Source organism: Protomyctophum parallelum (assembly GCF_964188405.1).
Source record: "Protomyctophum parallelum genome assembly, chromosome: 3".
In the NCBI taxonomy this organism is placed as follows: Eukaryota; Metazoa; Chordata; class Actinopteri; order Myctophiformes; family Myctophidae; genus Protomyctophum; species Protomyctophum parallelum.
Window position 1 is genome coordinate 35,167,664 of NC_139698.1, and position 144,179 is coordinate 35,311,842.

Sequence of the window (144,179 nt, forward strand, 5' to 3'; positions counted from 1 at the left end):
TGCGCGTGTGTGCGCGTGCATGCATGCGTGCGCATGCGTGCGCATGCGAGCGTGTACACCTTGACCACACACCACACTCAGACCCATGGTCAATCAGACTTAATTTAGCAATATTTAAGGGACACAAACATGATTTACCGAATATACATTTTGATCTCAGATTCACTCTCATCTCTACAAAATAATTCTGCACCAAATGACGACCACATCGGACCAAAACAAGAAAAAAGAAAAGTCACAGAGACACAGAAATTCTCATGAAATGGGGGTCTGGTCTGTGGCCTAATGCACGTCAAATTTGTCCTTGAAATGACTGCTATACACTTCAGTGACATTTTTATTTGACCTAAGCCTAATGGATTTCCCTTTTTCTCAATCCATCCTCTCTCTCTCTCTCTCTCTCTCTCTCTCTCTCTCTCCCCTCTATCCATCTATCTGTCTATCTGCAGAGTGGTATGGCATTGACGTACGATCCCACTGCGATGCAGAACGGGTAAGGGAAAATTTCTACCTTCTTCTCTTAGCTCTTGTTTATCTCAACTTGTCTCTAACTTTATTGTATAACTTTATTTCTTGCTGGTGTTCAGCACACCTCATTAAATCCAGATCAGGTCTGAGTTTATTTATTTGTGTTGTCTTTTGGTTTTTTAACTCGCACACATAATATGCACCCACACACACTAGTGCATAGTATAGACACACAAAAGGTAAACATGAGCACGCGATGGCATGACATCGTCCCAGGGAAGAATCCCAGTACTTACTGACACACGTCTTTTCAAAACTTCATAGACTGTACTGTACAGTGTACACTCTCTCTCTCTCTCTCTCTCTCTCTCTGTCTCTCTCTCCCTCTCTCTGTCTCTCACATATGACAGTGCTGCAGCTGCATTTATTTATTCACCTTCGCAGGCAGTGCTGTCAGGGACGTTAGGTTGTGATTTCACACCGAGCAGCAGGCTGGTGTTGCAGCGGTGCTGTAAGACTTTCGTCAGCCGAGGCGATCTGTTCCCTGTAGCCCGATGCAGAGTGCCGCTGAGTGTCGGTGCGGTTCAGGGGGAAATTGGAGCTGTTATCCCTGACGCCTCGCTCGGCCCTGTCTGCCAGGAACACGGCCGCTTGATGGACTCCCAGGGGGGCTGTGCGTCGTCCCTCCCTCCCTCTCGTTGACTGATATCTCAGTCCCTCCTGTGTTCCTCCTTGTAGCTCCTCCTCCTTATCTTGCGCTATGCGCTCCTAATTCCCCCATTCCTGATATGTCTGCTCCTCCTATACCCACCCACACCCTCTTTATACCTGATCCGGTTCTTCACCAATGTGGACCCTCTTTTCTGTCCCCACCCTCACCCCCTCCTCTTTTCCACCGCAATCCTCCACTCCGCCATCTCTTCATCGTCTTTCTGATTCTCTCTCTCTCTCTCTCTCTCTCTCTCTCTCTCTCTCTCTCTCTCTCTCTCTCTCTTTCCCTATCTCTTCACTAAATCCCTATCTCCATATTAATGCTGTCTGCTTTACATATTTCCATATTGGATGTTTTAGTGCATGCGTGCGTGCGTGCATGCGTGTGTGCATGTGCGTGTGCCCACGGCCCCCCTCAGTCCTCTGTCTCAGAGGTCATGGACTCTCCTTCCAGCAAGGCATTAAATGACCATAAAATGGTAATGTGGCTAATTAGGGAACAGAAAATAGGAGAGCAGAGGCCGTTGAGAGTGGAGGGGAGGGCGGGGTGAGGTGAAGAGCAGGGCAAGAGGAAGAATATAAAGTATAGTGAAATACAGGGGAAAGGTTGCCATCGATTGCAGTTTTGCTGTTTGTTCTGAGCTCATGGAAGGCTGGTTTTTAGGGTCTGATGCGGAACTGATGTTATTAGAAACATGTGTCCCTACTCGCCAGACCACTCTGGCTCATGGCCTGTCCTCTCATTCATCAGGGTGACAGGGCTCTCTCTCTCTCTCTCTCTCTCTCTGTCTCTGTCTCTCTCTCTCTGTCTCTTTCTCTCGCTCTCTTTCTTGTTCTCTTCTCCTTGTTCCTCTGTGTCTGTATATTTCTCTGTCTCTGTTCTTATCTGTCACACTGCATCTATTGGCTGATTTATACTTTGTTGTGTCACTGCATCACTCGTTCAAAATAACCAATTTTCCACTGAAGATTTAATTCTGTTGAAAATCATACATGATGCGTCATGATTTTCAGCAGAAAATTGGTTATTTAGGAGCGAGCAACGCGGTCATATTTCTCTCTTTTTCCTCTCTTCTCTCTCAGTCTCTCTTTCGCCCACACACACACACCACTTAAAAGTCACTGAGGTCAGCAATAAATCATGGTCTAATTTTCTAGGGTGAACTCTTTTTGACAGCACAGGTAGGTCACACCGGAGGTCTTCGGGCAAGTGTTTTAATTCAATCCCCTTGTAATATTCTGGTTCCAATTTCATGTTTAGTGTATCGTTTAAATGGCTGTGCTACAGTCCTTATTGACAGCAGCACTGCTCTGGGCTAATAGCCTCCATCAATAACCTTGTATCTGTCCTCTATCCACTCTCTCTCTCTCAATACACATCACTCTAATGAAAAATACAATAAACACAATCAGAGAGCTGCATTGAATAACCACGCTGCATTAATTATTATTAGTCAGTGACAGTAATACAGTTTATCTAGTACAAGTCATACGTTCATTGTGCGTTTGTGAAAAGGATGGATGCAGCAAGGCATTCCAGCATTGGTTAAGGAGGCTTTGTAATAATGACTGGTCGTATTGGAAAGTTTCAAACAATGCCAGAGTGTTGAAGTGCTTTGGCTCATTTTAGATATATTTTTTTGTGCATGCTAATGTTTAAATAATGTTGTGTTTCTCACATCCGTCACTTACTGTATATAAAAAAAGATACTGCTGCCGTGTGAAAGAAATATATTCAAATATATTCCTCAATCTAGACACACAAGAAAAGAAGAAAAAGAAAATGCATGCATGAAGTTCTGTGTCTCTGGATCTTCTAAATAGCCATTAAAGCATAAATTAAGACAGATAAAAGATACAAAGAGAAACATCAGGGGAAGATAGTTCAGAACAAAGTACAAAGTTAATATGGGGCAATTTGAGGAGAAGCTAGTTCAGCCAGAGTTGACACAGTTAAAGTGAACCTAAGGAAGACTGAATAAAAAGTGGTAATAATTCATTAACTTTCTCAGAGAAGTCTTTGTGTTTTTCGGAAGTGTTGTCGGGTGCAACCACTGGACCATGTTTTTTTTTTTGCATAATTAAGTCTTATCATGTCAAGCGGAGCATATAGGCATTCAACACCGTGCGGTCCCTGTTGCCAGTGTGAAGCATCATGCACAATAGAGCGGCCGGATGGGAACCGCAAGGTTGCCAGTTCAAACCCGGGCTTCCCCAGAGTTAGTGTACACTGAACCCCTAATTGCTCCTGATGTGCAGGTTGGTGCCTTGCATTGTTTCCACTGTCATCGGTGTATGAGTGTGTGTTAATGGGTGAATGTAATGCACAATCTATGTAAAGCGCCTTGGATAAAGGCGCTATATAAATGCACCATTTACCATTTAATCATAATACAAGGTTCAAGTGAGACCGTTTGAAAGCGGTTTCCTCAGAATCAGACCGCAGCAGCGCTTAAGTATCTGCAGATGTGTTCGCCATGGTCCCATGCTGTTTGTTTGTACAATCAATGAGTAAACCAAAGCAAGGTATAAAAAGAGTCATCTGTAGTGTGTGTACACAGTAAAATCCTTTATCAATCTGTTAACACTGAGTTGTGCGTGGGTATGTCTACTATGTCCCACTGGAGTTGTAGAACACAGACTGATGGATAATTTTTAATTATTAAGACTTTGTTGTTTGCGCATGTCGTTCCCGTGCGCCCTTTGACTTACTTTTCATGTCACATTGATCCCACTGACTTTCATATCTCCCGTATTTTTATTTAGCTACATTCAGTGGCGCCCGTTTATCTGCCCCTTTTGTGAGAACTGTTATTTGACCTTTTGCCCATTTACGCACCAGACATTCTGTCTCTTTCTCACTGACTTGAGTTGTGAACTACATTGGCTTAAAAGACTGCATTTCCCATCATTCAGACTTCCTGGATATTACCGGAAGAGTAATATGCCACGTCTCCCATAGTAAACCTCCCAGCGTTAGGGTTCGCCATTATTCACTTTTTGTTAACCTCTGAACTCAAATGTAATACGTCCCATGTGTCAAAGGTTGTTGGATTACATACAGTATATATATATATATTATGTTCACGGACATTTTTCCGTGGGAGATCTTTGAACGCTGTGATGGATGTACCATGATTTCTCTCCCCATATAATTGGAATATATCATCTGAAAAACCATAAGCTTTGGGCTCGTCGACTTCTTCTTTGTGTCTTGTGTCAATACTTCTCAGGTACTCTGGTATACTCTGAAATACTTTTACTCTCCCTATTATCTCATTTTTAGTATTGTAGTTTTCCTCTAAAGTATTTATCCTTAAAAAGGCTTATTAATATAGTATTACATTCTTCTATAAGATTAACATTATACCATTAAAGTAATTGTCTCCACCAGGCCGAAGGCATGGGGGGAGAGTATGTTTTGCACTCCGTCCGTCCGTCCGTCCGTCCGTCCGTGTGTGTGTGTGTGTGTGTGTCTGTGAGCAGCTAATCTCCGGAGTGCTCAGTTTCAAACAAAATGCTGCAAATCATGAACACATCGCGTGATTTCCGTGAAATTGTGCACGCACATTCCCACTAGGCCGAGGAAGAAATGCCACATGAACAATTTCAACTCAGCCTCAAGGTGGCGCTATAACTGGCCGAAAAGTGTTTTTGCCTCAAATTTTCATTGTTTTGTTCCACTTTTGCTGTGGCAATGTAAACGTCACACACACACACACCCAAACAAACATGTTTAAATTACTCCTAAATATTTTGCCAAACATCACACACTCTCCTATCCTCCTGGTGGAGACCTGTGCCCAGAAGGGCACTTTTTCTAGTTGATGGGTATTTTTCCACCATATAGGCTACTGGATAAGACTAAGGACTGTATAAATTAATAACTATATAATAGGATCGATAGCTTGAGAGCTAGAGCTAGAGAGAGCTCCGGAACACCGGAACTGAATAAATACTTTAGAAAGTAATCTAAGTACCATAAATACTCTTTACCAGAATAGAAGCAGAGGGCTTGTAACTTTACAGAAATGGATGTAAAAACCTTTTAGGCTATAATGAGTAAAAGTCAGAGTATAACAGAGTTAACCAAAATACCTTAGAATGAATTGACGGACACAAGAAGAGAACTCAGACAAGCAGAACTTAGAGGGAGGTTCAATCAGATATATTCACCATTGTTTCGGGAAAGAAGAAGACATGCCATCCGGACAGCGTTTCACAACGATCTCTCACCATGTTCAATTGAACATGGTTGATATAGCATACCGTAATCAATACACCGGAAAATGTGTCGAACAACAAGGTCAAAAAATGGACAGATAATGCAAGACGTCACTGAATATTGCATACAGAAAATATCTCACGGGGCAGAGATAGTCCTGATATGAATATCAGTTAGTGTAACCGGGTGACAGGGCATAACGTCATTGAGTGCAGTTTACCAGACTGTTAGAGCGAATCCTAACTTCAAGGACAAAAACACAGAGGCTGAGTGTTATGGCCAACGGAAACAAAACAATTCTTATCTAACAACGCTGGCTAGGGGAGAAGTTTTACTATCTAAACTCAGAACCATACTATTTTAAAGTCAGTGGGACAGCCTGACATCAAATGTCAGTCACAGGGCAATTCATAATCCATGATTCTGCAAGACCATAGGGGACACTGAGTCATAGATCACATGAAAACCGTCATCCACCAAAATAACAGATCTACAAAAGAAAAATACCTATCAGTAATGTAGGTAAATTACATGTTAGATGCTCCTTGCCTGGGTTTTATGATTGAGCACCAATTGCAATCTGATTATTTTCAGAAGTATTTCTACATCTATCGAAGTAAAATATACAGTCCTTTCTTATTAGCATTATTAATTAGGTTAATTATATATTCATCCATTTTGTTCTCTGCTGGCTACTGAGACTCAGTCTGGTCTCAGTGACTGTCAGCTGCTTACCCCATGACTATGAGATGAGAAAGACAGAGAAAGAGACATGGATGGACATAATCGACTCTCTATCACGCACGCACGCACGCACGCACGCACGCACGCACACACACACACACACAGACACACACACACACACACACACACACACACACACACACACACACACACACACACACACACACACACACGTATATAGGGGAAGACATTGAAAGAGTCACCCATCCTCATCTGTCCTGCATTAGTGCTGTAGCAAACACTGCAGGGAATTTGTTTTAATAAGACAACACAGCGCTAGTTGTACATTATTAAATGCAAAGCTTGTGCCTATGATATTTGTTTGAGGGACAAATTATTGTCTGCATCAAAACGTTTAATTTCCCCCACAGGATCAATAAACATCTGTCTGTCTGTCTGTCTGTCTGTCTGTCTGTCTGTCTGTCTGTCTGTCTGTCTGTCTGTCTGTCTGTCTGTCTGTCTGTCTGTCTGTCTTGCGTGGGAAAATACTATAGAAAGTGAGATTTGCATGTACTGTATGCACCATTTGGGGCTAACCCTGGTTTAGGACATTGTGATTCAATAGTCTACATTTGCTGCTCTGGTGCTCAGTGTTGTTTCACAGGAATTTGCCTTTGCTGTTAGAAGTAATATGAGCCTTCTAGCAGGGAGGGCCTCTCTCCCTCTCTCTCTCTCTCTCTCTCTCTCTCTCTCTTTCTCCATTATTCAGTCAGCAGACACTTTGGGATCGATCAGGCTTGCGGCCTGGCGGATGAAACATGTCCTCTCTGGATACACAATGATAAATAAAACGCTGCGAGCTGCAGCGCTCCGCTGCCGCGGGGATGAGAGGGCTAGATGAATAAATAAAGATAAATAGAGAGAGAGAGGGGGGGGGGGGGGGTACTAGAGAAAGGTCAGGGGTTATGCGGTACATACGCCAAAGTAAAGTGACATCCGGAGCCAGATATGGTTTGTACAGAACTCCTACGCAGTTGGAAGGAGTGTAAGATGATGATGAGTGTAGATGGGAATGCAATGGGCATACAAGACCACCCACACACATACAGTACACCATTAAGGTGATGTCATCATTATTATGTCTTAATTCTTTTTAAAGGGGTTCCATTCAACAGCGACCACACAGTCAAATCGTCAGTGAGCACTGTAATTCTAATTCAGTTCCATTTGTATACTCTCAGAGTTAATTGAAGTTACTCCATCAACAGTGTGCGGTCCATATAGCGTACTTTGGAGTGTAACATTGTTGAGGGTGTGACGCACTTCTGCAACCTTGATGATGATGACACAGGTTTTCGTCCAGTTGCGTTAACTCCAACTCAACTCGGCTTTATTGTCACATCGCAGGTTTATACAGGTGCAATGAAGTGGTTGAAATTCTTTGTCGTACACAAGCTCCGTCACTGCAGTTTCAAGAAGGGTGGAACTATTATAGAGAAAGAAATAAACAGTTACTGTACTTATCAATACGAGCTGTGTGAAATGCACATAAAGAACATGAAAAACACAATATATACATAATACAGTATGGAGAATAAAGGAGATCAATCATGCAGTTTCACCATGGTACTGTTTATTTAAGTAAAGATTTTTTTTTTAATTGTGTAACCCTATAGGTTCTACTCGTCACCATATAACATCACCAATCGGATGATTGCACAGACGTCCATCACGCCCTTCATTGCTGCCTCCCCTGTCTCCACGTATCAGGTGGGTAGAGCCTCTCTGATCCTGTGTGTGTGTGTGTGTGGGGGGGGGGGGATGTGGTGACTTATCCTATTGTTTTGACGATAATACATTGTGTGCCAAAAATATCTTCTGTGCTTATTGGTTGGCTCTGCAAAAACCACCTAACTCCATTTTTATTTATTTATTATATAAATCAATGCTATTGAACACCCTTTACGTGTGTTGGTTAAAAAAGATTCAACCAATGACAGTATTACGTCATGACCATCCATGCTGTGTGTGTAGAGAGGCTAACTGGTAATCAGTAGTTGACCAGTGTGCGTCACACCCTGCCCATGTCTACGTGTGGAAGTGTCCCTGAGCAAGCCCCTAACAGCTCATCAGGACCATCTGAGCAGACATCAGCTGGGTGAAACTGTAACTGAATCGCCCCCAGATATGCAAGTTCTCCCCTCCTCTCCCTCCGGCACTGCTCCCAGAACAGTCGATGAAGCTCCTCTTCGCTGTGCGAGAAACTTGTTTCATCGTTGTTGTCTTGACCTTATTAAGCGCAGAGACATGGTGGGCGTATCGGTCAAGAGGTCTGCGATCTTGAGTTATGTGGTCATGGTTCAATAACTCTCTTGTCTCTTTTCATTCAAAACATCTTCTTATTGCTGTGACGACAGCATGAAAGAAGGTCCGCACAGCCACAGCGTAGCTCCCTCAAGTCATGCACTTAAGGGAGCTTCAGTGTGCAGAGCTTTCTTTCATGTTGTCATTGCTGTCTTCTACTGGGCCAGCACAGGCAGTACTTAAAATCATTGGTCACGAGTAAATATCCCCTTTTTTCATTTCCTACATTTAAAAATGTATTATTTCAAAAGTTTAAACTAAATAAATCACAACCTTTCATCAATTAAAAACAATTCCAACATGTTTCTATAGTATTTAGAGGTTTGGCAACCACTCCCCTCCAGGCTCTTTGTTTGTGACATACAGTATTCTCTTCTTTCTCTGTATGAGAGGCATACAGGTGACACACACACACACACTCATGCACATGCGCATGCACACACTCATGCGCATGCACACATACACAGAGTTACATATATAATACATGTGACAAAAGGATCTTTGCTCTCATGTTAGGGGTGTGAGTAGGTGATAAAAGTGCTGATTTGTGGTAAAGACAGGCTTTGATGATGAAATCTCAGCTGTGAAGCTGTAATTATTAGACTGTATTGCTGTCTGCACTCTTCATACCCTCCTGTAATTACAACATAACATACACTGGACGCTCTCAGTGTCTGGTGTAATATTATGTTAGATGTTCCACCACAGGGAGCTTCAAATGCGCTTGTGAATAGTCGTGCTAATGATTTGTTTCATGTCCTCTACACTTTCTTCCTTCCTTCCAATTCTACCGTGCCAATGGCCTTCCTTACATTCTCCTTTCCTCCCTTCCACTCTTTCCATTCTTGCTTGCCTACTTTCTTCCTTTGTTCGTTTGTTCGTTTGTTCGTTCCTTCCTTCCTTCCTTCCTTCCTTCCTTCCTTCCTTCCTTCCTTCCTTCCTTCCTTCCTTCCTTCCTTCCTTCCTCCTTTTCATTTATTCTGCTCATGCTACTGTGTCTCACCATCCACAGGTCCAGAGTACATCTTGGATGCCTCACCATCAACAGTATGTTATGCAACCTACAGTAAGTTAAAAAACAGCTTTACTATACACTTTGTTGTGTTGTGTGTTAACTCAATACTCTCCCCCCATTTCCTTACCTTCCCTCCCTTCCAACACTATTGTCAGGCAGTTTTTGTGGTAATGCAATTAACAATTAAGGGGGAAGTATGCCCCTGGCCTGAAGGGACACAGGGCTGGACTGGGACAAAAATTTGGCCCGGTCATTTTCGCGCAAATTTGGCCCAGACCAGCCCACCACAACCAGCGCGCAGATAGCAGAAACTATACCGCCCGCTCCTTTGAGGCACACACAAACAAGTGCTAATACCACCACTTTTACAGAACAACATAAATGATACAAACCAACAGACAACTACACAACCCTTTGTTGCTCTCACAAGAATGATGCTGACAAAAGGATTCAAGATAAAAGAGGGTTTATTACTCACTGATACAGGTACAGTGAAATTATCATGATGGCACTGGCAGAATGGCAGCACGCCCGGATCTTTCCTGGTGGCCTGCCGCCTATTGGCCTGCCTGCCTGTCAAAAAAATAGATTTTTATTTATTTTTTGTATCATGGCGGCCCCCTACGGTCTACGGTCTACTGGGAATATGCCTGGTACGTCCTATGGCCAGGCCAGTCCTATGGCCAGGCCAGCCCTGATTTATAATGCATTATAATGCACATTATAAATGCTTAAAATTATGCAGAACAACGTACGGTATAGCGTATTATGATGGTCATGGTCATGATGCATTATTATTATGCTGCAGTATTAAAGTTATAATACTCATAAACCTTGTTATAAATTGTTATGCATAATTATAAACATGTATAACAAGTCTTACAATGCCTTAAACGTGCATTATAAATGAGGTTATATATGCATTATAAACCCAATTGTGTGTCATGCATTGCTTTTTCTTAGTTTCCCAGGCTAATTACCGAAAAGCGGCCCAAATTAGCTGACATCACCCTTTAAGTATAGTGTTATCGACTTTTGTTTAAAATATAACACAATATAACATGTATGTTTATTACTAACACATAAAATGTAAGTTTATTACTCACAGGGCTTGTGGGTTCAAAACTATCCACCAGAGAGAAAATTATAGTCATTGCTAGCATTTGATTGACAACTATAATGACCACTGTTCAATATCTTTACATTTACATTCATTGCTGCATTTCTATTAGTTGTTGAAAAATATGAACAAGAAGCATTTTATTGACGTATGTGGTACATTTGCCCAGTTCATTTAAAGGTAATGTAAGAGATCATTCTTTTTTTTTTTTTTTTATAACTTTATTTATAAGATTTTCAATTTTTTGTAGACAAACAACCCCACATATACCCCACCCTCCCCGGTTCCATCACAAAACAAGACAACAACAACAACAACAAAACAACAAAGAAATAAAAAATAAAGTAAGAGATCATTCTTGGTTAAAACAAAAAGTCTATTCTTAAAATCTTAAAGGTTAAGAAACCCGCAATGATAATTTATCAGCTTGTGTCCCAGTAGCAATTTAAAACGTATTTTAACAAACAAATAACAATCTCACCCCCTTTAACACATTTTACAGTTACAAATGGCTAAATTAACTCACAGCTTAGCGACTACCTGATTGCCAATGATACATTGTATTGGCTTACAACAACTGTGGGTGGACTGGAACACACGTACATTGGCTTACATTGTTATCCACGGTAATTCAATACAAACAAAAAGGGACCTCAAATCACCATAATTGCAAGTTGCCTAAAGAACTGCTTCATGCTCATTGTTTCCAGACGTGTCTCAGGGTATTTGGTAATGTTGAAACATGGGAGACAAAGCCACGTCCCAGCCAGCAAAATGCAAAACGGCAGCTGGATGCTAGGCTTATCTGTCTGTGGATGGATGGAGGCTGTGGATGTTGAGTCCATCTTACTGGAGTCTGACATCAGTTATGGAAGCCCGCCCTCTGCTGGTGCAAATAGCAACTACTGTATAACTCTAGTTTTGTCCAGGCAGGGAACAGTGAATGCCGAAGTGGCCATAGTAGCAGTTCTCCCCACCCTGAAGCTATGCTTATTTAATAAAGAGTGACTTTCCATTCCTTTTGAAGAAAGCACAGGAAATGGTTTTTTTCTTCTCCCCCTGTAGTGCTGTACTGGGCACTGAGTTGCACGCATGAACACATGTGCACACGCATACACACACCCCCACGCATGCATGCACGCACGCACGCACGCAAGCACGCACACACGCACACACACACACACACACACACACACACACACACACACACACACACACACACACACACACACACACACACACACACACACTCATGATCATGATCATGTCTGAATAAACTCACTCAAACTGGTAGTGTAGGCTGGAAGCCAATGATCATTTGAACAATAGATGTGGATTTAGACCGACTTACACTTCCTGAACTCTGCTCTCCCACCGCCCCATCTAGCCTGGTTAATAAACCAGACTAATATCGCACAACATCATAATCCGCCGGCAGGCAATTATTTTTTGCCAACGGCTGATTCGGTCTGGTTTATTAACCAGGCTACCGCCCCACCATAGACATAGACACAGACGCACGCACGCACACACGCATGGGTCGCACGCACATACGCACCAGAGTTGTAGTATGTACGTCCAAACCCACAACGACATTGGATAATAACTCTCTGTCTGTGTATCTGTCTGTCTGTCTGTCTATCTCGCTCATAATGTACACCTGAAGGAATAAAACAAACAATCCCAACAATATGCTGTGACACCCATGAATTTTACACAGCTACCGTACAGGACCAGTTAGTTGCCCACTCTTCCAACGGACCTCCCAGCCCAATTCATAGGCACGGCTGCCATTCTACCTGTCGTGTCCGTTAGAACTTGAAATGAAACATCACCTCAGGCAGGCTGTTGCAGATTCCTTTCTTTAATTGGCCTATGGTGGAAGGATGTAGGACAGGGGTGGAGGAAGAGGGGTGTTTGTTCCTTTTACATTGTATTATGTTGTCTTAGTAAAGGAAATGTGTGAAATGTAGTTGATTGTATATTCCTCTAAAAGATAGTACTGTGAAAGATTACTAGTAGGCTTTAGTTAGCCGTGTGGTGAGTTAATTATCACTTACTGATTCGAGGATGGTTTTCCCCACCTGTTTAAGAGCAGGATTGCTGCAGGTGGAGGCAGTTCAGTCTCACTTGAGGCTAGTCATGAAAGAGCAACAGGTTAGAACTGTGAGCCAGGGCCTCATCGCAGGAGGCATTTAAGCCTGTAACAGTTACTGTTTGTTGTTTCCTGTTTGTGTAATGTTATTTTGGCCAGTAGTTATTATTTATTTTTGTATTTGCACTGTCTAAAGACACTTTTGGAGGTCAATAAAATGCCTGAAACGTTTTTGTGGACCTGTCTACTCCTTGGAGCCTCCGACCATCGGCTGGCATTATCACTATATATAGTTACTATTATCGCTATAGTTTCCTGCACTTTAAAGGGATTTTGCTTTTCTGTGACTGGTTTGAAAGTAGAGAGATTTTATGGCAGTGATTTTCAGCAAACTGAGTGGGCTGATTTCCTGCCAACAGCTCCAAACTATTTCATAGGCTACCTGCAAAATTCAGTTATGCTCTGTTTGCTGAAATTGTCATCTCTAGAGGGACAGAAGATAGAGACAGCATTGTTATGACATATCAGCCAAGCACTGAGGCTTTCCAACAAAAACTGGCTTGCACAATAGTTTAACTTGTCCAGACTCTCTCTCTCTCTCTCTCTCTCTCTCTCTCTCTCTCTCTCTCTCTCTCTCACACACACACACACACTCTCTCTCTCTTCTGTTCCTTTTCTTTCCTCTCCTTATCCTCCCCTTTATCTTCCCTTTTCTTATTTGTCTTCTCCGTTTCCCACACTCTTGCTCTCTCTCTGTCTCTGCCTGCCAACTCCTGATGCTATTTTGCAGTCATGTCTGATTAAAACCTTGTCTGTGACAGCGGATGTGTTCTGTAAATGTGTTTTCAAACAAATCTGCTGTCTAATTATCTGGCACGCCGCTTGATATGGGTTCCTGCGTCTTGGGAGACTGGAGAGCGCGAGAGAGAGAGTGATAAAAACAACATTCAGAGATTACAAGAGGAAAGAGAGAAAGAAGTGCGGCAAGAGATGGAGATGGAGAGAGAAGTAGGTAGACAGAGAAAGGGACTTAAAAAGAATATCTTGGCCCAGGCCGTAGCGTAACGGTCTGGGCACCGGACTGGTGATCCAGTCGCGGTGTGCGCGGGTTCGACTCCCGGACCCGACACGGCCTTTACCGCATGTCATCCCCCCATCTCTCTCCCGTTTCCTGTCAGCCTACTTTCTATCCCTTAAAAAAATCAATAAAGGCGTAAGCCGCAAAAAAAAAAAAAAAAAAAAAAAAAAAAAAAAAAAAAAAAAAAATATCTTGTGATAGAACTAAGAACAGAAAACAAGTATAAAAGAATAGCTGGACTGTGCATGCCATTTCCCCATCCTCATCTTCGCTTAGTCAAAATGCCAGTGTGGTAACAAAGGCAGAGGTATAGTCATTGTATTTCTTGGATACTGAAAAGTTGGGCAATTAAAATGGATTTGGGCAAAAGAGAGAGACAGAGACAGAGAGGTGCTTAGACAAATGTAGATTGTGTCACATAGCGGTATCGCTCACTGAAAATAATAGATCTCTGTTATTTTGTTGATATGGTTGAAAGCTATTTAAGTGTGATTTTTCCTTAGTCTATTCCTGTGGTAGCAACCAATTCATTGTCTCATACTCATATAGTTGCAAGCAGCAAAAACAGTGCTAAACACTATACATAAACAATATAACAGGATGATAATAATAATAATAATCAAAGCTGCAAGCAGCGATGACCGGCCCTTGCACGTATGTGCATGTTACGGGCAAATATTGACCAATCAGAACAGGGAGCATGCATTCACTCTACTGAAGGATTTTCAACTGAGTCCAGTAAGGTGACTCATGACTAAGTTTATGGCAAATGATAGAAACTATAACATATTGACCAATCAGAAGAGTGGGAGGGGCTAAGTTTCACCAATGAAAGACAAGGACACCACCCACGAGTCTGTATGACAAACCGTTGAAAAGTTATAGCAAAAATAAGAACTATCAAATATCAACCAATCAGAAGAGGGGGCAGACTGCCAAGTCTGTACGAGTGTACGTCAATCAGTTCAATAATTCAAATTCAATTCAAATAAAAAAATTTTTTTGATCTGCTATTTTCACTTCCTGTTTGGCTTTGAAGTTTGACGCTTCACCATGGTCACGCCGTACGAAAACTCATGATTTTGATAACCTTTCGTCATTATTCGTCATCTTTTGTGTACGCTAAGCAAGTTTTATTTGGAATGGACCATCATGCTAGGAGGAGTTCATTAAAGTGCGACCCGTGGAAATGGCATAAACTGATTTCCTGTTAGGTTTAGGTCATGGCGCCAAGATACTTTTTGTAAGTCGTGACATGATACAAGTGTGTACCAATTTGCATACATGTAGGTGAAACCGTATTGTGGACTTCAAGCAGAAACCTTTGTAGAAGTAGGTCGGTATCGGCCAGTAAGTCTGTCCCCGTTACAATGCGCTAGACCCCTGGGAGATGGATTGCTGAGGTGGAGCGCCACACCTAGAGTACCATCAGCTCCCAGTGCACAAATTGCCGCACGCAAGCCATGCTACTCATACGTTGAGTTGGTGGTACCCAGGATCGAACCCATGAACTTGTGGTCCAAAGGCTCTACCGACTGAGCTACCCAGACACATTTTTTGAGATGATTAAAATACGTAAGGGTTTGATGAGGTTTGATGAGGTCAGATCAACATATGGAATATCAGAACAGGAAGGACGGGTGGGGAGGATCAACATATGGAATGTCAGAACAGGTCAGCTGGTTTGAGGTTTGAGGTCAGATGTAGAGTTGCTGGCCGGCTCCATATATGCAGATCTAGGTGATGATCGAACCAACAGAAAATTATATGGCCATATATTGGCATTCCCATATATGGGGAAGGGCCCCTGGCGATGTCGTCTACGTCGCGACTACATATATGCCCATATATGGAGATCCCTGGTGATGTCACGTGATGCCACATGATGTCACGATGCATGACCATGAATCGGTTTGAAGGAAAAGGAAGTTCCGGAAGATTTCTGACTACAAAACAATACTACAACATACGTAGCGATATCAACCGCTCCCGACCGGTTCATGAACCCGAAATGGAATGGTGCCCAGGCTAGCGCCTTGCACACAAGTAGGCCATGTATGACCTACTTGTGCGCAAGCAGAGCACGCCATGAGGTGCTCTCACAACTCCTAGAGTCCTACAGCTATACTAACTAATGTCTCATACAGCTGCTGTTCTAAATCCTTTAGGCCTGTTATTGACCTTATACCAACCTTGAAACGTACAGTACCTTAGTTACGTCACCAAGAATGGTGGTCCCTTACTGGCTGTTGATGGTGTACTTGCTTTTATTATTACTGCTTGCGCAAGTAATAATACAAATACTTTGTATTACTATTATAGAATTATTATAATGAAATACTGGATGTAATAAAAATATTGAAATAAAAACAGCTAGAAAAAAAAGAAGAAAGTAATAGAACAGGTAAAAAATGCACAGGGAAATGTGTAGGATATATGGAAGAGTGGGATTTTTTTTTTTTTTTTTTCATAAAATATTTTTTTCTTTTGTTTTTTTTAACTCTCCAGTGCCTATATTCATGTGAATATCCCCATGTGTATAGTTAGTCACTGTTTTGTCCATGCACATGCTGTCTCCTCCCAATCAAATGATGTTGCCAGCCACCTGCCACTCTTCTCACCTGACAGTGAGGACTTTTTAACGGGATGGCGTAATGTGCAGAGGAATGGGGAAAAAAACACCATCCCACGATTCCCACCCATAAACACGACCAATTGTTTTGGTTGGAATGCCCGGGCCAAGCCAAATAAGGCACCACTTCCCTTCAGTCCATCCATGGCTGATGGGCAGGAACTTTACCCCTGTGCCACCCAGATGCACTGCTGATTTAATCTGACCAGAATATGTGAAAATCCTTCTGAATGTAATTTGTAATAACACAGAAACAGCATGTTTCTGTGTGTGCCTCCCCTCTCTCCCTCTCTCTGTCTCCCCCTCTCTCTCTCTCTCTCTCTCTCTCTCCCTCTCCTGTTCTCCCTTTGAGCTTCTTCGGTGGTTAGTGGGTACTGTGTTTACTGTATGAGCGTTGCATGTTTGGCCTGTTATTGTCTTGTATTTATTGTTACTGGCCGAGCTGTGTTACTTATTTGCCTCTTCTCGTGGCCAGTTCACACTTGTAAAAGAGACTTCAGTCTCAATGTGGTTTTTACTGGTTAAATAAAGGTTAAAAAATAATGAAAAATAAATAGAAGTAGAATGTGGGGAAATCCTCAAGGCTTAAACAATTAGGAAAAAATGGAGCCTGGGGTTAGAATTATGCCTGATTTGGAGAGGTGGTCTGGCTCCCAGAATGCGTTTTGTCTGTCCGATGGGTTTTTCTTTCTCTAATAGTGTAGTAAGCAGCTACCTGATACATGGGTATCAGTCGGTATGGCCTGCCGTCATGTTCCATTATTTTATTAGCTCCAGTTGAAGTCTATTGAAAGGGAGGGAGAGGGAGGTTCAACATTAACACACACACACACACACACACACACACACACACACACACACGTCCGTGTGCATGGCATCGCACACCCTTGCAGACTGCACACACACACACACGCGTGCACGCACGCACACAGACACACACAACTCTTTGATACAGTCAGAAATTAGAGCAGATAATTAGTCAATGTGGATTGTGGGTTTATCTGTTCCTTTATTGGACTTATCCCAGCATGAAAGCTTGATGGAAAATTACATGAGGGGAGTTGAGGGAGGGGGAAGCATGAGAACGATGAGAGGACATGCATAAATAGACTGGGTCTATCTTGTGTGTAGACTGGGTCTATCTTGTGTAGACTGGGTCTATCTTGTGTGTAGACTGGGTCTATCTTGTGTGTAGACTGGGTCTATCTTGTGTTTAGACTGGGTCTATCTTATCTTGTGTGTAGACTGGGTCTATCTTATCTTGTGTGTAGACTGGGTCTATCTTGTGTATAGACTGGGTCTATAGCTTGTGTGTAGACTGGGTCTATCTTGTGTGTAGACTGGGTCTAACTTTTTTTTATGGTAAATTAATGCCCTATTGTAGGCCTACTTTTTCGTACCACAGTGTCATGCAAAAGTAGCAAAAATCTACTGTTGTAGCTAGTTTGTGACTAAATAATAACTACATTGGCATTTGTTTTTCCATTTCCTGAATAGTAACAGTTTTGGCATAGTAAAGTTTCTGCCTAACAGTGATGTGTCTGTGCATGTGTGTTGCCTTATTTTTGCATCAATGTATTTCGTGTGCATAAAGCCATCCATATACTGTATATTACCTGGGTCTTTCTCATTGACCCTAGTTATCCAACCATGGACACAGCATCTGCCATTTATATATTCAGGCATTTCGCAGATGTTCTTAACCAGGCTTACAAAGTGCAAGCTTGCAAGCTAAGTGGCATGACAGGGTCATGTAAAGTCAATGCAAAGGATATCAGATAAACATCATAGACACTGTGACAGAAGTGATAGAAGGAATGAGAGATTCCAGGGGGTTAGCTAGATAAAACTTTTAGAGGAAAAAAATTGAGGTTGTGGGAAGACAAACACTGTTCGATGTCAGGCAGGCATGCAGCGATGCTTTCTTCAACATGTGTGGCAGAGGGAGGGAAGGAGAAAAGCAGTTGGCCAGTAGGAACATTGGACAGCCAGGTACTGTAGCAGCTCCAACTCAAAGACCAGTGCCATTTGGTTTGACCGTAAGCAGCAGCATGTGCCGAACATGCATGTCTATATACTATTCAGTTTGTGTCTTATTCAGTTTTGTGAATTCGTATGAGAGAGAGAGAGAGAGAGAGAGTGTGTGCGTGCGTGCGTGTGTGCGTGTGCGTGCGTGCGTATAATACAAAAAAGGCATGGTGGCACCGATTTATTAAAAAGAATGCTAAAAGGATAACCAAAATAAGCCCTCAGGGCACATTCTGGTGGCATAGTAGTCACCCGTAACGAATTTGACTCCATGTTTGTGCCAAAACTAGGTTCAGTGAGATCAGTCAGGTTGTGACATGGTGTGCCTGTGTGTCTTTTGCGCTATTGAAGTAGTCTGACAGGGTATCTCTGTTTTCTCACATACAGTACAGTATGTAAGACCAGGCCCATTGCCAGTTGTTGCCAGTTGTCATCTGCCTTGAGCCATCCCACCCTATACTATAGCATAATGAATGAGCAGGGTTTAGGTGAGTTTGTTTGTTTTATTTTGTTTTAAAAGGTCTGCAGTTTAGTTTTTAATGCCTTTGAGGTGCTAATGTACTTGGATGAGCTCCTGCTAGTGTTCCTACTGACCATGAGGAGATCCAGAATAGAAAACTTGTTCTTTGGTTGACTTTTCTGAGACAATGCCTTCTAGGATACAACCCAGGTAATTTCATCCTTCATTGTGATGACATTGACCCACTTTGACCATGAAGTCTTTGGCCTTGCAGAGGTTTATTCTGGACACAAAAATAATGTATTCCGTTTTGCCTATAGGTGTAGTACTGATTTGTTATCAGTGAGCCAGGTGCATATTCTACAGAGTTCAGAGCCTCAACCTGCAATTTATCCTTGCCCGAGACCAAGAGTGCCGAGTCGTCCGTGAACAAGAACAGATTGGAATACATGCTGATGGCAATGAAGAGTTAGAAAGAAAGAAAATAATAGAGCGGAAAACAACAACTAAAGAAGTTAAACTCAAATATTCAATGTCCAATATACATAGTTAAAAGATAGCCATGATAAATATCATAGCTATACAAAAGGCAGAAATGCATTGTCCAATGCACCATGTCTCTGCAGAGCCATATAGTAAGACAGAGTTACGACAACTCCATTCACTTCATAGGGCCAGTCCAATGGCGGCTCTTCTACATGCATAGACTTCTATTGGCGAATAGTGACAAAGGCCTGAACCGGAAGTTGACGGAATGCATTGGAGTCTATTCAGTATTTTAGTGTGACATAAGCACCCCCTCCAGAGATACTTCTGGGTCCTACTTTTGTGTAGCTTTTGTGTTCCCATAGAGTTATAGGCCCTCATTTATCAACCGTGCGTACGCCAAAATATGGGTGCACGCCGACATTTTCGACATTTACCATTTCCGCCAAAGCTTGAAATTTAACTTGAGTAGGACAAAAAGTCACGTCTGGTCGGGAGCTGTCGTAGCCTACGCTTTGTCCTTGGCTGTTTTTCTGTCGTACACATGCGGAGCAGCATTGTCTGAACTGCTGACACGCTGTCACAGGCATCTAAACATATGTTTTCACTCCTAAAATGTTAATATAAAACTGTATGTGTATGTAAAAAACTTTACAAGTAATTAAAATCGCACAATTAAAAACAATATAACATGTTTACAATGTATTAGTTTGTGCTTAATCAAACAGTGCTTTACTGGCCTTGTTATGCGAGCGCACTTGTGAGATGATTTTGGAGCGCATGCGGTGATGCGGCATATGTGATTATGATATCATAAAAAAAGGCATAAATGGACTGCACGCCTTTATTTCCAAGTGACAATGACAAGCATACAGCTTGCCTATTTGCAAGTAGCAGGCTATATGTGTAAGGGGGCTTAATCATTCACCATTTAAATAAGTGCTTTGACAGTTCAGATAAAAGGGAGATCATTTTCGGGGGTCGGGAGGACGGGACCGTGGCATGCGTCGCCAACACATACCAGCACACATGCAAGCGGCAAGCCTTCATCCATATGTTTATGATTCGTTCATCAATGATCAAATCACTACATTGATTATGACTGCCTTGATGAGTCGACATGATAGCCTATCTCTCATGCAGGCATCACTGAGTGACCCACAGGACTTTAATATCACAGCAGTGCGCAGTCTGGTAACAAGCAGTCTCACGTCTTCGCCGTGCACTGCGCACGAATGGGTAAAATTAATATAGGCCAGCCTACAAACTAATTTCATTCATGGCGATGCGATGTCGATGTGTCATGTAGGTGCGTGCGTACGTGGACATGGCAGCAAGGCAAGCGAGGTGAGAGGGAAACAGACAGGGTAGGCCTACAACTTTATTTAATTCATGCAGGTGTTCGTTCTTTATTTATTTAACAAGACACCAGTTAGTTGGGCTTGCAAGTTGCGTCTGTGTGTGTGTGTGTGTGTGTGTGTGTGTGTGTGTGTGTGTGTGTGTGTGTGTGTGTGTGTATGAGAGAGGGGGGTGAGGCGGGCAGCAAGGCACGGGAGAAACCTTTTTCCCTGTAACCATGGTTTCCACAGGTCGTATTGCATGTGTTCATGTCGCAAAAACGAGGGCGAGGCTTGATTTCATAGGGCGTGCCAGATAGATTTCAGCCGTCACATTTATTAACGTCAGAACGAAATTAAGGAAGGATCAGCTGTTAGCGATCACTTTATAAATGCTGTGGCGACGTGGGTGTACTACGAAACCTGCACTCGAATCTGTGGCAGATTTTACACTAGATTTTACATACTGTGTCCCTCCGTCGGACTAAATCTGAGACTAAAACAACCATGAAAGTCTAATTTTACCGCTTTCCTTGCAACAACAAAGCTACTGGTCTCCCAAATCTGTCTGCAACAGCATGATCTTGTAGACCAAGTGTTTGCCACTGCTGGAACTAGTGCCCCATCAGGACAAACATCAAGCATAAACATGACAGAGGCGTGAAATAGACCCATGATGAAAACAAAGGCATGCAACCCTCACTATGCCACAGTTGCCACTACATACTGTAAGTGTTTTATAAAATATAAAGATCGGATCTGGAAAAATCGGTATCAGCATGTCTCAAAATCAAATGATCGGAATCGGATCGCGATCACGTTAATACAGCTCATATATATATATATATATATGAGCTGAATTCTAATCTAATTCTCAAATCTACATTTGACGTAAATTTTCCTTTCATTTTCAATGGCATTTAATGTTTGTGTTTCCACAAAAAGACGATTTGTTCAGACTCATATGACGTTAATTCTCCTTTCATTGTCAATGGCAAATGTGACAAGAGTTCAGCTGTATATAGGAGGCCCTCAAAAGGACTTTTGTCCATAATAGTCTCTTGTGCATATACGTCGTTTAGCAGCAGATATCAAACATTATGACATTGTAACTGTATCTTATATACTCAAAGAAATAACACGGTGGGGTGGCCTGTGTCATCAAGACAGCCTAGCACTGGCTGGGGCTCAGCACTTGTTGAACAACCTGATGGTTGTCATGTGGAAACTGTTCAGAAGTCTGGTGGTATCGTTTGCCTGGCCGTGGCCGCAACACTGGTGTGAACAGATTGTGTTTGGAGTCATAAGTGTCCTTCGTGATCCGCTCAGCTATGGCTACATACCGCTTCTTGGATATTCCCTGGAGCGACGGACGCTCATGTCTGATGATGTGCTGGGCCATCTTTAATGCTTTCCGTTTGAAGGCGGATGATGTGCTGGGCCATCTGTACCAGCCTCTTTAATGCTTTCCGTTTGAAGGCGCTGCTATACTCAATGGTGCTATTGTACAATAGCCTGAGGATGTGGGGGCTCACACTGACTGTCTTCATGCGGTGGAGGCAGTGGAGGCATTGCTGAGGCACGCATGTGTAAGCTAAACAGATACAGTATAAGAAACTCGGAGGGGAAGTGACGTATAAGCGCAAAATGGCCCCCTTGTGAATATGGAAAAGGTTTGCCAAGGTTTTAGGCTGAGAATGATACACATAACTGCAGGGCACATGGGGCATTTGCATATTAACACCGTTCCCACAAGCAGTTTTGCTGTCCTAGTTAAAAGAAGAGTGTAGGACTTTGACAAGGACTTTGGCTCAATACAAAGTTTGGAAGTCAACACCAAAATGCAAAGAAACTTTCACTGCAGTTCGTTCTGCTGCTACTGCAGAGTCACTCCTGCCACACCTACGATACCCAGTAGTTTTCTGTGCATTTTGCTTGTACCTTCATTTAACTAATAGCCTGTTCCATCTTGTTCAGCAGAGGGCTGCTGTAATCAACCCCACTGACATAGTCTGCCAGTTCATCCATCCCTCCATCTCTGTCTCCTCATCTCAGACTCTCTATGCAACTCTTATTTTATTTTTATTTTTTTTATTATTTTCATTCCTTTCCTATGTTTTGATGTTTAATTTCAGTTTAGTTTGTGACTTCCTTCCATTCACAGGGTGCTGTGACAGCAGCCATGGAGCCCAGTCTGTCTCTCCAGCCCTCCAGTATAATGGCTCCTCTCGCCCAGCAGATGAATCACATGTCTCTTGGCACCACAGGCACTGTGAGTCTCCCCATTTAAACCTTTTTTGAATAACATTCATATGAAATTGCGTAAAGTGTGTATACCATTGCTAGGGATGAGGAATGAATTGTGTGTCATATTGTGCCCATAGACCAAACCAAATTTCAGAAAAAAGACCAATGTGCCAATGAAAAAATCAGCCAATTAATCTCCACTACTCAAAGTTTGTATCTACTGTCTATATGATTTTCTCTCTCTCTCTCTCTCTCTCTCTCTCTCTCTCTCTCTCTCTCCCCCCCCCCCCTGCAGTACATGACTGCTGCAGCAGCTGCACCTATGCAAGGAACCTACATTCCCCAGTACACTGCAGTGCCTGCCTCTGCCATCACAGTGGAAGTAAGGACAAAACTATGTTGCCATGTTTGCTGAGCATGCCTTGATGGCATCCATCGTGGTAAAAGTATACTACAAAACAGTTTTACTTTACTCTCATACAGTACCATCGCCTCAACTGTCAAATCATGTATGATCAAACACATATTGATTGATTGATTGATTGAGTGATTGAGTGATTGATTGATTGATTGATTGATTGATTGATTGATTGATTGATTGATTGATTGAATGATTGATTGATCCATTCATTCATTCATTCATATATACATACATTCATGCATACATTCATTCATACATTTATTCATTAATTTATTTATTTTTATGTGTCACTGATGTAAAGTGAAAGGGCTTGTTTTAAACAGCCAACTATTGTATCTATCTGATTCGTCTTAACCAGTTAAATCCTATATTTGCTTTGTTGGCTGGGATCACCTCCTATCCTCGGAAATGCATAGCCAAGCTACATATTTTCACAAATGTTCATCAATTATGCAATGTCCAAATTTGGGATGCTAGGGTTAATAAATTGCTCTTTCTGTGTCAGGGTGGTTTGACAGAAGCTTCTCCACAGCCAGCCCTTCCATCCTCACAGGACCCCAGTGGACAGCAGCCGTTACCAGTGGACAACACAGGGGACCATGCTACAGCCTACACCTACCAACAAACTAAGTATGTTTCGGATACTGGCTCCCAACCAAGCTCTGGAACAAGTACAGAGCAGCATAGACTATATTCGCACAGTGGACATAACTCTCATGTCATATGTGTGGGTTGGGAAGAAATGCCACCCCAATGTGTTGGCATTTCATTAACTTAATAGCAAAATGGCCACTGTGTGAATATGGTGAATAGAACTTAATAGACATCTAATAGATAATACTTAAATTAAATTGCCACAGTCTGCAAAGCACGTTTTCTTGCTGGTAAACATGGGATGTTTTGTCTGCCTTTTGGAAGAGTAACATTTTGTTATCGATTTCCCAGTGGGCCTTTTCTGAATTTGTCTTCCTCTTGTGTCTCGTTCAGATAAGCAGACGATGGGAGGGTTACTGCTGCACTGCCTTGAGAGAGAGGGACTGCACTGAGGCACCATGGGCACACAGAGAGAGTCAAAAAAGAAGGTGAGCTAGATGGACGACAGTGAGAAGAGAATGCTTCCACTTTGCACAGGCACCAACAAAAAAAGAGGAAAGAAAGAAAAACGAAGGAAAAAAAATATTACAGTTGTATTTTCTACTCGGTCTCTTTGAGAAACAAAAACAGGACAAAGTAAAGACGGCAGGCTAAGCTCAAGTGGACTTGAACTGCAACTTTATTATCTGTCACCATAAGATTGGAGCGTGACAATAGACTGAAGCAAAAGTCAAACAATAAACTATATGGGAATAAAAGAACATTTGAATGTGCCGATAGATTTTCAAACTTTTTTATTAGAAAAGGAAGGAAGTTTAAAAACTTCAAATAAAAATAAAATAAAACAGGTTGTCTTCCTTTGGTATTAAGCTACTTTATTTTCCTTGTTTTATGAGTTTAGTAGTTTTCTAGAATATAAATGTTTTCTTAAATCTTTATTGCCTTAAGTTTCTCAGACTTTGGGGGGGAGGGGATTTTTCCATTGTCTTGAATCGTTAAAAAAAAGAAAAGAAAAAAAATGATTTGAGAGGTCTTTGGACATTTTAGATCATCAGAGATGAAATCTTCAAATATCACTGTACAGGTTAAAGATGCGGCTGTATTTGTATGAAGATTTTAAATTATGTGGTAGGTTGCAACTTGTGTGGGTAAAATAAATCTCCTTTAAGGAAACAGGTGGGAATAATGAAGCCACTGCTTCATGGTAAATGCAGTTATAATTTGTTTATGAAGAAAACATGTTTCTCCATGGCATTTTTTTTAAAGAAACTTGCAATTGCTTCATGAGCTTCAAAAGAAAATAGTTGTTTTGCCTGCTTTGCTTGTATCATTACAAAAAACAAAACGGAAAAACCCAAAACAGATCTGATAAGGAAAAAGTATAGACTTTTTAGAAGAACTAATGTGTGCTAAAGCAATAGTTTTAGGGAAATTGTCACAATTTTTTTGTCTTTGTTAGTTGTTGTTAAATACACGCAGCCTACAGGTGGCACATTTTATACCAAAGATGGATAAAGACTGGGAATAAATAGAATATTATTTCCTTATTATTCTTAAATTCAATGCTGACATTTTTCATGCTTGTCATGTTGTCAGTGTGTGTTGGAAAAATTCAGAAGTGACAGACAATATATGTCACAAATGCACACACCTGCCTTGACTGCCGGAAATTGGAGCTTGCATGTGTTTTCTTTTCCATATAATTATGATTCACACTTGGTGACGTTCCACAACAATGAATAGAATAGAAATGTTTGGCAATGGTCTAATGCTCATAGAGCAGTGTTACTGTTACTGTTCACAGGATCTGTGAATACAACCCACTATTCTATTTTAAATATAAACAGATGGAAAGGAAGGGATACACATACACTACACCTTTTTGGGGTTTTAGCTACTTTGACTGTCATGATCTATCTCTCATCGAAAATGCAATGTAAGGCAATGCAATGTAACTAACTTTCTTAAAGCCTCATTGTGCGATATGCAGCTTCAACAATCAGAATAATACGTTCTGTAACAAAATAAATCAGCTCTCCCTCTCCTCTTCATATACACCAACTACTTGGGCTGGATAATCTCGCATAGGGGGAAGCGCAGCAATGGGATGGGGTGAGTGATAATGGGGTGCGCAGCAATGGGGTGGACATGTCATGGTCATGTCATGTCATTCTGGGAATCATTTGATTGGCTATTTTCAGCAAACAGATTTGTGGTCAAGGGAAAAAAGTAGAGGACCAAGTTTAGACCACTGGGGGACCCCGATCACTGTTTAAGAGGTGTCATTAACAATAACAAATCTGGGAGGCTCTCAGGGAGAGGAGCCTCAGTTTTTATGTTGAGCTTAGAGTCATTAACTTAGAGACATTGACAAAACGATTTTGAAAGGAGGTGGGAGAGAAAACAACTAGCACATATATTTATTGATGGTGTTGTGTCTCAATTAAACCATAGTATTTCTATGAAAATATCGCACAATGATGTAATGATGGTTGGACAACAGTTGGGAACATTGATATGTCCATGCATTGTATTATTTCAACCTCAGCCAAGCAACATTATTGTTATGCCATTGTCTTGCCAAACTCAAGCCATTTAAAATGTGAGCAGGGTAATGATCTGTGTTACAGTCTGTGGGCTATAAGTAAAGGGCATTTCTTTTGAACTGAAGGTCTACTCAGAATGCATTTCAGCTTATTGTATGACATCATCTTCTATGAGGAAAAAGACAAGAAACAACAACATATATTTTAGTTTCTGTGTTGCCTTTTTTGAGGACTGACTTTGTGAGAGCTGCTATAATCTGGTCAGTATTGAGGAGCCAGGTTTTCTTGCCTCATCTGTGTGGGAACAAGTTGCCCAGCAGGGGGCAGCAACAACACATTCAAAACCAGTTTGGAAAATTTTAGATTAGATTATGGAAATTATTGTAAAGTTCCTATAGAACACCAACCTGTCAGCTGGGGCCCACTAGTGGACCACAATGGTATTGCAAATGGGCCCTCAAATAATTGGCAAACACCTATATATATATATATATATATATATATATAAAATTGACATGATATTTTTTGTTTAAAACCTTGAAAAATGTGTTTTCATCGTGATACTGATAAATATGAACTTAAAGTATAGCCTACTACATTAGGTCCAAGCCAGAACACAATCGATTGAGCCATATCCAGAAAGGCTTGGGAATCACTGCTGTAGAATGCACTTGGCAGTGCAACTAGCATAACGTTTTTATGCTTACAGCATGTTTCCTCTTGACATTGAAACGGAGGACATGCCAAATGCCAATATGGGCAATCACAATGTAATTCAACATGTACTGAAATGTGTACTGAAAGGCTCCTTTAATTCTGAAGTATTGTTTAGTAGCCTACTAAACAATACATGGCCCATCATACTGCATGTCTACACCGAAAAAGAGAGTTAGTTTAACTGTGAGAGTTGCACTTGGAGTAAAATGTAAGTATTTTGCTGTGTACATATTCTGTCAGTCAGAGTATGGTTATAATTACAGCAACAACTGCTCTGAGGGCACACATTCAGAGGTTTGCCCATCTGGCCCTGGCAGGAAGGTATTGGAGAGACAATAATAAAGAAGCATGCTAAAGTTATGGTTCAACCAAAATCATGTAGAAACAGTGAAACCTCTATTGGAAAATAAATTATTGCGCGTGCACGAATGAGAGAGAGAGAGAGAGAGAGAGAGAGAGAGAGAGAGAGAGAGAGAGAGAGAGAGAGAGAGAGAGAGAGAGAGAGAGAGAAAACTGATACAGAGAGAACAAAAGTAATATTTATGAGATCTTTTTGTACAGGTGTTTAAAAGAAGATGCAACAGAAATACTTTGATGATGCTATTTTTTTATTTGTTGCAGTCATATGCCTCCCATGTCTTTGAAATTGTGATTCTGAGAGTGTCTGTAGAACAAGTGGATGTTATTGTAGTTTGAAATGTCTTTTTCTTTGTGTTTTCTTTTTAAACAAATCTTTCAATAAAAAAGGTTTTAAAGAATGTGTGTACCAATTACTTTGTGCTAATTGAGTTTGTGCGAGCCACACTAGTGAAAAATATTTATGAAAAAGAAAATTCCATAGTAAAAAAAATCCATTTTTCTGACTAGTGTTAAATAAATTATATAAGTTTGGTCTATGAATTACATAGTATAGTCTAATGGCCACTGGAAAAATATAATGTTAAATCACCCCTTCATCAAGTTTTAATAATTTTGCATTAAAGGTATATTCAGTGATTTCACTCAAAAAATCTTAGGTTTCGTTTTTGGCTGGGACCTAAGCCTTTCATCCAATCAGGATAGAGAGCCAAAAACTAAACCTAAGGTTTTTTGACCCCCAGGGGTTAACTGGGGACAGGGAGGAACTCCTTATATGGTCAGCACACTCTATAGTAGAGCGGATTATCACAACAAAACAAAAAAATAAGTGATATTTGAATTAAGTGAAATCACTGAATATTCCTTTAAAGATGCACATTTTCAAATCTGCAAGGTGTTCAGATCTAAAACTCACTGTTTTAGACTGAGTAATAAATGAAGAATGAATGGATCTAATTTTATTTAATTCATGATCTTTATAATTTCACAGACAAATTACACTAAAGACAACGGACAATAATCATAATATGAATACTACTGTACAGTAATGTAGCCTGGGCTGGCGTACCAGATTAAACACATACATCACCCCAGGCCCCACCACACCACTGCAAGAACTAGAACATACTGTACAGAATAATGCATACTTCCTACTTAAAACATCTGGTGTTTTGTTTTATCATGCAACATTCTGTGAGAAATGTGCAGGATATGCATTTTTTTGCCCTCTTTTGTTGATAACACACAATACATGTTAAACACAGAAAGTTCTTTAGATACTTGCCCAATTTTCTTTTAAGAATGAGACATGCATTCCAAATGGGGTTTTTTGTGCTAAATATATTTCACATACATTTGTGGGGGCATATCAAAGAAGGATATCCTTTCAAATTAGCTATTGAGTATGTAGCGCCCTAATATATTACCTCAGTCCTTCCAAAAATAATTGGAAGGACTAAGGTAAAAAAACAACTGGGAAAAAACATTGTGCATATATAGTTTACTTCATTAGAATTGTCATTCCACCTGGCAGCTGTGAATGTTATTTTTTATTTTATTTTAATATAATTATACTGTTTTATCAACACTGTTTGCTGTAGTATTCCAGAGTTGATCAGTCTGTGTGATTGTGTGACAACATTTTCATTTATTTGCAGCATTTTCAAAGGCTATTTGGAATGGGATCAAGCTCACAATGCATTGCACAATGAGCACTTTTACTATTTGTAAGTAAAGTACAGTAAGTAAGTATATTTTGATGCAGATATTTTTAAAACCTTTACTACAAGTACATTTTGAATAACAGACTTTCACTTACTTAAGTACTTGTAACACAGTATTTTTTACAATGTTGTATATTCATTTTCCTTTACTTAAGTAAAACATTACAACAAACAAGTACTTTTTCCACCATTACATTTTTGGCATGTGACACCATTGTACAATGAAGTATAAATCTTTAGTCTACAGAAAATAAGGGACACACTTTGCATGGCTGTAATCCTCTGTACATAATTGTCCATCAATGCCACCACACACACAATGCTAAAGGTATTGGGTGAGGCGAATGTTGAATTTGGAATTGTCAAGGTCCTGGAATGTTACATCATAAACAGTGCTGCATATGACTTTGACGTCTAGTCCTTCATATTATATTGTAGCTTTTTACAAAGAGGTACAATTTGGTGCATATATATGAAAAGCGTGTGTGTGTGTGTGTGTGTGGGATATGTAAACCAATCACTGTAACAGTCTGACTTTAAAAGAAGAATATATCCCCCTCTAGTGGAAGACAGTAACATATACAGATAAGGAGAAAGCGGAATCTGACTTCGCATTAAACCATGACAGAATCTCAGATCCAAAGCCAAATTGTGAAATAATTATTTGCTCTCTATATTCTAACATTTTATAACTGCTGCAGGTGAAAAAAGGCACAGGACAGGTGCCTAGGCTACAAAACCATATAGGCTGCCACTTGCAGTGCACGTTCAAGAGAAGTTTAATTAAAGCAACAATGTTTCGGTCGTGTAGACCGAAACATTGTTGCATGGCAGTGGCTTAAATAGCTTAGCTTCATTCACATCATCCCTAAAGCCTATACTGCTTGTGCAAGGAGGCACTGTGATTAGCCAGTGCTCTTGTTCAAGGACACGCTGTGACTGCAGGCCACAGTGGCCAGTAGCCACTTTGACCCCAAAACATGTGGCCAGTAGCCACTTTGACCCCAAAACATGATTCATGATTCTGTGCTTATCGGGACGTAACTCGAACAGTGAGTCGGCTCAATTGAACTTTGCAACGTTCGGCACGACTCGCTTGGCGGTGCTTCTCGTGGCTCAAGTTTCCTTGAGACTCTCGCGAGTCTCTGTCGTGGTCAAAAACTGCTGTAAAGACGATTTATTTCACAAATCCGAGTGCCTGGCAAGTTCCAGCTTCTAATTCCAGTTCCATCCAGTTGCTTCTGCGCGGCTGCCTCTTAAGAGCTGTGTACGAAAAGACCCGCCCCCACCTTCCTCCGATTGGCCTACTCCGCTCTGTGACGCATACGGAAGCTTCTGTGACGCACGTGGAAGCTTGGCATTCCGTGTGCGTCACAAAAGCTTGCCTCCTCTCGAGATACCCACGCCCCGTCTACCTTTCTATGTCTATGGTTATAAGCACAAGCGGTTTAGGCTTTGGTAGATGGAGAATGGCTGATTTAAGTAGTCACACCTGGTCTGAGTCAAACTGGACTGTGGGGGTGTGGCTGCGCAGTTGTGCGACAAGAAAATCGAGGTAAAACAGGATAAATCAGTCATCTCCACAAACATTCAGGGAGAGTCATTTCCAAGGCAACATTACACAAACGCGATTGCCCCAAGCTGTGACTGTTTTCCGCATCTGAATTTTTAAGTCACTTTATATCTAGGATCCAGTGGTGATCCTAGTCAGCGTTTACTTTCAAATGTAAAGGACTATATGTGCTTTCAAAGTACGTAGATTATAACCGATTCCCACACATCAGCATGCAACTCAGACGACACTGAGATGGGGCTTAAAGTGATGTAAATAGTCCTGCCTTTGTTGTAAAACCATGTTTATACAGCAACAACTTTGAGATGGCAGGATCTGAAGTTGCCATGGTTGCTTGACCAGGACAGGATGGACAATGTAAAACGATCAAGGCATGGTTTGTGTACAAAATGGAACAAACCATCTGTACACTCTCAGAGTTACATAAACACTTAAGATTTTACAGCATACATTGGGGTCCCAGAGACAAACATCAAATGGGGGTCTGTGGCCTGATGCATATCAAACTGGAAGTGCTTGAAATGAAATGAGGTGAAAAAAGGTTGAGAATCCCTGTGGGACAGTACATAATGGGACAGTACATAATACACAGTACATAATGGGACAGTACATAATACACAGTACATAATGGGACAGTACATAATCCCTGTGGGACAGTACATAATGGCTGTGGTTTAGTTATCCTGCCTCATCGTGTGGACAATCTGTTGTGCTTTAGATTTGGGCGAAAGAGTGACCGTTGATGGACTTCTAGCGGACATTCACTACCACGTTTTGAGAAAGCAGCATAGGTTCAATGCATTGTCTATGGAAAGGAGTGTGTGTGTGTGTGTGTGTGTGTGTGTGTGTGTGTGTTTGTGTGTGTGTGTGTGAACCCTAACCCTAGACCCAACCCTAAGGACAGTGGGGAACATAGGGATTGTCTCTCAGTCAAAGTAATCAATTAGTAGGCCTAATTGTCCCCAATGTGGTCAGTAGCAGTAGCGGACAATGCTGATGAAGAGTAAAACGACAGAAATGATGGTTAGCGCTGAAAAAAGGAAGATGAGTCCAGCATAGAGCGGGTTGGACATGGGGAACAACTCCTTGGCCTCTGATGGGAGCATATTGGAGGCACTCAGCATATAACCCAGACTCCACCCTACACTGGTATTCCTCACCTGCACAGAAGAGAACATCATGGTTAGTTTATATGTCATGTTGAGTGACATATAAACTAATGACTGTTAAGATTTGTTAATAAAAAGAGAAAAGAAAATCATGGTTAGTTTAAATTAGTTTGTCATTTATTTTTTGTTCCCTGCAATAGCAGATCTACAGGCTCTTAAACGGGTCACAATGTGACACATTGTGAGCTGGTAAATCTGCTATTTCGAAGGTTGTCATTTTTCGTCTTATGACATCCCAAGCCAAAATAGATTAGGGACAGCAGTTTTCAAACAGACAGGAGCCTCCATAGATTTGATGTGGTGCACAAAATTGTAATGAAAGCAACGCCTTTCTCAGTTGCGTGTATACTGTAGTAGTGACATATTGAACGTCTTCTACACAGCTTTCTGCTTTTAAGAGAACTGTCAAGTACTAGGCCTTTCATGTTGAAGTTACTAACCGAAGCCCTGAGGCCAAATATGAACCAGAAAAGCCATCTAGCATCCCTGTAAAGTCTCAATGTTGGCCTCTTTCACAGTACAGTGGCTACCAATTGTGTCATTAACAGACACCCCACAGCCATGACACGAGTGCACAGTAACTCACTTGTTGATGGAGTTCGGAAATCAGGGGTTGCTGCCAGCTATCAAGGGAAACCCTTTTGTTTTGAATGATTGAGTCTCAAAGGTTAACCCGTCTCTGGAAACAGTGGCAGTGGTGAGTCACAGTTTAAAAGAGCTACTATATGATGGTGTGAATCTCACCAAGCAGGAATCTCCTTCTGTTGAGGAGTTCCCTTGTGAAGGAAGTTCCATCTCTCCGGGGCATAACCGAAGCTTTTCATTCTCCCTTTGACATTTTTATATACCATAGATGGATGATGGAATATGTCAGTCAGCCTCTGGGGCTATACCACCAATGGATGATCTAGGGCTGACTCATGCACATACAGTTAGAGCACTGTTTCCCAAACAAACTTTAGTAAACATATTTGTGAGGTACTGTAGTATTCACTTATAATGACCAATTTTACACCACTTTAATGATATTACATTATGAAGATGTTAATAGGTGGTGTGCCATACTAACATAGTATATGTACACAATAGGCTATATGTGTCAAACATCTTCATAATATGTACTGTAATATTCACTCAATGGTATATTTGGAACTTTCTTACCTCACAAATACTCTTTACAAATGTTACCAATGTAAACTAATCCATTACTCTCTCTGAAACACAGAGAACCTTTTGTCTGAGATATTTGGCAATGTCTGTTTGGGACAAATTTGACCTATCAGGCACTAGGACTACTGTCTGTTTGGGACAAATTTGACCCATCAGGGACTAGGACATGGCATCACAATAATAGAGATAGTAGTAACTGTGTCTGTAATAGTGAAATAGTGAAATAGTGTACAAGTGCAATAGTGCAATACATGTAATAGTATAATGGTGTAATAAGTGTAATAGTGTAATAAGTGTAATAAGTATAATAAGTGTAATAGTGAATAGTGTAATTAGTATAACAGTGTAATAACCCCAATAGCCTACTGTGCCAAAGTTGGCACCTACATTTATATCTATTGTTTGTGCTAAATTCAAATTGAGTATCTCAACTTAATATAGCATCTGATTGATGGCAGAAACACAAATGATTTTTTTTTATCATTAGAATTTATTCAGTCCATAAGGGGATAAACATGTCTCCATTGCTATTTGTGTATTTCTGGTGGTGGGGATATACAATACATGCATAACTGACCCAGGCCTATAAGCTTTATGTACCTTGAATGTATTAATTAGTCCTATTATTCATCAAGAATGCATAATTGAGGTAGAGTTACCAAAATAACAATATTTAGAAAATTACAGCTTTTTTGTGTTTGCAAGAAAGGGAAGCAATTAGGAAAGCATGGTGTTCTTCCCAGTGGTCCTTCACCTACCTCTTTTTCGAAGTCAATGTTTTTCCAGGTCTCTTCATTAAACTTGTAACCATCTTTTAGTATGGTCAAAATATAGTGAGATGAGAAACAATATGTCTGGAGATGTTTTGGAGACACCCAATTCTTTTGTTCCTGCAGCTGAAAGACAGAATAACAAACGTCATATGTACACAATATTGATCATTTTATGAATTCTTACTACTGTATGTCCATGTACTGTAAAATGTCTGAACTAACTGAACTAACTGAGCAAATATTCATTCATAACCATGACTAGTTCTACCTACACTACAGTATCAGTGAGGTTTTGTGGTGTCAATATGGAAGTATGTGTAATAGTACAACACACAATGCTCTCCTCTATTTAACTATAAAGTTGTGAAATCTCTCATAGATTAATTCATCCTTCCACACTTTGTTTTGTAATTTTGCAAATTATTCAATGCATGTAGAAAAATAAACATTAGACAGTAAAGGTTTTCTTCAATTGTTGTCTAGTGAACCAGCGTGAACTGAACTAAAAGTAGTTACTCGGGTCTTTCTTCAAGTTCTGGCAGGCCTGGAATTTCGTCATTTTAGGGGCAAGGTCGTTTGGCCTTTGGCGTTCAAATTTGTGCCGCGATAGTTTTCCCCCCGGCCTAAAATATGATCATCACGTATTCTGATTATATAGGGGGAAGATCTTTTTTTTTTTAAGTGTACAGATTAAGTATAAAAATTATGTTTTTATGTGGCCAAACCCACCAGTTCATTAAGTATACCTGGTTTTCACCTTAGCACCACCCACCTGAACTTAAGCCTCGCCCACAGCTATTGTTGTATGATAAAGGTGGGGGTTAAGAGAGGGGATGATTCGATAAGAATTCAGAATCTCAACAAGTCTGGTGTTTAAAAACTGTATGGACAGGAGAAAACAATGAAATTAACTGGGCCAGTGTGTACCATTTTCAGTGAAAGCCTTCCCCACAAATCAACACGGATGCAGGGGTTTAAGTGGTTAAGTGCCATTTTGGCGTCAGGGCAGATCATGTTTTGGGGGACAGAAGGCCAAACTGAGAGGCCACGATGAGAAATCATAATCAAACTTACCACTGTCCAGTGTGTGTGGCAGAGTTTCTTTGTGCTTGCAATGAAGTGGTCAAGTTCTGAGGTACCAGGTATGCTGCTGAGCAGAGCCCTAGCAACGTAAAAGTATCCAGCGTATGCCTGTAGGGAGAACATTTTTAAATTCTTAATTATTATGGCCAATAATAATCATTTAAAACATACTGCACAATGCCCAATGTATTCTATAGCCATTTAACGAAGATGCTTTATTTTCTGTCTTTAAAGAAAATATCTCCAGTTTAAGTTGCATTTTTGTTTTGTTGTTCCTCATAATATTTGTATGTACACGTGTGGACGTGTATTGTCCATGTCCCTCCCACTCATATTCAAATCTCTCTCACTGGCCTAATAGGTTACGTGCAGTCTGCCTTCTCTGTCTGGAGTGTAAATAATGAAAAGGGTTTTGAAAGACAAGAAGAGGTCCTGCACACTGTCAGACACTTGCCAAAAACAATGTTGCTCTTAATTAGGTCGACGTTTCAGTCGCTTGCCTTAGACCTTCATCAGGACAGACATTGGATATTGTCCTGTCCATATGCTCTATTGCCCTACACACCTGTCACCAGCCTTTTGAGGTGTGCATCGGCCTTTTGCTATAATAGAGTGTAAATAAGCCACATAATGCATTGGTGCTGTCCAGGGTCCTGATGTGCCTGTGTGTGGCTGTGCATGTGTACACTGTGAGCAAGTGCAGAGTGTGTTTTCACAGAGACAATGAGAGTACAATATTTTAACCATGCGCTGACATTGTTTTTTTTGGGCATGCCATTATCGCACTACAACGTTGTGAGCTTGTAGATTGGCTATTTTTGCTATGTTGAGTGTGCGTGTGTGCGCGAGCGAGTGTGTGTGTCGATGCCAGTGATATCTGGCAGTCTGTCCATAAACTTGCTATTAGTGGCTTGAGAATCGCTGGCGTTTCAAAGAAGAAGGCCAGTCAGCTAACAAGATAGTGCTCCATCATTGCACTAATAACAGGTACCCCGATTGAATATGCTTCTTGTATCCTTAGGTGTCCTTTAGATTGAGCTTCTTTTATTTGGCTTATTGTGCTGACGTTAAGGTTTCTGTACCAGGATGTTATTGCCTGGGTGAAATAGGCTCCCTTTCCCCTCTCTCTACTTATCTCCCTCTCGTTTGCTCTCTCTCCCGCTCTCTCCCCCTCACTCTAAATTAATGACAGCAACTATTGATTATTTTCTTAGCGATTATTCTGTCATTGACTTTTTCAATTAATCAAATAACAATTTATATTAAAGAAAACCTATATATCGATCAACCTTATGTTGCACAATGGTGTCATGCAAAAAATAGTGAAAATATAAGCTCACATGTGAGCACATTGGCTTGTAGATCAGCCATTTTATTTTCACTCATATTATTTGATAATTATAGATTTAGAAATTATATGTAATCAATTAAATCGATTAGTTCAATGAAAGATTTTTACAGACTGCTGCATTTTCTGACCCGAATATCAGATAGAATTTCGGGTGCGCCATTTTTTCTAGTTTTTCCTAAAAACGCACAATGCAGTCTGCAAGGACCTAAATCCGAAAAACGCAGCAGTGTGCTCTGTGCTGCACCTCTACTCTAAATTAGGCCTTACCATAAAGCCCCCAGTGACCGGTGGTTGCTGAACTCCATTGAAGGAACAGTTGGCTCCAGAGCAGGCAGTGAAGTCAAATATGGACTGGACTATCTTCCTGCACTTGTCTGAGTCTGGGATTCCAACCATGAAAATGTCCTGGTCCGGGTTGAAGTCCTTTGGTTTGGTTGTGCATTCTGAGTCGTAGATAGATGAGGCCTTGACCGTTATGTTGAATCCTTCGGCGTAACAGGGGTTTTCAACGTAGGAAGGGTCAGAGGAGAGCTGGAGGTGTGAAGACAGGAGAGAAACAGGTTTATTATGGATAACTAAAACTAACAACATTACGAAAACTAGAATTGAGCAAAAGTTTTAACGTTAGTGGGTCGCACACACCAAGACTGCAGTTCGGCTATCCAGCCTTCATCAGTGTGGAGAGTGTTATGAATGTTATTTCCTTTTATGTGCAGTTGCACATAATCACCGCTAATCACCTCACATCCGGTGGGTGATCACAGATTGGAACTGTAATAAAGTCTGTTATCAATCAACCATGTGAGTATAGCAATTACATCTCAAAATATACATAAGCAAAAACAATTTCAGGATTGTTTAAACAAAGCTACAGTCCTCAGCAGGTCGCTGAGGACATCAGGCTTTTTTGCCATTCATAATTCAGTTACATACATTAGAATATAATAATTCTACCGTCAATAGCAACCACCCAATACATCATGTGCGTGGCACCAGGGAGACTATGCCCAGACATCCCCATTGCGGGATTAAATTAATTTAATTTGTTTTAAGTATTTAGAATGAATAATCCAATTAGTCAAAATGTAAAATGGTTAAAAAAAGAGGTAAATTGTGCATTTATATAACGCCTTTATCCAAGGCGCTTTACATAGATTGTGCATCCGTGCATCAATTCACCCATTCACACACACATTCATACATGGCGGCGGAAACCATGCATCCACCAAGCAATCAGGAGCAATTAGGGGTTCAGTGTCTTGCTCAAGGACACTTCGACACTAACTCTGAGGGAGCCCGGGTTCGAACTAGCAACCTTACGGTTACCATCCAGCCACTCTACCCCTGAGCCACCGCCACAATGTAAGGAAGAGACCAGGCATAGTACCTTTAAGTTAAGCATACGTTTTTATTAGGAGCAGACGGCACACTGGATTGTACAATAGATGTGCTTTCATCTTTATTGTAAATCAGATGTCATCATGTCGTTGCAATTAAAACAGCATAATGGACATAAAACGTACTGATTTTAGCTTTAAGAGCCATGAAGAAATAATGCATTTTCCCTCAGGCGTCACTGACAGACTAATCAATACTGTTAATGCCATAATGCATCCTAGAATGGTCTCACTTTGCCTGTTAGCAGTTCAGGGACAGCGATGTTCACAAATTGGCGTTAATGGAGTTTAGTGCGCTCATACACACGCATGCGCGCGCATGCACGCACAAACCAAGATGAGGAAAACATCTCCAGCACTAGCCTGGCTAATAAGCCAGACCGAATAAGCCGTTGGCAAAAAGCCAGGCTACTCCAGCACTGCTTCCCAACCTGGGGTCCGGTATGTGTTTGAAAAGCACAAGAGAGGCAAGTTGAGTGTGTGTGTGTGTGTGTGTGTTGTGTCGGATGTAAGAAGGGCATCATCAGAACACACTTGCTCCATACTGTACCTTCACTACTTTATCCATAACCTTCTTCTCAGCCTCGTTCTTGCCGTAACAGAGGAAGCTGTGTGTGTAGACGTTGTAGGGGTAGCCATACAAATGAACCAGAAGATAGTCCTCTCCTTGTGCGTCGTCTTGCACGGCAAAGGCTATCTGAGTGGACGCTCCACCTAGGTCCATGGAGCCTACTGTCTTTGCTCCGCTAGGATGGATATAGGCATTCCACGTATGCTTCTGCAAATGTTAGGCAAGAAAATCTGTTCATGGTGCCTGGTAGTGGTGAAATCAGTTACTGGGAAAGTGCTTCTTAAATAAAAACATAGTACTATTATTACGGTTACAAATACTACACATTGGTACATAAGGCTGAAGACCTTTTTTGATATACTGTGTATGGTCTGAAAGAACACTGCACTGAGGTAGACTAGGGGGCCCTATTGAGTAACGGTGTATTGTATTGATGTCATGATGAAGAAGAAAGAAAGAGGAAGTAAAGTTGTGAACACAAGGTATGAAGCTGCCTTGTCTGCATTTACTTTATTGTCTATGAAAATCCAACTCATCTCTTTCTTACCTCCAAGAAGTTTCCCATGAGGTAGTTGACAGTGATCCACCCGTACAGCCCTTCCTCCTGTCCAGTGATGATTTGGGCACCCATGAAGTTGAAGGGAAGAGATGTGAGGTATGTTCCAAGGCTCGCGATGATCTCATCCGACCTATTCCTATTTTCTTCTCTGGGGCAGACAGAAAAGGTCAGGGTGGACAGCAAAAAAATGAAAAGACAAATAAATAATAGTAATAATAATAAGAAGACAAAAACATTTCCCCTCAGTAATCAATACAGTATTGTGAAAAAACAGGCAGTCAGATTCGTTCCTACTCTAGCAGTCTCATGCCGGCAGTAGCCCCGAGGAATAGGGATGTATTTTGGTGTTTCTCGGCAGGGATAGCTTTGGTGACTTCATCCATGCACTTCTGGAAGGCTATCCATGATTTGGCGTCTTTTTCTGGGTCAACTTTCATCTCCGAGATGCCTTCACCTGCAGAAAGAATGCCAACCTGAAATCCAATTATAATAATATATATATATATATATATATAAATTATTTTGTCAACTCTTTGTTTTGAAAGGAATACTTTAAACATTACCTATAGTAATGACTTCAGCTGAGCTCAGCATACTTACTCCGGCAACAATGTATGCTCTCTTCCCCTTTTATAATAACTCACCCTCAACTCTACAATTCAACTTTTCCTCCACCACTCCTGTGTCATTCTGCTTGTTTCCAGGCCAGTGGTACAGGTAGACGCTGGAACGGGACGACCCGGAGTCAATCACAATGCCATACTGGAGAGATCAAACAGAGTAACAGACAAAGGAAAGGTGAAGTTGGCAGAGACATGATGAACACACACAGCACTGTCCACCTTGTGCCAATGGAAGATGTGGCCTGTCTCGCCTTAAGGTAGTGGTTTTTTTATGCATGCATGCAATGATGGGAACTTGAAACAGGCCGGATGTTGTGGCTTTAAAATGGGCTCAAGTCAAGCATGAGATCCTCAATAGTGGAGTTTTTGCTGTGTGGCAAAATGGAAGGGAAGTGCACTTCAAGTGAGTATTTTTTCTTTGTTTTTCCTTGGGTTTGTCGAAGAACACATTTGAAAATGAGTTGTTTTTGTCAATACTGTGAACAGAGTACATATAAAAGAGCCTTAAAGCCCAAATTCTCAAGTTCATTTTAAACTGTACATTACTGTATATACATTGCGGGTTTTCAGCGAGCCAACGCAGTTTCTGCAGGAACTGCTTTTCTAGTATTGATATTTAAGATTTCTGTAAAATTTCAATACTGCACCGCATCGATACGAAAAAGAATATATACTACTGAGATTTGTACTTTTGAATACGTATTTTTACAAGCATAAAGTACTCAAGTTCAAATTTGACAGAGCAACTTTCACTTGTAGTGGAGTTATATATTTGACGGAGTCTGAGTATCTATACTTTGAAGTACTGAGGTTGAGTACTTTGTCCACCACTGCCCCTTACTGTGATTAGTAAGAACCATCAAAGATCTGTCAGGATCTTGTAATTGCTCCTATGTAGAGCTGCCAAGAAGGTAAGATGAAACATGCAGGGTGGGCTGCTGCAAGGTCGCAGTTCAACCACGCAGGGTACATCAGTGCAAGGCAAGTTGATTGCTCTTCGCAGCAAGGCCTTGACCCCTGTCATGGACAATGGACATCTGGTTAATGCATGGCTTCATATTACCAGACAGGAAGTGTGTGTGTGTGTGTGTGTGTGTGTAGGAACACACACATGTATGTATGAACGCATGTGCATGCATTTGTTTAATTGAATCAGCGGAGGCACACTGTTGCGCGTGGTCGCGCACGTTTTCAGCTGCGCACAGTTTTTAGACAGCTGGTGGATGGAAAAGAAGCTCCACCTCCGTGCCCGACTGATGCGACGGACAGCTTCCCGGACGCGCTCTCCTCCGCGTCAGTCGGGCGGAGGTGGAGCTTCAGGTGGAGTCAAGTGGAGCTTCTTTTCCATCCACCAGCTGTCTAAACACTGTGCGCAGCCGAAAACGTGCGCGACAGTCTGCCTGCAGGGACTGCATGTGTTTTATGCGTATTAAGCAACATGCGTTGTCTTGTTTCGTGGTGCAGTTTAATAGTTATTATAAACAAATAGCTCATGAAATTATTACAATGACAAATCATCATGCCATCATTTACATGTAATGAAAGGTATAAAGGGCTCAAGGCCTGTGTGCGTGCGTGCGTGCGTGCGTGTGTGTGTGCATCGCCGCATCGGTGTCAGTGTGAATTTTGTCTGTGCACATGTTCAAACCTGTTTAGAGTTATAGCAAGAAGGATTTGTCGGTTGCCCATAGATCCAAAGTCCCGTTAGTCCGAACATGCACTGCTCCCGTGCTTGCGGTTAGGTTTAGGTTTGCTCCCGTGCTTGCGGTTAGGTTTAGGTTAGGGTTAGAGATAGGGATAGTAATTTCGGAACAATGAACCTTCTGACTAATGACACGTTACCAGATAGAACGAGGGCGCCAGACTTCATGAACTGCCACTCAGTGATTTTGTATTGCTGAGAGGGAGAGCATTTTGGACGCCCAGAGATCTCTGTAACTCATTCTATTATTCAATCTGTAATATTTTATCTTTATGCAATTTGATTAAATACACGTTCAACCTTAATACTTTTGTCCGTTCTTAAACTCCATGAGGGTTTTCTAAATTGTCTCACTGCACTATTTGTTTGTTGTCATCAAGAGGCTATCTCCAACAATAGTAGCCTAAGACCTTTACCCTTTGTTATACAAACAGCGAAAATGCTAATGTTTAACATTTTGCTTATAATGACATGCCAAAAATAGACATGCCAAGTGAAATGTGGTTATAGGAACAAATACGGAACAAAAATGTGTGCATGTGCATGCCTGTAGAATGTGTAGATGAGATTGTGAGTGCATGATGTGTGTGTGTTCACCTCATACTCGTATGTTTTCCATTTGTCCTGTATGACAGCAATAGTAATGATGGCAGCAATACTGGCCAGAAGCAGAAGTACAACCACTGTTGTTCGACACGTGGACGCCATTTCCTTTTCTTTTGAAAATTACCCGCTGCAGAGACGAGAAAATGGACAAACATCTTAGAAAAATGTATTCAATTACTATGTATCAAATGTATCATGGAAATTCACCACTGCACACATACTGATTTCTGTCTGTACCCATTGTGATGATCCTCTCCTACCCTGCCTAACATGGCTGCTGCTAGGGCTGATTGGCAGGGTGGAGTTGGACTTGGATCGTCAGTGAGATTGGACCACACCTGTGTCTGGTGTGTCCCATGCTGGTGTGCCTGTGTCAATCTGCCTTAATTAATTCCTCAGTTGTTCTCCTCTCTACTGGTTTGTTTGTTACTCTGCCTTGGTTTACAGTTTACAACATTCGTACTTCGCACATGCTTATACACACTGATGGTCATTCATATTTACTGACATGTTATATTTATGGTTGATTTAGTTAACCTTTAAATAAATATATTTGTATACACTTAACTGTGCCTGTGTCTCCCTTTTGTTGCAATCCTGTAGTGTATTGCTTCTCCAGTGACTACTTTATGTAGCAGACCACTCTGCCTTGTGCTAGGTTCATATAATGGCCTGTTGTGGCGCTGTCGGGGCCCAAAAAACCCCCATATCTCCATAGAGGTCCATGTATTTGGGGCCAACTTCACCTAGACTGTATTACCTTAATAAACATGGTCATTGGTCATGGGTGGGGAATCCCGATCATATATAGTCATAGACTGTAACGGTAGTCACGCCCCTCAGAACATACGCGAAATGTCGATAGTGGCTTCACAAAATATGTCTGACTGCCCCCCTGGTCCTGCGCAGCTGCATTGTATACCCTTGATTGATGTGTGTCAGTTCTGACTTTGACCAGTAAAGTACTATAAAAACCTGAGCTCCCTTCTCCAGTGTTTTATTTCTTTATTAATTGTGTTCATAGGCCACATACACAACAAATTGGCGACGAGAATTAAGAACCTGCAGTGTGTTAATTGTTGATGAACGTTTGCAATGCCAGCTTTGGAATTTGGAGGAAGGAAAACGAGTGACTATATGAGTGAAGATTAAAGTGGACACAGAGAAAAGGGTGTGTGTGCAGATTGCACAGCCTGCTTGGACATAAACAAAACAAACCGAGGACACGTGAGTGATTTACAAAAAAGATGGCGATGATTGGAACTATATATAATATGACAGAATTTGACAGTGGTGCTGAAGACTGGGCAACTTATATTGAAAGAGTGGAGTTATATTGTACTGCTAACGACATTGCTGCTGCCAAGACAGCAAGTGTGTTACTCAGTGTAATGGGAGCCAAGACATATGGCTGCTACGGAGCTTGTTAACCCCTGAAAAGCCAGCTGACAAAACCTTTGCGGAAATTGTATTGACTTTGAAACAGCATTTGAAGATTTTGAACCCCAAACCACTGGTCATAGCTGAAATATTTAAATTTATCAAACTAAATCAGAGCAAAGGTGAAAGCATTTCTGAATGTTGTGTTGAATTACGCAAATTATCAGAACATTGCCAATTTGGAAATGGGACAGGCTGGTGTGTGGCATGCACAATCAGATTGTAACACCATGTGTAAGATTAATTAATCAGTATTGTATACACAACAACTTCTTGTCTGTACTACTGGCAGCCAAATCTAGCCTGAATCAGATTAGTGTCACATTAGACTGAAATCAGATTTGTTTAAGTCTAAATGCATGTCACATACAAGTCATAGAATGATATTTCTTCAGCAGTTTCTGTAAATTCTACAGTTAAGTTGTTTCATTTACTTTAACCACTTGAACCCTATTTTCAGCATATCATAAAAGGAAAACATCTCAAAACGGACAGGTTGTAAGTTTGTAGATATTTTCATCAAAGAGATTCTGTGCATACTGCATAGAAGGCAAAAGGTTAAGCTCAAGGTCAAGTTTATTAGTATGTCCCAAACTGGATACTTAATTTTACAGCAGATAATTAAAAAAAAAACTATAAAAACACCACAATATACAGACATGTACTGTAAAAGTGCAACAACAACCATCCTCACCACCCACCCCTGAAACTAAACAGCAGCTACCTCCTCCTGCTCCCCTTGTTGAAGGCATGAATGGAAGTAGGAATGAATGAGAACTTGTACCTATTGTTTTTAGGGGTCTTTAACTATTGGCCATAAGGCAATAATTGATATTTCCGGTTCTCAAAAAGAACCAAGCATAAACCTCTGGGGATCATTGTCAACGGAGTATATATGGTTTAAGTGGTATCTAAATTGAAAGTGCATTCCACTACTGTATCTGGATAGATACTAAACTATGTTTAATACACATTATGTACAGTATCCTATTCCCAACATAACTCAATCACAACATAACTTTCTTTAGGGAAAGATAGCTGGTGGGCTTTTTGTCTCCCTGGATGCCAGAGCAGAACCTCTGCCCCACATCTTTCACATGGGCGCCACCCATATATAGCCATATAGCGCCACCAGGAGGCAGATCTTTGCAAAACACATCTTTTGATATTACTTACTCCTATAGATTTTGTCCAAACAATGGCAAATCGATACACATCTCTATAGCCATTACACCAAACGGGTTTGTCGGATTTTTCATAGTCCATCCTGATTGGCTAAGATTTGCTTCCAAAGTATGTAGCCAGGAGTGATAAATGTTTCTACATTTATTTTAGCTATACCACATAAAACATGTGACGTGATCAACATCTGGTTTCAATTGCTAACATGACCTAAATGTTGATCTTCAGTTACCTCACTTCCTGCTCAAATCTTTCTGTTTTGAAAGCCCTTAGATCCTAGGTTAGATGCTAGAAGCATGGCGGTGGCTACGTTATTATGCTAAACGTCCCCATCATCTTCAGATCTCAAATGGTGCCTTCAGAAGGTCTTTATAGTCCAATCTTGTCCCACAAATTGCTTAATTTGTCCTTGTACTTACTGATATAACTAGAAGACAAGGGTTGCTTTCTATAAAATGTGTCTCTGGCAATAGCCTAGGGCAAAAATGCAATAATGTACTGTCATATACAGTCAATGGTGCAAGAGCACAATTCCTTACACAGTTACATACGGTAATACAGCTGGCAACCTTCACTGACACTCAGTCAGCTCCGTTTTTAACAAGTCATGCCTTTATTGATGTTTTTGTGTGAAGGGGGCCAACCATCTGTGAGACATCATGCTAAAAGCTTTGGTTGCAGGTGATGATGAACATTTGAGGAAAACTGTCTCATAAAGTTTCTCATTAAAATAAAACAAAACAAAAGAGACAATTAAGGGCATGTGAACCCTGCGTTACAATGATTATGTATTTGTAACTGAAAAAGCTTAAAAAGCAAGCAAGGGGTTTTATACTGGGAACCCTCATTTTTCCCCTCCTTGCTACAAACCCGTAACGCATTGTATGCTATAGACCGATTCCGTAGCGGTTTCATGGTCGCAGCCTACGTATTTCCTGTAGGCGGACTCGACGTAGCTGTGGGGGTAAAACCCTCACCAGGCGCATCTCTTCCACTACAGTGAACGGCAGAGTGACTGATGTTAGTTTGCCTCAAACTTTACTCTCTTACCTGCTTTTTACTAACACTAACATTACAAAGATGCCCAGAACATCGAGATGAACCTGTGTAGTTTATGGCTGCTCCAACAGTAGTGGCAACATAAAAAATAAATAAATACGGAATGTCAAAATATCCACCGTGGTGGCTGAGACCAGAGCCATTGAGTAATGGTTGAGACAAAGCAGTGAAAGGTCCTGAAAGATACATAATTTCAGTCTTACCCAATACCCAATCTTTCTGTTTTATGAACACAAGGCTGCTGTATTTTATACCTCATACTAAGCATTTAAAGTATGAGGTATAAAGTACAGCAGCCTTGTGTTAATAAAACAGAAATATTTGGTATTGGGTAAGACTGGCGTTATGTATCTTTCACTGCTTCGTCTCAACCATTACTCAATGGCTCTGGTCTCCGCCACCGCGGTGGATATTAGACATTCCGTTTTATTTTATTTTATATGTTGCCACTACTGTTGGAGCAGCCATAAACTACACAGGTTCATCTCGATGTTCTGGGCATCTTTGTAATGTTAGTGTTAGTAAAAAAGCAGGTAAAGGAGTAAAGTTTGAGGCAAACTCAAACAGTCAATCAGTCAATCAGTCACTCTGCCGTTCACTGTAGTGGAAGAGGTGCGCCTGGTGAGGGTTTTACCCCCGCAGCTATGTCGAGCCAGTTCACACGGGTGTGATTTTTTATCAGATGTTTACCTATTATGACCTGCCCAGAATAGGGAGGCTTAGGTTCATGTGGTTAATTCCCTAATTGTAGAAAAACAATGTTGTACACCCTCCCAACCTGTTATTTCCAGGTGTATCAATCTGCACATGACATAGTTTATCACATGGTGGCGTTTCCTTTAAACTACTGCTGTTCCAGGAGGCACCCCAGCATGATTGCAAGTTTAGTCATGTCATATTATGTAATAGTTTTGTAATTTCTATCTGTGTCTGTACAAATTGTCTGCAGCGTTTGCTTAACATCATATGATAGATACATCACTAGAAAATACAGTTTTTTTGACAATGACGACATAAATGGTTGCAACAGAGTATGATTACAACCTTGCACCAGTGTAGAGCAGGTAAATATAGCAATTACATCACTGTTTTTGGTCTCTGCCAAGTCAAAAGTGTTATTATGAGATTCCTAACCAGTTGCTATTCATGCGCAAGAGGCTGATTCAGCTTATAGAATATGTTGTGTGTGATTTAGTTCTGTAAATTGGTGTGGTAACAAGGACCTTTCTGTCTTGCTCGGTCATTCTTCAAATAAGCGCAAGAAAAGTAAACAGCTTCCAAATATTGATCTAGCCATTGTATATGACACTACGTATGTCACCTCACCTGAACTCACTTAAGAGCAATATACAATACACAATATAAATAAGGCTTTGCTGTTTTTGTAATGACAGATTGTTGCTGTCAAAGCAATGCCAGTGGTAACTTTATTGATGCTAAAGGGTCAAGAGCTATTAGACAGGGATCAATGAGGCGTGTGAATTCTCTGTCTGATGTCTTTCACAGATGCAGGCTTGGTCAACTGAACCCGCCACTTATAACAAGGTTATGATGTAGTTTGTAAACATTTCAAAACGCCTCTATATTGTTGGTATAAGATATTGTTCAAAAATCATGTTTAGGTTTGTTTGCCCATTGCTGTTATTATAATTATAATGTATGTATTATTTTACTATCCAGGACAATTATTTATTATTATGAAGTTTTCAGGTGGACGGTTCAAGTGGGCGGATACTAGACAAACAACACTAGTTTCCAGTCTTGGCCCTTCAGCCATCTGGCCTGGTGGAGACAATAATTATAGGGATGCAATAGCTTAATTAGTGAAAACCAATTAGCCATACAAATAGCTAAATCATGTACAGTATAATATACAGTACAGAGAATATATGGGCAATGCTAATGGTAAGTTATGGTGCATATCTGAATCAGTCTTAAAATTCTGATTATGAACAGAGCAAAACATAGAAGAAATGTATTTTACCACAAAATTATACTTAATTGTGTTTGCAATTAGCACTGCGATTACAATTATGCTAATCATTTGCTGAGAATGGACAGTGCATCTCTTGATCCGTCCAAACAGATCAATATAGGGTTCAGAGCAAATACCCAAGAAACATGAGTCCTCTAAAAGCATGCAATTAAGCTATTACATCTTGAGTTTAACTGGTCCTTTAACTTGCCAGCCAGGAGGTACGTAGCTTAATGCTTAACATTAATGCATATAGAATGCATGTTTCTTGCTAGCTCTGGGTTGCTTAAGATGGTAAGGGCGCTTGTGTAGTGTGTCAAGTGCTGTGCATCATTATTTCTGGCACAACACTGGCTTTAAAATAAAATGTTATAAGGAGCTACGTATGCAGTGAACTAATCTGACTAATAATGGCTACGCTGTCTAAATAGGCCAGTCAATCTAAGATTTGACCAAAAAGAAATTGCAATAGTAATTGTTCAAGGTTTTATTATCCTTAGGGTCATCCAAATATATTAAAAATAGAGTATTATATAAAATTTGGATCATGGTAAATTCAGGGGTTGAATTTTGAGTTGAGTTTTGCACGGAAATAAAAAACACTCCTTGGGCTAAATTCGGCCATAGCCACTTGCCCAAATGTGATGTCCTCATCACATGTTGTGATATGAACAGACGGCACTCAAGTACTCAACCAGAAATGCTCTCTGAAGTTACACTGCTTCTGGACCATAAAGTAAAAGACATGATGCATAATATCTATTGCCATGACACAAGCACATTATATGCACAAAGCTACAATTGAAAATTACTTATTTTGTTTAATTTGTTAATACATTTAGGAGCAGCCAACTGAGATGGACAAATACAGGTGAAGGTTGCTCAGTTGTTCCAAACTAAACTGACCAAACTGGTATTAACTCATTCATAACCTTAGTATATTTTCCTTTGTAAGAAAGAATGAAAGACACACACTGAGAAAGAGAGGTAATTCCTCTTACCGTAAATAGTTTGGGGGGTAGGTCAGCTGCTAGGTAAGGGTCTATAGGAGGAGGAAGAAGAAGAAGAAGAAGAAGGGAGAGTACTCAATGAAGGGAAGGAGTGAGAGAGTGTGAAGGGGCTGAAGGCTGTATGCTCCTCATTGATCGGCCTGCTAGGCCAAGAGTGGTGTGTTGTACCCTGGCAGAGAGAGAGAGAGAGAGAGAGACGGAGAGAGAGAGGGGAAGGGAGAGAGGAAGGGAGAGTATGAAGGAGGGGCTTCACATACACACCCCATATTTCACCACTCCCTCTACACTTGTTATGTTATCCCTGTAGAGTCTACAGGGAAAGCATAACAAGGCAAAAGTCACTACTGTATTCACAGGCACGGGATAAGGTCAATGAACAAAGCTGGACTGTTTTGGAAGGAAACGTTTTCTGCATGAACGAACAAGATGAAGAGAGGTCTTCTGCCATCTACAAGATACCAAACAAAGTTTTTTTTCCTTGTTTGCTGTAAATATTTTCTTCCTCAACACTTACGTGGCTTATAGGCATATAGGCTTTATAGGCACATAGGGCTCCATTTTCGTCACCTCTAAACCACTTGTCCCTAAACTTCTTTGCCTCTTTTTACTATTTTGAAAAACATTTTTGAATAGTTCAACTAGCCAATCTACATTGACACGTTGTGAGCTTGTAGACTAGCCATTTTAACAATTCAAAAATGTTTAGCAAAATAGTAAAAAAAGGTAAAGAAGTTTAGGGATAAGGGGTTTAGCGGGGACGAAAATGGAGTCCATCGTGTGTGTACCTATGGCGTGAACGTGCGTGTGCTACACACACACTGTGTGTGTGTGTGTGTGTGTGTGTGTGTGTGTGCATGCATGCATGCATTCCCTGTTTAAGCTAGAGATCACACAGCTGTTGCTCTTGTTTAGGCCCTGGGTATTCTCCTGTGAATGAAAGAATGAGAGTGAGAGAGAGAGAAGAAAAGGGGATTGGCCGAGGTGCTGTCAACAGTAAGTAAGAAAGAAAGTCTCCGACAGATGTATGGATCCCTTGATACTGTTTTATCTTGGTTAGCGGGATGAAGGCAGTATGTTATATTTAATCTGTACTGAAAGGGCCTCACAAGCAACTAACATTTATTCATGTAGCTCTTATCACAGTTACAAAGGGCTTTACAGGCCAGCATTTAGTAAAGGAATGTACCCTCAATCAGGCAAAGAAACTCAAGAACAAGAACAAACACATAGAGGGAGGGGGGGGGGGGGGTGGGGGGGCCTTAGGAAGGATCACAATAGTGCACCCCTTTCCAAAGTGGACATACATGCAAGAGTTGCCAAGTGGACAAGTTCCAAATGCAAAACAAACACACAAAACTGTTAAATATCCATGCTGCTTACATGCTTGCTGTGACAGAAATAGTAAAAAAAAAAATCACATTAGTAGTACAGTATTGTATATGGGTAATAAATAAAAAGCATGCAGCCAACCAAACCTTCTTGAAGTTTGAAGTTGAAGTTGACTTTAGGACTTCTTGATTCATGTATTGACTTTTGACCCCACTTCCTAAGCCATGGATGAGGTAGGCCTACATTAGGATGAAGTGACTGATCAAAGCACGAAGGTCAGGCTTCCAGAATACTGCAACACAACAAACACATGGACGGTGTTTATGTTTTATATACATATTTATGCCCTTCTTTAACTTCTATAGTGTTTCTAATTATTTGTTGCCTTTTACTAAAGTGAATGAACATGTCAAATCCTTTGAATATGCAAATATGCCAGAGCCTACTTGGCAAAAGGATTTCTGACTGCTTATATTCATAAATGTTGTATCCACTATCCACATAGCCAGTGCTGCAATTGCCTGCAGTGTGAATGATTGATGACTTTTATTAATGTCAAGGTAGCTACTATACACAGTGACTTCTTTATCATTTTAATTACTGGGGGGAGAACGTAACTTTGGGAAAGAGTCATAGTAGCTGGTTTACAACTGAAACAGACTTCCTGTGCACTAACTTCCTCTTCAAAATAAGAGCCACATGTAATGATTAGTCAACACTAGTTTTATTTCTAAGTCTACTTACAGGACATTAACACATTTGAGTTCCTTTTGAATGCCTGTCCGATTTCTCTACATAACTGTCTCAGCAAAATGCGCCTTGCATGCCTTTGATCTACGCACAGAAAAACATTTTGACGACGTATGCGCAATGGTGCATTGGTTGTGTGCCCCCCTGATTATTAATAACATGTAAACACAACATGAACATAGTACTCTTATTATGCATATCGCATTCTCGCCGAGAAATATTTTCGAGTTAAAAATAAATAAAAAATAAATGGTTCAAGCCCATTAACCCTAACCCTAACGAGCGAAGGTTCGAACACTGAATGTTCGGGTACAGAATTAGTGTGTGTGTGTGTGTGTGTGTGTGTGTGTGTGTGTGTGTGTGTACAGTGTATATATATATATATATATATATATATATATGACACAACAGCAGAGAGGAAGCACTCTACAGTGCTACAGTGGCAATCTCAGTGGGTTGGTCAATCAATCTCAAGTTGCACATTTGACCATTGCTTATAAGCTGATTTGAAGTTAAGCTATTTATTAGTATTTTTGCCACGTGTTATGAGATCTGTGGTCATGGTTGCAATCCCAAGTCTGCACGTAGTTTGGATGCAGGCATCTTATAGACTAGTATAGTACACTGTATATCATAGATGTCACTTTAGGAAACACTCCACTCAACTGTAGTAGATGTTTTTTGATTGATTTATTAACAGTTTGCAGAATTACAGTACATTTCAAGTACAACTCGATACAACAACTGTTAACTGTGAGTGGACAACACCATAAAGCATTACACTTGTTTACAATAGGGCCCACCATTTTCAATTCAACAAAACAATTAGAGACGTACGAATATACACAACTATATAGTAAAAACAGGAAATCATCATAGAGGATTTTACGGGGGCCAGTTGGTAGGGCGTTCCACATTTTGGTGGCATAGGAGCAAAATTAATTTAGTCCCATGTTTGTGCCGAATCTGGGTTGCACATGGTTTGTTGAACTCCCTCTGGTGTTGTGGGTGTGGACTTCATTGACATTAAGGAAGTATTGGTAAAATGAGATTAAACAAGACAGGGTCTAATAACAGTGTGGCTTCTGTTCTGTGCAATTTGTACTGTAGCTAATAGCTATAGATGACAAGTTAATACGGTAGGGTGTTTGTGAATGAAGCAGCAATGATGTGCTAACGTGAGCTTAACCGTGTGTTCGCCTGTGTGATCCGGTCTGAATTATTCCGGTAAGGTAGTTCAATTCTTTCCGGCATCGCTTTGTTTTGGTCCCCCCTGTTTGCTTTTATTCTTGCCAGTCGCTAGGAGTTGGAATAACAAAAAACTATTTCAAGAAAACTATTCCAAGAACTATCCCTATAACTATGAGTATGTCCCCACCCCCCTCCTCATGAAACTGAGGGTGTCCCCCCCCATCCCACCCCTACTGCTCCCATGTCACAGACAGGGTGCAAAACGTACAGTCGTCATGCCTAGTCTGGGTCATGACAACCAGACTTCGGTATGGTGGACATCCAGCTATGGCAGCTCCCAGGGCACCCCTCCGTGGATTCGTCTATAGTGAGGCTTGTTGTAGGGGGATGGGGGGGGGGGGGGGGGGTGGTGGTAATTATTCAGTGCACCGGGGTGCTCTTGTGAGTCTCAATTAGTTCACTAAAGTTCACAAGACAGGTTCAGACTGTGCCAAATTGCTAATGAAAAATGTTTACATTGAGTAGTCCCTCCAGAACATAACCTTTGACCTTCTAATGTACGCTTGAACTAATGGAAATTATTTCTCTTGTCCTTAAACCCAATCCACAACAATGACTTGTAACAATACAACAATACATCAAGTTGCAACTGCTTCCACTTGCAACCACTTGCTGGCCTGGCTCCAGGACGCTTCAGTCAGACAATCAGGCTAACCATGTACCCATGATGTAACCATGTACCTGTCTAAATACTTCCTTAATGTCAACGAAGTCCAGTAGTCCACACCCACAACACCAGAGGGAGTTCAACAAACCATGTGCAACCCAGATTCGGCACAAACAAGGGACTAAATTAATTTCGCTCCTATACCACCAAAATGTGGAACGCCCTACCAACAGTCATTAAGACATGTGAATCCCTTGACTCCTTCAAAACCACTCTCAAAGGGCACCTACGGACGGCTGCAATTCAAAACTGCCCCCTGTAAAAGTCTGAGTCCCCCCAACACCCCCTTTTCCCTTTTTTCCCTTTTTACCTCCTTATATGATCCTATTTTTTTAATATAGAAGTGTATATTTCATATTTGTACGTCTCTAAATGTTCTGATGAATTGAAAATGGTGAACCCTATTGTAAACAAGTGTAATGCTTTATGGTGTCGTCCACAGTAACAGTTTTTGTATTGAGTTGTGCTTTCGTTTGAAATATACCCATTCTGCTGCTCTGGTTCATAGCCTTACTGCTTTGATTCTGCCCTGAATCAAAGCCGTAATAAGGCTATGGATCAGAGCTACCATTCTGCATACTGTAAATCAATCAATCAATCAATCAATCAATCACCACTTGCAACAGAATCCCATAAACTGCATCAACCACAACGGGTCAATTCAGACTGCCAATTTGTTGCGTTGCGCATCATTGGTATGGACTGAGCTTAACCTCTTGTTGAGAATTATTAAATAATTAGTTAAAAACAGTTAAGTATAGTTTTTACTATCAATCAGTTTTTATTTTTATTTTTCATTTTATAACAAAGCTGAGGTCAGATAATCAGAGCAACAAGAACAAATATACAAAAATAACAAAAATAACAAATAATAACAAAACAAAAATTCCTAGATTTGCTTTGCACCTCTGACCAAAATCAAGCTTTACTTATCTCTGTTCACAACATGCTTTACGTGACAGGATACTTACATTATGTTATGTGTCACACCTACGTGCCTAATCTCCTTGGCTGTTAAAGCCCAAAGTGGGTTGAGACCCTAAGTCGGGCCGAGACCCCTCCGTCTATGCAACCTGGCATCGGAACTAGTCCGGTACCTCACGCCCCCCGTAATCCCATGTGATACTCGCTCATAAGCTGCTACTATACCTTACTTTATGTCCTATCGAGGATTCAAACTTAGTAGTAGAGGCCAAATTCCTATCTGCTCATTAGGAGGCAATATAAATATACAGTATGAGCTTCACTACTTGTCAACCTACAGGTGTCCTATCTGACCGAGTAGGGAGACCACCTCCAACCAGATGTGCTAGTTAGATTTAATTTATATACACTATACAGACAATTGGCCACCCCACTTATCTACTTCTGCTGCTTTTGTTGATAATCAAGACATGGTTATTAAATTGCAGTTGGTTGCACAATGTTGTGTTCTGGAAACAGCCATGGATGGATGAACTGTTAAATTTAGCCAACATGTTCACACCTGGAATGATGATCAGTTAGGTTGTTGGACACTAAAGAAACAACCTACTCTTGTGGGAGGGAATGCCATAACAACGCAACAACAGACGTCTAACACTGAAATGAGTCTGGGCATGTTGCCACTTACTTAAAAAAAGTTTTAGAATTATGTAGACTAGAGCCGTGCCCGTGTTGTGATGTCAGAACAGGCCAGATCCATATGGAGATATAGAGGGTATGCGTGTGACATCATCATCATACCCGGAAGTTATGCAGGAACGCCTACTGAGTGTCAAAAAACTACTTTCTGGCCTTTGACAGCCCATACATCCAAACAGAAAAGTCCTATCTGATTGTATAAAACAACGTTAAACATTGTTGAACTCACTTTGCCACTCGATTCGTCACTCGATTTGCCAATCACTTTATGCATGCGCATATAGGGGTGATTATCAGGTCCAGATCCCGGGCAGAGGCTTTTGTGCTGGTTCTGGACAACGGGAAATGCATGCCCCAGTTATTATGTATGTGTCCCTTTATGTCCATATATGGAGTTCTTTGTCAAGCATGCCAAATGAGGCTTTTGTGCTGGTTCTGGACAACCGGAAATGCAGAGTACCTGTTCCACCCACCTGTCTGTGTCCCTTTTATGCTCATGAGATTTCTGTATGTGTCTCTGTGTCCCTTTATTCTATATTGAGTGTCAGGTAAGCCCAAAATATGGAGTGTTGTGATGTCAGAACAGGCCAGTTTATGGAGTTCTGTGTCAGGCATGCCCAAATATGGAGTGTTGTGAAGTCAGAACAGGCCAGCTCCATATATGGACCCTGGGCAGGGGCCCTGTCCAGATACCGGGCAGAGGTTCTGGACAACCGTGGGTCTGACCGACTCGACACTGGGCACTGCACTCCCTGTGGTGGTGTGGAATGCGTGTGTCGAATTTGAAGTCGGAGGGGCGAACGGTTCTCGAGTTACGTTGATTACAACAGTACATGCAGCACACACACACACACACACACACAGACAGAGATATGGTGCATTTATAAATTGATAGCACAATTATTGACACAGGCACAATGATCTGTGTTGTTTTCCCCCTTTCCATAGCCAAAATCAAACATTATCATTAATGCCTGTGTGAGTACCAGGCAGGGTTTAATTAATTAAGACTTAAACAAATCCCACAGTCCTGTTTAGAAACATCTCAAAACACACCCGGCTGTAATTGTTTTCTTTTGTAACATTATGGAAAGAGAACTTGTAAGCGAGGCCCTAAGTCAAGGGGGCTTGATCTGGTCTGAGATTTACTGCCGAGAGATCCCACCTTAGCTCAGTAGTAAGGGATAGAAATGGGATATCTTGCGGCGGGCTATAAGTCAATAGTCGAAGTCACAACTGTTTCCTAGTGCTTAATACTAACTAGTAAACCCGCTAGGCGTATATTTATAGTGTCGAGATGTCAGAGGTGACATCCCCTCTGACACCACAGTTAGATGTCGGAGAGGCACTTGGTTCCTTGGTAACAGAACTGGTTATGTGTTGAGGAGAAAGCGGGTATCAAAGTGATGGCTCTATTTTCTTGGAAAAGGGGGTAAACCACATTAGATGTGTGAGTCATTAGCAAGCATGAGCAACCCATCTCCAGACCAAACAGCACTTGGGCAGCATATTACTGTACATTCACACCAATGTTGTCAGCTTTTCCAGGATTCAATTATTATTATTTCTTTCCCCAGAGTGCAATTTCATAAATTTTCTTAAAGCCATATACTTTGTCCTGGCTGTGCATTCAAACCGCAGTGCGACGAGTTGTGAATATGTTATTTTTGTTTTGATTTTAAGAACTGGGGAGAGAGATGCAGGGGGTGACATGGAGTAAAGGCCGTCAGGATCGGGAGTCGAACCTACGGCACAATGCCAGACTGGAATACCAGCCATGGTGCCTGGACCGCTGAGCCACGGCCCAAAATACGGATGAAAGCGTAATATTAATTCCCACGGTATGACCAGTGACTGATAAAAAGAAGCCCAGTTTTAACAGCAACCACCACGCAAGTTGCAACGAACGTAAATTATGACTACTCTGTGACCATTTAGCATTCATATAAAATAGCCTTAATGTACCAGCATGTCCGTACTTATCTAATCATGTAACTGCCTTTGCAGTTGAACAAACATCATCGGACTGATGGTTTTGAGTGACCTCCTACTAATATTAGCTAATGATAATTTCACTGTGCTCTTTCTGCTGCCACACACCAAATTAAAGAGACCTCATGGTCCTCAAGTAGCATGAGTGAGAAACATAAATCATTCTCTCTTCTTAATGGAGCAACAGTGACCCTAGAACAACTACATCTACTGTAGTATATCCGTAGACATTTTATCGCACAAAGGCAGCTTAGTGTTACAGCAGATGTGCATTTACTATAAATGTGGAAATCGACTCGACTCCATCACATGTGTGGGTGGTCCTTATGGACCATAAATACATTGACAGAGACAGTAAAAGTGAATTAGGGGTCTGATTCACTGATGGGTGAACACCGATTAAGGATTTTTTTAGCTGCCTAGTGTGAGATCTGACACCCGTTAGTCTGAATGAACCGGAAAGACAGTGCCATGTCAATTAGATTTGTTCGTGAGGAGGAGGAGGGGAATGAGACTTTAGAGCTCCTGTTTTAGCTTGTGTGTTTCAAGTTTCTCGGATAGACAGGTTCTGTAATGTCTCCCCTCAGTCAGATACAAGTACACTGCGAACAGTACCGTAGATCTACTGTAAAGTTGTTTCCAAAACCACATAACGTACTATACTACACAGTATGCTATGCTATTTTCAATTGCCTGAATTCAGTATGCCTATCACATACTAATGTCACTGTGTATAGTAACTAGTAAGCCATCGGACATACTAAAAGGTAATTTGGCATACTACTGTATATGTTAGTATGTGATTTCCTAATCATGTGTATTATCTCCCCCTAAACTACAAGATGTCCAAGTCGCGTCTGTCTCATTCCTGCACTACCTCATTGTGGCTCAATAACAATGATAATAATCAAAAATAAATTAAAAGGCAGTGAGTGTATGTTTGCTAATACAGACCAGACCTTTGTATGGTATACAGTAGGTATATGATTAACACATTTTAAAACCGTCTTACTGCCAGGGAAGTTTTCAGAATAGAGTAGATAGGCAGATTTGACTGTTTTTACTTTTAAGCCCCTGCCTTCCAAAACTAGGAGGTGAATTATTCTATTACTACTTTGCGCTACCTCGTCTAATGTCTCTTTAGAAACGTTAATATTCCAAAACGAGATGCTTGATTATGTTAGAAATGAGGACAGAACATTACCGTTATGATCAGAACCATGGAAAGCGACGTAGATTTAGAGAGAAGAGACAGTTTAGTTGGGCCGCAAACAAGGAAGTGAACAGCAGTGTGCATGCACGAAACATGTCTAGGATTGCTGAAGAAGGCATGGCCAAGCAAAAAAAAAGAGAGAAAAAAAAGGATTCTCGTGATCCCGCTTTATATCATTCAAAAAGCTTTAATAACGGAGAATATCGTCAGAAGCAGCTCACGTTGGATTTTATACGACGGAATAAGCAATTAATACGACGCCATAAGCAATTAATGTGTTAAATCACTAGCATTCTCCAATGGGCTGCGTGGTATGGTAGTGTACAGAGCGAGAGCAGGCTATACACTGTTGAAATATTGCCATCAAAACATTAAGGCATTTCCTTTGAGAATTCCATATAAACAATATTGCAGAAAAGTAATTGCTATTATATGACTAGCCCAAAGCTTTCAGAATGCACTGAAGAACTACCCACAGTACGCATCTCTGCCACAGACCCAAGAGGAAATGTTGTGGCCAGGTTGTGGCAAGATCAATTAGGACAGAGGACAGAAGCACTCTGAGCCCACAGAAATGTAGTATTTTGCCATAATAATATTCTGCAAAGGTGTCTGTTTTCTGCACTGGTGTTTGTATAGCGCCAGAGAGCAAGCATTCAAGTTGATCAAATAATTTCATAATTTTGTTTTTGTTGAATCATAATTTGGTTGGGTTGGATTTATGATTATTATCATTATAATTAATATATAATTATACTTAATTAGTATTATTGTCTAAAGCTGTCTGTTGAGCATCAGGACTGTTGACTGGAGGACTCTGTTCTACGTACGTTGACACACACACACACACACACACACACACACACACACACACACACACACACACACACACACACACTCAAACTGCCTGCTAAAGCAACTAACTCCACCACCTCTCTCCCTCTCATGGAAGTAATTGACAATATATAAACGATAAACATCCAGGCACATTCTGTCTCCACCAGGCCAAAGGCATGGCAGAGACGTTTTGCACCCTGTCCTTGCGCGCGTGCGTGTGTATCCGTCTGTCTGTGAGCAGCTAATCTCCAGCACAGATCGGCCTGTTATAGTGCAATTTTAGCAAAATGTATATATATATATATATATATATATTACTCCAAAGTCCAAACAGTTTACAGTCTTTCATTTTGAACAAAATATGTGCGATTTCTGTGATATTTTGCACAGTCCCACTAGGCCTAGGCCGAGAAATAAATGCCACTTGAAATGTCATGGTGGCGCTATAACAGACCGATTTGTGTTTTTCACATCATGATTGGCTACAATTGACTTGATCTAAATTTTTACATCACAAAAGCCCAGTCAACAGTTAGTACAGATACAACTTACATATGGGACATATTTTTTTTTTAATATTGCACACACAACTACAGCAAAGAAAGGCCAGAAATCGTATTAGCCTACTGTAGACTACTCACCAGTAAGCTCAGCAGAAGAGGTGCAGTACACCAGCAGCCACGTGTACTGTTAGGAAGCTACAGCAGTCTACACTGCACTGTAGTTCAATGTAGCCCTAGCCTTCAAACTGTTTTTGATTTACATTTGTTTAGTTTAGCCCTCAATAATAGAACAAACATTTTAGAACTAAAACAGTGATCAAGTTGAGTGTTAGCTGATATTTTCCAACAGATGCACTACACAGCTCATGCAACTCTAGCTGCGTTCAAACTCTCTGCTACCATTTCTAGAATGTGTCCGTTCGCTGGCATAGACATGGAGACTAGCACATAGTTCAGGATATCATATGTTACAGTATAGCCTACAGTGAACAGGCTATATCTACTTTAGCCTGCAGAAACACTGGGTTGTGCAAGGAAAGGGCAGGTTAGGTTACTGTGGTTAAGTATGCCAATGTATGTGTGTAGCTTCAGAGGCTGTGGGTACTGCACACATTTTCAATTCATTTGTTTATTGTACAGCAGGTAAAAAGACCGCTTCTGTTCTGTAACAACTAGTATACTGCACCAATGGATTCGATCCTCTTGTGGTCAATTCCATGCTGCTGCAACTCACAAAAAACAGTTCATGGGCACTGTTGCTGCCACCTAGTAGCCTAGTGATAGCTTGCGGGTTATCAGGCAATATGATGTAGCCAATTATTGTCCCTGTACGTCTGTCTGTCTGTGTGTAATCCACGTAACTCGAGAACCGTTCGCCCCAACGTCTTCAAATTCGACACACGTGGTCCACACCACCACAGGGGGTGCAGTGGCGGGTGTCGAGTCGGTCGGACCAACGGTTGTCCAGAACCACCCCAAAAAGGCCTGGGCTCTGGACAGGGCCCCTGCCCAGGTCCATAAATGGAGCTGGCCTGTTCTGACATCAACACTTCATATTTGGGCATGCCTGACACAGGACTCCATAAACTGGCCTATTCTGACATCATAACACTCCATATTTGGGCATGCCTGACACAGAACTCCATAAATAGGAATAAAGGGACTCAAGAGAGAAACAAATCTCCTTACATGGGCATAAAAGGGACACGGACAGATGAGTGTAACGGGTACTCTGCATGAATACAAAACAACTCGCCCCGGGCGTACAGCCGGCACAACAGCGCTGCCTGGTATAATCTACTGTAATCTACTGTAAGTAAATTATGCTTAAACGGTTAAACCTAACCCTATTCCTAAACTTAATCCCAGTAAAACTATGCCTAATCCTAAACTTATTTCTAACATTATTCTCAGTAAAACAAAATAAAGAATACAAGAACCGCCACACTGAGCTGTTGGCGGAAAAAAGCTGGGGCGAGATGGAATTGGGGGTACCTGTTACCCTCTGCATTTCCCAGTTCCCAACGGGCACCGCTGTAGAGGCCCCACGGGCACCACTTTTTAACCTACTTCACTGTACCTCTAAATCCCACATAAATTAAATACATATTTACAGGTTGCATTGCATCATTTATTTATGTAAGTAACTTCAGTTCAAGTGCCCCCGTCATACATGATCTATATACACATAATGTAACTTTTTTTTCTTGCCTTTTTCCCCCAAAAACCAGTGTCATGCTGTTTGCTGAGTGCATCCCCAGAGAGACAAGTCGTGAAGTTTATTTGGCTACAACTATTCTGTCATTAATGATTTATGACCCATTTCATTCTGTGACCAGTTCAACAATTATGTGACTTGAGATACATTTGGTGACCCATATAACTTTGTGACCAGTAGACAATGGCATTGGAGAGCAAGTACACAAAACAAAGTTAGTATATTATTATGTATATATACTTTTTTGTATGCTTGATTAGTATTACTTTATTTCCGTGTCCTCCACACAATGTGCCCAACCCTCATGGGTTTATAAGACACCATTTTACAATCACAGCATTTTTTTAATAAAATGAAAAATACCAAAAATGTATTTTCAAATCCTCCACAAATCTTTCTTTGTATACCCAAACCAGATATTATTTATAATCTCTCCCAAACATTCAGTTCTAAATTCATAATCCCTCACTCAGACACATGGTAGCTAATAGCTATAAAGATATATTTAGTAATCCTGATGGAAATGAATAAATAAAAGTTTAGATTTACTCATACATACACAATGCAATACAATCAGTGAAGTCTCACAGATTAACTCACAGATACCTGTAGAAATCGCCACATCCGGCCTTTCTTCCATAACTTCAATCATGTATGAAAGCCTCCACCAGCATCCTAGACCCAATCCCATCCACAAGTCATAGCCTGCCTCCCATCACTCAGTCCCTCCTGCCCTCAAGGTGACTGCCCGGTCTCGACCCCAACAAGTACCATAGACGAATAACAGTTTAAGTCCACACTAATTATCCATAATGTATGAATGATGGATAAGGGGTCAGGAGTCAGGACAACTATAGGCCTTTTTGTGGAGGGGTCAGAATAAAATTTGGACTTAAACTGTTATTTGTCTATAGTACTCTGGCCCATCTCCAACCTTCCCTTCCTCACTAAAATACTCAAAAGAGCAGTTGCCAACCAAATCAAAATCCACGTAAACCACAATAACTTGTATAAAACATACAATCCGGCTTCCATTCACTCCACAGTACCGAATCTGCTCTCCTCAAGGTCACCCAACGACATCCTCCGCCGACTCTGGTTCCCTCTCCATCCTCATCTTCCTCGACCTCAGTGCTGCCTTCCACACAATCAATCACTCCATCCTCATATCACGCCTCCATTCCTCCCTTGGTCTATCGGGCAGTGACCGTCACTGCCCTCTCCTGGATGAAATCACACCTGTCCGAATGTCAGCAATTCATTTCAACTAAAGGGTTCATTTCACCGCTAGAAGAAACTCTAGTCACTCAAAGTTAATAGTATTTGTGGTGGCACAGTTGGTAGTGCTGTCGCCTCACAGCTAGAAGGTCCTGGGTTCGATTCCCGCTCGGGGTGCTGTGGGTGCTGGCGGCGTGTTTCCTCCTCCGCATCATCAGTGCCCATACCCGAAGGCGGGGTTGGCGAAAGGGCCTTTCTGTGTGGCGTTTGCATGTTCTCCCCGTGTCCCCTAGGGTAGGTTACCCTCACAAAAACATGCAGTAATCCTGGTCTCTAAACTGCCTCCCCCTGGCCAGCCGGGGCGCCTGATGGAGGGGAAAGGAACTGGTTGGAATAACGTGTTCCTTCCACACGCTACGTCCAACCAGGGAAACTCCCCCCTGTCAGGTGTAAAGGAGCAACTTGGACACTCAAGCATGAAGGAAGCATGAGTTAAGTCCGTTGCTCTCCCCAGGTTGGCAGAGGGTGTGTAGAGCCCAGGATCACATTAGATGATTGACACAGGGGTGAAAATGGGTTACAAAATCATGGGGTAAAAAAAAAAAAAAAAAAAGTTAATGTAGTCTGTGTGTTTGACTAGGGTTTGACTGGATTGCCGGATTACTACAATGACCATAATGCTTTGCTGCACTCTTACTGAGACAACATGTAGTCCAGGACTGTGAGACATCAGACACTTTGAAATACAAAACAAATTATCTAAAAACACATTTTACACACATAACCCCAGGAAAGTGTTTCTTGTCTCCCAAAAATAATTAAAATAAGACCGGGTTGCAAAAGGGGTGAAGTGGTCCTTTAACAACGGCACCTCCTCCACTGCCCCAGTCACTCATGGCGTCCCCCAAGGTTCCGTACTTGGTCCCCTGCTTTTCACCATTACACCCGTCCCCTCGGACAGATCCTCCACCACCACAGTCTTCAATTTCATTGTTATGCAGATGACACACAATTATCTATTCACCACTACCATCCCCGCAGCCACCCACGAAGGCCTACTCCACCCTCACCACCTGCCTTATAAACATAAAACAGAACATTCTAAACTGAACTGCAATAAATCCGAAATAATCATCATCGGCCCGACTCCCTCACCTGCTCCACCAGGCTCCCTTATCATAACCTCCACACCACACACATCCGCAACCTAGGTGTTATTTTCGACCCTACTCTTTCATTCCTCCCTCACGTAAACCACATCACAAAAACATTCTTTCACCTCAGAAACACCTCTTGGCCTGCCATTTGAACCTTCAAAACTACCCTGAAAACCCACCTGTTTAGACTAGGCTTTCCAATACTGTTTCAGGTCAGAGGTCAGCTTTGTAATGTGCTGCCATGCCTCTTGGATATGGTGTGACTCTGTGGTGCGGGCACAGATGGCGAAGCGTAAGACAAAGCGGCTGGATAGCTGGCATGGTACCAGGTGGATCCGCTTTGCATGATTGATCTTCTTCAACAAAGCCTCCGTCAGCTCATTGGAGCCCTTAGAGGAGTGATGGCAGGATGAGACAGGAGGTAATAAGATAAAAGGATGTTGAAAGAAAATTGCCTACACATACTGAACTGTAGTATTCACACTCATTTAGAAACATCAGCAAGGGTTGGCAGTATCTGTAATACTTTATGCAAACAAGGCCATGGCAAGGTTGGAATAAAATATACTTATTTGTAGAAGTGAAAACGCCTCTAAAAGTTATGAAAATGTATTACGTGGTCTTACCTTCAGCCTGAAACAGACAAGTCCCATGACGACCTCTGCACAAATCTCAAACCTCTTGTCTGATCTCACTAAGCTCTCAAACTCTTTGGCCAGGCCCACATGCTGTAAACAGAACAAAACATGCTAAGCCTCAAGCCTGATTTATACTTTGTTGCATGATATAGACCATAAATTAGGCATGATTTATACTTGTCAAATACAATACAGTAGTTACACACAATGCAAACAATAAAATAGAGTGTGATGCTTAAACGATAGAATGGTATGCTATACAAATAATGTTATCATACTGTAACTTATTGTACAGGTATGCTACAAGTTACATAACAACCTACTGCCTTAAGAAACCAGTACCATATTATTATGCAGAATAATCATGATAGTATACTGTAGTTTGTTAAATAGAAGTAAGAACGTCTTTTGTATCATGGCATTTGAGTGAGAATTGATCTGATATTCAATGTAAACAATATCACTATTAACAGATTTGAAGGTTGTATGTTCCTTTTATATTCACTAGATGGCAACATTGTGCTCTGATATGGTGTGACTTGTTCTACAAATTAGACAGGACTTCTGAAAAGTTTAAAGCATATAATGTGTCTAATAACCATTAAATGATAATGGTCAAAAAAAGAACAGTTCAGAAAATGTATTTGTGGTCCAATGTATATTATTTAAATTACATCATGTGATCAAAGCTCCCTATGGTAGAATTAATCAATTATCCCAGATCACAGTGACTGGATGCACGCTGAGTTTCTAACTATACACATCACTAGCAAGGTTTGTTTATGAAATAAACATGCTGAAAATGCACATGGCCCACCCATGAAGTGTTCACTTGACACGGCAGCTATTAAGTGGTCAGATGGGTGGGCCGCAAATTATTTTCTAAGAGGGCCTGAAACTGAACTGTAACATCAAATAGATATATAATAACATTGTCATTCCTCATTTAGAAAATGGAAAGAGTTCTCAAATAAATAATAGTGTTTTCTTAAGCATACAGAATGCAAGAGATGGCAAATCATGTTAGCAATCACCAGCAGCATAGTATATAAACATCCAAACAAGCATGTGTACTTTTTTATTTTTTTGTGATCTTTCAATCTATTTTGATAGATGGATGTAGACACGGGGTATGGCTGGAGGGCACTGTATGTTGCTACGAACTGATTCTTAATTAAGGGAACAAGTGGTAAGGGGACCTATCCTATGACCTCTGACCTTTAGATCTTTAGAAAAATGGGATTTTTGATAAAATGCACAAAACCTTCTACATGTGAACTTTCGACCAATATCTAATGAAATGTTGTTTTTAAGTTTATAAAAATGAAGCTTTTATGAGCCAATAAAAAAAAAGAAAAAGAAAATACATCAATGGAACTACAGATATATACATTGGAAAAACATATGGCATTATATATTAGAGGAGAGAAAGTAAAGAGCTGAATTGGTATCCCACCTTTCGGATGTAATCCTGCAAGCCTGTGAGTCCATACATGCGGAAGACAAACCACATCTTTAATGAACGAAATCTTCTACCCAATGGAATCTGCCAATGCTGTGTGAGAGGAGAGGAAAGGAGACGTGAAATTAGTCCCAACTTATTTTAATGTTGGAGAAAACTAAATAAACTATCTTTCCTCTTACCCTATAATCTGTGACCACACCTGTGAAGAGAGAGATAAGGATTTAGTCACACATGCAAAGCTTAAATAAATATTCATATGCATCATAGATCAGTCAACAATAAATCTGTCCATTTGACTGGTGATGTCAAGTAGGCCGGTGGCCGACTGGCACAGGTCTAGTTAGCTAAATACAGTATAGCTTTCATTAACCATATAAGCTTGTATGTAGTTGTAGTTGGTTGGACGCACGGTTGTCCGGAACCGCCCCAAAAAGGCCTGTGCCCGGGCTCTGGACAGGGCCCCTGCCCAGGGTCCATATATGGAGCTGGCCTGTTCTGACATCATTCTGACGTCTGCATATGACTTCATATTTGGGCAATGGGCATGCCTGACAAAGAACTTCATATATGGGCATAAAAGGGACACAGACATCATATTGTTAGGTATGCCCTGATGACTCTAAAAGTGTGAAAAACGTATTTTTCATTTATCTACGTTTCTAAACGCTAGTCTATTATATTGCTTCCACTGTATGCATTCCTGAGGCTCACCCGTATAATTGTTCCCACCACTTAGAAATCACTGTCATGCTTCAGTAGATCTCTGTGGTTATAGCCTGTTTCTTTATTTTTGAGCCCCATGCTATTAGTTGCTAACCTCTAATTAGCCTGGACTGCTCAGATTGTATAACGAGGGCCACTGTGACATGCAGAGTGCTTTTGTCTGTTTGTCAGGCTAATTATGGTGTGACTCTGCGATCTTAAGTGAACACATGATGCAATAAAAGAAACATACTGTACATACAGTACAAACAGAAAAAACAATACTTGATATCAGTACGAGATGATTTATTGCTGTCACAATATAAGATCCACCACAATCTTTACTGTAGTTCAGACATCGTTGCAATACCTCTCTATTGGGAGAGGGAGACCAACAGACATAAAACCTACGGATTGTAGCTTTAAAACTAATTCAGCTCAGAATCTGGCTTGTCAGTGGGCTTAACTTGAAGTGGCAAGATTGTAAGGTTGACTAAGCTGATGTGATGTGCAAATCCACTGATTAATTATCTGTCTCGACTCTATCTCCCCCCTGCACACACACACACACACACACACACACACACACACACACACACACACCGCCTCTCTCTTTTTCTCTCTCCCCGGATCCCTACACTTAACTTCATGTGTGTAGTTTAGATTAGGCTATATACTGAATATAATGCTCACAAGTACAGTACAGTACACACATGCATTTCCTCAGGTGCTAATTGCTAAATTAAAGTAGTTATTTAATATTTGAATGTTATTGCTCTGCAAACCAATGAGCAACACCAAATTATAAGGGACCCCTCATTTAGACCCATTTCATCTATTGTTCACAACTAGTGATGGGATGACATCTTATCTTAAATGGCAATGTTTAAAATAATAACACTACCTGACTCTTGGTTTTCATGTCTGAGGTAGAGGGGGTCCATCTTGAAGGCCCCAATGATGTCAGATCTCCTCTTCACCCTGTAGACAAGAAAACAATGTCTCACTCACAGAATAAGAGAGGCCGTTTTGCTGCTTACAGCTTGCAGCTTACTTCTCTTCTCTGGTTTTGCACAATTTTAATTGCTATTGTGGAAGTGTATGTGCTGCCTATGTTCAGCAATTGATATATCTGTCTGCTTAAATTGAGAACCAGCTAGTTCCCGTAACTTTGATCAACTACAGTACGGGAACTAATTGAGAACCAGCCAGCCTGTTGGTCAACTAAGTACGGGAACTATAAGAGCACTGTGCACCTTCACAATCACACTAGCTGATATGCCTATCATATACAGTATACATATAGATATGTTGTATACTGTATACTATAGGTCGGTATTCAACAATATAGTCAAGTATTTAAATCCCACTGAGCATTTTTCAGGCTATTAGACGTCTAAAATACATCTAAATCTAAAAATGGGTTATAAATTGTCTAAAATGAAAGTTGTTTTAGCGGTCTAGGCTTTGATTAGATGTTGAAACAACATAATTTCAACATATACCGTCTTTATATAGACCGTCTATATATAATTAGTATTTAAAAAACTGCTAATCAACGTGTAAGCTAAGATTAGACAGTTAAAAAAACATAGATTTTTAGATCAGCTATAACCCATTTTTAGACGGACATCTAATAGCCAACTATTGCTCAGTGGGATGCCTGGGGAAGACAACATTGATCCAAATGTAAAGAAGGGAGCTTAAATTCCAGTTTGCAGGTATATTATGTCTTTGCATGAAACTGAGGGCCCTATCTTGTGAAGTTGCGCCAACCCTTACCCCTTATAAATAAACCTATTTGCAATTTTTTACTATTTTGAAAAACCTTTCAAAATGCCTCATCTAGCCGATCTACATCAACACATTGTGAGCTATTTGAACAATTTTAAAAGGTTTTTCAAAATAGTAAAAACTAGATAAAGTGCCCCTCGGGGCACAGGTCTCCACCAGGGCAGGTCAGGTTGTGGCCTCCTGGCAGTTACCGCTCATGTGAACATCATATTATAAGCAGCTAGGGGGCGCCCTAGTGTCACAGTTAGGGTGGCCTAACCCCAAATCGGGGCAACCTTCCCTAATGCCAATTCAAATGGGTTCAGATGTGAGTCAAGTCTCCTGCAGGAGGCATGTCTAAAGCCTGTACTGGACAGGAGTCTCCAGCTGTAAAAACAGATGAGATTTATTTTGGAGGAGTTCTAGGAACCCTGTAGCATAGATTATCACAACAACGTACATCACATGTGATCATTATGAGAGGGTCAAGAGGGGTCATGACTAAGGTTCACTATCCTGTACTGTACTGTATTGTACCATTAGAATGAGAAATAACACTCATGCCACAACAAAATGACTATCGAATTTGCCACTACAGTATTAGTAATTTCCAGTGTGTCAAGTGTCCTGATACTGTCTTAGCAATTTATCTGGGATACGAAGTTATATGTTATATATGCAGATGGGAGGCATAGTTCTATTTGTACTGTATGACTCAGGTGTAGATGGAAGTCAGTTTGTAATGACTCATGACTACAGTGCAGTGTTACCGTAGGTCCTGGACTCCTGGTTTAAAATTTCAGCTTTCTATCTGAAAGAAACAACTGAACTCTGACTGACTACATTACTTTCATGAAAACATGTCAAATCTGTGGTTTGTTTATCAATAGTGTATTTTCAGTATACAAACATATACCATAATATGAACACAACGTGTTATTTTGAATGGCGGGCGAGTCAGGTTGGGCATAAGGTGTCAGTGGGGTGAGTGGCCTTTTATTTCTTGAGCACCTGACCCTTAGAATGTCTGGGCACGTCTATGGGTCAACCAACCTATTATGGGTCAACCTATAGAGGGTATGCGCGTGACATCATCATCAAACCAGGAAGTTATGCAGGAACGCCTACTGAGTGTCAAAAAACTACTTTCTGGCCTTGACAGCCCATACATCCACACAGAAAAGTCATATCTGATTGCATTAAACAACGTTAAACAATGTTAAACTCACTTTGCATGTTGCTTTGCCACTCAATGTGCCATTCACTTTAAGCATGCGCATACCCTCTATTGATGCCAATATTATTTTGTATTTGTAAAAAAGAAAAAAGTGCACCTGTAAAATAATGTTTACACTTGTATTTCATAGTTTGTATTCGTAAAAACAATTTGTGCACTCGTAATTCATATTTTATATTCTTGAAAATGTATTGTATTACATTCGCCATATTGGCATCAATTTGAGCCCATACACGTGTCTGGAGACACAGCATAGCAACCATGTACATACAGTAATAAGACCTCCATGAGGTAAACTGTATGGTCCTACAAGAGTTAATTTCGAAAGAGAACCGGACATTTTCAAGCTTACTGTGTGATAGGTAGTCAACTTACCACATAGCTGAGCAGTCAAAGTTGACTAAAAGCCATTTATGGGGGTTGAGGTTGAAAGAGTCTGCAAACTTCAAAAACAAAACAAAGCAACCAATCATTTTTAAAACTCTTTTGTTCCATTACATTTTATGACTAGTACAGTAGTGACTCTACAGTATGCCTATTCTTCTCTCCTTTACACGCTACCTTCTTCAAACGTGGTTTGAACGTATCTGTGTGTCTAATAAACAGTGATATTTCTTTCTAGAAGAAAAGCAGCACGGTTTCTGATGCTGCCTCAGGAAATGACTGCTCTGCACAGCGTTCAGCTACAGTATGAGGAGACTAAACCACCAAAGCAACAGCAAAAGGGCAGTATTATTAAGGTCATTTAGCACCAGTATTTTTGGAAACACTCACTAACAAATGTTGACCAATACCAAAGAGAAATTCTAAGAAGTCCATATACTAACTAATATTATATCACTATTATTATGTACTATTACTGTATGTAGCCTACTTTCTCCAGAATGATTTTTGCATTTTCTCACCTCAACACCGTTCAGTAAATGTCTGAATTCAGGACAGATGAATGCACTCCCAGCGTATGCTGCATCAATATGCATCCAGATTGTCTCTGAATTACCTGGAATAGATAAAGGACAACCCAGTTAAGGAACAATAGTAAAATGTTGCTAAGGACCTAATAACCTTTTCCTGGATCACAAAAGCAGACATTACGGTATTTAATATTAGTATTGTTACAATATTTTTCACATTCACATTCACAATAGGTAGCTTTCTGTAAATTCTACTCACATATGGGCCCAAGTTCAGTGATGTGATCAAAAGCACATGAATTAGTTGTGCCGAGACATGCACAGTACTGAAAGATAAAAACATCTTAATCAGGAAATCCATTGCCACCCATGTAAAATAAATACAAATATGCCGAACAAATTATTTTTACTTTTTCTTTCAAATATGTTATCTTTTCTAGTCTACAGCATGTTATCTAGTCTAGATAGCAAATAAAACTAATGCAATCTATTTACAAAATCACAATAACATCAGATAATTACATTGAATTTTGCTCATTGGCCTGCATGTGAAAATGAAGTCTATCTATAATGTTATAATTTCCCCCCAATTATGTAAATGAGATGAGATGAGATGTACTTTATTAATCCCAGAGGGGAAATTGAAGTGTTACAACAGCATAATGTGGCACATAAAAAGCTAAAACTACTGGACAAACAGAACAACACAACAGACACAAGTGGACATAACCACACAAGACCAGGACCACCAAGGACCATATGCCATTTGGGGGAGGCAGTTCTTATGCCAGTCTGTATCGCTCCGTATGCATTCTCGGGGTGAGCCTACGGCTGAAGGTGCTCAATTCAATTCAAAGGGCTTTATTGGCATGAGAAAACATACGTTTACATTGCCAAAGCAGAAAGAACAATACAACAATACAGCAATACAATCAAAACAAAAATTATGTACTTTGTCAGATTCTTCAATAGATCAACTTCTATGTACCAAGATCACTCGATGCAGGTATAGTGCAGGAATATACAAAATGATTAGTCTTTACGGTGGTTGTGTTCCATTTGATATCCTTCTCCTATGATATGATATAATGATATAATACTTTATTGTCAGTTCACACTGAAATTTGTCTTGCGACACAGCAGCCATGTATGCAGAACACATATACAAACACAAAGAACAAGACAATTTACATACATAAAGACATGAGCAATATCCACCGCTTAGATTATCCTGTGGCTACTACATCTCCTGATTAAGCCTCAAGGTCGACTGGTGGACAAAGGACCTCTTTAGTCTGACCTTATTGTATGCTGGTACACCATATCTCCTTCCTGAAGGTAGCAACCTATATTCTCCATACATCATTGGTCATGTTTTCAAAGTCTCCGTGTGTGGTTGTAATCTGTGGGAAGTATGTGTCTCTGATGTCTTGGTACAATGGACAGATGGTTAGGAAGTGTAGCTCGGTTTCCACTTCATTTAGTGTGCAGTGGGTGCATAGTCTGTCTTCTCTCGGGATACAGGTCTGCCTATGACGGCCTTTCTCGATCGCGAGACTGTGCTCACTGAGTCTGTACCTAGTTAAGATTTTTCTTTGTTTTGGGTCGGTCACGGTGCTCAGGTATTCTGCCACTGTGTATTCTCTGTTTAGGGCCAGATAGCATTCTAGTTTACTCTGCTTTTGTGTTGCTTCTTTCCAATGTGTTAGATAGTTTTCCTTTTGCTGTTTTATAATTTGGTTTAGTCCAATGGGTTTTCTATCTCGTGGCTCTGTTTGTGTTTGTGCCCGGAGTTCCAGGGCCAGCTGGCTGAGGGGGCATCTCTCTAGAGTTTCACTGTGTGTGAGTGCCTTGTTATGGAGTGCATCTAGGTCACTTTCTTTTAGGTGGTTGTAGAACTTAAGTGCTCTCTTTTTTATTTTGTTTATGAGTGGGTATCGTCCTAATTCTGCCCTGCATGCATTATTTGGTGTTTTTCGGAGAATGGATGTGCAGAATTCTGTGTGTAGGGTCTCGGTTTGGTGTTTATCCCATTTTTCAAGGTCATGGTTTGCTAATGGTCCCCAGATCTCACAACCATAGAGGGAAATTGGTTCTATCACAGAGTCCTTTTTTGAAATATCATGATTTTAGTCTTAGTTAGGTTCACTGTCAGGGCCCATGTCTGGGAGAATTTGTGTAGGAGATCGAGTTGCTGCTGTAGTCCTTCCTTGGATGGGGACAGCAGCAGCAGGTAATCTGCGTAAAGTAAGCATTTGATTTCTGTGTTTGCCAAGAGGATGCCTGGAGCTGTAGACTGTTCTAGCGTTTTTGCTAATTCGTTGATATATATGTTGAAGAGTGTTGGACTCAAGCTGCATCCCTGTCTAACTCCACGGCTTTGGGTGCTCACTCTATCCTGCAGCACACCATAAAAAAGGTGGGAGGGATTTGCCAGCATGGAGTTCAGTTTGTCCCCGATCCTCCTCTCTGCGACTGACTGCAGGCTCTCCATTCGGAGGCCAACAACAGAGCTTGTTGAGTTCACCAGCCTTGATATTTTTCAGATTCTATCCTGCTGTTAATTTTATCACATTAACTTCGCAAATCATTTTAGTATGCGCGTGTTGGGGAGAAGTCTTCCCTGTGTGTCCCTGTGGGTGTATTTAGCACGAGGAAACCCTATTGCCAACCAATATTTGGTTGGAAAATGCGGAAGTAGAGCGTTCTCCCGGGAGCTTCAAAATGCCACTGAGTAACTTCCATTGAAATGAATAGCAGGGGGCGGGGCAGTCGCTCTCCGTCTGCACTCGATCCTTTATAACTCTATGGTGTGCTCTGCTGATTGCTGCTGCCTCACTGAGTCAGGCAGGCTGCCTGCCTGCCAGGGAACAGCGATGATGTAATTCGATTACTTCTAAAAGTATTTCTAGAGTTCCGGTGTTCCAGGAGCTCTCTCAGCACTCTAGTATCATAGCTCGGCTGTCAAAGCTATTTATAGTAACTATTTTTAATACAGTCCTTAGTCCTTTTTTATAGTCTTTAAAGCATATGGTGGAAAAATACCCATCAAGCGAGTCACACAAAAATCTAAATTTTGCTGATATACAGAAAGAATACAGAAGGCATATATTCCTTAATCAAATATTTTACCATTGGAGATACAGGACTAGGCAATGGCCTTATTAGCACAGTGCAAGACTGCTGCTCGCTTAGTGGTCCATCTCAAAACGCTACGGCGCACGGCAAGCCTCCACGCACCTCGCACAATGCCACCCTGTGCTCTCGCCTCAATGTGCGCTGCTTACAACTTACAAGCACTAAACATTTGCTTGCATCTTAATTTACTTCATTTCGCCAAAATCAACTCCTAGCATTGCCATCGCCCCACAGATCACGTGTCACACTTGGGAGGGACACAGATTAATGTATGTGCCACTGTTTTCGGTGCAACATTGCCCTTGCCTACGACCGCACCGTACCTACCCTTTTGCAATGGGTGCGTTCGGAAATGCGCACCGGGAATGTGGTCAGTTTGTTGAGTGTGGTGGGCGGTGACGTCACAGAGTGCGTTCAGTGTGCCTTATTTACGAACGACCACAGCTGTGACGCAATCATCACACCGATTCACACTGGACAACCCCAGCTTCAGGGTAGGGTCGCTCAGTGCGGGCACTCGGCACACCCGTTCAGGGCGCATTTCCGAACGCACCCTTGACATTGGGGGAAATTCATATTCTCAGAATTGAAAAAGTGCCACTTATCAACTAACCCTGTTAATCGATCGATAAGGTTATCAATAAAAACCTTTCAAAATCAGTCAAGCTCAGGCTGGGGGAGGTGATAGATGTTCTACACTACAGCCACACCTGGTCACACCTGAAGGCTAGAGCCCATCCACTAATCAACCAGCTGAACACTATATATAACCAGCTCCAAACATTCTTGATGACTATTGTCTATTTCTATGTATTTGATGTATTACCATGTGTTGTTCTTTCACTCTGGATTAAGAGCTTCTGCTAAATTTAAACACCCTTCTGTCAGTTGATGTCAGACTCTCTCACTTCCAGAAAGAGGCTTGTAAGAAGGACCTTACAACCCTGTCAACTTTACTCCAACTCTGCTAGGGAAACATAGATTTCCCCACCAAACTTAGGCTAATGGGCTCACTGCTCTCTTTCTCCTCTGAAGAGAACCAAAGGACAAAGACCCCAGCCGGGAAGAACATAAGTTACAGTTTTGATCCACCATCCCTTTCCCTCACCATTATTGAATAAATATTTTTTTCTGTTTTGCAAACAGAGCCTCCTGTTTTAAATAACTTTAAATAACCAAGGTTATTTGTGCTTTTATGGTTATGATTATGGTGAATAAGACTGTGTGGACATATACTGTAGTAGACCGGTCCGGAAATGCCAAAAGCCTGAAGCCTGTAGGCATTTTTGAGGAAAAGTACTTAATGTGTTGTTTCTATATGATTTTGATGTGCTGAATCCATTTCTGCCGTATGTCGAGTGATACGGGTCACCGTGTGGTCAGAAATTGAGTCATTAGCATAATTAATCACAAAAAACTGTTTATGGGCTATAATTCTGATAAGTAATTGTGCTTAATGGGTTGTTTCTATATGATTTTGATGTGCTGAATCAATTTCTGCCATATGCCGAGTGATATGTGTCACCGTGTGGTCAGAATTTGAGTAATTAGCATAATGAATCCCCAAAAAACTGGATATGGGCTATCATTCTGATAAATAATTGTGCTTAATGGTTGTTTCCATATGATTTTGACGTGCTGAATCCATTTCTGCCATATGCCGAGTGATATGGGTCACCGTGTGGTCAGAAATTGAGTAATTAGCATAGTAACAAAACTGGAAATGGCTATAATTTTCATAATTTCACAACTTTGTAATAACTGGGCCAAAACTAAGAAATAACAATAACAATAATTGACAAATCTCGATCAAATGCGATACTTTGTAGTACTTTATTTGATGTTTCTGTATGATATAGGTGATGAATGATTTTCTGTGTTGAAGATGTAGAAGTTTAGTAATTAAGGAAGCAGGAAGCAGCTTGAGGACCTGTTCTTCCATCTGCGGCTTTTCGATTATTGCATGAACCGGGTTCCGGGATGTACTTTCTTGCCTTTGCTGTACCTGCTTTCATCCAGACTTGTTGGCATGGCATCATGTGGAAGAAGGTGATCAGCAGTAGCAAGACATCAGTGTCTCTTGCAGAGACAACAATGGTCGCTGCACTGCTTTTAATGCAGTGAAGAACAATTCTTGTGTCTGCTTCTTCATGCTTACCTTCCAAGCTGTCTGTGTCAATGGTTGCATTAGATGCTTCAACTCTCTCTTCATCACTGAAGCCACCTGCAGCAACTACAGTCTTGTTGACTGGTGCTTTCAGAAGGAGATAGGAAGTGAGGAAGGTCTGCCTTGTTCTCTTCATGGGCAATGAAGTTCACCCACTTTTCAGGAAGTGGCAAATCCCTGCTTGTAACTGGTCTCCTGATTGCCTCTTCCACGCCGTTTCCGTGTTCCACTTTTGATAGAGTGCTTGTGGTAGCGATTAAACAAGACATTGATTCGCTGGAACTGTGCTCCACTTTGGAGAACAGATCCAACAAAGACATCTGCAAAGTTTCCAACGGTCTTAGCTCCTTGTGGCTTTCCTGTGGCAATGACCAGAGCTTGACCATCAATGATAAGTGTTGATTCACCCTGCAAGTATTGCCTTTGAGCAATACAGCCAAAGACAGTGGAACAACAAACAGTTCATGTCTCATGATGTTCTTCAGGTCAACTGGCCGTCCTGCTTCATATGCAGCGATGAGGCACTGCAAGATGTTTGTCTGCCTTGACAGCTTTTGCTTTCCCAGTTTTGCCTCAATTTATCAGAATTATAGCCCATTTCCAGTTTTTTGTGATTAATTATGCTAATTACTCAATTTCTGACCACAGTGACCCGTACCACTCGGCATACGGCAGAAATGGATTTAGCACATCAAAATCATATAGAAACAACACATTAAGCACAATTATTTATCAGAATTATAGCCCATTTCCAGTATTTAGTGATTCATTATGCTAATTACTCAATTTCTTACCACACAGTGACCCGTATCACTCGGCATACGGCAGAAATGGATTCAGCACATCAAAATCGTATAGAAACAACTCATTAAAGGGTTAGTTCAGATTTTTTCAACTTAAGTTGTATGAAATACTTGCCATTAATATAGTGGTTGCAACTGTATTAATTGATTGCCCGAGTCCCGTGGTGGGAGTTCTGCTCTGGTTTTGGTGAAATATCAAGTAGTTCCGGTCATTTTGTGGGGGGTGCTGGGGGCCACGCAGTAAAAATAAATGAATCGACAAAACTAACGTCATTTGTATTGTTGACCTATTTCTAAAATATTAGTGCAACTTTCGTTCTTTTTTTACCACTCTATCACACAGAACTATGTTTTTTGTGTCCATATCACTACGCCCAAAAAATAGTTCCATGTGATAGAGGGGTCAAAGTTCAACGAAAGTCATGCTAATATTTTTTTTAAAGGTCACCAATACAAATTACGTTCGTTTTGTGGATAAATTTACTTTTACTGTGTGGCCCCAGTGCCCCCCACAAAATGACCGGAACTACTTAATATTCACTAAAACCAGAGCAGAACTCCCACCACAGGACTCTGGCAATCAATTAATACAGTTGCAACCACTATATTAATGGCAAGTATTTCATACAACTTAAGTTCAAAAAATCTGAACTATCCCTTTTAAGTACTTTTCCTCAAGAATGCTTACAGGGTTTTTTCCATTTCAGGACTGGTCTATAGTGGAAAAACGTGATACTGTGTGCACGGGCACACACGTGTTCACATGTACCTGTTTGCTAACATGCTGTATGTGTGCCTTGGCCATTTACATAATACTTTATGTGTGCTTGCATATATTTCTGTAGGCTAAGTGTAATGTGTATTTTACTGTTTTCCTACATAAAACGGGATGAGTCCTTCTGCCTTGTCTTCCTCCACCATCTTTTTTAACGCCTCTCCTTTGACAGTGTAGGTGTCATCTGTTGGGATTTTCTTCATGAGAACACCACCTATCAGACCAGCACGCTCCACTGATGAATGTGACTGGAGAGTTATAACAGATAAAGAAGTTGCAGCTGTATTGCATGTTTTCATAAACATTATACTTTAGAGTTATATATATAGAGAGTTTTGGACATAAACTACAGCCAGAGTAACAACTATGGGACAATTCATCCATTAAACCAAACAGGAAATAGTATGCTTTATATAGATTTGTTCAAAATATGTAGAGATAAACTGTAAAAGCACAACCAAGCTGATGCAATTCAAAAGCATACTGTATCTTTGTCAAATAGGAAAATGGAAGAAAAGTGCATTATTCTTCAACTGGGAGGAGATAAACAACGGACTGCTGTCCAGTCGTGTAATGGTGATTTTTTTTTTTGTTACAGAACCCATGTGCTCATGCGCACACTATATATACATGTGTGCTATACATGTGTACTATACATGTGTGCATGCGCACAGAACAGCTGATAGCCAAAGCCTATATTGTTTATAGTGTATGAGAGTTTTAGACACAAACACAAAAGTAGACAACTGCATGTTGTTCCACCATTCAACAGTGAATGCTTGTGTTTCCTAATCTAGATTGAAGTCACGTGAATGACAATTTGCATTAACGTAAAGGTGTTTCTCTATGATGTGCTTTTGCTCTTACTTGGTCAGAGGTATAGGCAACCAATTTGGAGATGATGTCACCTTCAGTGCGTTGTGGTTCAGAGGCCTGGATCCGTCGGACTGCTTTACAGCGAGCAGCTAGCAGGGCCACAAGGGTTGCTTCACTGGCCGTGCCCTGTGGAGAAGATGAGTTTGATTATGATTCAAAATGAAGTCTTGGGGCTCCATTAAGCAGTTCAAATAATATTACTAATCATATTACAGTTTTATGAGCTGGGGGCGTGTGGTATGTAGGGTTGGGTGACGATACGAATACATCGTCAATCGCGAATATACGAATCCAATCGCCGAATATTTTTATTAGGCGATTTCTCGGGACGATTTAGCCCAATTAACCTGTAAAGTGTGAGCAACATGTGAATCAATTTGGCCCAGCAAAGTAGTAACAGCGGCCGGGTGGAAATCACCTCCTCCCGTTAGCCTATAATGTATGCTCCCACAGTCGCCGCACTCCGCAGCATCAGGCACCGGGGCACGGCACTTACGGCAGCCGCCAGCCAAAGTAAAGGCTGGGAGCTGGGAGGACGTAGCCTACATGTTGTTTAAGCTCCGGAGTCCAGACCCATGCAGTTTAATAATATACAGTCACAACAGAATGCACACTGCTGTCTCGTGTCTCATCACAATCCCAATGCCTCACCCGTGAAGTCGGGGGGGGGGGGGGGGGGGGGGGGGGAAATAAAAAAACTGTCTAGTGTTAGTGTATAGGCTCGGGGATCATAATAGCGCTTAGCTTAGCATTAGCTTAGCGTGTAGCCCCTACTGGTGCTTCAACCCACTGATTGAACTTCATATCCGCCTGTAATCTAAGTTATTTTTATTGACAACGTGAACGAACACCGACACAAAAATAGACAGATCTACAAGCTCTCAACGCGTAGCGAACGGCACTGCAAAAACAGGCAGGACGCGATGCCTTGAGAGCTTGTAGATCAGCAGCAGCCCGGCCGCAGCAGCTTGTGCGCTCCACTCCGAGCCTCGGACTGACCGGTGCGGGGAGGCAAGGGAGCAAGTTACCCTGGCTGCGCACTTGCGCAGCTGCGCTGCAGAAACAGACTGATCTACAAGCTCTCAACGCCTAGCGAACGGAGCTGCAAAAACAGGCAGGACGCGGCGCCTTGAGAGCTTGTAGATCTGGCTTTTTTGCGACCTGCAGTGAGCTGTTCTCACTTTACTTTTACGACACGAATACATCGTTAATCGGCGAATATTTGTCAGACGATGGGCGGTTGAAAAAAATTGGCATATCGCCCAACCTTAGTGGTATGTCATATTGCAATTTTGGGCATGTTAAGAAGCGCTTTCGACACCCCGTGGATTGCGCAAAACGGCCTTGAATTAGTCATGGGTGTGTTTAAGGAGTGTTTGAGACGTACCCAATCAACATGTCCGTACTATTCTCTTTACCAGTCAGCTGATGTCACATACGGAATGCGCACTTTGGGGATCATGGTATTACATTTCTTCAGGCTGGCACCATAGAAGACATGACATGACTTGGTCACATTTGGGTTAATTATTCCTATTGCACTGCATGCTGTCACCTTTATGCCTCAAAATAATTTGTTTCTATTGAAAAACACCAGTAAAATAACGTTTATTATATTTTATTTCATTCAAGTCATGATGAAGGAATGAGTTGAATGCTGCTGCTTAATGCTGTGCCTGTGGCCCCGATGGTATATGGTCTTCGCTCTTAGCATTTTATTGAAGAAGACTTGAATCGGGTGTGATACAGCATATGAAAGCAAACTTCCCACGGATTATGGAGATGTTTTTATTTATTTTTAAGGTTGAGAAATGAAAGAATTATGGCCGTTTCTAATCTCAACATTTTACAAAAAAAAGACGCAAAAAGAGGCTGTTGCCATGTCTCATAGAAACAAGTAAATAGGTCTATAAAAATAAGTGCATATAACAGGGGTCTGTAACCTATTTTAAATGAAGTGCCATGTTTTTATTTTCTAGATAGTGAGTCTGCCATATCCAGATAAACTTTAATGACACCACATTAAAATAAAAAAACATATTTTGATTGTCCACAAATATAAAGTTCTTCCTTCTTTTTAAATATGTTCTTGCACATTGTTATAATGATCATTATATATATCCCCCTGCAGTCAGAGTTCATAGTTTTAATGAATGAATGTGATGCATTGTGAGCTGGTATAGATCTGCTATTTTCAAAAGTAATCTTGGAAAAATGTAATTACATTTTTGGATTAGCCGTCCTTAGTTGGGCAAATGCATTCATCTGGGGATCCTTGACATGGGAATGTGCTGTGTGAGGATCACTGGTTTAAACAACATTAGGAGAAAAGCCCAAATAACCACTTTAGAAACAAGAAAAGCAACCACAACTAGTAGGCTACAACTACCAATATTTACAAGCAACTTTACAGAAAAAGAAGCCGCTTATAATAAACAGACATGGCAACACTCCAGCAGCCTCCCAGAGCCGCTCAAGTATAAAATCAAACAGTGCTTTTTGCGTTTATGAGGTGGTCAGACCCACGTCTAATCGTTATGCGCTGAGTGTTTTTAGGTCAAGGGGCTTAATAGCAAATTGCGCAAAGCGAAAATAATTAACATATGGACACTCCCACAATGCTAAAATATTCAGGAACGCCGTATGCCATATGTGTGTGCGTTCAACACGGGCCGATATGCCTTTCATTATACGATTGTGCGCAGAGCGAGGGCAATTTATGTATTACCCCATTGTAAAACGGATCTTCAAAATGATAGAATGGTCACATGCCAGTTTAAATGGTAATCAGGGCCTCATCATACGGTTTTTTTCCTCCCTCTGTCCCAGCAGAAAGTAAATTACCGATACATTTGAATGTACAGTATAAAGTACAGCAAACAACTATAAAGCAATTAGTCAAATACTTTGTTAGTTATCGCTTGTTTCCTTTTTCTTCAACCACACATGGTACAAACTGTTGCTAATAGGGTATATGTACAGCGGCCATTTTGGAAAGAACTCTTCCTACTTCTGGGCTAGGAACAAAGAAATGAAAGGAAATTCCAGCCGGCAGATTCGTCACATGCACTCGGTGGCAAACTGCTGCCGAAACTCTGGTGGAATGGAGCTGAGTGGACAAGCATGTGAACGACCACTATTTCTGAATGATTGAGACCATTGTAAAATAATCGCTTCTGGAAAATAAATGAAGACATAGCCTATAACACATCAATCGCTGTGTTGTGTACACTGTAATTCACCGTTTCCTGTCTGGCAACCAAATCTCGTGATGCCTCCGAGACAGAAACGATACCTATACTGTGCACATCGAAAAGCATGTTACTAGAAAACAACTTGTGATATGTCTTTTATATTCCTGAACCGATTATATGACAAAGGTCGCAATCGTTCAATCATAAACAGTGTAAAAGTACTGGACCCTCGTCTGGTTTGACAGACAGGTAGTGTGTGCATGCTGTGGTGTGTGATAATCCGGTTGAAGTATTCCTTCGGTACGGCGACTGCGGCAGCGGGCCCGGGAGAACAATAACGCGACACGAGACAGTATCACGCTAAAGGTTCACAAAGTTTATTACACAAACAGGAACATATATAGTGCTGGATCATAATGACAACAAGATATGAGACATAGAAACGTGACATGATAATGACTACTGCAGCAAGGCTGACCTTGCTGGCGCTGAGATGTCTCTCGTAGCCTATCCATAAAGTAAGCTCCAATACAGGCAGTACACAATCCATATCAAGTACACTGTATCTCAAGTTCAAGTACACAGACTAAGATGTACTGTGCATGGACTAATTATAACAACGAGCTCCATTAACTGCTATTTAATCGAACATCCGGTGTGAGATTTGCCACCCATGAGCGTCATGGCGCATCCCCGGCATTGAGTCACGTGACTTCACGTCCCTTCCTTTCATTTTGTTCCTAGCTTCCAGTAGTTAAGTGGTTGAGTGGTTCTCAAACTTTTTAACTTCAAGGACGCCCATAACTCTTGAGTTATGGAGCACAAGAAGATGCACATACATCAGAGACTATGAAAGAGAGCCCAGAGTATCCTCATTGCCCATTGAAGTATCTGAACTATAAAGAGAAGACTGTGCTTTTCTCTCATGTAGCCCATAAACAGACTTAGAGTAGACTAAAACACTCAGAGAATGAAGTCGACGGCAGACGGATGAATGAAGGTTTCGGAGTTCCATTTATTCTCAAAGTACAGAGTACAGCTGATCGTGGCCTGAGCTATGCATGTACCCAGCAGCCTCACGGCTTCTGGGCAACTCACTAGCATACAGACATTTTAACAGGCTCCTATACAGTTCAGGACAAAGACATCAAAGGAAAAGGTATGGCAACCCCCCTGTACCAAATTGTCAAACATCTCCATATATGGCATCAGATACGACACCATTACAACATCAGCCTGTTATTCTCTTGCAAATTGCCTTTGATCCCAACAGAAAGCCTGTCTATTCACTTATAGCCCATAATCAGAGGGGTAGTAAGGCCACTACGATGAGTCATTGATTGTACAACCAAGCTAATATCACATGACAGCACAAACTGAGCATGCCGTCAAGGCTTCAGAGGACATTACCACAAAGCAAGGCAATCAATTTCTTAGAGTATTGTGGCATGTCGCTAGGCAACAGGCCGCCAGGTAGGCATGCGTCCCGAGAGAGCCAGTGGGAGAGAGGCAGAGTGCAGCCGAGAAGGCCACGCCTACCACTCGGCCAGCTGGTAGACAGCCGCTACGTGCCCGCCTACATGCTGTCTCAAGTTCATGAATACGAATCAAGGCCACCTGTGGAGCCAGACAGAGAGACAACATGTAGGCGAGGCTGCCTCTGCCCTCACTTCTCCCATGACGCTCACAGAGACGGGTCGGGCCATGCACTGGCGGTAAGCGACTACACACACACACAACTCACAGCGTTCTGTATGTGAAGGGGCAAGCTCTGATCCGACTCTCTCTATCCCATACAGGCAACACGTTCCCGGTACTAAACCCATTCATTCATAACCCCGCTGCTGAGATTGAGACGGGGAAAGGAAAGCCCCGTCAGTGTGTCTCAGACAGGAGGAACATTATAATTCTGACACAGACACCCCGTGAGGACTGGTAGGGAAAGAGCCGGCCAGCGCCACCCTTACGGAGAGAAGGGAAAGCCTGGAGCTCCCACCAGTGACTGTTCTTATGATTTGTCCATTTATGATTTGATCAGACTTTCAAACCCACGGGTCTGTATTTAATAAACACGCCTGTAGGCGATATTCTGTACCATTGAGCGTCTTGAGTGTCTTGGTGTTGTTCAGTCCCCACAAGTGGTGGAGAATAGTGGGATTTTACGAACTGAACCACACCAACCTCTCCGGGACAGATGGATAGGGACCAGGCAATTGACGCGCTCCTCCAGAGCCAAAACAATTTACAAGCCTCGGTCCATGAGTTAGTGCGCCACTTCCATAGAGAGGCTAACGTTGCGCGCAACCCAGCCGAAGTACTCACTAAACTCACGCCAGAAGATGACATCGAGACGTACACTGACTTGTTTGAGCGCACCGCGGCTCGAGAGCGTTGGCCAGTGGTTGACTGGGCCAACATCCTGGCGCCGTTTCTCACCGGGGAACCACAACGGGCGTGGGGAGATTTGTCCCTCGCAGATTCCCGAGACTACCAGCGGCTAAAGATAGCGATACTCGCTCGCCAGGGCCTCAGCTTACCGGCACGCGCACAGCGTTTCCATGACTGGACCTTCCATCTCTCTCAGCCACCCCGCGCGCAAATAGCGGCCCTGGGCCGTTTGACTCATAGCTGGTTAACGACAGCAGGTGACTTACCCGCCGTAGATAGAGTAATGATCGATAAATGTATCAGAGTGTTGCCGCCAGATGCCCGACAGTATGTAGCCCAGGTTGCCCCCGGCTCGGTTGACGAGCTGGTGAACCTTGTAGAGAATTACGTAGTGACCCTGGACGTCATGAAAGGAAACAGGAGCGAAGCAGCGAAACCCAAACAGGAGGAGCGCACAGGACGGGATAGGAGGGGACCGCCAGCGGGCCGCTCACCACCCCGACAGCGCACGGGCAAACAGGAGAGGAGCCCTCGGAACCAGGACCAGGCCCGCCGCTGTTACGTGTGCGGCCAGGCTGACCACCTTTCCTGGTCTTGCCCAGATCGTCACGGGGGCGATGTCCCAATGCCCTCTGCGGGCAGCACCGACGCCGGCAGACGCTGCCTGCACACTGGCACCGACCGCCGCGGCCACACCAACCTCCCGGTGAGAATCAACGGCGTCGACACGGAGGCCCTCCTGGACTCGGGCAGCGCAGTGACACTGTTCCACGCCGACTATGCCGGGACCGTGAGCGAGACCACCGTGCCCGTCAGCTGCGTGCATGGAAACCAACGTGACTATCCAGTAAGCAAGATACACATTCAAACCACCCGCGGCACCACACTAGTGTCAGCGGGCGTAGTACCAACCCTACCGGTCCCCCTGCTGATCGGATATGACTGTGCCCTGTTCGAGCGCCACTGGCGCCCCGGCGTGGAGAGGCCGCCAGGGAGGCGATCACGCCGCCGCCGCCGACAAAACAGACCACGGCCACCCCGCGGGACACGACCCGCATGCCCAGCGTTTGGAGCCCCGTCTGACGCCTCGAGAAGTGACAGCTCCCACAGCGCTGACGACCCCGGCACTGAAGGGGACCCCGAACCACCCTGCGACCCAGGAGCAGACCCCTTCGCTGAGTTCCCCAACGCGAACACCCCCTAGGGTAGGAGAATTCGCTACAGCACAGTGGAGCGACACCAACTTGGAGATGGCGCGGCAGCGTGTTGACGTCATCGACGGACAAAAGCAGAGCGGGGTGAGTGTACTTAATTTCCCCTACTTTATGTGTAAAGCTGGACTGTTATACCGGGTGGTTAAGGACAAGCGAGAAGAGGAAGTAGAGCAGCTCCTAGTACCAAAACAGTATGTCACTCGGGTGCTGTATCTTGCACACACGCATCAGTTAGGCGCGCACCTCGCCGTGCAGAAAACCTATGAGCGTATACTGGCAAGATTTTACTGGCCGGGAGTTAAGAGGGCTGTCGAAGCCTTTTGCCAAAGTTGTTCTGAGTGTCAGAAAACGGCCCTGTGGCCTACATATAGAAATCCTATAGTACCGCTGCCTATTATTGAAACTCCATTTGAGCGTCTAGCCATGGACATTGTGGGACCCCTCCCGAAATCCGCTAGAGGGCACCGTTACATACTGGTAATACTCGATTATGCCACCCGGTATCCCGAGGCCATCCCGCTCCGCTCTGCCACGGCCAAAACAGTAGCACATGAACTTTTAATGCTATTTAGTAGAGTCGGAATACCTGCGGAGATTCTTTCGGATCAGGGCACCTGTTTCATGGCACGCATGCTAAACGTGCTGTATAAATGGCTAAAGATCAAGCGCATCCGCACCTCCATTTATCACCCCGAGACGGATGGCTTAGTGGAACGCTTTAACCAAACGTTGAAAAAGATGCTCAGGAAACTGGTTGACATAGACGGAAAAGATTGGGACCAGCTAATCCCCTATGTCCTCTTCTCTATTCGCAAGGTTCCCCAGGCGTCGACAGGTTTCTCCCCCTTTGAATTGGTATATGGGAGGAGACCCCGCGGGCTGTTGGACATAGCCAAGGAGGCGTGGGAAACGCAGCCGTCACCGCACAGAAGTGTGATAGAGCATGTTGACAGGCTACAGGAGAGGGCGCGCAAAATCTGGCCCATGGTGCGCGAACACATGGAACGCGCACAGCGGGATCAAGCGCGCATCAATAACCGGGGGGCACGCGTGAGAGAGTTCCAGGTGGGCGAGCAGGTACTCGTCCTCATGCCAACGAGCGAGTGTAAGTTTCTGGCCAAGTGGCAGGGGCCTTATGAGGTGGAGACGCGCATTGGCCCGGTCAACTACAGAGTGAGACAGCCAGGCAGGCGAAAACCACACCAGGTATACCACGTTAACATCCTTAAAAAGTGGCACCCGCCTAGCACTGTTCCACCCAGTCTCTCACTCACAACCTTCCCTGTCCCCATAGGAGAAGACCTATCACCGACGCAGCGGCAGGACGTGCAGGAGCTGCTTAGCCAGTGCGCGGATGTGTTTTCGGAACGGCCAGGACGCACGCACGTCATCGAACATGACATCGAAACCACCCCCGGTAAGGTGGTCCGCCAACGGCCGTACCGTATACCCGAGGCGCGCCGCATAGCGATCAAGGACGAGGTAAAGCAAATGCTAGAACTTGGCGTGATAGAGGAGTCCTATAGCCCCTGGGCCAGTCCTATAGTAATAGTGCCCAAGCCAGACGGCTCACTGCGCTTTTGCAATGATTTTCGGAAGTTGAATGAGGTGTCGACTTTCGACGCGTATCCGATGGCTCGCGCAGATGAGTTGATCGAGCGGCTGGGCCCCGCCCGGTTCGTCAGTACACTAGACCTCACAAAAGGGTATTGGCAAGTCCCATTATCGGCCGAAAACCGCCTTCTCCACCCCGGAGGGCCTTTTTCAGTATAACGTCCTCCCGTTCGGTGTCCATGGGGCGCCCGCCACGTTTCAGCGACTAATGGACCGGGTCCTTAGACCCCACCGGGACTTTGCCGGGGCATATCTGGATGACATCGTGGTCCACAGCGCCACCTGGGGGTCACACCTACAACACCTCAAAGCAGTGCTCGGAGCGCTGCGTAAAGCCGGGCTTGTAGCCAACGCCAAAAAGTGTCGCATCGGCCTGACGGAGACAGATTACTTGGGCTTCACGGTGGGAAGAGGCTGCGTCAAACCTCAGCGGAAGAAGGTGGAAGGGCTGAGGGAATGGCCCCGACCAATCACCAAGAAGCAGGTGAAATCATTTATGGGGCTCATTGCCTACTACCAAAAATGTATTAAAGACTTTGCCACTCTTGCAGCGCCACTCTATGACCTGACCAAGAAGAACCTGCCCCACCACGTAGGGTGGACCCCCGAAGCGGAGGAGGCTTTCCACACGCTGAAAGCGGCTATATGTGAGGAACCGGTCCTCAATGCCCCGAACTTCAGCCAACCGTTCATCCTCCACACCGACGCCTCGGGAACGGGTGTACGAGCCGTGCTCTCGCAGGTCATAGACGGAGAGGAACACCCGGTAACGTATGTCAGTCGGAAACTACTCAAGCACGAGCGCAACTATGCCACGGTGGAGAAGGAATGTCTCGCCATCAAATGGGCTATTCATCACCTTCGATACTACCTCTGGGGGAGGCAGTTCACCGTCATCACAGATCACGCCCCCCTGAAGTGGATGTCCCGCAACAAAGACAGGAATGACCGCGTCACCAGATGGTTCCTCGAGCTGCAGAACTATAGGTTCGACGTACAACACCGGCCCGGGAAGGACATAGCGCACGCTGACGCGCTCTCCAGGAGGTACGAGGAAGAGACTGACGCTTCCGGAAGCCACCGGCAAGCTTGGAGGGAGGATGTGTGGCATGTCGCTAGGCAACAGGCCGCCAGGTAGGCATGCGTCCCGAGAGAGCCAGAGTGCAGCCGAGAAGGCCACGCCTACCACTCGGCCAGCTGGTAGACAGCCGCTACGTGCCCGCCTACATGCTGTCTCAAGTTCATGAATACGAATCAAGGCCACCTGTGGAGCCAGACAGAGAGACAACATGTAGGCGAGGCTGCCTCTGCCCTCACTTCTCCCATGACGCTCACAGAGACGGGTCGGGCCATGCACTGGCGGTAAGCGACTACACACACACACAACTCACAGCGTTCTGTATGTGAAGGGGCAAGCTCTAATCCGACTCTCTCTATCCCATACAGGCAACACGTTCCCGGTACTAAACCCATTCATTCATAACCCCGCTGCTGAGATTGAGACGGGGAAAGGAAAGCCCCGTCAGTGTGTCTCAGACAGGAGGAACATTATAATTCTGACACAGACACCCCGTGAGGACTGGTAGGGAAAGAGCCGGCCAGCGCCACCCTTACGGAGAGAAGGGAAAGCCTGGAGCTCCCACCAGTGACTGTTCTTATGATTTGTCCATTTATGATTTGATCAGACTTTCAAACCCACGGGTCTGTATTTAATAAACACGCCAGTAGGCGATATTCTGTACCATTGAGCGTCTTGAGTGTCTTGGTGTTGTTCAGTCCCCACAGTATTCAATTAATAAGCTAGACTGAATTGTTTGAGCTGTTGGATGTCATTACTAGCATTTATAAATCAATCAAGTCATACATCAAAACATGTAGATTGAAGAGTGGTGGCTCAGTGGCAGTGAATGGATGGACCAAACCAATTAGACTATAGTAGACACTAGACAGTTAAGACCTCTCGTTTTACGGTCAAACCAAATTATACTTCCTGTCCTTCAAGTCAGCCATGCAAGGTGAATGTGATCGACATACTGTATGTTCGACAGTACACTAAATCAGACGCCTCCAACCTGCCTCTGTCTATCAATATATAGAGATGATATGGCATATTGTACCAAAGTACTGTAGCACATTTATTATTGGTTTCCACACTTAAACCATATACAGTATACTTAGTTGTCTCGGATCCACCAGGGCTCTATACTAGGTTTGCTAGTATTTACCTCTACAGTGTCTACACCATATCTTTTGGGCAAAAATAGCCGATCTACAAGCTTCCAATGCAAGGCATTGTGAGCTTGAACATCGTATCTTTTCATGAAAATATAGAATGTTTGCCCCAGAAAAGGTTAAACTTCTAGCTCTAGCAGATGGAATTTGAAAAAGAAAAACCTCCCACACACTGTCTTCAAATGCAGTTAGTTATACTTTAATGGGAAATCATAAAGTTTCAGTCCACGGAAATGAGTTTGATACGTACAGTACTGTTCTGTGTTAAGACCACCAGCCGCCTCCTCTTAACACATGTTACCATAGTGAGATGCACTTAATAAGAGCAGGAGCAAGACAAAAGCTCTAGAACACACACACACACACACACACACACACACACACACACACACACACACACACACACACACACACACACACACACACACACACACACACACACTCTCTCCCCATCCTCACATCAACACAGAGACAGAAGACACAAAACACAAATACAACTCAGGTGGCGACAATAGAAGCGCATGACATGATCTGTCATCAGTGTGCGCTCTCATGCTTTGCCACTCGCCGCCCTGCAAACGCACGCAAGCACGCATGCACAATGGAAGGCTAAACTAACAATAATTAGCTTTTCGCAGCACAAAACGATCCCAGCTTGACTGTCAATTTCCTGCCATTTCATCTAGCACTATGAACCAGGGAGAGACGGGACAAATCAATAAAAGACAAATTGCTGCTGAAAATAGATTTGGCGTCAGTCAATTATGTTTGCATAAACACTTTTGTGTTTTGAAAGGTAGGGAATGTTCCTTTCATCTGGTCTGCATATTGTGCAGATAATGAAGGTAGTAGCCTATGTCCACATTGGATATCACTATCTTGAATTCTAGCAAATCATGTTTTGATTCACAAAACATCTAGCAACTAGCTAGCTGCTTTTCTCCATTCATGATTCCCCCCCTGTCAGGTGATAAGAAGCGGCCTGCTCCCTCCTCATGCATTGAAGTAAGTATGAGCTCATTTCGGGGATCTCCCCAGACTGGCAGAGGGAGAGTAGCACCCAACATTACACTAGGTGAAAAAATGGGTTACAAAAATCGTTGGATACATTTTGGAGGTAATTCAATGTAATGAATCATCAATGAAATAGCTCTACCTGCTCTTGCCTGCATTTTGGTCCAACTGCCCCTGACACTGTGATACCAGTAATCCACTTCTTTGTTCTTAACTGTTCATACACTCAAATGAACCTCCTCCAACCCTCTGCATTCAATCACATGAATATGCGTTTGGGAAACCCAGCCATTATTATTATTATTACTAGACCTGTACCCGTCGGCCACCATACTTGGGAACGATGCAAGTAACACGTAATTCATTTTTCCATCTCATTGTGGATTGTTGAAAAATAAAGATTTTCCCTTTCTCATCACCTCTGTTCCATCACTAGAGTAGAAAAATAGAAGGGTCACTTTGGATGAATGTAATTGATGACTCACTGGGAAAACAATGAAAAGCATAAATGCAGGGACTACAGAAACAGGTAGCCTGGCCGTTACACGCACGCACGCACGCACGCACACACGCACACACTTTAACACAAATTAATAAAAAAACTAAATGTAACGGGCAGTGAATAATGTTGTAGGACCCAGATAGGACCTCAAAACAGGATGCAAGATTTAAATGTCAAAGGACGATTCTGATATTTTACAGATATCATGGAAACGCGGCACTAAACCACTTTTCTGTGTAATATTAATGCAGATACTGGATCTAACCCTAGTTTAGGTTTTGATGCCCTCAAGTGCTACAGTAATTTACACAGACACTGACCTGAATGACTCCTCCACCTTGTCCATGGGTTCCAGCAATGAAGGCCTCAGGTAGTTGAAGCATTTTCCCAAGCCAGTCCAACATCACAGTCTCCAGCTCTGTACAGGCTGGACTGGCAGCCTAAACATATTATGAACCAATAACATGACTTGAATGACCTCCCAGTTTAACCACTTCTCTAGTCTTAGTTTTTTTCACAGTCTACTCTAAATCTCTTTGCCAAAAAACATCTACAGCTTGTAGAGCTATGTTTGCTAATGTTTGCTAATGTTTCCCCAAGAACAGGCATGCTGGGCTTCAGTTCAAGTTGTTAAAGTGTAAATAATAATAATTAAGTTTGGCACTTGAGCCTCCTTTTCTTTAGAATATTTACTTGCGCAAGCAGAGCGCGCAAGTAATAGTTTCGCCCGGTCCGTATGCACCGTCCCAGCCAACCCGCCACTTTTGATGCTTATGCAAATAAAACAGCAAATTGTGCCTGATTTGTTGGGACCAGATTACATACATGACCATATTTCTTACGTCATCATTGAGAGCATATACTATATACTGTGGCATGTCGCTAGGCAACAGGCCGCCAGGTAGGCATGGGTCCCGAGAGAGCCAGTGGGAGAGAGGCAGAGTGCAGTCGAGAAGGCCACGCCTACCACTCGGCCAGCTGGTAGACAGCCGCTACGTGCCCGCCTACATGCTGTCTCAAGTTCATGAATACGAATCAAGGCCACCTGTGGAGCCAGACAGAGAGACAACATGTAGGCGAGGCTGCCTCTGCCGTCTGCCCTCACTTCTCCCATGACGCTCACAGAGACAGGTCGGGCCATGCACTGGCGGTAAGCGACTACACACACACACAACTCACAGTGTTCTGTATGTGAAGGGGCAAGCTCTAATTCAACTCTCTCTATCCCATACAGGCAACACGTTCCCGGTACTAAACCCATTCATTCATAACCCCGCTGCTGAGATTGAGACGGGGAAAGGAAAGCCCCGTCAGTGTGTCTCAGACAGGAGGAACATTATAATTCTGACACAGACACCCCGTGAGGACTGGTAGGGAAAGAGCCGGCCAGCGCCACCCTTAGGGAGAGAAGGGAAAGCCTGGAGCTCCCACCAGTGACTGTTCTTATGATTTATTTTGTGCATTATGATTTGATCACACTTTCAAACCCACGGGTCTGTAATTAATAAACACGCCAGTAGGCGATATTCTGTACCATTGAGTGTCTTGGTGTTGTTCAGTCCCCACAATACATATACTAAAATAAAATAGCAAATTGTGCCTGATTTGCTGGGACCAGAGTACATGGTGTGTGTACTGTATATGTATAACTAGCTCTCAATGATGACGTAAGAAATATGTGGATGCCAGAGTGTAATTGCCACTAATTGGTCTTCGATTGTGACGTAATGACGATATGTTTTAGTGTTGGGAGGATTAAAGGTAATGTTCCTGTGTATACATGTATGTAACCTGGTCCCAGCAAATCAAGCACAATTTGCCGTTTTATTTGCATATGCATCAAAAGTGGCGGGTTGGCTGGGACGGTTTTTGGCGCAAAGTAACCACAGTATACTGCTAATCAACTTACAAATTACATATATATAGTATATGTATGACTAGCTCTCAATGATGACGTAAGAAATATGGTCATGTATGTAATCTGGTCCCAGCAAATCAGGCACAATTTGTTGTTTTATTTGCATACGCATCAAAAGTGGCGGGTTGGCTGGGACGGTTTTTGGCGCAAAGTAACCACAGTATACCGCTAATCAACTTACAAATTACATATATATAGTATATGTATGACTAGCTCTCAATGATGACGTAAGAAATATGGTCATGTATGTAATCTGGTCCCAGCATATATATAGTATATGTATAACTAGCTCTCAATGATGACGTAAGAAATATGTGGATTAAAGGACCCAATGCCAGTGTAATTGGTTTTCGATGGTGACGTAATGACGATATGTTTTAGTGTTGGGAGGATTAAAAGTAATGCTCCTGTGTATACATGTATGTAATCTGGAACCACTGCCGTATCAGGCACAATTTGCTGGGACGGTGCATACGCATCAAAAGTGACAGTTTATAACGGTCGAAAGTACTTGCGCGCTCTGCTTGCGCACTAGTTGGCCATTTATGGCCTACTAGTGTGCAACAAGCAAGTATGCACTCGACAGAGTGCAGTTCTAGTTATCTATGGCATTCAAAATGTCATCCTGTCTTAACATTTTCATTTAAACAAAAGTTATTTTTGATTTCATTTCATAGGTCACTCATTCTTGAGATGAGGGACAAAAGTGGAAAAAACATGTCCCACACATAAGAGCCTTATTATTGTTAAAAATAAATACATTTAATAAAAATAAAAGCACTTGCAAAGTTAAATGTAATACAGTTGTGTATTATTATGCCATTAATTTCATTATAATTGTTTTCATATGCCATCTGAATTAGTTAAAAGCAGGCACTGTACCCCAAAACGCCTGTATTTAGCCTGTCCCCAGCAAGTGGTCATAATTTCAAACTGCTAAAAAAGTGTCTAATACTGTCACAATCACATAAATATACATACTAAATTAAAGTAGATTGTCAACAACATAGCAAACAATATACACAATAATTTTAATTTATATTTTCCATTAGATATCTCATATCAAATGTGTGTCCCACGTCTCCCGTCAACTCCGTCAGGTTTTTTAAAAGTCTTAAATTAATCAGAAAATATTGTCGACAGATTTAGCCTGAAGACTCCTTTTCCAAGTCCCGTTTGTATTTGTTGCAACAGTGGAGCACCTGGTCTGACAAGCATTCAATTGTTTGATATTTTAAACTAACAATGTTGATATCAGGGTGGTCACAGCTTTTACATGTCAACTCCGTCAGGACATTATTATGATCTTTGTTAAGAATTCCAAAATAATGTTTATTATAAAAGTTTAGGGTTAGGTTTAGCTAACAAATGAAGCAAAAACAAAATGGCTACATTGTACTACAGAGGGTTAAGATGAAAACAAATTACATTTTGTCAACTCCGTCAGACGTCAACTCCGTCAGGTTTTGTGTCTGACGGAGTTGACATGTATCTGACGGAGTTGACAAAAGTGTTCCTAAAACAATAAAATTATAGTTTTTGAATAATGGGACGTATTCTAATTTGGCACACAGTTAGAGCATGCCTTAAGGAACATTTTTGGCTATAGGGCCATCACAGATTTGTCTCGTGGTGACCATGGCAGCCATTTTCCAAAATTGCCGCCACCTGATGTTATTTTACAATAACTCAAGTTCTACACCACCTAGGATCTTGATTCTAGTGACTAAGACTACATTTTCAAGGATGAGGGATACAGTGGTACAATTTAGATTTTCCATGTGACCATGGCAGCCATATTTCAAAATGGCCGCCACCTGCTGTTATTTTACAATAACTCAAGTTCTACACCATCTAGGATCTTGATTCTGGTGACTAATCATACATTTTCAAGGATGTGGGATACATTGGTACTATTTAGATTTGTCCTGTGACTATGGCAGCCATTGTTTTTCAAAATGGCCGCCACCTGCTGTTATTTTACAATAACTCAAGTTTTAGACCACCTAGGATCTTGATTCTGGCGACTAATAATACATTTTAAAAGATGAGGAATACAGTGGTTGTCCGGTTTTTGGTGAGATTTGCCGGGATCCGAATTCCCAAGAGATACAGCAGATAAGCTACGTTCAATACGCACAATTGATTTATTTAATGCTTCAATAATTTCCTTGTTTTACGAATCAAATATGCTTTTTATAGGGTTTTTATTAGTTCATTCTTTAAACATAAAACACATATAACATTCACACGTTTGTTCAAACTTCCCCAATGCAGACTGACAAATAGTACCCTGGAACTTGTGCATTTGGCACGCCCTTAAAGTCTAAAGCCTAACCTACTCTCATTTGGTGAAGTGTGGTTAATATTGAACACTTGTAGTTTGTGTGTGGCGTGTGCCACTTCCAACTATGTGGTTTTAAATCTACCATTCAAGATTATTGATTTGGAGAAAGAAACACATATAAACATTTGGTTACAACCTAATTATCATATTTACACATTTATAACATATTTATGGAATAATGCACATATCATATGATTATATTTACCGCTGGCCTCTGCAGATCTCTATCATCGTGATGGTATTAGATGAATCTACCTTAGTTCTGGCCAAGACAGTACTTTAAAGAAATGGTTTGCCTTTGCAACCAATCCGAACGCAGGGTCAGTTTTTCTGCCCTTGCCCTTTAGCCAATGAGAAGCCACAGACATTTCCGCCTGTGGATTCTGACATCAGCCCCTTACAACAGCCCCACCACTTCCGGTCATGCGAGCTGTTGCTTACCTAGATCAAAATGTCTAGATTAGCTGTAAGATCATTACATTCTTATATTATCTAGGCTTTACTAACCCAGTATAATAATGGTTTTATTTAGAACACATTTTACAATGAAAGGAAGAATTACCAGATTATGGCATCTCCCTATACATGTTCTGCTCAGTGACTCAGAGTTCTCTCCTTGCCAGCCTGTGGCCAGGTCATAAATCCCTTTGTTTTCACAATCAAGATTAGATCACAACCCCCTTTACCAGGTTGCTTCAATGGAATGTGCTGTGAGAGACTGCAGTTCTCCCTTGCAGTCTCATCAGGGTGAAAATAGCTGATCAATACTTATGACCTATTCTATATTTTACTACACTTCTGATAACACATTGGTACATCCATATATAATTCGACAGTGGTACTATTTAGATTTGTCCTGTGACCATGGCAGCCATTGTTTTTCAAAATGACCACCAACCTGCTGTTATTTTACCAATAACTCAAGTTTTAGACCACCAAGGATCTTGATTCTGGTGACTAATCATTACATTTTCAAGGATGAACTTTCTCTGGGAGGGGTCAGGGCTTATTTCAGGTGCAGGTTGAGTTGCTACTGACAGGACATTAAAAGGAGGTGGGCTTTCTGGCCTTTGACTTGTCCCTTTCAGGTACAGATGCACAGTTTGACTTCACTGGCCACTGCAGTGTGGCGTTGATCTTGGTGGCCTCCTGCCAGTGTTTCTCCATCCTTCTCATGACCTCTGTGTTCTGGGGCTCTGTTATAGTCAACTTACATTGTCTTGGCTGGAGATTGCTTTCCTGCAGGGTCCAGCCCAGTCTTGTGCAGATGGCTGCTGGCCCACCTGGAGGCCCCAACCTCACTTGTTCGGTTGGTGTGATTAGGTGGGGTGGTCTTCCCCAATCAGGATGAAGGGTTTAACCCTTTCAAACGGCAGTCTGGCCAAGTGTCTGTATTTAGTTGTGAGGCTAGATACAGGATACGATTTCTCACCCAGCCCCAGGTGACTTGAGGTGAAGGCTCCTTTGATTTGGTAACATTGCTTTGGTTGACATGCTGGGGACACAGAACGACACTGATGCCTTCAGTGTCTGCACATCCTGCCTGATAGTCCTGAAGGCAGATCTTCTGTCTTCAGTCTTTCGCTCACTGTTCACTGCTCACTGTTCACCTCAAGCAGGTCTTCAAGGTGTTTGCCTTTGCACAGGCTATATGGCTAGGACTCGTGCTTCAACCACTCAGAGAACTCCAACATGGTGTTGGTTGCTCCTGGGCCGCAGAGCATTGTGCGGCAGAATTCAGCTCTCATCTCTGGTGGCAGCTTGTTGAGGAGTCGTGCAACATGTGAGCCGCATCTAAGTTCTGTGTCTCCCTCTGGGCCTAGGGTAGACACTTGCTATTTTCCGTAACACTAATTGGTGGGGCTGTCCACACTTGTTGTTTAGTTGTCAATCGGGTCTCTGTTGGTGAAGTCGGGTCTAGGTGGTCTAGAAGATGAGTTAGTCAGGGGGTATTAATACAATCTGGTAATACATTCCTTATCAAGAATTTTCTTCACCAATGTGTTTGGAAGGGTGTCTACTAACATATCCCACATTGCTTTATATTCAACCACCCTAGGGGAACTTTTGACAGCTGCTGAAAGTTGGGGTACCATCAACAACCTATATAAGGCAAAGTAGCATGTGACATGTCAAACTAGGGAGTTTTCATGATCCTGAATGCATTCCAAACATTAGCTATGCACGACGAACACTCCTTGGGCTGAAAACGGCCATAGCCGTCATCACAAAATGAGGTCAGCACATTTGGGCAAGTGGATATATGGCCGAATTTAGCCCAAGGGGTTTGACCCCTAGTTTGGCCATAGACTCCCTAGTTTGGCCATAGCCACTTGGTATGGTACCCAACTTTCAGCAGCTGTCAAAAATGTTCAATAGAAACCAATGTGGGATATGTTAGTAGACACCTTTACAAACACATTGGTGAAAAAATTCTTGGTAAGAAATGTATTCACAGATTTAACATTATTCTGATAATATTCCCTGACTAAATTGGTAAAATAATAGCAGGTCCACCATTTTTGAAAATGGCTGCCATTGTCACAGGATAAATCTAAATAGTACAACTGTATTCCTCCTCCTTGAAAATGTAGGATTAGTCACCAGAATCAAGATCCTAGGTGGTGTAGAACTTGAGTTATTGTAAAATAACAGCAGGTGGCGGCCATTTTGAAAATGGCTGCCATGGTCACAGGGCCAATATAAATAGTACCACTGTATTCCTCATCCTTGAAAATGTGGGATTAGGGCCGATTCATACTCCTATTTTAGAGCCGAATAAAAGTCGGTTCGGCGCTGTAGAGCCTACAATTTGACGTCATTTGAGGTTCGGGGGGGGCGGGTACCGTCCTAAAGTCGGCTCTTCGGTGCTACTGAAAATTTCTGACGAGCCGAAATCATTTCGGCACTACAACGCCGAAACAGCGGTAAAATAGGAGTATGAATCGGCCCTAAGTCACCAAAATCAAGATCCTAGGTGGTCTAGAACCTAAATCAGTTAATCTTGTCAACTCCGTCAGATGTTCGTCAACTCCGTCAGACGTTCGTCCCGTGATGTTTTTGTTCATTTCCAAAGAAATAGAAAATTCAATGTTAAATCTTTTGTGATTATGTATTGAAACACCAACTGAAATGATACGTAATGATGTTTTTTTTTTTTTTTTTACATGGTTTTCATGTTATAATATTGAAAATAAAGGTTGAAATGACGGATTTGAGAAATTGGATATTTCATAATAGTGTGATATTGGAACAAAACAATATTAAAAGAATTTTATTACTTAACTTGATTACTGAAAGCCATTATAAGATAACTGAGGACTTTATATTATTGTTGAAATTATCAAATTCAATTAAAAGGGATTTGAGTGTGTCTGACGGAGTTGACAAGAATCAGGTATTAAGTGCATAAATGTCCCATTTTAGAAAGAAATGTTATGCGAAAAACCTGTTCCTTCTCAAGATTGGTAGTTGAGACCTGTGTCTACAAATACATCTATTTGATTTGAATGTATCTTAAAAAAAAAAAAAATCTAGTTTGAAAAAAGTTTTGTCCCTTATCTCAAGAATGGGTGAGGTATATTTTCACTTTAACCATTCCTCATATGTTTTGACAACTTCTCTTTTATTTGTAAGTGCCGTAGGCACCGGAAATATATTTATGTATTTTACAGTTAAAACACTAATTATGCTAGTGACGTGTATGTATGACGTGTGACAGTGTGAGGTAAGAACGGAAGATTATGCCTCCCGGTTTTGGGGGGTAACGGAAGGCTGGGCCTTTCAGAGTAAAATCTGTCTCATCTGCTGGCACTCTAGCACCATTATTTTGAAGAATTCCCTGCAAAAAAGTTTATTAGATACAGTTTTGGGAAAACTGTATTTTTTGTTCTAGGAAATCTCGGGAGAAGGGTGTCATGTGACAACTTCTCTTTTATTTGCAGAGATTAACTGTATAGTTAATAAAGACAGTTTTGGGGAAACTTGGTGCTAGGAAATCCCGAGAGAAGGGAGTCATGTGATAATGAACGTCTTTTTTATGGTTTTGTTATGGGGTTAGAACTTTGGACTGTCATGTCAGTCTGGAGCAAGGTGGAACTCTATATTTGGGTAAGACTTACATAATATGTACTGTAGGCCATCCGGCCTGGCAGAGATGCACTCTGCAGTGGTCATATCACATTTATTTGACTATGAACCTTTTAAATATTTTCACCTGCATCTTAACTTAAAATACCTACAGAAATAAACAGAAGTAATACAATAAAAGTAATGTTTGTTACCCAGGAAAATCCAATGCTGCCAATGGCTCCACAAAGCATGTCGCCCAGCATGGCAGGGAAAGAGGAGGCTGCTGGAAAGTAGGCATAGAAGTAAGGGCTGTGCCAGTGGGTGACCTAGAAGAACAATTATATACAATTGAAAATTCACTTAATGACAATTTAAATTCCCTTGGTTGGGGTGGCAGCAACTGAGTGGTTAGAGAGGGGGCTGTGACTCAAAGGGTCACCGTTTCACCCCCATCTATACTGTATGTCAAAATGTGAGCAAGACACTTAAAGAAGTAGGTGATACTCCTTTATTTATTTCCTCATCACAAATGTGCCTTACAGTATACGTTGTTAATGGTAATGGTATGGTCACATATTATGACATTATTACTCAAATTGCTGAACGTGCAACTTTTAGCAACCAACTGAATTTCATCCATTGGGCCTATATTTCTATCATAAAAGTTAATCAATATTTCTGGGTTCATGACATTTCCAGTAGACTAGAGTGCGGAGAGCTTGAGCTTGAGCAGACTGCAGATCACATAAATCACCAACTGTGCCTTGTATCAGGCACGTGTATCGGGCTCCAAAGCCTCTACCCCATTGTACTTCAGACCGACATACAATGGGGTAGACTAGAGGCTGCATGCTGCATGTAAATGCTGCATCCGTTGTCTGGAGAGGGCACTTGGTAAAAAGTGCCCTCTCCAGACCACGGATGCAGCATTTACCATGGTGCAAAAAACGCAAAGGCCCTTCAACATACCAAAGGCAGCATTGAAGAGAATTGCCCCTTACTCTCCTGAACTGGAATGAAGCATTTTTACGTTGAAAGAATTGCCCTCCGTATGCTGTGCGCCACATATGGAAGCTTGATTATAGCCTACTTAATTGAGCGCGGTGCCGCACATAATTATAGCGGATCTACAAACTCACAACGCGTGGCAACACAATGCCTTGTGAGCTTGTAGACGTTTTCAACAGCAAAAATGTAATTAAATAAAAAATTCATCAATGAGTTAAATATATAAATCAAAGGTCTAATACCTCTAGTAAGAACAAAACAAATCAAATATGTAAAATCAACTTTACATTTAATTTGTGTACTCATCTCATTCAGTAGTCATTCAGTTGTGAAAACAGACACTTGGGAAAGAGTATAGGCTATTTATTGATTGATTGAATACTTTATTAACATGCTTTGGGCCAAGCCCATAGGGCCTAGGCTCGTTTCTACTTTGGTCCTCTGTATTATGTCGGAACCGGTCAGAATCGGTATCGGAGTGTGTGTGTGTGTGTGTGTGTGTGTGTGTGTGTGTTCTAGAGCTTTTGTCCCTGCAAATAATCGGAGATCGGATATGGTCCATCATTTCATAATCGTGCAGGGCAGGCTGGGTGCTTTCTTTGATAACCAGTGATTAGGGCAGGCTGGGGGCTTGTTGTGGCTCTTCTTGCAAAGATAGTTTTTTTGTCAATGTACGTGCCTCATGATTAGGGCAACACGGCTGTGTCCCACTGTTGTAGAATACATGCTGAATTGCTCAGAGATCATCAGTGACTGCAGCCAGCTGTAACTTTAGTGTGAACATTGTTCATTGTGAACATTGTTTCTCTTCCCTGTATTGACTGCCATCGGAGGATGGCCTCTTTGATGTGGGACCTGAGACGAGAGCGTGGCTGCACCACTTTGAGCTGCATGGACAGCTGACCATGATACACCAAAGAAGAGTGGCTTGATGACTACTGTTCAGGGTCTGTGGGAAGCAGCCTGATTAAAGAGCTGCATTTAATTTGAATGTACGGCCCATGTACACGTGTTCATCTATGGCCATGGCTTGGGAACGGTTTTGTTGCCCAAGGCTATGTACTTGGCTATGGATCTTTGTTAGGGAAAGATACACAAAGCAGAACGATGAATGATCTACTTACTGTGCATGCATATCACACTCATTGACTTGAATCTAACTGTGTTTATCATACAGCTGTATCTGTGTGTGTGTGTGTGTGTGTGTGTGTGTGTGTGTGTGTGTGTGTGTGTGTGTGTGTGTGTGTGTGTGTGTGTGTGTGTGTGTGTGTGTGTGTGTGTGTGTGTTCTAGAGCTTAACTAACTGTGTATAACTGTGTAACTGTGTATACAGTATACTCACATTTTCAGGTCAAATAAACCAGGACAGGGCCTATGTGTAGATCAATATATAATAATATAACTAAGACGCCTGAAGGCGTCAGAACAAACAGTCAGTGTAGGAATTAAGTGTGTGTGTGTGCTTTGGCAATGTAAACGTATGTTTTCTCATGCCAATAAAGCCCTTTGAATTGAATTGAATTGTGTGTAAATATCAATATTTTTCAACAATCCACAATGAGATGGAAATATGAATTACGTGTTACTTGCATCGTTCGATCCAAGTAGGCTGGTAGAAGAAGAGTGAACTGACCCCAGGCATGATGACTCTCTCTACGTCTCTCATAACATCCTCATATGTCTCAGGCTCCAGTGGTGCTTCAGCAGGGATCATGGAACGCAGGTAGCCTGGTTCTACATCTGGGTACACCGGACGTTGTTCTATGTTCTCCATGTAGTCGGCCACATAGTCTACCATCTCCTTCCCCCTGCGACGGAACTCTGCTACATCCATGTTAACACTAGAAAAACACACAGGTAGAGTTATGGTCAATTCAGTAATTTAATTGCAAATCATCGCTGTTGAGCGGAAACCTTGTATGTCCAAAACAGTTTTTTTATTATCATTTTAAAGACATTTTAAAATAGTGAAAATAGCCAATCTACAAGCTCACAATGCCTCGTGCTATTTTCACAACTTTTGTGACACACTTTTAAGTGCAAATTTCAGATTTTACGGGGGCCATTTTCGAAGTGCCCTTTGAGAGCGGTTTTGAAGGAGTCAAGGGATTCACATGTCAACAGCCGTATAGGAGAACAAACTCATAGAAGAAGCTGAGTTTGATTTGACGGGGGAGGTTGGAGTTCCATATGCTGGTTCAGGGCCTTCCTTTTCTTGGCGTTCATTCGAAAGCTTTGAAGTCTTTTGTATAATCTGCTTCCAAATATTCTGCCACTAACTCCCATCTCCTTTTGAAGTTAGGAAGCTTCATTTGAAGCTGGGCTGTCATGTATTCCATCTTATATATTTGTTTCTTTTTTTGTCGCCACTGATCCATAGTAGGGGGGTTGGGTTTCATCCAATTAAGTGTCACAATCTTTATTGCCACTATTAACAGAATAATTTATGTATTATAGCACTGGTCCTTAGTGAATACTAAAGAACCTCATTTTCGCTTTCCAGTCAAATTCTTTCCATATTTGGCTCTGTAGTCCTCCATGACAGCCAGAACATACATCTTCCCATATATCATCCTCTATTATAATGTTCAACTCCATTTCCCATTGTCCCTTAATATGAAGAGTATTATCAGACATATCTAACCTTAATTTTTTATATATAAGTGATACTGTGAGAAAGATTTAAATACATTCCCATCAAACAATTGGTTGATTACCCTGTAGCCATAGACATCTGAACTTGAAGCAATATGCATATAGCACTTTAAAAAACTGAATGTAATATCCTATGCTGCTATGCTTTTGTATTGTGTCCTTCTTGTTTGTGTATCTATAGTTGTCTGTATATGTTGAGTATGAACCAAGACAAATTCCTATCAACTTGTTGACATGGCAAATAAATGATTGAATCTTGAATCTTGATTGTAATTAAACCTCTTTCTGCCCATCTTTTGTATGCTCCGTCCCATATAGAAGAAATAAAGTCTATGTTGCCTACTATAGTCATGGCTCTTGATAGGGCCGTGGCTATCTAGCTGTTTTTGTACTGAAACCCAGATTTTTAATGTATGTTTAACCCATATATTATTTATTTTGATCTTCTTCCGAGATTCTTGGCTGAGAAATGGAAGGGTAGATAGTGCTATTCCAGCATAAAATCATAACACAAAACGTCAACATTTATTACTTACCTTACGTCCGTCTATGAAGAAAGTGAATTAAGACTTGAAAGGCCAGCTGTGCCAGCGAGGGTTGTTGTGTGATCTATTCTAGACTAGAGGAAGGTGAAGAGTGTGTCTGAATGTTGAGGCACTGTGTGCATAGGCGGATATAGAAATTATCCGCCTACTGTATGCCCATGGGGCATATTATATATTTTTGTCCAACATGGCGCATACTGTCTGCACACGTGTACGCATAACAATTATGACATATAGGCCTGCGATATTCAGAATTTACAGCAAGAGATTGCTTAAAAATAATAAACAGACAAAAACTAAGCCAAATAAATGCAAACTGAGGGTTTAAACACTTGCAGTAATGTATACCGTATCATGATGGTTTAGTTATTTTATTGACACAAATGAATAAGCCTGTGACAGTGTGACCCCACCCTATCACTGTCTGTTTGCTAATTGACATGCCTTTCAGTACAATATGGAAAACAACTGCAAACAGATCGCAACAGCTCTCATCATATTTCTGCAATATGGGTCCTGTCACTTTAAGTGGGGACAGCTCAGCTGAACATTAACCGGCCAATTTGGGCCAAACCAACTCCCCCTCTAGGGTTAATAACAGTGACAAGGACCGTGTGTGTCACTGTTATTCACTGTTACCCCTGTTTGGGGGGGCCCCTGAGCTTGAGCATGCGGACGCTCAAGCTCAGGGGCCCCCCTAGTCAGGGGCCCCTGGGCCTGGTTGGATAATCCTCCCTTAGCTGTGTGTTCTCCTGGACCACACCAGTGTTTTATAGCTTCTGCATTGACTTGTTTAGTTGTTGTGTGTTGTTGTGTATATACTGTAACAGCTATACCATACCGTATATTGTATGTGATAGCGATCATGTGTCGTTACATGCAGGATATGTGGACACACACGAGGCCTTCTCTCCACGGACACAGCACACATTCCTCGTCTTCTGACGATGCTCTCCAGCATGTTTTCAACATTGGGGTCCGTTGGGGGTCCGGGACCCCTATACGGGTGAGGTCCTCAGAGTTACAACAGGAAGCGGGCTGCCAAATCTTTGTGTGATAGGAATTTAGAATATTAGTTTATAGGTGTGTGTGTGTGTGTGTGTGTGTGTGTGTGTGTGTGTGTGTGTGTGTGTGTGTGTGTGTGTGTGTGTGTGTGTGTGCTGCTGTCGGCCTATACTACCTATAAATCATTCATTTTTAGGGATTAGGGCATTGTAAAAAAAACTAATAAAATAAAGGTAAAAAAAAGCAAGTTCAAACTACGCCCATGACTGGAGTCAATTTGGTTACATTATTTGTAGCTGTCAAAATCTGACAGACTTTCTGACGGCCATTAGCCTGGTTAATAAACCAGACCGAATCAGCCGTTGGCAAAAACAAACTTGCCTGCCGGCGGATTACGGTCTGGAGAGGCTCAATTGTACGCCCATTTCCTACACCAGAGAAATGGGGCGGCCAATTGGGACACGGTATGCAATATGGGCTTTGGTACAGTGACTTTCAATGCTTGAGACCTTTGACTGACAGTAGCTCTGACCAATTGCGTCAAAGAGAAAATGTTTCAACCCGCCCCCCTGGAAATGAAATCCAAGCTGAGCCTCCCCAGACTAATATCCCGCGGTCCGTGCGATATTAGTCTGGTTTATTAACCAGGCTAGACGGCCATGGCCATGCAGCCCACCTTTTGGTAACGCCCACTTTTGTCCACGCCCACAAATGTCATTGGCCAGGCACTGATCTGTGTGTCTGTCTGTGGACTTTGACGGAACGGAGAAGACCTGCTATCCCAAATTATACTGCTGCAGTTCTCTGATGTGAGTATATACGCAGTTACACGCACACACACATAAAGCTGCCAAAATTATAATGAAATGGCAAATACGAAAAATCTATTGAAATAAGATAAATGCTTTTTAATTTTCAGGTCATTAACGCATTTCTTGAGACAAAATTAAAAAAGCATTTACATTTAATCTACAGATATGCTCATTCTATGACACAATTAAAATTATAAATAAAAGATCATTTGATTTTCAATTTTCAAAAAATGCCACGCTAATTCGTGGACAATATTAAAATGAAAATGCAATATAGAAAATTCAAATTAAATAAGAGAAATGCTTTTTAACCTTCAGATAATGAACACATTTAAGAAAGGGATAATATCTGGCTAGGTGGTTATTGTCGAGTTAAACTCTAAGATTCCACCCTCGCCGCACAGCTGGTGCTCAGAGGGTTTGATTAGGCAGAGGTCTGTTATAGAGCGGAGTGGTCTGTTATCAAGAAATAACACACCGCTGAATTCAGCGATTGACCAATCAGAATCAAGAATTCAACCAAGCCATGTAATAAGAGAATATATAATGCAAAATTTCATTTTCAAATTGGCGTGTGCACGATTTGAAAATGAAAATGCAATGTGATTTGCTTTTGCTTCATCTCCAATGTCAGAATGAAAAAGCAAAAGCAAATCACATTGCATTTTCATTTTCATCGTACACACGCCAATTTGAAAATGCAATGTCACACGGAATGAAAGACAGGATTGTGAAGCCTTTGCACTAAATTAACTTCAACTTTCTTTTCGTAAATTAATATCCTATTTCATCATGCCAGCTCAGTCGCCTTGTGCTTAGTTTCCATCATTCCATCAATTGACCATAACTCTACCTGTGTGTGTTTCCAGTGTTAACATGGATGTAGCAGAGTTCCGTCGCAGGGGGAAGGAGATGGTAGACTATGAGGCCGACTACATGGAGAACATAGAACAACGTCCGGTGTACCCAGATGTAGAACCAGGCTACCTGCGTTCCATAATCCCTGCTGAAGCACCACTGGAGCCTGAGACATATGAGGATGTTATGAGAGACGTAGAGAGAGTCATCATGCCTGGGGTCAGTTCACTCTTCTTATTATTATTACTACAACTGTGCCTGTTGGCAGAGATGGGCAAAAATACAATGAAATGTATTGTGATACAAAATAACACTGCCATCTTATGGCGAAAAACAGTTTGGACCTGTTACATGTCAATGGCAGGATTATCCATAGTAAAAAACAGTGTGTTAGATCGAGTTAGATTGAAAGAAAATGTGTCAATATCTTTGAACTGGCTGCAACTTCAGCCAAATTCCAATACCCCAAATCTCGGCCATTCGCTCACTCACACGCGGTCACGCCAGCATGGCAGTGTTACGGTGAAATTGGTGACCTGCTGAAATATGTCACAATCACAATCTCAGTGTCCGAACGTAAATCATTGCAGTTTGTTCATTAGCAGAGTTCAACCTAGCGGTATTTAGGCCACGTATTTAAAGACGTCCAGGTAAGTTGTGTGAATTAAGTCATATGGTCACATATTTCGGCAGGTCACCAATTTCACCATAATTTGCCATGCTGGAGTGACCGAGTATGAGTGAGCCGACATTTGGGGTTTTGGAATTTGGTAGGAGCTGTGACGTGAACTCTCAACTCTGTATCAACTCATGAAGGCCTGTCCTACTCTGCCTCTCATCTGTGAGTACAGACCTGGAGACTGTGATGTTGGACTGGCTTGGGAAAATGCTTCAACTACCTGAGGCCTTCATTGCTGGAACCCATGGACAAGGTGGATGAGTCATTCAGGTCAGTGTCTCTGTGTAAATTACTGTAGAACTTGAGGGCATCAAAACCTAACTAGGGTTAGATCCAGTATCTGAATTTAATAATACTAGTCCTTACCCGTTGTATGGACTATTGCCCCCCAAAAATATATTTAATTGCTCTTCATTTTAACTTGTATAATATATTTGTGTGTTTTTTTGTGAATAGAAACGGTGTATACGCTGTGTCTGAGTTACATGAGACCCCCATTACTATTGTAAAAGCAATGTTAATTGAACTGTGAGAGTGTAAATGAGTTCATTTGGTGTGGTTCCATTGGGTTCTAAATTATAATGTAGCTGGGGACATGGGGGAACTCCCCCCATGCATTACCCGTAAACTATGATGTATCTCATTCTCTCTACCCACACACACACACACACACACACACACACCCACACACACACACACACACACACACACACACACACACACACGTGCGTTGCGTGTGTTTTTATTATAATAGGATACTAGGTATTCCATGTTTTGCTGGTGCTTTTTTTTTACTCAAAGATGACATATGCCTTTCTGTTGGCTTAGCTCTGCCCATTTATGTTCATATGTTTTGTTTTTTCTTTTCATTTGCTGCTTTTCTCAGCTTATAATTATGGTTTATTACTGTATTGTTGTGCATTTTGAAACCTTTAATTAATTTTTTTTACAAAATGTCACATTCTCCCAGGAGGTTTTTCCCGAGTAGCTATAAGTAGGTGAGCTATGGGGTATGTTAAGGTTTTTGCATTATTAGGGGTGGGGGGCGCACATCTCTTATGGGGGGTTGCTTCTGCCGTAATGTTTGTTGTGGGGTGGTTTGTGGGTGGGGGTGGGGTTTATGTATTTTTGTTTTTTGTTGGTTATTGTAACATCCATCTGATCTTTGGTCCTGATATCCGCTGCAGTGCAGTGTCCTATACATAATACTTCCTTGGTGTGATTATGACGCAGGTTAATTTGTCAACAGGTCCCGGGGGGGTGATATTCTGTTCACTAGTTTAAATTGTAAAGGGGCTTAACAATCCTATAAAGCGCAGTAAGATTTTGCACCATGTTCAACAGCTGGGAGCGCTTGCAAGAGACTCATCTCAAGGCTACTGACCATTTGAAACTTGAGAAGAGTTGGGTGGGGCAGATCTACCATTCTTCATTCACGGGCAAATCACGAGGTGCAGCTATTTTGATACATAAGTCTGTTCCCTTCCAGCTTTGCAAGATTACCGCTGACCCTAATGGTCGATTTGTTATCATCACTGGTCAAATTCATGACACTCGTGTTGCCCTAGCTAATGTTTATGCTCCCAACTGTGATTACGATGCTTTTTTTAAACGTCTTTTCTCCATACTTCCGGATATGTCCTCACACCGCTTGATCCTTGGGGGGGACTTCAACTGCTGGCTGTGTCCTCACCTAGACCGCTCATCCGCTAAGATCTGTGCACCTTCGAGGTCCTCTAGGGTAATTCAATCTTTCATGTCTGAGTTTGCTGTGACCGATGCCTGGCGTTTTTTCAACCCGTCTAAAAAAGAGTATTCATTCTTTTCTCCGGTTCACCACTTGTTTACACGCATATACTTCTTCCTAGTGGATAATAGACTGTTGACAGATGTGTCTAATTGTAAATATGACGCTATTGTTATATCTGATCATGCCCGATCTCCATGAACATCTACTTTAAGAATTTTAGAACTACAAGAGCACCATGGCGGCTTAATACTCGTCTGTTCGCCAGCGAGGGATTTGTCCATTTTGTTTCTAACCAAATTGATTTCTTTCTGAGTTTCAACAAAACACCTGATGTCTCGGCCTCTCTGCTGTGGGAAAACCTAAAAGCATTTATTAGAGGGGAAATAATTTCTTACTCAAAATTTGAGGAGAAATGTAGAAAGGACAAACTGACCGACTTGACCCGACGTATATCTCAGATTGATGCTACATATGCCGTTTCTCCGTCCCCAGACCTTTATAAGGAGCGTCTCACACTACAAGCAGAATATAATTTACTCACTTCAAATCGCACCACTGAACTTCTAATCCAAACGAGATCCAGGTTTTTTGAACAGGGTGACAAGGCCGGTAAACTGTTGGCACACCAACTACGGCGAATCTCTACCTCTAACCTAATCCCCCAAATTAGATCTGATTCAGGCATTACTACCGAACCATTGGAAATCAATGACACCTTTAAGAAGTTTTATTCTACTCTGTACTCCTCAGAACAGGCCTCTGAGTCTACCTTTAATATGTTTTTCGATAATATCGACACTCCCACTGTTGAACAGCCTGTGGCTGGGGAGCTGGAGAGACCAATCATTCTGTTAGAGCTTAGAACAGCCGATTCAAGTCTTCAGAGTGGGAAATGCCCGGGACCGGATGGCTTCCCCGCTGACTTTTATAAAAGGTTTTTTCACAAGTTGGGCCCATTATTATTGGATATGTTTAATGAAGCGTTTGAATCGGGTTGTCTTCCACAGACTCTTAATCAGGCCTCCATTTCCCTTCTGCTAAAAAAGGGCAAAGACCCCCTTGATTGTACGTCCTATCGCCCAATTAGCCTATTGAATGTAGACTTTAAATTATTTTAACTAAATTAAATTAAATTAAAATTATTGTTTACCTGGGCTGGTGGAAGGCAACGTGTGAAGCTGTGGCTCCGTGAGTGTGTGTGTGAGCCACGGTGAAAGCGTGTTGTGCTGTGTACTGTGTGCCACGGAAGGCAACGTGTGAAGCTGTGGCTCCGTGAGTGTGTGAAAGTGTGTTATGCTTAGTGGCGGAACAAGTGGGCCGGGCCGGGGGGTGAGACAGCACGACCGGGCCTCACCGAACCTGACAGCTACCCCCCCCCCCCCCCCCCCCCACACACACACCGCAGTCTTTCAAACCAGAAGCACAGACACTCAAGGGTTATGGCTGGGTTAATGTTAATCCATTCAGAGCATTTGCGTCATACTTCCACATGCAAATAAAAATAGTATTTGCCCTCTTGGCAAACAATTAAACAGGCACATTTCATAACCCTCTTGGCAAACAATTAAACAGGCACATTTCATAACCCTCATGGCAAACAATTAAACAGGCACATTTCATAGCCCTCTTGGCAAACAATTAAACAGGCACATTTCATAACCAACGGCGGTTGGGGACACAAAAACATGATGATAGTTATTCAGCAGCATCCTGGTTACAGCATGACTCCATTTCTGTGCTTCTGTTTCTGTGGAATAGAAATATATTAGGGTTAGATCGTCCACTCTTAACCAACGCTTGTGAAACACAACGCAGTTTTACCACAGAATAATAATTCTGTCCTGCTGGCGAACATAAATCGCCAGACTAAACCATGGTGGAGCCCCCTAACATTTCTAATGACCACTTCACTCACACTAGTCCATACCTCACTCTCTTAACCATATTTATTTCTGGTCCTTTATAGCTTGACGAACCTTACATAATTTTGCTTTTTCTACTCCTGAATAACACTTCATCTAAATCCACTTCATTTATGTCTGCTATAAACACTGTATTTATATCCGCTATTTATTTATTTGAACTGAATATGTACTTCTCTCCCCTCCACAAAACATGCGTCCATGCTGTGGAATGAAAAGAAGCGCCCGTCCAGCCAAAATCTAAAGCCTTCTATCAACTGAACACTTCTTCTCTCACTCAGCTGGGGTTTCCCTAACAACTTAGTGTTTAATACAAATTATTTCAGGCCTAATAGTGCACTGACTATTGAAGTATATTTTCTAGCTTAAAGAGAGAAGAGAGCGGATGACGGACAGTCAGATGAGAGTTTCCAAGTCCTTTTTATTGCAGAGTGTAGAGTACAGCAGATCACAGCCATGCAGGGGCTGGAGCCCCATGCATGCACCCAGCCAGCCTCACGGCTTCTGGGCCTAACACACAGTTACAGACATTTTCAGTGGAATCTTATACAGGTCAGAACAAAGAGATCAAAGACAACAGCTGTAAGGGTGGACTCAGGTTCCCGACCCCCACTGTCCCAAATTGTTCCCTTAAATGGTAGCCGATATCGTACGGCATACTATAGCACGCCGTTTTTCATCATTTTTGAGGATTAAAAAAAAAACAAAAAAAACATGGGTTATAGCCCATCGTTTTTTGATTTTTTTTTTTTTTTTAATCCTCGTTTTTCATCATTTTTGACCATGGGCTATAGCCCATATTGTACGGCATACTATAGCACGCCGTCTTTCATCATTTTTGAGGATTTGAAAAAAAAGAAAAAAAAACATGGGTCATAGCCCATCATTTTTTGAATTTTTGAAAAAAAAAATATCCTCGTTTTTCATCATTTTTGACCATGGGCTATAGCCCATATTGTACGGCATACTATAACACGCCGTTTTTCATCATTTTTGAGGATTTGAAAAAAAAACAAAAAAACAAACATGGGTTATAGCCCATCATTTTTTGAATTTTTGAATTTTTTTTTATCCTCGTTTTTCATCATTTTGTATGTAGGACTAGTAGCATGCCAAAGTTTGTGCTATTGCCACAGACTAGAATGCATTGGACGTTTAAGTTAAATAACTCAGAAACTATTAAACATTTCAAAGTAAAAAGTTCCAGCATGTGTCTCCACAGTAAGCTGAATAATAAAAAGTGTGAATGGAGTTTCTAGGTGAAAGTGATTTTTGACGTGCCAATGTCTGCCATTGAGCCCCATTGTAAATTTGAAAGCACTATATTTCTAAAACTATGAAACATTTCAAAGATTCCTTTTCAGGCAAATATGTCCACCGTAAGATGAACCTAAGTAGGCTAGAATGGGGTTGGTAGGTTTAAGTATGTAGGACTAGTAGCATGCCAAAGTTTGTGCTATTGCCATAGAGAATGCATTGGGCGTTTAGGTTAAATAACTCATAAACTACAAAACATTTCAAAATAAAAAAGTTACAGCATGTGTCTCCACAGTAAGCTGAATAATAAAAAGTGTGAATGGAGTTTCTAGGTGAAAGTGACTTTTGACGTGCCTATAGAGCTGCCATTGAGCCCCATGTTAAATGTCTCAAATTTGAAAGCACTATATTTCTAAATCTATGAAACATTTCAAAGATTCCTTTTCAGGCAAACATGTCCACCGTAAGATGAACCTAAGTAGGCTAGAATGGGGTTGCTAGGTGTAAGTATGTAGGACTAGTAGCATGTCAAAGTTTGTGCTATTGCCATAGAGAATGCATTGGGGATGGGTGTATGAGAATGGGTGTTGCGGAGGATGAGAGGCATTCCTCTCATCCTCCGCAAAACCCATTCTCATACACCGCTATACACCGCGAGGATATGGGCTATAGCCCATATCGTACGGCATACAATAGCACGCAGTTTTTCATCATTTTTGAGGATTTGAAAAAAAAGAAAAACATGGGTTACAGCCCATCGATTTTTGATTTTTTTTTTAATCCTCGTTTTTCATCATTTTTGACCATGGGCTATAGCCCATACCATACGGCATACTATAGCACGCCGTTTTTCATCATTTTTGAGGATTAAAAAAAAACAAAAAAAAAACATGGGTTATAGCCCATCGTTTTTTGAATTTTAGATTTTTTGTATCCTCGTTTTTCATCATTTTTGACCATGGGCTATAGCCCATACCGTATTGCATACTATAGCACGCCGTTTTTCATAATTTTTGAGGATTTGAAAAAAATGGAAAAAAAACAAACATGGGTTATAGCCCATCATTTTTAGAATTTTTGAATATTTTTTTATCCTCGTTTTTTATCATTTTTTACCATGGGCTATAGCCCATACCGTACGGCATACTATAGCACGCCGTTTTTCATCATTTTTGAGGATTTGAAAAAAAACAAAAAAAACATGGGTTATAGCCCAACATTTTTTGAATTTTTGATTTTCTTTTTATCCTCGTTTTTCATCATTTTTGACCATGGGCTATAGCCCATACTGTATGGCATAGCCTACTATAGCACGCCGTTTTTCATCATTTTTGAGGATTTGAAAAATAAAAAACAAAAAACAAACATGGGTTATAGCCCATCATTTTTTGAATTTTTGATTTTTTTTAAATCCTCGTTTTTCATCATTTTGTATGTAGGACTAGTAGCATGCCAAAGTTTGTGCTATTGCCACAGACTAGAATGCATTGGACGTTTAAGTTAAATAACTCAGAAACTATAAAACATTTCAAAGTAAAAAGTTCCAGCATGTGTCTCCACAGTAAGATGAATAATAAAAAGTGTGAATGGAGTTTCTAGGTGAAAGTGATTTTTGACGTGCCAATGTCTGCCATTGAGCCCCATTGTGAATTTTAAAGCACTATATTTCTAAAACTATGAAACATTTCAAAGATTCCTTTTCAGGCAAACATGTCCACCGTAAGATGAACCTAAGTAGGCTTGAATGGGGTTGCTAGGTGTAAGTATGTAGGACTAGTAGCATGCCAAAGTTTGTGCTATTGCCATAGAGAATGCATTGGGCGTTTAAGTTAAATAACTCATAAACTACAAAACATTTCAAAATAAAAAAGTTACAGCATGTGTCTCCACAGTAAGCTGAATAATAAAAAGTCTGAATGGAGTTTCTAGGTGAAAGTGACTTTTGACGTGCGTATAGAGCTGCCATTGAGCCCCATGTTAAATGTCTCAAATTTGAAAGCACTATATTTCTAAAACTATGAAATATTTCAAAGATTCCTTTTCAGGCAAACATGTCCACCGTAAGATGAACCTAAGTAGCCTTGAATGGTGTTGCTAGGTGTAAGTATGTAGGACTAGTAGCATGCCAAGGTTTGTGCTATTGCCATAGAGAATGCATTGGGGATGGGTGTATGAGAATGGGTGTTGCGGAGGATGAGAGGAATGCCTCTCATCCTCCGCCACACCCATTCTCATACACCGCTATACACCACGAGGATATGGGCTATAGCCCATATCGTACGGCATACAATAGCACGCCGTTTTTCATCATTTTTGAGGATTTGAAAAAAAAAAAAAAACATGGGTTATAGCCCATCGTTTTTTGAATTTTAGATTTTTTTTTTAATCCTCGTTTTTCATAATTTTTGACCATGGGCTATAGCCCATACCGTACAGCATACTATAGCACACCGTTTTTCTACATTTTTGAGGATTTGAAAAAAAAACAAAAAAAACATGAGTTATAGCCCATCGTTTTTTTAATTTTAGATTTTTTTTTATCCTCGTTTTTCATCATTTTTGACCATGGGCTATAGCCCATACCGTATGGCATACTATAGCACGCCGTTTTTCATAATTTTTGAGGATTGGAAAAAAATGAAAAAAAATAAAAACATGGGTTATATAGCCCATCGTTTTTTTAATTTTTGATTTTTTTTTATCCTCGTTTTTCATGAAAACATTTCATTATTTTTGAACATGAGCATTTTATCCCACTGAGCAATAGCCGGCTATTAGACGTGCGTCTAAAAATGGGATAAAAAACGTCTAAAAATAGACGTCTAAAACACGTCTATTTTTATACGTGTTTTAGACGTCTATTTTTAGACGTTTTTTAGACGCTCGTCTAATAGCCCATACCGTACGGCATACTATAGCACGCCGTTTTTCATCATTTTTGAGGATTTGAAAAAAAAAAAAAAAAAAAACATGGGTTATAGCCCATCGTTTTTTGAATTTTTGGAAAAAAAAAGATCCTCGTTTTTCATCATTTTTGATCATGGGCTATAGCCCATACCGTACGGCATACTATAGCACGCAGTTTTTCATCATTTTTGAGGATTTGAAAAACAAAACAAAAAAAACATGGGTTATAGCCCATCGTTTTTTGATAAAAAAAAAAAAAGGATCCTCGTTTTTCATCCTTTTTGATCATGGGCTATAGCCCATACCGTACGGCATACTATAGCACGCCGTTTTTCATCATTTTTGAGGATTTGAAAAAAATGAAAAAAAATAAAAACATGGGTTATATAGCCCATCGTTTTTTGAATTTTTGATTTTTTTTATCCTCGTTTTTCATTATTTTTTAACATGAGCATTTTATCCCACTGAGCAATAGCCGGCTATTAGACGTGCGTCTAAAAATGGGATAAAAAACGTCTAAAAATAGACGTCTAAAAATAGACGTCTAAAACACGTCTATTTTTAGACGTGTTTTAGACGTCTATTTTTAGACGATGAGATGATGAGATGAGATATACTTTATTAATCCCCGAGGGGAAATTGAAGTGTTACAACAGCATAAAGTGCATAGAAACTAAAAAGCTAAAAACAACTGGACAGACAGAGCAACACAGAACAGACACAAATGACATATCACACAAGACCAGACAACCAAGGACCATATGCCATTTTGGGGGGGGGAGGGGGGGGGGGGGCAGTTCTTATGCCTTAGACGTTTTTTATCCCATTTTTAGACGCTCGTCTAATAGCCCATACCGTACGGCATACTATAGCACGCCGTTTTTCATCATTTTTGAGGATTTGAAGAAAAAAAAAAAAAAAAAAAACATGGGTTATAGCCCATCGTTTTTTGAATTTTTGAAAAAAAAAAAGATCCTCGTTTTTCATCATTTTTGATCATGGGCTATAGCCCATACCGTACGGCATACTATAGCACGCAGTTTTTCATCATTTTTGAGGATTTGAAAAAAACAAACAAAAAAAACATGGGTTATAGCCCATCGTTTTTTTATTAAAAAAAAAAAAAAAGATCCTCGTTTTTCATCATTTTTGATCATGGGCTATAGCCCATACCGTACGGCATACTATAGCACGCCGTTTTTCATCATTTTTGAGGATAAAAAAAAAAAAAAAAAAAAAACATGGGTTATAGCCCATCGTTTTTTGAATTTTTGAAAAAAAAGAAGATCCTCGTTTTTCATCATTTTTGATCATGGGCTATAGCCCATACCGTACGGCATACTATAGCGCGCCGTTTTTCATCATTTTTGAGGATTTGAAACAAAAAAACAAAAAAAACATGGGTTATAGCCTTAGAGTATATATATGAATAGAGAAGGCACCCAGAGGAAATCTTGAGGCGAAATGGACATAGTGGCTGAATTAAGGTATTGCGGCCTGGCCCCAAACACATGAACGCGCTGTCCGTTGACTAACATTGTACACGTTCACGACGGACGACGCTCGTGCGCGTTCAACGGCAGCGCGTTCATGTGTTTGGGGCCACTCACCATTGCAATCCGTCCCAGAATGCACTCTGTTCCTACCAGGAAGGAGGAGTGAATCCGCCTCATGCGCTTTTGAGCAACTTAATGCAAGTGGATGGGAGGAGAACTCGGGTGTCTTCTCTATAGATATATAACTCTATGGTTATAGCCCATCGTTTTTTGAATTTTTGAATAAAAAATGATCCTCGTTTTTCATCATTTTTGATCATGGGCTATAGCCCATACCGTACGGCATACTATAGCACGCCGTTTTTCATCATTTTTGAGGATTTGAAAAAAAAACAAAAAAAAAACATGGGTTATAGCCCATCGTTTTTTGAATTTTTGGAAAAAATAAGATCCTCGTTTTTCATCATTTTTTATCATGGGCTATAGCCCATACCGTACGGCATACTATAGCACGCAGTTTTTCATCATTTTTGAGGATTTGAAAAAACAAACAAAAAAAACATGGGTTATAGCCCATCGTTTTTTGATAAAAAAAAAAAAAAGATCCTCGTTTTTCATCCTTTTTGATCATGGGCTATAGCCCATACCGTACGGCATACTATAGCACGCCGTTTTTCATCATTTTTGAGGATTTGAAAAAAATGAAAAAAAAATAAAAACATGGGTTATATAGCCCATCGTTTTTTGAATTTTTGATTTTTTTTATCCTCGTTTTTCATTATTTTTTAACATGAGCATTTTATCCCACTGAGCAATAGCCGGCTATTAGACGTGCGTCTAAAAATGGGATAAAAAACGTCTAAAAATAGACGTCTAAAAATAGACGTCTAAAACACGTCTATTTTTAGACGTGTTTTAGACGTCTATTTTTAGACGATGAGATGATGAGATGAGATATACTTTATTAATCCCCGAGGGGAAATTGAAGTGTTACAACAGCATAAAGTGCATAGAAACTAAAAAGCTAAAAACAACTGGACAGACAGAGCAACACAGAACAGACACAAATGACATATCACACAAGACCAGACAACCAAGGACCATATGCCATTTTGGGGGGGGGGGGGGCAGTTCTTATGCCTTAGACGTTTTTTATCCCATTTTTAGACGCTCGTCTAATAGCCCATACCTACCGTACGGCATACTATAGCACGCCGTTTTTCATCATTTTTGAGGATTTGAAAAAAAAAAAAAAAAAAAACATGGGTTATAGCCCATCGTTTTTTGAATTTTTGAAAAAAAAAAAGATCGTCGTTTTTCATCATTTTTGATCATGGGCTATAGCCCATACCGTACGGCATACTATAGCACGCAGTTTTTCATCATTTTTGAGGATTTGAAAAAAACAAACAAAAAAAACATGGGTTATAGCCCATCGTTTTTTGATTAAAAAAAAAAAAGAAGATCCTCGTTTTTCATCATTTTTGATCATGGGCTATAGCCCATACCGTACGGCATACTATAGCACGCAGTTTTTCATCATTTTTGAGGATTTGAAAAAAAACAAACAAAAAAAACATGGGTTATAGCCCATCGTTTTTTGATAAAAAAAAAAAAAAAGATCCTCGTTTTTCATCATTTTTGATCATGGGCTATAGCCCATACCGTACGGCATACTATAGCACGCCGTTTTTCATCATTTTTGAGGATTAAAAAAAAAACAAAAAAAAAACATGGGTTATAGCCCATCGTTTTTTGAATTTTTGAAAAAAAAGAAGATCCTCGTTTTTCATCATTTTTGATCATGGGCTATAGCCCATACCGTACGGCATACTATAGCGCGCCGTTTTTCATCATTTTTGAGGATTTGAAACAAAAAAACAAAAAAAACATGGGTTATAGCCTTAGAGTATATATATGAATAGAGAAGGCACCCAGAGGAAATCTTGAGGCGAAATGGACATAGTGGCTGAATTAAGGTATTGCGGCCTGGCCCCAAACACATGAACGCGCTGTCCGTTGACTAACATTGTACACGTTCACGACGGACGACGCTCGTGCGCGTTCAACGGCAGCGCGTTCATGTGTTTGGGGCCACTCACCATTGCAATCCGTCCCAGAATGCACTCTGTTCCTACCAGGAAGGAGGAGTGAATCCGCCTCATGCGCTTTTGAGCAACTTAATGCAAGTGGATGGGAGGAGAACTCGGGTGTCTTCTCTATAGATATATAACTCTATGGTTATAGCCCATCGTTTTTTGAATTTTTGAATAAAAAATGATCCTCGTTTTTCATCATTTTTGATCATGGGCTATAGCCCATACCGTACGGCATACTATAGCACGCCGTTTTTCATCATTTTTGAGGATTTGAAAAAAAAAAAAAAAAAAAACATGGGTTATAGCCCATCGTTTTTTGAATTTTTGGAAAAAAAAAGATCCTCGTTTTTCATCATTTTTTATCATGGGCTATAGCCCATACCGTACGGCATACTATAGCACGCAGTTTTTCATCATTTTTGAGGATTTGAAAAAAAAAACAAAAAAAACATGGGTTATAGCCCATCGTTTTTTGATTAAAAATAAAAAATGATCCTCGTTTTTCATCATTTTTGATCATGGGCTATAGCCCATACCGTACGGCATACTATAGCACGCAGGTTTTCATCATTTTTGAGGATTTGAAAAAAACTCACAAAAAAAACATGGGCTATAGCCCATCGTTTTTTGAATTTTTGAAAAGAAAATCCTCGTTTTTCATCATTTTTGATCATGGGCTATAGCCCATACCGTACGGCATACTATAGCACGCAGTTTTTCATCATTTTTGAGGATTTGAAAAAACAAAACAAAAAAAACATGGGTTATAGCCCATCGTTTTTTGAATTTTTGAAAAAACAAATGATCCTCGTTTTTCATCATTTTTGATCATGGGCTATAGACCATACCGTACGGCATACTATAGCACGCAGTTTTTCATCATTTTTGAGGATTTGAAAAAAACAAAACAAAAAAAACATGGGTTATAGCCCATCGTTTTTTGAATTTTTGAAAAAACAAATGATCCTCGTTTTTCATAATTTTTTATCATGGGCTATAGCCCATACCGTACAGCATACTATAGCACGCAGTTTTTCATCATTTTTGAGGATTTGAAAAAAAACAAACAAAAAAAACATGGGTTATAGCCCATCGTTTTTTGATAAAAATAAAAAAAAGATCCTCGTTTTTCATAATTTTTGATCATGGGCTATAGCCCATACCGTACGGCATACTATAGCACGCAGTTTTTCATCATTTTTGAGGATTTGAAAAAAAAAAACAAAAAAAAAACATGGGTTATAGCCCATCGTTTTTTGAATTTTTGAAAAAAAAAAGATCCTCGTTTTTCATCATTTTTGATCATGGGCTATAGCCCATACCGTACGGCATACTATAGCACGCCGTTTTTCATCATTTTTGAGGATTTGAAAAAAATGAAAAAAAATAAAAACATGGGTTATATAGCCCATCGTTTTTTGTATTTTTGATTTTTTTTTATCCTCGTTTTTCATTATTTTTGAACATGAGCATTTTATCCCACTGAGCAATAGCCGGCTATTAGACGTGCGTCTAAAAATGGGATAAAAAACGTCTAAAAATAGACGTCTAAAAATAGACGTCTAAAACACGTCTATTTTTAGACGTATTTTAGACGTCTATTTTTAGACGTTTTTTATCCCATTTTTAGACGCTCGTCTAATAGCCCATACCGTACGGCATACTATAGCACGCAGTTTTTCATCATTTTTGAGGATTTGAAAAAACAAAACAAAAAAAACATGGGTTATAGCCCATCGTTTTTGGAATTTTGGAAAAATAAATAACCTCGTTTTTCATCATTTATGACCATGGGCTATAGCCCATACCGTACAGCATACTATAGCACGCGGTTTTTCATCATTTTTGAGGATTTGAAAAAAAACAAACAAAAAAAACATGCGTTATAGCCCATCGTTTTTTGATAAAAATAAAAAAAAGATCCTCGTTTTTCATAATTTTTGATCATGGGCTATAGCCCATACCGTACGGCATACTATAGCACGCCGTTTTTCATCATTTTTGAGGATTTGAAACAAAAAAACAAAAGAAACATGGGTTATAGCCCATCGTTTTTTGAATTTTTGAAAAAAAAAAGATCCTCGTTTTTCATCATTTTTGATCATGGGCTATAGCCCATACCGTACGGCATACTATAGCACGCCGTTTTTCATCATTTTTGAGGATTTGAAACAAAAAAACAAAAGAAACATGGGTTATAGCCCATCGTTTTTTGAATTTTTGAAAAAAAAATGATCCTCGTTTTTCATCATTTTTGATCATGGGCTATAGCCCATACCGTACGGCATACTATAGCACGCAGTTTTTCATCATTTTTGAGGATTTGAAAAAACAAAACAAAAAAAACATGGGTTATAGCCCATCGTTTTTGGAATTTTGGAAAAATAAATAACCTCGTTTTTCATCATTTATGACCATGGGCTATAGCCCATACCGTACAGCATACTATAGCACGCGGTTTTTCATCATTTTTGAGGATTTAAAAAAAATGAAAAAAATAAAAACATGGGTTATATAGCCCATCGTTTTTAGAATTTTTGATTTTTTTTTATCCTCGTTTTTCATTATTTTTGAACATGAGCATTTTATCCCACTGAGCAATAGCCGGCTATTAGATGTGCGTCTAAAAATGGGATAAAAAACGTCTAAAAATAGACTTCTAAAAATAGACGTCTAAAACACGTCTATTTTTTGACGTTTTTTATCCCATTTTTAGACGCTCGTCTAATAGCTCATACCGTACGGCATACTATAGCACGCCGTTTTTCATCATTTTTGAGGATTTGAAAAAACTAATGAAAAAAACAAAACATGGGTTATAGCCCATCGTTTTTTTAATTTTTGAAAAAAAGAATTAACCTCGTTTTTCATCATTTTTGACCATGGGCTATAGCCCATACCGTACGGCATACTATAGCACGCCGTTTTTCATCATTTTTGAGGATTTGAAAAAAAAAAAAAAAAAAAAAACATGGGTTATAGCCCATCGTTTTTTGAATTTTTTATTTTTTTTATCCTCGTTTTTCATTATTTTTGAACATGAGCATTTTATCCCACTGAGCAATAGCCGGCTATTAGACGTGCGTCTAAAAATGGGATAAAAAACGTCTAAAAATAGACGTCTATTTTTAGACGTTTTTTATCCCTTTTTTAGACGCTCGTCTAATAGCTCATACCGTACGGCATACTATAGCACGCCGTTTTTCATCATTTTTGAGGATTTGAAAAAAAAACAAAAAAAAACAAACATGGGTTATAGCCCATCGTTTTTTTATTTTTGGAAAAAAAGCTATCCTCGTTTTTCATCATTTTTTACCATGGGCTATAGCCCATACCGTACGGCATACTATAGCACGCCGTTTTTCATCATTTTTGAGGATTTGAAAAAAACAAACAAAAAAAACATGGGTTATAGCCCATCGTTTTTTGAATTTTTGAAAAAGAATTAACCTCGTTTTTCATCATTTTTGACCATGGGCTATAGCCCATACCGTACGGCATACTATAGCACGCAGTTTTTCATACTTTTTGAGGATTTGAAAAAAACTAACAAAAAAAACATGGGTTATAGCCCATCGTTTTTGGAATTTTGGAAAAAGAAATAACCTAGTTTTTCATCATTTATGACCATGGGCTATAGCCCATACCGTACAGCATACTATAGCACGCGGTTTTTCATCATTTTTGAGGATTTAAAAAAAATGAAAAAAAATATAAACATGGGTTATATAGCCCATCGTTTTTTGAATTTTTGAAAAAAAGGTTATCCAAGTTTTTCATCATTTTTGACCATGGGCTATAGCCCATACCGTACGGCATACTATAGCACGCCGTTTTTCATCATTTTTGAGGAATAAAAAAAAACAAAAAAAAACATGGGTTATAGCCCATCGTTTTTTGAATTTTTGAAAAAAAAGTTATCCTCGTTTTTCATCATTTTTGACCATGGGCTATAGCCCATACCGTACGGCATACTATAGCATGCCGTTTTTCATCATTTTTGAGGATTCGAAAAAAATGGAAAAAAAACATGGGTTATAGCCCATCGTTTTTTTTTTTTTTTTTTTTTGTATAGCAGTGGCTCACAGCCTCAGCCTGATGACCTCAAAAGTCTCATATCTCCCCTGAGCCATAGGCAGTTGCTTTGGCTTAGTGGTTAAGATGTTGGCCTTCAGTGCAGGTGACCTGTGTTCGATTCCTGCGTGTTACACTCTGATGAACGTGATTCTATGTTCAACTCTTGATTCTTTCAACTTTACTATCTGAAGGCTAACATACAAAAGATCGCTTCAACAGTACAAAGAGGCAGATGTTACTGAGTGATGGTGTAGTAGGGGTTATTCCGCACAGAGAGTTCATTTTCAAATCCCACTCTTCCTAAAGTTTAATGCTAGTTATTGAGCTTCATTTACTGCTATTCTAGCAGTGGCTCACAGCCTCAGCCTGACTACCTCAAAACTCTAATTGTGGCAGTGGTTAAGATGTTGGCTTTCCACGTGGGAGACCAGGGTTTGATTCCCGGCTGTTACACTATCATATAAAAGAAGACCTCAACAGCGCTAAGAAACATCTGATTAATATGATTCTGTGTTATTTAAACTTTACTAACTGAAGGCTAACAAACAAAAGATCACTTCAAAATTACCAGGAGACTTTGCCTGAGAGTGTCTGACTGATGGTGCAGTGGTCTAATCATCAGGCTTTCCATGTTCAAGTCCTGTTCCTCCTACAGCTCAATGCTGCAGTAATTTGAACTTTTCAAGGCTTGAATAAAAAATAAAAACTCAAAAGCACCAGGAGACATCTGCTGAATGTCCAAAGGTGCGTTGGCGTAATGGTGTGGAGCGCTTGACCCGTTGCCTCTGCTACAGGCAGTTGGCAGGTTCAAGTCCCATGTCATGACATCAAGGTGCTGGAGGACCATCGGGAGACGGTGCTCTCTCCCCCTGTTTCCTGAGATGTAACGGTTGGGGCTTATGTCTGAAAGAACCCTGTCCAGCTAACCTTTTACCATGAAAATGTCCAATTTAACATACTCTTACCACCTCTCAGTGTGCCCTTTTCCAACTGGCCTGGAAGCCAGACATAAAAGAGGGACTTTCCAACCAAGTTTTGGGCCACCAATCAGGGCCCAGTATGCAAATACACAGCCTATTCTGTCAGATGATGGGCCAAAACCATGAACTATAGTATGTCGTTTTTTCATCATTTTCATATTGGTTTTTGAAATCGTTGCGAAAATCATGAACTATAGTTCATGGTTTTTGCGACGATTATTAAACAAATATACTATAGTGTAGTTTTTTCATTGTCAAAAATCAAGAAAAATGACATTGCCATTGTCGACGATTATAATCGGGGCCCAGTATGCAAATACATAGACTATTCTGTCAGATGGGCCAAAATGCATTGCAATTTTATTTGTAAACGTTTGACCTAATTCTTATCTGTAAAATTTTAGGTGGACAGGGTTCTTTCAAACATAACCCCCGACTGTTACTTTTCAGGAAACAGGGGGAGAGAGCACCGTCTCCCGATGGTCCTCCAGCACGTTGATGTCATGACATGGGACTTGAACCTGCCAACTGCCTGTAGCAGAGGCAACGGGTCAAGCGCTCCACACCATTACGCCAACACACCTTTGGGCATTCAGCAGATGTCTCCTGGTGCTTTTGAGTTTTTATTTTTTATTCAAGCCTTGAAAATTTCAAATTACTGCAGCATTGAGCTGTAGGAGGAACAGGACTTGAACTTGGAATGTCTGTACTGAAAGCCTGATGATTAGACCACTGCACCATCAGTCAGACACTCTCAGGCAAAGTCTCCTGGTAATTTTGAAGTGATCTTTTGTTTGTTAGCCTTCAGTTAGTAAAGTTTAAATAACACAGAATCATATTAATCAGATGTTTCTTAGCGCTGTTGAGGTCTTCTTTTATATGATAGTGTAACAGCCGGGAATCAAACCCTGGTCTCCCACATGGAAAGCCAACATCTTAACCACTGCGACAATTAGAGTTTTGAGGTAGTCAGGCTGAGGCTGTGAGCCACTGCTAGAATAGCAGTAAATGAAGCTCAATAACTAGCATTAAACTTTAGGAAGAGTGGGATTTGAAAATGAACTCTCTGTGCGGAATAACCCCTACTACACCATCACTCAGTAACATCTGCCTCTTTGTACTGTTGAAGCGATCTTTTGTATTTTAGCCTTCAGATAGTAAAGTTGAAAGAATCAAGAGTTGAACATAGAATCACGTTCATCAGAGTGTAACACGCAGGAATCGAACACATGTCACCTGCACTGAAGGCCAACATCTTAACCACTAAGCCAAAGCAACTGCCTATGGCTCAGGGGAGATATGAGACTTTTGAGGTCATCAGGCTGAGGCTGGGAGCCACTGCTATACAATAAAAAAAAATCAAAAAACGATGGGCCATGTTTTTTTCCCATTTTTTTCGAATCCTCAAAAATGATGAAAAACGGCGTGCTATAGTATGCCGTACGGCGTACGGCATACTATAGCACGCAGTTTTTCATCATTTTTGAGGATTTGAAAAAAACAAACAAAAAAAACATGGGTTATAGCCCATCGTTTTTTGAATTTTTGAAAAAAAATGATCCTCGTTTTTCATCATTTTTTATCATGGGCTATAGCCCATACCGTACGGCATACTATTGCACGCAGTTTTTCATCATTTTTGAGGATTTGAAAAAAACAAACAAAAAAAACATGGGTTATAGCCCATCGTTTTTTGATTTTTTGAAAAAAAAAAGATCCCCGTTTTTCATCATTTTTGATCATGGGCTATAGCCCATACCGTACGGCATACTATAGCACGCAGTTTTTCATCATTTTTGAACATGAGCATTTTATCTCACTGAGCAATAGCCGGCTATTAGACGTGTGTCTAAAAATGGGATAAAAAACGTCTAAAAATAGACGTCTAAAACACGTCTATTTTTAGACGTTTTTTGTCCCATTTTTAGATGCTCGTCTAATAGCCCATACCGTACGGCATACTATAGCATGCCGTTTTTCATCATTTTTGAGGATTTGGAAAAAAAAATGAAAAAAACAAAACATGGGTTATAGCCCATTGTTTTTTGAATAAAAAAAAAAAAAATAACCTAGTTTTTCATCATTTTTGACCATGGGCTTTAGCCCATACCGTACGGCATACTATAGCACGCCGTTTTTCATCATTTTTGAGGATTTGAAAAAAATGAAAGAAAAAAAAACATGGGTTATAGCCCATCGTTTTTTGAATTTTTGAAAAAAAGGTTATCCTCGTTTTTCATCATTTTTGACCATGGGCTATAGCCCATACCGTACGGCATACTATAGCACGCCGTTTTTCATCATTTTTGAGGATTTGAAAAAAAAGGGAAAAAAAGAAAACATGGGTTATAGCCCATCGTTTTTTTAATTTTTGAAAAGAAAATTAACCTCGTTTTTCATCATTTTTGACCATGGACTTTAGCCCATACCGTACGGCAGGGTTCCCCAATAAATTTTCCTCAAGGGCCATATTTTGACTAGCGTACCAGGCTGGGGGCCGAGTCTGCACGCGCGAGGTCGAGGTCTTGCCCTGAAAATTCATTTTCAGGGCAAGACCCCATTTGAAAAGGATGCCCAGTTTGACATGCATAGGCTACTGACCCCCATTTAATGCCATTTATATCTTGGACCCTTGGAAATTCTTTCATGGGCCACAAGGGGGCGCTCTGTGGGCCGCAAATGGCCCGCGGGCCGCCTATTGGGGAACCCTGCCGTACGGCATACTATAGCACGCCGTTTTTCATCATTTTTGAGGATTAGAAAAAAAAGAAAAAAAAAAACCATGCGTTATAGCCCATCGTTTTTTTAATTTTTGAAAAAAATAATTTACCTCGTTTTTCATCATTTTTGACCATGGGCTATGGCCCATACCGTACAGCATACTATAGCACGCCATTTTTCATCATTTTTGAGGATTTGAAAAAAATAAAAAAATAAAAAAAACATGGGTTATAGCCCATCGTTTTTTGAATTTTTGAAAAAAAAGTTATCCTCGTTTTTCATAATTTTTGACCATGGGCTATAGCCCATACCGTACGGCATACTATAGCACGCCGTTTTTCATCATTTTTGAGGATTTGAAAAAAATTAAGAAAAAAAGAAAACATGGGTTATAGCCCATCGTTTTTTGAATTTTTGAAAAAAAGGTTATCCTCGTTTTTCATCATTTTTGACCATGGGCTATGGCCCATACCGTACGGCATACTATAGCATGCCGTTTTTCATCATTTTTGAGGATTTGAAAAAAATGAAAAAATTCAAAAAACATGGGTTATAGCCCATCGTTTTTTGAATTTTTGGAAAAAATAATTTACCTCGTTTTTCATCATTTTTGACCATGGGCTATGGCCCATACCGTACAGCATACTATAGCACGCCGTTTTTCATCATTTTTGAGGATTTGAAAAAAATAAAAAAATTAAAAAAACATGGGTTATAGCCCATCGTTTTTTGAATTTTTGGAAAAATAATTAACCTCGTTTTTCATCATTTTGACCATGGGCTATAGCCCATACCGTACGGCATACTATAGCACGCCGTTTTTCATCATTTTTGAGGATTTGAAAAAAATGAAAAAAAAAAACAAACATGGGTTATAGCCCATCGTTTTTTGAATTTTTGAAAAAAAAGTTATCCTCGTTTTTCATAATTTTTGACCATGGGCTATAGCCCATACCGTACGGCATACTATAGCACGCCGTTTTTCATCATTTTTGAGGATTTGAAAAAAATTAAGAAAAAAAAAAACATGGGTTATAGCCCATCGTTTTTTGAATTTTTGAAAAAAAAGTTATCCTCGTTTTTCATCATTTTTGACCATGGGCTATGGCCCATACCGTACGGCATACTATAGCATGCCGTTTTTCATCATTTTTGAGGATTTGAAAAAAATGAAAAAATTCAAAAAACATGGGTTATAGACCATCGTTTTTTGAATTTTTGGAAAAAATAATTTACCTCGTTTTTCATCATTTTTGACCATGGGCTATGGACCATACCGTACAGCAGTGGTAACCAACCTTTTCAAGCCCAAGAGCCCATTTTATTCCCAATTGTAAGCCAAGATCTACCACTAAAACGTGTTAGAAAAAACACTTGTTTTTTTGCTATTTCTGACAGGCTCAATGCATGTGCACACATCCACACAAAGACTAAAGCTTAAATAAGAATAAAAACTTATAGTAAGTTATATTATCAATGTCAAATAATATTAAAGGACCTATAACATAGAATTCAACCTTTTCCATTTCTTTTCTGTTTTTGGAGCTCCCATATGTGTTTTCTATCCCCACAAATAACCAATTTTGAACAATCAGGCTTTCATATCATATCAGGTGCTTTAATAGAAATTGCTCTCAGGAACAGCTCAACTGATCAATGTCATCCTACTTTGTATAATTCCTCCTCTTCTTAAGTATTCAGTTCGAAATTTGCATTTCCACTTTGTTTACAATGTCCACCATTGTCGATTTTCCAAGCTGGCATGGAATGGAAACAACCTGGTTTTATCTAGCATCAGTATTATAATGACTCAAATATTAAATAATCTGCATCTGCACCCCCACCACCTCAGGACATTGTGGTACTGCAGGCTGCAGCTAAAACTGCTTTCAAAGTCCAGAAAGAAATGACAAGGCCTGGTTATATCAGTGGTGATTGAGGCTCAGAACCATTAGAAATAACTTTGAGGGACATAGACAATATGATATTAAATATTAAAAGCCATTTTAGAAAGTATGTTATTTGCGCTTTAAGACAAATGTATTAGAAATAAAAAATATTAGGACAAAAATACAAATAAACTTCTTTGTTGAGTTTTTTTTTTTATAAAACAAAATGCAAAGGACATGAATTGCTTTTACAGCACAATATTTTGTTTCTCATTTCAATGAATATTCACATATTTGTAAAGTTTGAACGCCAACTTTTAACCAAACGTGGGAGAAACACTGTGCACGGCTGCACGCACAAATAAAGAGTGCACTCGCGCACGCACATGACGGATTATTATCGATCAAAACAATCCTTAGCGTCGCTTACAAAAGCATGTGTTACAAAATCACCGACCTGGATGGATACATATCAGTGGTCCATCCATTGTGTGACCTGATTAACGAGCAACGGTAGGCAGCCGAGTAAGTTAACAGCTTAGTAAATTAATAGTCTACCGTAGCTGTGTGTCAGATGTTCTGTCTGAAGCAGTCAAAGCCAAGGAGAATGTTACAATTTAATTCACAATCGAGCATCTTGTCATGTTTTGACAGCGGCACTAAACATTTTGACCTTGTCGTGGTGGAGAGGCTTGGGTACTTCTATGACCCTGAGAGCTATGCTGGGGGGAGCCTAGTGCTCCTGGCAGGTTTAACCATACCAGACAGGTCTTGGGTGAGGAGTGAGACGAAAGGCAGCACACTGGCCCTCCAGGTTGGGGGTTGGGCGTGGCACTAACAATGCCACCCCATAAAAAAAACCATTGTTACAGAAACTACAATGAACAATCCTATTGACACCAGGCTCCTAGTAGACTCTGGCTACGCAAATTCTTTGGGTGGCAGTATGACCACTCCTGATGAAAGCCGAAAGGAAGTCAGGAGTGCGAAAGAGGGCCTACTGGGACCTAAAACCACGATCCGCTTTGGAGCGTGGAACGTCCGAACCATGTTTGAGACCACTAAGACAGCACAAGTCCTCAGCGAGATGAAAAGGTACCACCTGGACATCCTGGGTATAAGTGAAAGTCACTGGACTGGCTCCGGACGTCAAGTCCTGCATGATGGGTCTATCATCCTCCATTCGGGCCATGAAAACACCCACACACATGGTGTAGCCATCATAATCTCCAAGGAGAAAGCTAAAACCCTGCTTGAGTGGGAACCAGTAAGTGAGAGGCTGATCAGAGTACGTCTCAACTCCAAGTTCTGTAAACTCACCATCCTACAGTGCTACGCACCAACCAACGAGGCAGAGGAGGAGGTCAAAGAAGACTGGTATGAACAACTACAAATGGCAGTTTCTAAGGTACCCCAACATGACATGCTTCTCTTAACTGGTGACATGAATGCCAAAGTGGGAACCGATAACTCCAACAATGAGAGGGCAATGGGCAGGCACGGATGTGGCGAAAGGAACAACAATGGCGAACGTCTTGTCGATCTCTGCATGAGTAACAACCTGGTCATCGGAGGTACCATCTTCCCTCACAAGAACATCCATAAGCTCACGTGGCAGTCACCTGATGGTAGGACCATCAACCAAATCGACCACATTATCATCAATGGTAAATGGCGCAGGTCACTGCAAGATGTGAGAACTTATCGGGGAGCAGATGCCTTTAGTGACCACTACCTAATCGCTGCCACCATTAAACTCAAGTTGAAGAAGTCAATCCCACAAGGCCACCGGCAGAGGAAACTGGACATTGCAAAACTCCAGTATCCAAACAAAAACAAGGAGTTTGTGTTGGAACTCAGAAACCGCTTCAGCACACTAGAGGCTTCTTCTGAAATCATAGAAGAACCCACCATAAGCAGTAAATGGAATGCCATCAAAAACATATACACCGAAACGGCAAAGAAGGTCCTGGGCTTCAAACAAAAAGGGGCCAAAGAATGGATATCGGCTGACACTTGGCAGAAAATCGAAGAGAGAAAGCGGTTGAAGGCAAAGGCTCTGAACACCAAGTCCCAACGACTCCTCGAAAAAGCCAACACGTCCTATAAAAACAAGGACAGAGAGGTAAAGAGGAGTGCGAGGAGAGACAAAAGGGTCTTTGTTGAACACCTGGCAAGTGAAGCTGAGAAGGCTGCAGCCTACGGTAACTTGGGCACAGTGTACAAGATAACCAAGCGTCTCTGCGGCAAATGTACAAACCAAACTGCCCATGTTATGGACAAGAATGGCAACATCTGTACAACAGAGCGTGAGCAAGCAGCCCGATGGGTTCAACATTTCCAGGAAGTACTCAACCTCCCTGAGCCAGAACAACCAGCCAACATCACAACAACTTACAATATCCTGGACATCGACATCAATCCCCCTGACTCTGCTGAGATTAAAACCGCCATACAGTCCCTGAAGAGTGGCAAAGCATGTGGCATTGATACCATCCATGCCGAGATGCTGAAGGCCGACATTGTTACAGCAACACGAGTGCTGACAGACCTCTTCCAAAACATTTGGAATAGTGACACCATCCCTGAAGACTGGTCCAAAGGTCTTATTGTCAAAATTCCAAAGAAAGGCAACCTCAAGAACTGTGACAACTGGCGTGGAATCACACTTCTATCCATTCCAAGCAAAGTATTCTGCAGAGTCCTGCTCAACAGGATGGAGACAGCCATTGACACCAGGCTTAGACAGGAGCAAGCGGGCTTCAGAAAGGGAAGAGGATGTACAGACCAGATCTTTGCACTGCGAAACATAATAGAGCAGTGCCTAGAATGGAACACACCCCTCTATATAAATTTCGTGGACTTCAGGAAGGCTTTCGATAGTGTCCACCGAAACACCCTCTGGAAGATACTGCACTCCTATGGGATACCACCAAAGATTATATCCATCATCAAAACATTCTATGAACATTTTGAGTGTAGTATCATCATGGGAAATAACCTGTCTGAGACGTTTCCCGTGCAGTCCGGAGTGAGACAGGGGTGCATCATCTCTCCCATCCTCTTCCTTGTTGCTATTGACTGGATCACCACCAACACCACAGCTGACAGACCGAGAGGCCTCCAGTGGACCCTATTCTCCCAGTTGGAAGACCTTGACTTCGCTGACGATCTTGCTCTCCTATCCACAAACCACAACAACATGCAGACTAAAACTGACAGGCTTAACACCTTCGCCAGACAGGTCGGACTCGGTATTAACACCTCAAAAACACAAGTGCTGTGTGTGAACTCCACCCCCACACAACCCATCCTTGTCGATGAAAAACCACTCGAGTTTGTGGACGATTTCACTTATCTGGGCAGCCTTATCAGTAAGGACAGTGGGGCATCAAAAGACATCAAAGCAAGGCTGGGAAAGGCCCAGGGTGCCTTCTCCCAACTCCGATCCATCTGGAGATCAAAGCAATACAGCCTTAAAACAAAGATGCTCCTATACAACAGCAATGTCAAGTCTGTCCTGCTGTATGGATCTGAGAGCTGGAGAGTGGTCAAGACAGACACAAGGAAAATAGAAGTATTCCATAACAGATGCCTCAGACGTATATGTCAGATCTTTTGGCCGAACAAAATATCAAACAATGAACTGTACAAACAAACAGGGAGCCGGAGCATTACCAAGGACATTACACACAGACGCCTGAGATGGCTAGGGCATGTACTGAGGATGGAGCAGGACTGCATCACAAAGGTGGCTTTAAGATGGACACCACCAGGAAAAAGAAAACCTGGGAGGCCCAAGACCACCTGGCGCAGAACTGTGACGCAGGAGCTGGAACAGATGAACCTGTCCTGGGGAGAGGCGCAACATGCTGCCAGGGATCGAATGAAATGGAGAGTGCTCATTGAAGCCTTATGTCCCATTGGGGACGAAGAGGAGTAAGTAAGTAAGTAACTAAACATTTTGACAATTTGTCATAGTGATATTTATCCAGCCAGGTCGGTGATTACTTATCATTCATTCTGTGCAACACGCTAAGGATTGTTTTGATCGATAATAATCCGTCATGTGCGAGTGCCGAGTGCACTCTTTATTTGTGCGTGCAGCCGTGCAGTGTTAAAAGTTGGCGTTCGAACTTTACAAATAATAATATTGAATAATATTCAACGTGTCGGGGACGCTATCATGCTGCGTTCACTCTGATGCTCTCATTGCTCTGTGTGCTGCCTGCGACGGGAACAACAGACACACAGCACATGAGCACAGAGTGCTAAAAGGGGGAGGGCCGAGGGCGGTGCGGTGGAAGCAAGGGGAACAGATCTTCAAGCTGAAATGCATCGAGCCTCTACACGTTGTTAGCTTGTAGATCTGCTCTTTTTTTGCGAACGACATTCTGCTGTGTATTGCTGCAGACACTTCGGGATCGACTTGAAAGGTTCCCGCGAGCTACTGGTAGCTCGCGAGCCCCTGGTTGGTTACCCCTGCCGTACAGCATACTATAGCACGCCGTTTTTCATCATTTTTGAAGATTTGGAAAAAATGAAAAAATTAAAAAAACATGGGTTATAGCCCATCGTTTTTTGAATTTTTGGAAAAATAATTAACCTCGTTTTTCATCATTTTTGACCATGGGCTATAGCCCATACCGTACGGCATACTATAGCACGCCGTTTTTCATCATTTTTGAGGATTTGAAAAAAATGAAAAAAAAAAAAAAACATGGGTTATAGCCCATCGTTTTTTGAATTTTTGAAAAAAAAATTAACCTTGTTTTTCATTATTTTTGAACATGAGCATTTTATCCCACTGAGCAATAGCCGGCTATTAGACGTGCGTCTAAAAATGGGATAAAAAACGTCTAAAAATAGACGTGTTTTAGACGTCTATTTTTAGACGTTTCTTAGACCTCTATTTTTAGACGTTTTTTATCCCATTTTTAGACGCTCGTCTAATAGCCCATACCGTACGGCATACTATAGCACGCCGTTTTTCATCATTTTTGAGGATTTAAAAAAAAAAAAACATGGGTTATAGCCCATCGTTTTTTGAATTTTAGAAAAAAAGGTTATCCTCGTTTTTCATCATTTTTGACCATGGGCTATAGCCCATACCGTACGGCATACTATAGCACACCGTTTTTCATCATTTTTGAGGATTTGAAAAAATAAAATAAAAAAACAAAACATGGGTTATAGCCCATCGTTTTTTGAATTTTTGATTTTTTTTTTAACCTCGTTTTTCATCATTTTTGACCATGGGCTTTAGCCCATACCGTACGGCATACTATAGCACGCCGTTTTTCATCATTTTTGAGGATTTGAAAAAAAAAAAAAAAAAAACATGGGTTATAGCCCATCGTTTTTTGCATTTTTGAAAAAAAAGTTATCCTCGTTTTTCATCATTTTTGACCATGGGCTGTAGCCCATACCGTACGGCATACTATAGCACGCCGTTTTTCATCATTTTTGAGGATTTGAAAAAAAAAAAAAAAAAAAAAAAACATGGGTTATAGCCCATCGTTTTTTGAATTTTTGAAAAGAAAGTTATCCTCGTTTTTCATCATTTTTGACCATGGGCTGTAGCCCATACCGTACGGCATACTATAGCACGCCGTTTTTCATCATTTTTGAGGATTTGAAAAAAATGAAGAAAAAAAAAAACATGGGTTATAGCCCATTGTTTTTTGAATTTTTGAAAAAAAAGTTATCCTCGTTTTTCATAATTTTTTACCATGGGCTATAGCCCATACCGTACGGCATACTATAGCACGCCGTTTTTCATCATTTTTGAGGATTCGAAAAAAATGGAAAAAAAACATGGCCCATCGTTTTTTGATTTTTTTTTATTGTATAGCAGTGGCTCCCAGCCTCAGCCTGATGACCTCAAAAGTCTCATATCTCCCCTGAGCCATAGGCAGTTGCTTTGGCTTAGTGGTTAAGATGTTGGCCTTCAGTGCAGGTGACCTGTGTTCGATTCCTGCGTGTTACACTCTGATAAACGTGATTCTATGTTCAACTCTTGATTCTTTCAACTTTACTATCTGAAGGCTAACATACAAAAGATCGCTTCAACAGTACAAAGAGGCAGATGTTACTGAGTGATGGTGTAGTAGGGGTTATTCCGCACAGAGAGTTCATTTTCAAATCCCACTCTTCCTAAAGTTTAATGCTAGTTATTGATCTTCATTTACTGCTATTCTAGCAGTGGCTCACAGCCTCAGCCTGACTACCTCAAAACTCTAATTGTCGCAGTGGTTAAGATGTTGGCTTTCCATGTGGGAGACCAGGGTTTGATTCCCGGCTGTTACACTATCATATAAAAGAAGACCTCAACAGCGCTAAGAAACATCTGATTAATATGACTCTGTGTTATTTAAACTTTACTAACTGAAGGCTAACAAACAAAAGATCACTTCAAAATTACCAGGAGACTTTGCCTGAGAGTGTCTGACTGATGGTGCAGTGGTCTAATCATCAGGCTTTCAGTACAGACATTCCAAGTTCAAGTCCTGTTCCTCCTACAGCTCAATGCTGCAGTAATTTGAATTTTTCAAGGCTTGAATAAAAAATAAAAACTCAAAAGCACCAGGAGACATCTGCTGAATGCCCAAAGGTGCGTTGGCGTAATGGTGTGGAGCGCTTGACCCGTTGCCTCTGCTACAGGCAGTTGGCAGGTTCAAGTCCCATGTCATGACATCAAGGTGCTGGAGGACCATCGGGAGACAGTGCTCTCTCCCCCTGTTTCCTGAGATGTAACGGTTGGGGCTTATGTCTGAAAGAACCCTGTCCAGCTAACCTTTTACCATGAAAATGTCCAATTTAACATACTCTTACCACCTCTCAGTGTGCCCTTTTCCAACTGGCCTGGAAGCCAGACATAAAAGAGGGACTTTCCAACCAAGTTTTGGGCCACCAATCAGGGCCCAGTATGCAAATACACAGCCTATTCTGTCAGATGATGGGCCAAAACCATGAACTATAGTATGTCGTTTTTTCATCATTTTCATATTGGTTTTTGAAATCGTTGCGAAAATCATGAACTATAGTTCATGGTTTTTGCGACGATTATTAAACAAATATACTATAGTGTAGTTTTTTCATTGTCAAAAATCAAGAAAAATGACATTGCCATTGTCGACGATTATAATCGGGGCCCAGTATGCAAATACACAGACTATTCTGTCAGATGGGCCAAAATGCATTGCAATTTTATTTGTAAACTTTTGACCTAATTCTTATCTGTAAAATTTTAGGTGGACAGGGTTCTTTCAAACATAACCCCCGACTGTTACTTTTCAGGAAACAGGGGGAGAGAGCACCGTCTCCCGATGGTCCTCCAGCACGTTGATGTCATGACGTGGGACTTGAACCTGCCAACTGCCTGTAGCAGAGGCAACGGGTCAAGCGCTCCACACCATTACGCCAACGCACCTTTGGGCATTCAGCAGATGTCTCCTGGTGCTTTTGAGTTTTTATTTTTTATTCAAGCCTTGAAAATTTCAAATTACTGCAGCATTGAGCTGTAGGAGGAACAGGACTTGAACTTGGAATGTCTGTACTGAAAGCCTGATGATTAGACCACTGCACCATCAGTCAGACACTCTCAGGCAAAGTCTCCTGGTAATTTTGAAGTGATCTTTTGTTTGTTAGCCTTCAGTTAGTAAAGTTTAAATAACACAGAATCATATTAATCAGATGTTTCTTAGTGCTGTTGAGGTCTTCTTTTATATGATAGTGTAACAGCCGGGAATCAAACCCTGGTCTCCCACATGGAAAGCCAACATCTTAACCACTGCGACAATTAGAGGCTGAGGCTGTGAGCCACTGCTAGAATAGCAGTAAATGAAGCTCAATAACTAGCATTAAACTTTAGGAAGAGTGGGATTTGAAAATGAACTCTCTGTGCGGAATAACCCCTACTACACCATCACTCAGTAACATCTGCCTCTTTGTACTGTTGAAGCGATCTTTTGTATGTTAGCCTTCAGATAGTAAAGTTGAAAGAATCAAGAGTTGAACATAGAATCACGTTCATCAGAGTGTAACACGCAGGAATCGAACACAGGTCACCTTTACTGAAGGCCAACATCTTAACCACTAAGCCAAAGCAACTGCCTATGGCTCAGGGGAGATATGAGACTTTTGAGGTCATCAGGCTGAGGCTGGGAGCCACTGCTATACAATAAAAAAAAATAAAAAAACGATGGGCCATGTTTTTTTTCCATTTTTTTCGAATCCTCAAAAATGATGAAAAACAGCGTGCTATAGTATGCCGTACGTACGGCATACTATAGCACGCAGTTTTTCATCATTTTTGAGGATTAAAAAACAAAAAACAAAAAAAACATGGGTTATAGCCCATCGTTTTTTGAATTTTTGAAAAAAATAATTTACCTCGTTTTTCATCATTTTTGACCATGGGCTATGGCCCATACCGTACAGCATACTATAGCACGCCATTTTTCATCATTTTTGAGGATTTGAAAAAAAAATTAAAATAAAAAAAACATGGGTTATAGCCCATCGTTTTTTGAATTTTTGAAAAAAAAGTTATCCTCGTTTTTCATCATTTTTGACCATGGGCTATAGCCCATACCGTACGGCATACTATAGCACGCCGTTTTTCATCATTTTTGAGGATTTGAAAAAAATGAAGAAAAAAAAAAACATGGGTTATAGCCCATCGTTTTTTGAATTTTTGAAAAAAAAGTTATCCTCGTTTTTCATCATTTTTGACCATGGGCTATGGCCCATACCGTACGGCATACTATAGCATGCCGTTTTTCATCATTTTTGAGGATTTTAAAAAAATTCAAAAATTCAAAAAACATGGGTTATAGCCCATCGTTTTTTGAATTTTTGGAAAAAATAATTTACCTCGTTTTTCATCATTTTTGACCATGAGCTATGGCCCATACCGTACAGCATACTATAGCACGCCGTTTTTCATCATTTTTGAGGATTTGAAAAAAATTAAAAAATTAAAAAAACATGGGTTATAGCCCATCGTTTTTTTAATTTTTGGAAAAAGAATTAACCTCGTTTTTCATCATTTTTGATCATGGGCTATAGCCCATACCGTACGGCATACTATAGCACGCCGTTTTTCATCATTTTTGAGGATTTGAAAAAAATGAAAAAAACAAACAAACATGGGTTATAGCCCATCGTTTTTTGAATTTTTGAAAAAAAAATTAACCTTGTTTTTCATTATTTTTGAACATGAGCATTTTATCCCACTGAGCAATAGCCGGCTATTAGACGTGCGTCTAAAAATGGGATAAAAAACGTCTAAAAATAGACGTGTTTTAGACGTCTATTTTTAGACGTTTCTTAGACCTCTATTTTTAGACGTTTTTTATCCCATTTTTAGACGCTCGTCTAATAGCCCATACCGTACGGCATAATATAGCACGCCGTTTTTCATCATTTTTGAGGATTTGATTTTTTTTTTTTTTTAAACAAAAAACATGGGTTATAGCCCATCGTTTTTTGAATTTTAGAAAAAAAGGTTATCCTCGTTTTTCATCATTTTTGACCATGGGCTATAGCCCATACCGTACGGCATACTATAGCACACCGTTTTTCATCATTTTTGAGGATTTGAAAAAATAAAATAAAAAAACAAAACATGGGTTATAGCCCATCGTTTTTTGAATTTTTGATTATTTTTTTTACCTCGTTTTTCATCATTTTTGAGGATTTGAAAAAAAAAAAAAAAAAAACATGGGTTATAGCCCATCGTTTTTTGCATTTTTGAAAAAAAAGTTATCCTCGTTTTTCATCATTTTTGACCATGGGCTGTAGCCCATACCGTACGGCATACTATAGCACGCCGTTTTTCATCATTTTTGAGGATTTGAAAAAAAAACAAACAAAAAAAAAACATGGGTTATAGCCCATCGTTTTTTGAATTTTTGAAAAGAAAGTTATCCTCGTTTTTCATCATTTTTGACCATGGGCTGTAGCCCATACCGTACGGCATACTATAGCACGCCGTTTTTCATCATTTTTGAGGATTTGAAAAAAATGAAGAAAAAAAAAAACATGGGTTATAGCCCATTGTTTTTTGAATTTTTGAAAAAAAAGTTATCCTCGTTTTTCATAATTTTTTACCATGGGCTATAGCCCATACCGTACGGCATACTATAGCACGCCGTTTTTCATCATTTTTGAGGATTCGAAAAAAATGGAAAAAAAACATGGCCCATCGTTTTTTGATTTTTTTTTATTGTATAGCAGTGGCTCCCAGCCTCAGCCTGATGACCTCAAAAGTCTCATATCTCCCCTGAGCCATAGGCAGTTGCTTTGGCTTAGTGGTTAAGATGTTGGCCTTCAGTGCAGGTGACCTGTGTTCGATTCCTGCGTGTTACACTCTGATAAACGTGATTCTATGTTCAACTCTTGATTCTTTCAACTTTACTATCTGAAGGCTAACATACAAAAGATCGCTTCAACAGTACAAAGAGGCAGATGTTACTGAGTGATGGTGTAGTAGGGGTTATTCCGCACAGAGAGTTCATTTTCAAATCCCACTCTTCCTAAAGTTTAATGCTAGTTATTGATCTTCATTTACTGCTATTCTAGCAGTGGCTCACAGCCTCAGCCTGACTACCTCAAAACTCTAATTGTCGCAGTGGTTAAGATGTTGGCTTTCCATGTGGGAGACCAGGGTTTGATTCCCGGCTGTTACACTATCATATAAAAGAAGACCTCAACAGCGCTAAGAAACATCTGATTAATATGACTCTGTGTTATTTAAACTTTACTAACTGAAGGCTAACAAACAAAAGATCACTTCAAAATTACCAGGAGACTTTGCCTGAGAGTGTCTGACTGATGGTGCAGTGGTCTAATCATCAGGCTTTCAGTACAGACATTCCAAGTTCAAGTCCTGTTCCTCCTACAGCTCAATGCTGCAGTAATTTGAATTTTTCAAGGCTTGAATAAAAAATAAAAACTCAAAAGCACCAGGAGACATCTGCTGAATGCCCAAAGGTGCGTTGGCGTAATGGTGTGGAGCGCTTGACCCGTTGCCTCTGCTACAGGCAGTTGGCAGGTTCAAGTCCCATGTCATGACATCAAGCTGCTGGAGGACCATCGGGAGACAGTGCTCTCTCCCCCTGTTTCCTGAGATGTAACGGTTGGGGCTTATGTCTGAAAGAACCCTGTCCAGCTAACCTTTTACCATGAAAATGTCCAATTTAACATACTCTTACCACCTCTCAGTGTGCCCTTTTCCAACTGGCCTGGAAGCCAGACATAAAAGAGGGACTTTCCAACCAAGTTTTGGGCCACCAATCAGGGCCCAGTATGCAAATACACAGCCTATTCTGTCAGATGATGGGCCAAAACCATGAACTATAGTATGTCGTTTTTTCATCATTTTCATATTGGTTTTTGAAATCGTTGCGAAAATCATGAACTATAGTTCATGGTTTTTGCGACGATTATTAAACAAATATACTATAGTGTAGTTTTTTCATTGTCAAAAATCAAGAAAAATGACATTGCCATTGTCGACGATTATAATCGGGGCCCAGTATGCAAATACACAGACTATTCTGTCAGATGGGCCAAAATGCATTGCAATTTTATTTGTAAACTTTTGACCTAATTCTTATCTGTAAAATTTTAGGTGGACAGGGTTCTTTCAAACATAACCCCCGACTGTTACTTTTCAGGAAACAGGGGGAGAGAGCACCGTCTCCCGATGGTCCTCCAGCAGGTTGATGTCATGACGTGGGACTTGAACCTGCCAACTGCCTGTAGCAGAGGCAACGGGTCAAGCGCTCCACACCATTACGCCAACGCACCTTTGGGCATTCAGCAGATGTCTCCTGGTGCTTTTGAGTTTTTATTTTTTATTCAAGCCTTGAAAATTTCAAATTACTGCAGCATTGAGCTGTAGGAGGAACAGGACTTGAACTTGGAATGTCTGTACTGAAAGCCTGATGATTAGACCACTGCACCATCAGTCAGACACTCTCAGGCAAAGTCTCCTGGTAATTTTGAAGTGATCTTTTGTTTGTTAGCCTTCAGTTAGTAAAGTTTAAATAACACAGAATCATATTAATCAGATGTTTCTTAGTGCTGTTGAGGTCTTCTTTTATATGATAGTGTAACAGCCGGGAATCAAACCCTGGTCTCCCACATGGAAAGCCAACATCTTAACCACTGCGACAATTAGAGGCTGAGGCTGTGAGCCACTGCTAGAATAGCAGTAAATGAAGCTCAATAACTAGCATTAAACTTTAGGAAGAGTGGGATTTGAAAATGAACTCTCTGTGCGGAATAACCCCTACTACACCATCACTCAGTAACATCTGCCTCTTTGTACTGTTGAAGCGATCTTTTGTATGTTAGCCTTCAGATAGTAAAGTTGAAAGAATCAAGAGTTGAACATAGAATCACGTTCATCAGAGTGTAACACGCAGGAATCGAACACAGGTCACCTTTACTGAAGGCCAACATCTTAACCACTAAGCCAAAGCAACTGCCTATGGCTCAGGGGAGATATGAGACTTTTGAGGTCATCAGGCTGAGGCTGGGAGCCACTGCTATACAATAAAAAAAAATAAAAAAACGATGGGCCATGTTTTTTTTCCATTTTTTTCGAATCCTCAAAAATGATGAAAAACAGTTTTTCATCATTTTTGAGGATTAAAAAACAAAAAACAAAAAAAACATGGGTTATAGCCCATCGTTTTTTGAATTTTTGAAAAAAAATGATCCTCGTTTTTCATCATTTTTGATCATGGGCTATAGCCCATACCGTACGGCATACTATAGCACGCAGTTTTTCATCATTTTTGAGGATTTGAAAAAAACAAACAAAAAAAACATGGGTTATAGCCCATCGTTTTTTGAATTTTTGAAAAAAATAATTTACCTCGTTTTTCATCATTTTTGACCATGGGCTATGGCCCATACCGTACAGCATACTATAGCACGCCATTTTTCATCATTTTTGAGGATTTGAAAAAAAAAATAAAATAAAAAAAACATGGGTTATAGCCCATCGTTTTTTGAATTTTTGAAAAAAAAGTTATCCTCGTTTTTCATCATTTTTGACCATGGGCTATAGCCCATACCGTACGGCATACTATAGCACGCCGTTTTTCATCATTTTTGAGGATTTGAAAAAAATGAAGAAAAAAAAAAACATGGGTTATAGCCCATCGTTTTTTGAATTTTTGAAAAAAAAGTTATCCTCGTTTTTCATCATTTTTGACCATGGGCTATGGCCCATACCGTACGGCATACTATAGCATGCCGTTTTTCATCATTTTTGAGGATTTTAAAAAAATTCAAAAATTCAAAAAACATGGGTTATAGCCCATCGTTTTTTGAATTTTTGGAAAAAATAATTTACCTCGTTTTTCATCATTTTTGACCATGAGCTATGGCCCATACCGTACAGCATACTATAGCACGCCGTTTTTCATCATTTTTGAGGATTTGAAAAAAATTAAAAAATTAAAAAAACATGGGTTATAGCCCATCGTTTTTTTAATTTTTGGAAAAAGAATTAACCTCGTTTTTCATCATTTTTGATCATGGGCTATAGCCCATACCGTACGGCATACTATAGCACGCCGTTTTTCATCATTTTTGAGGATTTGAAAAAAATGAAAAAAACAAACAAACATGGGTTATAGCCCATCGTTTTTTGAATTTTTGAAAAAAAAATTAACCTTGTTTTTCATTATTTTTGAACATGAGCATTTTATCCCACTGAGCAATAGCCGGCTATTAGACGTGCGTCTAAAAATGGGATAAAAAACGTCTAAAAATAGACGTGTTTTAGACGTCTATTTTTAGACGTTTCTTAGACCTCTATTTTTAGACGTTTTTTATCCCATTTTTAGACGCTCGTCTAATAGCCCATACCGTACGGCATAATATAGCACGCCGTTTTTCATCATTTTTGAGGATTAGATTTTATTTTTTTTTTAAACAAAAAACATGGGTTATAGCCCATCGTTTTTTGAATTTTAGAAAAAAAGGTTATCCTCGTTTTTCATCATTTTTGACCATGGGCTATAGCCCATACCGTACGGCATACTATAGCACACCGTTTTTCATCATTTTTGAGGATTTGAAAAAATAAAATAAAAAAACAAAACATGGGTTATAGCCCATCGTTTTTTGAATTTTTGATTTTTTTTTTTACCTCGTTTTTCATCATTTTTGACCATGGGCTTTAGCCCATACCGTACGGCATACTATAGCACGCCGTTTTTCATCATTTTTGAGGATTTGAAAAAAATGGAAAAAAAAAAAACATGGGTTATAGCCCATCGTTTTTTGAATTTTTGAAAATAAAGTTATCCTCGTTTTTCATCATTTTTGACCATGGGCTATAGCCCATACCGTACGGCATACTATAGCACGCCGTTTTTCATCATTTTTGAGGATTTGAAAAAAATGAAGAAAAAAAAAACATGGGTTATAGCCCATCGTTTTTTTAATTTTTGAAAAAAAAGTTATCCTCGTTTTTCATCATTTTTGATCATGGGCTATGGCCCATACCGTACGGCATACTATAGCATGCCGTTTTTCATCATTTTTGAGGATTTGAAAAAAATGAAAAAATTCAAAAAACATGGGTTATAGCCCATCGTTTTTTGAATTTTTGGAAAAAATAATTTACCTCGTTTTTCATCATTTTTGACCATGGGCTATGGCCCATACCGTACAGCATACTATAGCACGCCGTTTTTCATCATTTTTGACCATGGGATATGGCCCATACCGTACGGCATACTATAGCATGCCGTTTTTCATAATTTTTGAGGATTTGAAAAAAACTGAAAAAAATCAAAAAACATGGGTTATAGCCCATCGTTTTTTTAATTTTTGGAAAAAATAATTTACCTCGTTTTTCATCATTTTTGACCATGGGCTATGGCCCATACCGTACAGCATACTATAGCACGCCGTTTTTCATCATTTTTGAGGATTTAAAAAAAAATAAAAAATAAAAAAAACATGGGTTATAGCCCATCGTTTTTTGAATTTTTGAAAAAAAAGTTATCCTCGTTTTTCATCATTTTTGACCATGGGCTATAGCCCATACCGTACGGCATACTATAGCACGCCGTTTTTCATCATTTTTGAGGATTTGAAAAAAATGAAGAAAAAAAAAACATGGGTTATAGTCCATGGTTTTTTAAATTTTTGAAAAAATAATTTACCTCGTTTTTCATCATTTTTGACCATGGGCTATGGCCCATACCGTACGGCATACTATAGCACACCGTTTTTCATCATTTTTGAGGATTCGAAAAAAATGGAAAAAAAACATGGCCCATCGTTTTTTGATTACTACCTCAAAACTCCAATTGTCGCAGTGGTTAAGATGTTGGCTTTCCATGTGGGAGACCAGGGTTTGATTCCCGGCTGTTACACTATCATATAAAAGAAGACCTCAACAGCGCTAAGAAACATCTGATTAATATGACTCTGTGTTATTTAAACTTTACTAACTGAAGGCTAACAAACAAAAGATCACTTCAAAATTACCAGGAGACTTTGCCTGAGAGTGTCTGACTGATGGTGCAGTGGTCTAATCATCAGGCTTTCAGTACAGACATTCCAAGTTCAAGTCCTGTTCCTCCTACAGCTCAATGCTGCAGTAATTTGAAATTTTCAAGGCTTGAATAAAAAATAAAAACTCAAAAGCACCAGGAGACATCTGCTGAATGCCCAAAGGTGCGTTGGCGTAATGGTGTGGAGCGCTTGACCCGTTGCCTCTGCTACAGGCAGTTGGCAGGTTCAAGTCCCATGTCATGACATCAAGGTGCTGGAGGACCATCGGGAGACGGTGCTCTCTCCCCCTGTTTCCTGAGATGTAACGGTTGGGGCTTATGTCTGAAAGAACCCTGTCCAGCTAACCTTTTACCATGAAAATGTCCAATTTAACATACTCTTACCACCTCTCAGTGTGCCCTTTTCCAACTGGCCTGGAAGCCAGACATAAAAGAGGGACTTTCCAACCAAGTTTTGGGCCACCAATCAGGGCCCAGTATGCAAATACACAGCCTATTCTGTCAGATGATGGGCCAAAACCATGAACTATAGTATGTCGTTTTTTCATCATTTTCATATTGGTTTTTGAAATCGTTGCGAAAATCATGAACTATAGTTCATGGTTTTTGCGACGATTATTAAACAAATATACTATAGTGTAGTTTTTTCATTGTCAAAAATCAAGAAAAATGACATTGCCATTGTCGACGATTATAATCGGGGCCCAGTATGCAAATACACAGACTATTCTGTCAGATGGGCCAAAATGCATTGCAATTTTATTTGTAAACGTTTGACCTAATTCTTATCTGTAAAATTTTAGGTGGACAGGGTTCTTTCAAACATAACCCCCGACTGTTACTTTTCAGGAAACAGGGGGAGAGAGCACCGTCTCCCGATGGTCCTCCAGCACGTTGATGTCATGACATGGGACTTGAACCTCACCCATTCTTGAGATAAGGGACAAAACTTTTTTCAAACTGGATTTTTTTTTTTTTTAAGATACATTCAAATCAAATGGATGTATTTGTAGACACAGGTCTCAACTACCAATATTGAGAAGGAACAGGTTTTTCGCATAACATTTCTTTCTAAAATGGGACATTTATGCACTTAATACCCGATTCATGTCAACTCCGTCAGACACACTAAAATACCTTTTAATTGAATTTGATAATTTCAACAATAATATAAAGTCCTCAGTTCTCTTATAATGGCTTTCAGTAATCAAGTTAAGTAATACAATTATTTTAATATTGTTTTTTTCCAATATCACACTATTATGAAATATCCAATTTCTCAAATCCGTCATTTCAACCTCTATTTTCAATATTATAACATGAAAACCATGTAAAAAAAAAAAAAATCATCATTACGTATCATTTCAGTTGGTGTTTCAATACATATGCACAAAATATTTAACATCACATTTTCTATTTCTTTGGAAATTAACAAAAACATCACGGGACGAACATCTGACGGAGTTGACGAACATCTGACGGAGTTGACAAGTTTAACTGATTTAGGTTCTAGATCACCTAGGATCTTGATTCTGGTGACTAATCCCACATTTTCAAGGATGAGGAATACAGTGGTACTATTTATATTGGCCCTGTGACCATGGCAGCCATTTTCAAAATGGCTGCCACCTGCTGTTATCTTACAATAACTCAAGTTCTACATCACCTAGGATCTTGATTCTGGTGACTAATCATACATTTTCAAGGATGTGGGATACATTGGTACTATTTAGATTTGTCCTGTGACCATGGTAGACATTTTTCAAAATGGCCGCCAACTTTCTGTTATTTCCCAATAACTCAAGTTCTACACCACCTAGGATCTTGATTCTGATGACTAATCCTACATTTTCAATGAGGAGGAATACAGTTTTATGTATTTAGATTTATCCCGTGACAATGGCAGCCATTTAAAAAAATGGTGGACCTGCTATTATTTTACCAATTTAGTCAGGGAATAGGCCTATTATCAGAATAATGTCAAATCTGTGAATACATTTCTTACCAAGATTTTTTTCACCAATGTGTTTGTAAAGGTGTCTACTAACATATCCCACATTGGTTTCTATTGAACCACCCTAGAGGCATTTTTGACAGCTGCTGAAAGTTGGGTACCATACCAAGTGGCTATGGCAAAACTAGGGAGTCTATGGCCAAACTAGGGGTCAAACCCC

At 40.9% G+C, this 144,179-nt stretch overlaps 3 protein-coding genes across 4 annotated transcripts in view; 1 reads left to right on the top strand and 2 right to left on the bottom strand.

The window, feature by feature from the left end:
- The window catches only part of rbms3 (RNA binding motif, single stranded interacting protein), a 152,268-nt gene extending 124,291 nt beyond the window's left edge, over positions 1 to 27,977 (top strand). The window contains exons 8-14 of the mRNA XM_083761134.1: positions 450 to 493; positions 7,765 to 7,858; positions 9,465 to 9,518; positions 22,868 to 22,975; positions 23,246 to 23,332; positions 23,877 to 24,001; positions 24,359 to 27,977. Of these exons, the coding sequence (XP_083617260.1) occupies positions 450 to 493; positions 7,765 to 7,858; positions 9,465 to 9,518; positions 22,868 to 22,975; positions 23,246 to 23,332; positions 23,877 to 24,001; positions 24,359 to 24,362 (516 nt within the window). The 3' untranslated portion in view covers positions 24,363 to 27,977. The remainder of the gene's footprint in view (positions 1 to 449; positions 494 to 7,764; positions 7,859 to 9,464; positions 9,519 to 22,867; positions 22,976 to 23,245; positions 23,333 to 23,876; positions 24,002 to 24,358) is intronic.
- A 3,850-nt stretch (positions 27,978 to 31,827) lies between these two features.
- entpd3 (ectonucleoside triphosphate diphosphohydrolase 3) lies at positions 31,828 to 48,701 on the bottom strand. 2 transcript variants are annotated; one of them, XM_083761411.1, is made up of 10 exons: positions 48,544 to 48,701; positions 41,878 to 42,013; positions 39,600 to 39,717; positions 39,250 to 39,409; positions 38,944 to 39,103; positions 38,376 to 38,603; positions 36,696 to 36,959; positions 35,069 to 35,185; positions 33,980 to 34,111; positions 31,828 to 32,042 (listed from the first exon to the last, which is right to left on the bottom strand). In XM_083761411.1, exons 2-10 carry the CDS (start codon positions 41,986 to 41,988, stop codon positions 31,854 to 31,856), a joined length of 1,479 nt encoding a protein of 492 aa, XP_083617537.1. In that variant the 5' UTR covers positions 41,989 to 42,013; positions 48,544 to 48,701; the 3' UTR covers positions 31,828 to 31,853. The 2 variants fall into 2 exon arrangements, with proteins under 2 accessions (XP_083617537.1, XP_083617536.1); XM_083761410.1 differs by having other exon boundaries at positions 33,980 to 34,117.
- A 14,296-nt stretch (positions 48,702 to 62,997) lies between these two features.
- Positions 62,998 to 100,633, bottom strand: LOC310856667 (aromatic-L-amino-acid decarboxylase-like; the record flags this gene model as incomplete). Its single annotated transcript, XM_083762138.1, has 13 exons — positions 62,998 to 63,198; positions 63,436 to 63,537; positions 64,904 to 65,002; positions 65,092 to 65,111; positions 66,519 to 66,595; positions 69,000 to 69,067; positions 69,530 to 69,624; positions 69,798 to 69,864; positions 76,526 to 76,669; positions 77,289 to 77,423; positions 89,776 to 89,895; positions 98,004 to 98,117; positions 100,433 to 100,633. 13 exons carry the CDS (start codon positions 100,631 to 100,633, stop codon positions 62,998 to 63,000), a joined length of 1,443 nt encoding a protein of 480 aa, XP_083618264.1.
- Positions 100,634 to 144,179: the final 43,546 nt, after the last annotated feature.

What these genes read in the sequence shown, in the direction of transcription:
- entpd3 (XM_083761410.1), bottom strand. Translation starts at nt 41,988, where the DNA reads ATGGCGTCCACGTGTCGAACAACAGTGGTTGTACTTCTGCTTCTGGCC. An exon ending in GTTGAATTGTAGAGTTGAGG is followed by an intron (nt 39,410 to 39,599) that starts GTGAGTTATTAT and finishes TTCTTTCTGCAG; the next exon opens with GTGAAGGCATCTCGGAGATG. An exon ending in TTATGGATAAAGTAGTGAAG is followed by an intron (nt 36,960 to 38,375) that starts GTACAGTATGGA and finishes TCACACCTCCAG; the next exon opens with CTCTCCTCTGACCCTTCCTA.